Genomic DNA, 121,795 nt, shown 5'->3' with positions numbered 1-121,795 from the left:
AAATGGGGCATGTTATTTTGGGTGGTTCTTTCCGGACTTGCTGACCTCTGGACTGGAAAAATGTTATATATTGGGTTTGTTTACAGTTAAGAACTGAGATATGGAGTGATGAGTTTTATATTTGTTAAATAATGTTGTTATTTTAGGGCTCTCTGGATTTTTTGCTGACACCTGGATTGAAAAAGACATCGCTTATTGGATTTGCCTATAGTTAAGAATTGAGTTATGGGATGAAGAGTTTTATATTTGTTAATTAAGAGGATGTGAACAGAATGAAATTGTTTATACTTGTGATGGGGGTGGGAAGTTGCTTTCTTAGGTTTTTTTCTCTCCTTTTTTTGTTTCCTTGCACCTTTTATTCTCTCTTCCTATTGTTCTTTTTAGTTTGCATTACCTTTTATTATTGTAGTTAAAACTTTTCATTAAAAAATATTTTAAAAACCCAAACATATAAACGTATCAACTACAGTTGTGCAACCTTAAATGGCAGGGTTGACACAACACACTTAGCCAAAGGCAGACAACCCCCCCCCCCCCCCCCGTGAACGCAGTCAGGTTCTGCTGACTGAGGCAGCTGCTTCTCTCTTGCGTATGGTCAGATTTGCCCTGGTCATTTCTGGTATGATAAGCAGGGATATTAAAGACGTTCATAATTTTTATCTATGCTTGAGGGCATCCCTTTTTTTTTTTTTTTTTTTGGTAAAAAAAGATGGGGAAATCCACTATTTGAAGAGCTGTTTCTCAGCAGACTCTTTAACTGCAGGCAGTCAAGCGGATCAAGGCCCCGCCCCTCCCTAAACCTTGCCCCCTCACGGAGTAAGCAGCGAGGGAGCGAGGCTATTTATAGAGCAAGGGACGGTCACGTGACCTCGAATGACGTCACTGAATGTTGTTGTTAGTGTTTGGCGGCGGTAGCGGCGGGCGAGCAAAGCCAGCTGCAAAGATGGAGGAGAAGAGGAAAAGAAGGAGGTGGTTGTGGTTATGAAGGGTTGCCGTGGCAGGACAGCCGGTTATAGTTTTCTTTTTGGAGAGGGGAGGGGGGGTCAGGAAGAAATCGGTCTGGGGTAGGCCGGGCCCAGTAATTGCAGCTTCCCATCCTGCACGCACATCTGCAAGGAAAGCAGCCGCAGCAGCAGCAGCAGGAACGCGCCATTTTTCCCCGATCTCCTTCCAGGTAAAGAAAGAGAGCGGGATGGCTGAAGCGTGTCGGCGGAAAGCTTCGGGTTGGTGTTCCCCACCGCGCGTGCTTGCTTGCTGCTGCCGCGGCCCGGCCCGGCCCGGCCCGACCCGGCCCGGCCCGCCGGTGGCTTGATCGCTGGAGGTTCCGCGGCCACTTGCCAAAGAAAAGATCTGGAACTGCAGAGCGGCAGGCGGGAGCTGGGGGGGGGGGGGGAGGCGGCGGCGGCGGGATCCGCGGCGGGCTGGGGGTCTCCGGTGGCGCTGAAGTTTTACCTGAAGCAGCGGCTGCCCGAGCCTGGTGGGAAGAGGGTGGGAATGGAGGGGCTGAAGCGCGCCCGTCGGAGGAACTAACGGGCCGCTCGCGGGGCGATCGTGTTGCCCAATGCGTAGGGCACCCGGTCCAGGGTGGAGTTGGGGTGTTGCTTCACAAGGACACTCCGCCTTCCGCCCTGTCATTGAAGACGGTGGCTCGCTGCCCTTTGATGGGGCAGCCCAAAGGGGCCTTCCCCCCCACCTGGTGCCGTTGACAAACTCCTGGACTACAACTTCCACCACTGGAAGAAAGGTCTAGCGAATGCTGACTGGGAATGCTGGGCTTTGTAGTCTGACATGTCAGTAGAAGCCCAGGTTGGAGAAGAGTAGGCAAAGCCTCCCATGTGGGGCTGCGCCTGTAACAATGGAAGACTTCTCAGCCCTAGTGCTAGAAATGGGTGCGCGTGCTTACAAGACAGACAAGACAAAAGGATTAGCTTTGAGCCTTTTTCGAAACACAGAAACTGTCCCTGTTACCTGCTGTGTACTGTTCGGGGTTACTCTTCTTGAGAGGTGAATGTTTTACTCTGGTCTCTTCCCAGCATTTTGTGCATTCTTCCACTAGTTAGTTCAGTGGTTTTCATTTCCAGATTTCAGCATCCTGATCTTGGTTCTGGGAATTCTATCCCAAAACTGTCTTGTGAAGTTTGTGTTAGATTGCTGAAGCAACTGTAAGCAAGAATTAAAGAAGATTTTAAGCATCATCCCTATTTCAAATCTTGTGGCATAGTGTAGTGACTTATCCTAAACCCCTTTCTGTTCTTTGTTTGGGGGTGTGGATAGGTTTCCTTGTGCCATTTTTCTGGCATTTGTGGCAGTAACAAGGACATTGTAGTGTGAAGGTTGATTGGGCAAAGAATAATGTTCTTACTGATGCAGACATCACAATGTATGTTTGCATTATGTAGAGAAATAGTGTGAATGTAAGAGGAAAATTAATTTGGGCAAAAAAAAAAAAAACCCCACAGGGTTCCTCCTCCCATTTTTACTTGCACTTTATAACTTTTTTTTTTACCTTGACAAAGCTTTTCTGCAATCTGGGAACTGTTCATGCCTTGGAATGTAAATGAATGAGACTTAATGAACAGGATGTTAATAAATTCTGGAAGAGTATTATTCTGCTGCAGGGCAAAAGCAAGAGTTTTGTGGTACTTTAAAAACTAAGATATATTATGGCATACATTTTGATGACCTAACAGCCATTTGGTTTGATAAAATATCAAGTTAGGGGAAAGAAAATGGGACAAAGGGGAAAACCAAAAAAGGTAAAAAAATAATGTTTATAGTGTTAATTAGCAATGATAGAATGTGGTGCAAATAGCTTACATTTTTCCCACTTGGAATGGAACGTTGCAACATTTTATTTGGGCAGTTCAGCTGGCAATTATTTCATCTTGATGAAATTTTGAGTAATTTTTCATTGGGTAGATGCATACCACTTTTACGATGGCTACATTGTTTTGATGTTGAGAGCAAAAACCAAATGAATAGGTAGTTCCCAGAAAACTTGTCTGTCTCCTGAATAAGATACATCATTTCCTTGCGCTCTCATGGTATGTTCAGAAGAAGCAGAAAAGAGAGCAGTACAAAAGTAATCAATTATATGGACTGCTGAGTTTGCAGGCCTTTAGATCAGCCTGAAGAACACCTTTCTAGCCAGCTTAAGAACTGAAGGAAGTCAAATATCCTTACATTTCCCCATTTTCCTTACAACTGGAAAACAATTTAAAATGGTTCTGGAGTATAAGCATGCACAATTGCCTGTACAAGCAGCCACACTTTCTCTAATCTTCTAGAAATAACACTTGTAAGCTTTGTCACCTGATTTTTCAGATCCATGTGATTAAAAATTCTCAGATCCTTTCTGTGTTATTTTTGTGAACTCTTACAGCTATTTATCATCATGCCTTAGCATAACTGTTTCACATTCTTCTGTGAATGTGCCTTGCAAGTATCAATTCCATGGCAATGTGTGCACATGAATGGTTGCATGGAAGAGTTTATATGGAGAAGGATAAGCAGAGTTTGATTCCTAAGGATGAATTCCTATTTGGAACTTGGAATTCCTCTTGGAAGGGGAAAAACAGAGAGAACTTATTTCCTCCCTTCTCAGGAACTTATCCCCAGTGGGCAAAATCACAACAGAAGGCAACAGTACAATAGTTGCACTGATTTATCGAATCAAAGTTTGACTGTAGTTGTTCCTTTAATCCATTTCTCATTTCTAGTGCAATCAATCAGAGCTATGCATTGCTGATCAACATGATTTTCACAACTAATAAAAGCCAAGGGGTGATCTAAACAAACAATCCATATAGTTAACTCAAAGTTGTCTTGTAGCTCCTTGATTCCAGAAAGATGTCTCTGAAAAAAGGTGACAAAGGAAATAGCAAAACAAACAAACAAAATCATAAGCTATAGAATGTAGAAACTCTTACACACTACACAGACACTCACAAACACCTTTTACACTTCATACAGAGCTCCTTTTTGTCTCCTGTTTTATAACCTAAAAGTATGGGATAATGACTTTTGTTTTCATCATTCTTGCCAAGGAATACTTTTACAATTTAGAGGACAGTATGGGGACAGATCTAACTGTTCTCAGGGCAGTTCTTGATCATGGAAGTTATGTCCTGACCCTTGGTACTTTTATCCATCAGTCATACTTTGATTTTCTCCTAGTCTTTAGCAGATCATTGTTTTAGTCCACCCTAGCATGATGTTGCATTTTTGTATAGCTATGCTTTTCAATGGACTGTGTGTGCTTCACTAGACTAAGTATTCATCCAATAGGTTGTTAAGCTTATTATCCATCATGATTACTAGAAGAAGTAATTTGCTGGGCAAGCCTGCAAACAGGTTATATTTCATTCAAACATGGATTCTCCCCAGGTCAGCTAACCCATGGTTTCTGTATATCCAAATACCCTTCCAACAATGCCTGGTTATTTGATTTAAGTACAGTGCAGTTTTGTTAGGAATGGGCTGACAGGCATCAGCTTCCTGTAGAATATAATGGAGAATTTATGGAAATTGCCTCTGGACTACCTCATGGGGAGTCTGGTTTTGGTTGTTTTCTAACATCCAGTTTGTCAAGATGTGAAGAAACTTCACCCAGGTCAAATGAGTGATAAATCCTTGAGGGTAGCAGCTCTCTTTGGTCTTCCGTAGTAGGTGACTTTTTTCCATGCTTCAGCCATCTGAAGCACCCTGCCCTGAAGGCACCTTGATAGAGCGCACTTGCGCTCTATTGCATATAGAGAGCTAAATGGCAGGAGTGTTTTCTGTTTCTGATTGACATATGTAACATGCCATGCCTTTGGTACCTTTAAGAATGTGACTTGTTGGGCAGGAAATACCCGGTTCACAATGATGGTCTTGCTGAATGACCATAGGCAAATCCCTGTTTCTTTAACTCCAGCTCTCTCTCCCATATTCCACTGCCATCTGTAATACAAAGAAAACAGTGGCCTGTTACAAAGCTGCTGAACATGATTACCCAAAATATCATGTGTGAAGAACTTTGAGTTTTCAACTAGATGATCTTAGGGTTTTTTTCCTAAGACCTCTTGGAATCCCAAAATTTCTGCTATGGTTCCCTTCTTCCTTCAGTAGGAATAAAGGTCTGTTCTTTACAGCAGAGATCACTGGAAGTTGCTGGGATACCATAGACCAGTGTTTCTCAACCTTGGCAACTTTAAGATGTGTGGACTTCAACTCCCAGAATTCTCTAGCCAGCCTTGCTGGCTAGGGAATTCTGGGAGTTGAAGTCCACACATCTTAAAGTTGCCAAGGTTGAGAAACACTGCTATAGATCAAACTTCCACCAATAAATACTAGGAGTAGTAAAGTACTGTAACTTGTAGTTTTACTTTTTTCCAGATCTCCTTGGAAATGGGTAGGACAACTGTGTTTAATCATGAAATGGAAGATTGTTCTTAAGACATGCAGAATATGGTTAAGGAATTGTGGTTCTTTGGACAAATGTGTGATGGGTAATTGCTTTTGAGGAACAAGGAGAAACAATCTCGGTATACTGTTTCACCCAAATCTCAGTGTTTGTGTCAATGTTGCATTAAAATATGTTTTCATTTTTCCTCTTTTATTTGAAAACTTGTTCTGGAGCTAAACCTATAATGATCCCTGAAAATGCATTGAATAGCAGAGCTAGCAGCATACTGGAGCATCAAGCTGCATTTTGGGGAGAGGAAGAGAGACTAGTTTTTTTGTTTCATGCATTAAATGTTATTTTTATTTCAGAAATGTATTTTATTTTAATGCTTTTATTTGATCTCTGCCTTCCCACATTGCACTGCTCTGTGCATCTCATTTTTCTTGTCTATCTTTGGTAAGGAATGGATTCATATTTTAAATTAGTAACATTTGTCCTAAACATGCATACCAGTTTTGATTTTTGGTGTCTCAACTCTTCGAAAGGAGAGATCCCTCACTAGGCTAATATTCTGAATTTTTTTCTGTAAACAGGTCAGAGGTATAGCCTATTATTTGAACCTGACCTCAGAATGGTGCCTGAATATGGCATTTGATACTTTAACTCAGGCATCTCCATGCAGTTATGTATTGAATTGCATATTGAAATGCCAAACAAATGGAATGCTTAACAGGAAAGTTAAGCCAAAGACTTTGAGTTTTCACTTTCCTTGTCATCAGTGATGAAACTGCTGCTGTGCTGACTGAGGGCCTGAAAGGATGATGACTTGATAGTGAGCTGCACAGAGGAGCAGGTAGCTCATTGTGAGTAGGCTTAGTGGCCGTAACCTGTGAGTAATAACATTGGCATGCAGGAGTTTAAGCTCTGTGTTTAGGCTAACAGGGTAACGGTAGCCTTGACAGTGCCTGTTGCATATGCAATTGGTATGAGTTCACACATAACATGAGTTATTTGATTGTATATTCTTTGTGTGTATGCATGAGTGAGTAAAACAGTTTATCAGTTATTTTTTTCTTGCTTCTGTGGCACGTGTGAGTTTGTATATGGAAGCAGTGCCTAGAACAGACTTGTAGGAGAGGAGTATAGATTCATGCTGGGTATATTCTTGAGTGTCTGATTATCCTTGGGACTGATCCCTGTTGTGCTATTCCCAAGTCTGTGAAATGGGTAAATGTTCTCCATGTATTTAACTCATAGGCTCTACTTCCTGTATATTAGATATTTAACCTGGCTTGGACTGTAGGAGGGAGCAGCTTGAGCTATCTGTTCTGCATTGTTAAAAAAAGTTTTTCTTTGTTGTCTTGGATTCTCTGATTTTATTAAGGCCTATTCTCAGCTGATCAGCGAATCCATGAGAGAGAACTCAAACCTATATAAAACAGATATACACACAACATCCGTAAAGGATGAACAGACTTGTGGCTACTTAGCCAAATATGCTGTGATAGAAAGGTGCTGACTGGCAGTGTCATGTTCATGTTGAAAGGAGCATGTGATAACATCCTGTCAGTATTTCACTGCAAATGTGATGAATATGAGCAAGATGAAAATAAACTATTTTGAAATGGGCTGTTTCTGTTTGGTCTTTGCTAACTCCTTTTGCAGTACAGGTTGATCCTGGCCAGTTGCTCTTTTTCTGTTAGGCTAAGAAATGGGTTATTAATGTTTCCTTTTCCTTTTTTTCCCCCAAAGGGCTCCCAAGAAGGATTTCCCTTTCTCTTCAAGGGATGTCCCTACAGCATTGGCTAAACAGCATTTGACCTTTCTGGCTACCAGTCCCCATCCTTAAGGTGAAGGCTACCATAGGTCCAGCTCTGAAAACCACTGCCTTCTCCTCCCTGATTTTTCATCAATCAGCCACTTACTAAGAAGGAAAACATGAGTTCCAAGAATGAATCAGGTAAGTGACTGAAGAAGTGAAGCAACAGGGTAGTTTTCTTGGATTTGGTCAGGTTGGAGCAAGGAGATGTACAGCTTTGGGCTGATGAAGATGTGGCTATTTCAAATTCTGTTACTGAAGGTCAGAGCTTCACTTGGGTATTTTTATCTGTTTTTACTTTGCAATAATTTATTTGATATTGTATTTCAAATTATCTATTGTTTGTACTTCCAGTTCAGTGAGGAGTAACTACTGCAGGGCCTCCTTGCTTTGTCCTAATGCTTGCTCTGACACTGCATTCAAGATCCTTAAAGGTTTTGTAATACTGCATCCCTATGCAATTAGTAAGGGAGGTTGAACGTTTCTGTCTTTCTAGTGCCATGCTAAGCAAGCCTTTTACCTTCTGGCATGGAAAGTTACATTCTATTTTCATTTCTAAGCATTCCAGGAAAAAATGAGATAAGCCAATGGTGAGTTTTCTCAGAATAATTAAAAGCAATCTCTTGCTGGTTAAGTATGAATTATACATATGTGCTAGAAATACATATATCGGTGATAAATCAGTGGTAAACTGTTGATACATACATCAGTGGTAAACTGTTGATTTGTAAACACAGCCTCAGTGATACCGGAGTATGGTGAAGTGTAAAAAATATTGTAACTTGTCTGTCTGCTTGAGTCCCACTGCACTGTATTCTATCTATACAGAATAGCACTGCAATTGCATTGCTCTACATGAAAGTCTTTGCTAACTTAGTGCCCTCCAGAGATGCTGGGGTGACTACTTCCAGCATTCCTAGGCAGCATGGCTGTTTGGGAAGTTGTGGTCCTAATAAATCTGGATGAGGTCATTTGGGGAAGGCTATCCTACTTTGGTGTGCATTCATTGGTTCCATCTCTCATTTCCCCATTGATTTTCAGACTTAGACTAAACTGCCTTTTCCCATATATCTTCTTTTTAATTTGCTAGCACTATTTGTGGAAGAGAATTGCATCTGATGATAGGATTGCCTTCTTGTGTATTTGAACACTTTTTGAAATTCACCACTATTTGGATACAGAGTAAAGCCTCTTCTTCAGAATTGTAGAGATGGACAGATTGGTTCGGAACAAGTTGTTCTTTAGGTATCCTGGCCTCAGACTATTTCTATCTTACCAGCACTTTGAACTTCATCTGGAAAAATACCAGTGATCAGTCCCCCTGTCCTGTATTTATGTGTATAGTACTTGCTCATTTGGATATCTGTCTTGCTCTCATGTTCTGAGTTTTTCAACTATGAAATGTATTAGCATTCCATTTTTCTACTTTTATATTTATTTTTAAATTTGTTTTGCCTTATATGCAAATGATTTGAGCACTTTGGGGGATGGACGTGGAAGTATAGAAACATTTGATTGATTCATCAACTGTTGTTGAATCTTTCCCAAGAAGATTAAAGTTGTGATAATCTATCTCTTCATGCTGGCTTAAGTCTGTGTGCTCCCTTCTGGAACTGGCAGAGGATATCTTCATGGGACAGGCTAATGTAATCCAGCTGTTGATGGGTTTTCTAATTGGGGAACTCTGTAACAATATATAACAAAGCCTGTTATTTGCCTTTAGCCTCTAGTTTTTGGTCAAACATGAATTGCAAGTAATGCCTGTTTGGAGAGAATAAGGAATACTTTTGGATACTGCTTGGAAATAATACTGTAGGGTGAGGAATATACTTAAATTTAATATATTATTTGCAAGTAATTAATATAATTTTCTGGTAGAGAGCAAAAAGGAACAAGTATTCTCTCAAAAGCAAAATTTTATTCAGAAGAGAAGAAATTAGTGCTGCTCCTAAAGAGTGTATTGTGTTCAAAACCCATTATATGTGAGAATAAATGAATATGCCTTTGCTAATAAAATACTTTTCTTTAGTATTTTTTTATGTTCATGCATGGTGGTTTCTAAATAATTTTAAACACACACAAGGTTGTTTCTGAATTCACTGAAGCAAGACAAAAAAGTGAGTTTAAAATTGTGTTACAAAATTACTATAAGCTTTAAAAGCTATGCCATATTAAACATGGTTAAATGAAGAATTAGTGGAGAAACATTTGAAAATAAAAATAAAATAAAGCAACCATATTTAGAAGCCTGCATACTGTATTTTGAAAAGAGCATAATAATTAAGATAGTTAAATGAAATGTACTATAATTAGAGGGATATATGTGTGTCTCTCAGGGAGTACCTGAGCTTGAATATAACTGCAGCATAGCCTTTAAGTTTCATGGTGTTTTAGGCAAACGGATCTTTCTAGTTGTTTTTGACAACAAAATATCAATGGCTATGCTAGTTAGAAATTACTGGAATCAAACGCATCTGAAGAAATTGGAAAAAGCCATTCTAGACTGAAACTGCTCATCTATTGCCAACCCCGTAAGAGTTTCTTTTTTCTTTTTTTACTTGGTGGAATGGTAGAGCAAGTTCCTGATCCTAGATACTAAGCCTTAAGGTGCAGTATATAGTCAGAAAAGTCAAAATGGCAGCCATAAGGGTGTGATTGAAGCTTTGCGGTGTACATAAAAAATGGTTGAAGCTTCAGTCGCACCCTCATGGCTGCCATCTTGACTTTCTTACCATACCCTGCAGACACCCCTAGTCTACTACAGGCAAATATCTTAAGTTTTCTTTTGAAAGATGGGATATGGGTATTCGTGCAGAGGACTGGACAGATAAGCTTAAGAAATGCAAGCTGCCTAGGGTGGCACGGAAATGAAGAAAATAAATGAATTCTGGCTGATTACATGCTGCATTACCCTGCCCCCAAGTACCTGCCTGAAATAATTGAAGGTTAAGGGATAGGGCTGGGGAAAATGGTAGCTGCTGTCTCTGGGGAGAAAGAATATGGGGCTGCCTGACACCATAGAACCCAGGGTGGGTTAGCAGAAAAATTAGAATTGATAGAATGAAACTGAACAGCTTCCCAACAGCATCACTCCTGGATAGGCTCAGCTGGCGTAAGAAGTGTTGCCCTGAGCTGGAAAAAATACAGAATGAAGAACTGATGTGCTCAAATAGGGAGAGAACCACTTGGGCCCCCTGTAGAACCTTTAAACTTGTTCAGTGTAATTATGTAGGGGTTTCTGCAAGTTGCTTCTGATAGTGCACAAAACAACACATACGTAATTGTATAATTATTTTTTTATTCCAGTCATATGTTGAAAGGTGTTAGGGGAAGGAATACAGGTAGTCCCTGGGCTAAGAATGCCCGGGTTACAGACGACCCCTCCTTAAGAATGGAGCCTATTGTAGCAAAATTTAAATACACAATGATCCGAGTTAAATACACAATGGTTTGGGTTCATTACACAATGTACTTATACAATATTATACAATAATGCCGTTCCGGCTTATATACAAATTCAACTTAAGAACAGACCTTGGAAACGGAACTCGTTCTTATACTGGAGACTACCTGTAGACTTCTGCCCTCAACTCCCTGGTAGTCCTTCATTTCTATAGTTATTGATTTAATGGATTGGTAAAAAGTTCCATGGTGTTTGCACATTTATTGTGTACAGCTATTTAACATCGGAAGTGCTTTAGTTATATATTATTACAGAAGTTTCTAGTCCTCTTTAGAGGCACCTCCTGAAAACTTTCTGTTAGTTGTACAGTATGACTAGTGGCTGGGGATAGTTTTAACTTACTACTGTATTCCATTGTTGTTTTTAACATTCCCTGTTTCCAAAAGGAGGCAAGATGCATTATGAAGTCCCACAGGAACAACAGTGAGATTATTTTATTCCAGATGTACCTACCTAGGCAGCAGAAGGGGGAAAATCCTTTAAATTGAGATGAGCAATTTTCTCAAAATTGAGGAACATAGCTTGTTCCATGTACTAGATGAAGGGACATAGATGATGTTACAAGAAGGAGTTGGATGACTTTTTAGTATTTTCTAGAATCCTTCCTTCCTTCCTTCCTTCCTTCCTTCCTTCCTTCCTTCCTTCCTTCCTTCCTTCCTTCCTTCCTTCCTTCCTACCTACTTACCTACCTACCTACCTACCTACCTACCTACCTACATTTTCCAAGGGTCTCTTGCTTCCATTTCCATCCCTATTACTTGGGAGCAGGGAGGGAACATGCTGCCAAAAATTGACCCATTTTGCTGCTGAATTTCAGAAGTTTGATCTTAGTTTCTGGAAGATTGCAAGTGGATTGCCAGTCCTTGTCCTAAACGACAGAACCTTCCCTGGAAAGTTATAGAATGTTTTCTGGGTCATTTCAGCATCAGTCACAGATTGCCATCGACTCCAGACTGTTTTCAGCTTGGTTGTAGATACCTCTATTAATTCTGCCATTGATTTCCACATTAGCTGCAGAAGACAATACAGTGTGCATGATCTGCATTATGCAAAAGTATCTTTTCAAACAAAATCTTAATTTAAACAATACATTTATGTTTTCACAAATTGGTGGGTGATTTAATTTGGTTTGTTGAAGAAAGCTCTGTGTAGCTTTTCATGTTAAGGGCTAACAGATCTTTGTGGGGACCTCTTTGAAGCTGAACATCTTGACGAGTTGTACTTCAAAAGGTTTCTTGGAAGCCATGCCCCCTCCAAAATGTGAGGAAATTGATTGTGGTTCCACCAGCAGCATATGGTTGTGAAAATGCCTGATTAGAAGGATGAGATCCAAGTCACAAAGCTTCAAATTCCTGTCCGACCACAAGCCCATTGATTGATCTTGGGCCAGTTCCTTCCTCTCCAGTCAATTTCATAAGATTATTGTACAGCTAAAACTGGCAGGGGCTGGGTGCTGAACTGCTTCTTTATGTTGTAAATACGCAGTGATAGAGCGAAGGCACTTTGCACATGTTCAGAGGCATTCTGTTGGTTCTGATAGTGCTGAAGGCAACCCTCCTGGTTTAGTTTAAGATTTCAAGCTTCAACTCAAGTTGAACTCTTCCAGACATCTTTTCCCCCCCCCCCCCGTTAATTTTGTATGTAGCAGAGGTGGTGTGTGCTGGCTTTCTCTTTGAATCAGTTCTTAATGCCCGTATTAAAAAGCTATCAACAAATACCAAGCAGTGCAAGATGGCAGTTGAATGGTCTCCATAGCAACGCCACATTTCTGTCTACTTCATTCCCAGCCACAAGCGAGCCCTTTTCCCACTTTACGAAAGCTACATCAACTGGAATACAGCCTCTTTTGTTGTTGCTGAGCCTGTGGATTTAACTGGCACGTCTAGATATGTTCAGGTGAAGTGAGGACTTTCTGTCTGTTTGCTTGTTGGGTTCCCCCCCCCCTTTCGGTCCTTCTCCCTACTACAGTTTTGTATTACATGTGGTGATGGTGGTGGGAGAAGGAGGCTTCATCTTTTCATGGGGCTTTTTTTCCTAGGCTTGGAATATTTTGAATATGTTCATCTTAATACTTGCAATAATGCTACAAGGAATGTGTTGTTGTTGTTATTATTACTTGTCTGCATTAGAAAAAGGAGCAAGGAGAATGGAAATTATGGTTGAACCTTATGGCGTGCTGAGTATTTCCAGCTAGTCACGTCTTTTTCTTAAATACTAAAGTATATCAGAGTGCCCCTGAGTATGTGCAGAGTACACATCTCTCATAACCGGGTTGGGAGCTGTAGTTCAGTGACAGAATACAGGCTTTGCATACAAGAAGTCTAAAGTATATTGTGCGTGGTGTTTCTGGATAAAAGGGTCATGGAACAGGGAGTTGAAAAGACCTCTGCTTAAAACTGTGGAAGTTGATGGCAAAGTGAACAAAACAATGTAACTTGGCAAGGGCATTGCTATGAGTATTCCTAAAACAGGAGTGAGCATTCGAGGATTGCTGAACTACAACTTGCAGCATCATTCACTAAAGCTTCTGGGAGTTGTAGTCCAGAAATATCTAGCATGCTTAGATTGCTTTGCTGGAAGACATAGCCCCGGGCCCCAGATCTGTGGCTGAGGAGGAGGGCTTCCAGAGAACTTCCAAAGGTATGTATCTTGGGGAGCTTAATTTTTATCACCTTCTTTTTCAGAAGGCAAGCTATCCTTTTATTAATAAATATTACATTTTGGAAAGTGAATATAGGGGGAGAGGTGGAAGATGTATAGCTTGATCTACCCTTTGATATCTAAATGTCAACTTTTTAATGGAGGTTTTAAGACCTTCTGCTGAGAATTGTTTTTAGTGCTCATGTAGGTGGGTGGTAAGGTACTATTAAGCATGAATTAAATCAATACGTTTTTCCTATCATGGAATAATAAAATTGTTTGTTAAATGTTTTACATTTTTGTTTGGTTTCATTTTGCAAAGCAAAATTCCTACATGCCTTGCCAAAGGGAACATAAGAAATTTATTCTGTGCTCAGCATGCCACATATTGTGGATTGATGTAGGGCAGGGATGATGTAAATAGTAATCCAACAACAATTACAGACCTAATCTTTGGAACATTACCTTTCATACCAAACATTCAGCAGTACAATTTGTAAGTCAGAGGTTAAGTGTTTGGTACAGGCTTAAAGTTTTGACATTTTCCTGTTTTAATAAATTAACTAGATGGCACCAAATTCTCCCCACTCAGTTTGATCCAGAGTTGAAGCCCATTGAAAGGGCTAGGACATAGCTGATAAGACATATATGGGCAATTGGTAGACAGCACATGTGCTTCTTAGCAATTCTCAATATAGTTTAGCGGCTCCAGGAGCCATTTTTTCCTTGCTGCATAGCTGATCGGTCATTATTTGGGAGAAAAAGAAATGGCTCCCCACAGCAGAAAAACAGAAGTATTTCAGAATTGCTGAGCAAAAGATGAAATCCCTCCACCTCCATCACCAAGACATCTGGACCCCATGAAATATTTGGGAAAGGACGCAATGGGACTATGGTAATTGTGTCTGTTATCTAATTTCTTTGGTCAATCTCCGGGCTAAATAATTTATAGCATGTGGTGCTTTTTTCCCTTTCGTTCTGTGGCATCTCTGTACAGCACAGTGAGGAGTACTCCCCTCAAATCTACATCTATTCTCTTGAATGGTTACTATAGTATGTCAGAGGCCTGAAAAAATCCATCCTCTTTCTTCTCTTCTCCCATATTGCAAGCTCCTGTTGGCTGACTTTGTCTTCTATTTCTTAGGCTAGAAAGATACTCTACAGCAGTGTTTCTCAGTCTTGGGAACTTTAAGATGTGTGGACTTCAACTCCCAGAATTCCCTAGCTAGCTATGCTGGCTGGGGAATTCTGGGAGTTGAAGTGCATATATCTTAAAGTTCCCAAGGTTGAGAAACACTGTTCTACAGTATGTTGGAAAAAAAATCCACATTCATGGGAAAGGAAAAAAAATCCCTATCCAACGTTCATAGCCATCCAGTCCCTTTATAATAACCAACCATTTTATTATCTTGGTTGGTCTTGATAGAAACACTCTGCTTCATATTTGAGTATCAAAATTCCTTATCAGGAAACACTGATTTTGGTCAGCACTGGCAAAAATAAAAACATTTGAAGCAATCTCAAAGTTAACTTTTATTTTGGTACTCTGAGTTTGCTTCGTATGATTTCATGAAGTGTCAGTGGTCATGAAGGAGGCAGGTTCTCTATGCTGTACTTAAGTTGGACTCTTGTCGAATGATAAAAATTGCTGCCTAAGTCAGCTTCCAACCAATTCTTCCCCCAATGTCCAAGGACAAAAAATGGGTAACATTAAGCTTCCTTAACAGGCCCATGTACAATTTTCAAAAAAAGTACTTCACAACAGGTGGGGGCATAAATAAAGCACTTCATTTATATTGTTAAAGTAGCCACATTGCTTGCAAGGCTGCTTCAGAAGCTGTTCCTGGTTGTTTCTATATATGAATTTGTGTGCATATACAACCAACTTCACTTCATGAAGTGACTGCTTTAATGATACAAAAAGAGATGCTTCATACATGCTCCCAGGCCTACAAAGCACCTCTTCTAAGGGTTTTGAACAGCCCTACTAACTTGTAAGGGAAGAAATAGAAAGAAAGAAAAAATCACTGACCTACAGAGCTGGTTATTTAATGGAAGTGCAGCTTTATAAGACAGCTGCAACCACCACTAGGTGGTGCTGGTTGAATCTGGATGACAAGGGCAAGTTATTAGGAGGGGTTTGGGGAGATTTCTCCATGATTTTTTTGCCCTTCTTTTCCCCAGACCTTTTCCTCATTCACCCACTATTTTCTTAGGTTCCTGTTTTTCTGTACATTTATATGTACTTTGAGTGCAGAGTGAGGCCAGAAAGACACCTAGTGAAAGGGAGAGCAAAAAGCAGGTCCTTTCACGCTCAAGTCACATCTTTTACCGTGTACTGCAGATCTTGTGTTACATAAGAAAGTGAGGAACCCTGCTGGAGCAGACCAGAAAACCCATCTCGCCTAGCGTTCTGTTTGCTGCATTGTCCAGCCAGATGCTGCTTTGAAGCCCATAAGCAGGGTGTGTAGGCAATAATTGATCTAACGTGTGTTCTGCATAGTAAGGTGGCAAGTGTGATGTTATTCTCTAACAGTGTCTGCCTTTCCCCCTTTAATCTTAGTCTTTCTCCCCTTTATATTTGTGGCATACCTGCTTGAGTAAATCGTGCAAGCTTATGCTGTAACGTATTCGTCTTTAAGGTGATTTACTTGTCTCTAGACTTTGAGATGCGCTCTAAGCTGGAGTTCTGAATAACAAGAAAAAGCTTTGTACCAGGCAACCAGGTACAAACACCCAGATCATGGAATCTTATAAGACCGAAAGAAGGGCAACCTACATTGGACTCCGAGTTCTAATGGTTTCTCTGCCTTTAAAGAAAAGTAGCAATCAAAACATTTACAACCTTTACAGCAATAGATAACTGCAAATTGGTTGGAGAACAAAGAAGCGGGGTGGTGGTGGTCATAAATCAAATACTTATCCATATTATTTTTAGGGATGTTTTCCCTTTCTTCCTTTTTTTTTTTTTTTACTTTTAATATTTATAAACAATGATATAGTGGAGACTTTGTTACTAAGCTCAACAATTCATATTTCTTTTTTCCTTTTTCATATTATGAAAGCCTCAAAGTACTTTACTTGGTAACTTCTATTAATGTTATATTGAGCATTAATTGTACATCTGTAGTAACTGATCTATACATGTTTACATCTATAAACATATTTGTGGAAAATATCTCTCTTTAAATGAAAAAAGGAAAAATAGCAATCAAAAGCCTCAGGTTACCTATAACAATGCAAGCTTGCACAGATAAAGGAATGTGAGAAAGAACATAGCAGTTGATACTATGCACTTAAATCTCACCCCTTAAATCTCACCTAGGGGATGGATAAGTCTTTCTGCCCTGGATAATGTACAGTTTAATGGTGGCTAATAATTCTTCTTACTCATCAGCTAGTTAAAATGGACACAGTAAGCTGCCTTATACCAGATGGACAGTATTAGTTCAATGTTGTCTATACTGACAGGCTGGTTCTTTAGGACAAGGGTTGGCAATCTTTTTCTGCTGGGCAGCTTTCCTTCAGGGATTAGATGTTGGGAGTTGCATGCCAATAATGGCAGCGACTGAAGCAAAGAGTGAGCTTCTGGCATACCCTTCTCTTTCTAACACCCATTTATCTCGTCCTCCGCCCTACCATTTTCTTTATGGCACCCAGTTCTTTTGGAAGGAGCAAGCTACTGGAGGTAGAAAGCTGTTCCAAAGACCTGTACTTCTCCAGAGGTTGCTGGGTTGCTTGCAGAGGTTGATTTCCCTGCTCTAAGAGTTTCATGCAGGATTCTTCCTGAGTCCTTTCTGGAAGTATAAGTATAGTTATTGAATGCTAAACCTCTGAATAGTCCTGCATTCACTTTTTGTAAATAGAAAGCTAGCATATCAGAGAGATGGAGGTTCTTTCCTGTCTTCCATTTCTTAGGCTAGAGTAGTGTTTCTTAACCTTGGCAACCTGAAGTTGTGTGGACTTCAACTCCCAGAATTCCTCAGCCAGCCATTGCTTTAGAAAATGTGCTCGTTTTACAGCCAGTTTCTAATGCAGTTAAATATTCTTAAATATAGTCCCCCATTGCAATATGAAGTGGTCAGGTCCATTCTGTCATCTCATTTGACACGTGTAGATCATGCTGTATAGTATTTCAGGTCACAGGGTATTTCTCTACATTTATCTCTTTGGTAATTCATGCACTCACAAAAGGAGTGTGCACTAACTTCTTCCTTATGATCCTGCCACAATTTATTCAGTATTGAGTAAAAGCCTTATCGGCCTGATGGCTCTCTTCTTAGTGTGCTTTGACAGTACGATAAGGAACACTTCTTTCCCCTTCTCTTTCTCCCAGAATTTGCTGAAAACGTTATTCATGAGTTTACTCATGAGCTTATAGTGAGAGGCTGAATGACCTCATAGATAGAATATTAATGCCCATGATTAGCCCTAGTGAAGAAGCCTAGGCAGGTTTCAGGAGCAGAATAAATCTTTTTTTCTTTCAAGTACATTCTGTTGACATGGTGGCTGTGAGGATCTTGGAATATGGCCAACAAATTTGGGCAAGCGTTCAGAAAAAAAAAAATGGGGATCGAGGCAGAATTGTGACCATTGGCCAATATACGAGTCGAAGTGAGCAAGGAACTTTAGAAATTATCTTGACATGCATACCTTAAGTGCCAGGATTGACATGGATTGACACCTGCAAGCTTGCCCTCAGATCCAGTTTTACTACTCCAGGACACATACATACCCAAGATCATCACCATCTCACCCTGCAGCTACTCCTTGTTCCCATCTGCTTGCTTGCCTGCATGCTTTCAGTGGTCTAGAGGAGTGAGCAAGCAAACCATGGTGAAACTTTGTGACTGTAGCAGCTTATTTTCCAGCTCAGCCCAGCAAGTGAGTTGGTAGTGGCGACTAGAAGGAATAACAGCTGTGGGGGTGGCAGCAGCTAGGAAGAAGCATAGTGAGAAGTAGGTTCCATGACAGACATTTTGCCCAACAACTCCTGCAAAACCTTGGCTCTGCCTAGTGTTTTGCTATGTGTTTCAGTGTGTTGTGCAATAATATTTTAGCCTGGAGTTTTGTGCTAATCCAGCCACTGCGGTTAGTTAATGGTTCAGTGGATTATACAAACCCCAGAAGTTAAATTAATTAAATGAAATGTGGCTCAGTTAACCCTAATGCTAGAATACCAGACTCATCTGATATTTGGCATGATCCGATTTCTTAAATCTTATAGTGTGAGATACTGAGTTTCTGGCATCAGTACAACTAATAATCCTTTTGTTGGATTCTCAGGTTAGACCATACAATTCTGTGGAATGATGCCATACTAGAATGCATGACAAGGTAGCTAAGTCTTTATATAGGTATTTATAACAGCAACTCTAGACAGCCGAGCTTAGCTTTATAAATATAAACCAGTGGTAGATAATGTTACAAAGCAACCACTGGTCCAGCTTGACAAAATACATCACCAAATACGCAGCTGTTTGGAAAAACTAAGTCAGCTAAATTTCCGTATTTTCTGAAGAATGTAAAAACCATACTGCTGTATAGTTTACATGGGGAAAATAAAATTTCAGCCGCAAATCTATGAATATGCAATGACTTTACATTTATTTTTCCATCTACTCCTTCATTTTTCCTTATAAGTCGATATATTGCAATGTAAGTTACCTGGAGAAGTCATCCCTTTATTCCCAAATCTAACAGAGAACATCACCAAATACTGTATCTTCTAAAGGACAAGGTTCATGCTATGCATTGAGAAGCAGAAGTGAAAAATTACACAAAACAATGAAGTAGAAAATGGAAATTCTATACCGAGAGGGATAATATTTGTTGGGTGATTGCATTCTAGTCTTGCTTGTTGGCTTCCTAGGGACATCTGGCTAGGCAGGGAAAGAAAAAAAAGAATCACAGTAATGTCTATCCATCACAGGGAAAGGGTTGCTTGGGCTGGGACAGCTATTCTCTTATGTCACTCTGTTTTTCTTCCTTTATAAACAGTGGGGAGTCTTTCTTAAATAAGTTATTAAAAGAAGGGGGGAGTTTTGCTCTTTGCTAGTGGTATTAACATGCAGTATCTATACTCATGAGTGAACAAGGAGGAACAAACAGTCCTAGAATACTAAAAAAAGACAGTAGGACAGACACATAGGAAAAAAGTTTAAAACGGTACTGTATTTAATAGAGACAACCTATGCATTTTGGCTAAAATGTGTAAGACTTGTTCCTATTAAGTACTTTTAAAACTTTTTTTCTGCATATCTGTTTCATGTCTTTTGTTTGTTGTATTTGGGGACTTTTTGTTCTTCCTTATTCCTTCAGTACTTGATGCAGTTTTCTTTTTTAAGTAGTATTGACATTCAGGCAATTGTTTACTGCTTGACAGTTGCAATACATTCATTATGGGAAAGAAGGCTTTTAGAAAAGCTCTGCATGCTTCAGTTAGATTTAAAAAACAATACAACTGATGTGCAGGAGAAATGTGATATCTCACTAACAGAATGTGTGTGTGTGTGTGTTACTGATTTCTGGTTCGCTGAAATGGATGAATACATACACACACACACACATATGTGTGTGTGTGTGTGTGTGTGTGTAGATTTTGAAAATAACATACTTAGTGAAGTTGTGCACACACATTTTTTATTTTATTGCATTACCCCTTAGCTGGGCAGGGATGGGCTTGGTAAAACGTGAAAAGCCCTGTGGTGTATGATTGTCCATCTGAAACTAAAATCAAGGCCTCAGGGTGAGGTGAGAGCCATATGAGGTATCTACTTTCCTTGTATTGTGACACTCTCCCCTGACTTGATCCAAAAGGCGAGACGTGCAAGGAAAAGTGTGTGGATAGATGAAAGGGCTCCAATGGTTTCCCATCCACTCATGTCTACATAAATAACTTCTCTTACGTTGTCTAAAAGCACATGAGATGGGGTGTAGAGAGAGGGACTGAGTAGGCCAAAAGCCTATAAATAACACAGGGCTATTTTAAAACTCTGGTTTTGAAATAACATGCTGGTAAATACAGGCCTTGCTCTTGACCTGCCTAGAAATATCCAAATGGTTACAGGGATAAGCTTGCCGTGACCTATTCTTATAACGTGGGATAAGGGGAATGAGAAAAGCAATCTAGGGTACATAGGGAGAAGTTATATACCAAATCAGACTATTGATAATACTTAGCACAATGTTAGTTACATTGGGTTGGGATGCCTATGGTCTATGGACTGTCTGTGCATCCTTCTTCCCATTTACTGTATGGATTAATGGTGGTTCTCCAGGATTTTATAGAGGACTAATTCTCAGCCTATCCTGGTGATGCAGGGAATTAAACTTAGACCTTTAAGCATGCAAAGCATATGCTTTGCTGCTGAATTGCCATATGTGTCTTGTTTTCTGGGTCAGGTTGACTACAGTATTTGGGACTCAGAGAATATTAGATTAGAAGTTCTTCTGTCCTGAATTATGCTGTCCTCCCTCATCTTAATTCTCCATCTGGAAAATGGAATTGTAGTGACCTATTTTGCAAAGCCACTCTGCATCTGAAAATGATCTAGCAATCCACTACCGCATACAATAGGCATATTAAGCAATTCTAGTATTTTGCTCTAATGTTGGCATAGAGGAACCTCATGTAAAATCTTTTGCATAAGCAGTGAGAGATTCCTGCAGATTCCTGTAGCCAGATGTTTTGCAATGAGGGAACTTTGTGTTGTGCGGCAGTTACGCCCCTTCCTTGATCAGGAGGCCCTCCGCACGGTCACTTATGCCCTGGTCACCTCCCAGTTGGATTACTGTAACGCGCTCTACATGGGGCTACCCTTGAAGTGTATCTGGAAGCTACAGCTGGTGCAGAATATGGCAGCGCAGACAGTTCTGAATGCCCCTAGGAGGGCACATATAACACCACTGTTATGCAAGCTGCATTGGTTGCCAGTTTGCTTCCGAGTCCAATTCAAGGTGTCGGTCATCACCTTTAAAGCCCTTCATGCCACAGGGCCAGGTTATCTGAGGAGCCATCTCGCCCCGATTACTCCAGCCCGCCCCACTCAGTCCAGCAGAAGGGGCATGTTGCAGACCCCACCGGTCAAAGAATTTCAACTGGTGGGGTCTAGGCAGAGGGCCTTTTCTGCTGTGGCCCCTGCCCTATGGAATGATCTGCCTCCTGAGGTCTGGTATGCCCCCACTCTCATGGCCTTCAGGAAAGGGGTGAAATCCTGGCTGTGCCAGAAGGCCGGATGGGGGCTCGCACCAGTGGAGGTGGCTTGTGGGGTGATTGACCTTGCCCCCCGCATCATCTTGAATGTTTTTAGTATTTATGTACAGGGTTTGTTGCTGATATTTGATTTTTAATGGATTGATTTATTTTAACTATTTATGGGGCATTTTTAATTGTTGATGGGGTTTCTGATTTTAACTGTGAGCTGCCCAGAGTCATCTGTTGGGGGGAGATGGGCGGCATACAAATTTAATAATAAATAAATAAAAAATAAAACCTAAGAAGAATCTCTGACCGAACCATGAATACAGGTAGCTCAATATATTCATAATACTTAATTGTATTCTTAATGAGTGACAGGAGAGTTTGTTTGTTTGTTTATTTGGTTGCCCATCTCACATAGGTGACTCTGGGCAGCGTACAAAGATTAAAAGACAAAACCACAACATACAGCTCCTGGCACCCAAGGATAAAATATTAACCCCACTCACAAAAAACCACATCAACAACAGCAGAGCTCATCTACCCTTTTGTCATCCCCACTAAGTAAACCAGACCAGAAAATCAACTTTATAGGAACATTGGAACTACTTTTATTGAGATTAGCTATAATAACAGAATCTTGCAAGTCTGATTGTGCTGGAGCTCTTCCCCATTATTATACTCCGGGGAATCAAGGGCGGTGTCTGCCTGAGCCACTTCTGAATATTATCTTGTTGCTAGTGGCTTAGAAAATGTGTCGGCGCTCTTTGCCTAGGTAACAGTTCTTGCATATTTCTATGAAGGTCATTTTCCTTACTCTCTAAACCTGCTGACCCAAATGCCTGAGAAAACAGCCAGGTCTTCAGTGCCTTGCAAAAAGCTAACAGGATTGGGGCCATCTGAATCTCAGGGTGGGGGATGTTGTTCCATGGGGCAGGCACTGCCACTGAAAGGCACAACTCTGAGGTCCAACAAGATGACATTGTTTGATAGAAAGGATGTGCAGCAAGCCCTCTTTGCTAGATCTGGTGGGAGAAAGGCAGTCCTGCAAATAGTCTGGTCCTATGCCATGTAAGGCTGTATAGGTTTAATATTACCTTAATATTTTTCCTAACCTTCATGGTCAAGAAGGCTACAGATTGCTTTGTTTAAAATGAAGACTAAAGCTCAAGGAAGGCTTGGAATATCTTTAGCATTGCTAATCTCTTTGTTGGCAGTGCCAACTATATTACTTGATGGACAGGTCACCACACAGAAATGGTCCTTCCTTCCTTCCTTCCTTCCTTCCTTCCTTCCTTCCTTCCTTCCTTCCTTCCTTCCTTCCTTCCTTCCTTCCTTCCTTCCTACCGGCTCAAAATGCCTTTCAAAATAAAAACAGTATCAACAGTGTACCAAGAAAAGTGTTGGCAAACATAATCACAGAGTAAAAATACATCATGTACAAACATTTTAACAAAGATATTTGTGAGGAGCCAAATTTTAGTGTAGGTCCTGAGGGAATTAAGTGCCAAACTATTCTACCATGTGTAGAATACTAAGTTTACTCAAAAAGTCCCATAAAGTGAAATAAATGTTGGCTTTAGTGGGATTACAAATTGGCTTGGCTTGGCTTGGCCTGGCCCTGGTCCCTGTCTATGGCTCCCATCTCTCCAATCTCCAATGTCAGCTCCTATTCTACACTATGGGATAGCCAGGTCCAAAGGCTAGGTGAAGCTTGAGGAAGAGCTATTTTTAAAAAAGAGAACCTGGAAAAACATCAACAACTTAAACCTGTTGGCTTAAACTGCAGGCCTCAGATCTGTTGCCATGTGATCTGCTCCTAAGGAGAAAGAACTTCATTTCTTTTTATAATCTATGAATTCAATGTCATTGGAAGGTATGTAGATACTGCTACTTTATCAGCAACATTTAGACTAACTCTCCATCTAGTTGAGTACTGTTGGTGCCACAGCCCACAAGCCAGATGCATCCCATTACTTAATCTGGTGAGGGTGCAGATCTAGCTGGTTGTGAAGTTCAGGAGTGTTGCATTTAGTTGTATGAAAATATTATTATTTAAATAATATTTATTTAAATAATATTATTTAAATATTAAGTAAGTATTCTGCTACAAAAGTTTGTTCATTGGCCTTCCTTTATTTTAAGTATATTTGGTAAAACCTTCAGTTATTTACACGAACTGTCTTGAAATACTTCATTTAAAAGGTGAGGAACAGAGGAAGGCTAGTTAACTTTAAGGTGTTTTGTAGTGCACAGTTGCATTCTCACGTGCTCTAAAGCTCGCTGGGCATTGCTTTGGTTTTGTATGGAGTAAAAGCAAGAAAGGTGGTGGGTTACAGAGGAGCTAACTTTTACATTGAATCAGCTGAGTCACAGACAAATTGATATGCAGGAGATAATAAGTGGAAGCTACCCACATGGGCTAGGGGACCAATAGAGCTTGCTTGAATTTAGGTAACTGAAAGGGTATATGTCGTTGACTTTCGTTCATTGAAACTGTTCAATGAAACTGAAAAATAAAAGCATGAACCTTTGCAACTGTCTCTGCATTTAGTGAGGCATTATTGAAGAGATCATCTTACAATTTAAGGCTGCATCCTTATAACACAGGGATAAGCTCTTTAAACAGTGTGGCTCATCCTTTGTGGGACGGTGTTGCAGGATATAGCAGAAATGAAGTACCTGTGGTCCTCCAGATGATGCTGAGTTCCAAATCATGTTGTCCACAGCCAGTATGATCAATGGCAAGTGATCATGGGAGTTGCTAATGGAGGGCTACATGCTGTGTATCCCTGCTCTTGTGGAAGGGAGGCTAGAGATATAAAAAGTGTGTGTGTGTGTGTGTGTGTGTGTGTGTGTTTAGGGGGTGGGATAACTTCTTGTTGATGTCTTCTTACAGCCGCCTCCAATCTGGGTGCCTTCAAGATGTATGGACTTCAGCTCCCAGCATTCCCCAGCCAGTTTGGCTATTGCTGAGAATTCTGGAGATTGGTCCACACACTTGTAGAATACCCAAATTAGTTGGAAGTTTAAGAACGGAAATATATATAAAAAAAGATCACAAGCAGATCATTCCAGCAATTTCACTGAATTTAGTTGCCCATCTCCATGTTTATCTGTTCTTCAGCTAATCAAGTATCTTTGCTCTTTTGACAGAATTTAGCAATGTTTAATGAACGTTATTGTTTGCATCAGATAAAATATAAAATGTATCTGACTCTTTTGGGTCACTCTTTAGGAGCAGTAATAATAAAGAAATGTGTTAATACACTCAGAATATGTAATTTATCCAGGACACATGCTGTTTGCTTTTAAGGACATAATTGTAGTTACCTCGTTGGTTGTTGTGGTTTTTTCCTTCTGTTTAAAATTTTTTAGCAGATTGTACACAGCTTTGCTTTTCTGCAAATACGGAGTTAAGATTATAGCCTTTGGCATTTTCCTGCTGTTGTTTCAATGATCCCCGTGCTTGAATAAGCATTTTAACCAGCCAGGCAATGTCCGTAGGTGGACTCTGGCATCCAGAACACAGAAACGGTCATTCCCCTCCCTTTTGTTCTTGCTCGCCTTCCTTTTCTTGGTCGGCAGGCAGGCGGCACAGCCTTTCCCTCAGGGAATCTTTTTCCGCTGACCCCTGTGGTTGAAATCCAGCTTCTGATAGGCAGGCAGCTCCTTTCGCCTGAACCCTCCCTGCTTCGAGAGAGCTCAGCTGAGTTTATTTATAGCTGGTTCCTCCCTGACATTCTATTTCAGGTCACCCCCGGCAGAAGCCATCTCATTTGGTGGCTGGGTTGGGAAACAATTGTGAGACGGGAGCAGACTCTTGCAATCTCACAAAAATGGGCCCTTTGTAAGAGTGACAGGGAGCTGCAGCTCTGTTTTTCAGGAATCTCCTCTTCAAACTAAATCTATCCTCTAGGGATGTTCTGTTTTTCAGAAACCTCTCTCGTGTTCTCAGAAGATGTTGCTAAATCTGTCCTTCTCAGAGTGAAGTAAACCATGGCTAAGATATAAGCCGTTTCCTCCTTTTCCGTTATCTTTCGCCTCTGCCTGTTCCTGCGTCTTGCAACTCCTGTCCCTTTCGCTCAGGAGTTGAGGAAGCGGTTTTCCCCTCTGCTCCTACCTTCTTGCAAGGGGATTTTCATCTGCAAGCGTTTCTGTTTTCCTCTCCTGACAGCTTTGATTTAGTCTTGGGGGTTTCCTCACCACCGGCACCACCGCTGTGAAACAATTTAACTTTCTCAAGGATACTCTTCTACAAGGAGGATGGATGCCTGCGTGTTTGCAGCTGTTTTAGGAGGGGGATGTTGGATGGGTTGAGGTGACAGTCTAGCATAACAACAGACATCCCCTTGAAGGCTTTAGTTTTGCAACGGATTGTCATCAAGGCAAACTGAAGTGGAATAACGACAGCGCATAATCGTTCTTTGGCATGCTTCTTGTATCCTCAGTGTGGGGACTGCCAGAGATGTTGCAGACAATTTACGAAACTGAATCATGTTTCTCTTCAGATGGAGTTTCTGGACGTGAGCCATCATTGGAACTCCTGTCACGGGCACAGATCCATGCCATACCTGTGGCAGGTAAGCTTTATGCAGATCTGTGAAATGTGTCTTTAAAGTAACTGTGGTTAAAACAGTCAAATATCTGCTTAGTTTCTCATCCGAGTGGCTGGGATGTTTAGCCTGTAGGAGGGTGCCCATAAACAGTGGCATCTGAGTTTGCAGCAAAGGGACCTGGCGTTTCATAGAATCTGGCCCATATGAGGCTGATGGTAGATCAGATGTGCAAATAATGCTGGTTCCTTGAAATAATATATAGAACTCTGTTTCCATTCTTGGCTATATGTTTAAGCATTTCCTTGTTGAAAGTAATTACAAGATTGTGGTAATGATTTAATTTAAATCAAGCCTTAGCCTAGAGCTTAGCCACAGTAATTGTAGGCAACAAAGAGTGCTCCTAATCATAGGAAGAGTGATGGCTTCTCATCATTGAAGAACTGCAGAAGCCTCTTTTCTCACTAGAAAATTAGGCACCGACTTTCTTAGCAAAGCTGAGGTCCAACTTCCTTTTTTGAAGAAATCCATTGGTAGAACTGTGTTTGCCAAGGTTCCACCTCACCATTTGTCTTCAGTGTTTTGCCCATTACTGAAACACATCAGTAATAAGTGTATCTTTTCATTTGTGCATGCTCTTCTTTATTGTTACATATAGTAATATTAGTATTACATATTCCATGGGCAAACCTTATGGTTAAGTGCAAAATATTGAAATTTAGGATGCCAGTGCTCAACAAACAGAATTTGAGGTTAGCCTCCCATTCTTAAAATTAAGTGGAAGTGGAAGTTATTTTGCTGGTTCTAGCTAAATGTGAAAGTGATTTGGGTATCTCACCATAGTTAATTCATTCTTTTGATTGAGATATGTGGGATACATAGATTTGGTCCCATATTGGTTCCAGTGTTTTCCCATAAAGCAGGATCAGCAAAGATAGGAAAAGGAGCAACAAAGAGTGTTTAATCTGTTGGGTTTTTTTTTAATAGGAGGTGTATTTCAATTCAAAATGAAAGGGCACCTGAGTCCCATGTAGAATTTTATTTTGGTTCCTCCTATTTCTTCCCCATAAATTGTATTCTTCATCTATAAAGGTACTTGCACAAACATGATCTTAGTTAATGTGTACACTTCTGCCTATGTATTTGTTTGAGGAAAGGGACTTTCCATGTTTCCTCCCAGTTGTCCTGCAGCAAGCTGAAAACTATTTGAAATAAACTTGGTGTAGTGAGAAAGACAGAAATCCATTCTGTATTGCAAAAACTGGGATATTTAACCATAGCACAGACTTGAGTTGGGCTGAATCCTACTCTGTGAAGTAATTAGCCCTACTTATATTTATACTGTTATGAGCCCAAATCTCCCAAAGTACTTAGCACTAAGGATCAACACTTTATTATTGAATAAAATAAATAAATGTCATGGAACTGCTTCTTTTCCATAATCATTCTGCAGATTTCACAGATGGAGTATGTTTCCTGGGTACCCCAAGGGTTACCCACAAAGTGATAACTTTCTGTAAAGAACCATAGCCTGATTAGCAATATCTGGGACTTTAATGGCATCTATTCAGGGTCAAGATGGTTTCTGTGCCATGGCATAGAATACACAATCTTCTGGCAGTACATTCAGCTGTTAAAAAAAAAAGTGTAAAAGTTCCATAAGTATAAAAGGATTGATACCAGAAATATCTCATTATTTATTTTACCCCATAAAAATAAAATCTGAGGATGTATTTTCCTGTGTGTTCATAGAGCCATTTCCCTTCCTTCTCTTTCCCCTCTAGTCTTTTGGTTGCTTGTGTGTGCACAAGAAAACATTAAGCTATTGCTGGGGAGGCCGATGAGCAATTCTCCTGTAGATGTCTGCATTTAAACATAGGAAGTACATGTGGCCATCCATGTATTGCATGGAAGTACACAGGCAGAAGACAAGGAAGAAGTCACCCTAATCTTTTGTGTATGGATTTGGATCTGTTTGTTCTTCAAATACTTTCTATGACAACAAATGTTCTCTAAGTATGGTGTAATCTGGGATTCATCTATTGGTGTATGTTTATTTTATTTATTTATTTAAAGGCTGCTTTTAAGGGCAAAAGCCCTTATAAAACTGACTTCTATAATAAAATACAACAATCATATAATCGATAAAACCCAGCAACAATAAGAAACATTTAGCAATGAGAGTTCTAATATTTAAAACATAGCTGACATAATTGAATACCAAAAACCACATTGAAGAAGGCCATAGAAAATTAATGGAACATTAGAACTTTCCTCTGTTGGGGGCTACTGTAGAAAGGGGTCTCTCCCTTAAGCTCCCTATTCAGCTATGGTGGTAAAAAGGAAGAACTCAAGGTGTGGGCAGCTCAATATTCATAGTTCAAAACTATTTAAGGTTTTACAGCCTCAAACCAGCACTTTATATTGGAGTTAGGAACATAATATTGGTGTCACATGATCTAGATATTTGGAGCCACTTCGGTAGCTCCAAATAATCTTTCAAGGCAAGGTTACATGGAACACATAATGGTATTTAAACCTAGTCATTATGCATGGATAATTGAGACAAAGTTTCTCGACAAGTCTACTCTATAGCATCTAGCCGCCTTCAGTTATTATAGAGAACTTCTATAAGTTATTATATTCAGAGAACTTCTACATGGGAAGAGTGCAATCCTGTCTAAGGCCAGTTGTAAACTTCCAGAAGTAGAAGGATTGGATGTTTTTTTCTTGAGGTGAAGTTGAATTAGTTGTCCTTTTGATATTTATAAAACTGCCGTTCTATAAGATTGCTGGAGGAAACAGGAATGAATTGACATCTGCTAGAGATCCTTTAGATGAAAATTGCTAGGATGGAATATTGACTGAGATTACTCATGGATCTTTCCTAGCTCAGTTATGCCTATTGCTGGAATTAAAAGAAAGATTCCTCATTCTTGGGTAATATTGTAGGTATTGCAGTAGTCTCGTAATTTCTTACAATTGCTGATGGTTGCACAGTAAATATACAGTAAATAATAGAGCAGTAGTGGTGCAATAGTTAAGGTGCTGAACTATGATTAGAGAGGTTCCATCATGGAAGCTCATAGTGATTTTGAAATCTTTGTCTCTCAGCCCAGCCTAATCCACAAGAGGATTGATGTGGGGGAAAAATGGATGCTACATATGCCGCCTTGAGCTTTTGAAGGAAAGATGATATATAAATCTAACAAATACATACATGTATTTTAAAATATGTGTGCACAGGTGTTCAAATAGATGTGCATATTTTTGCTTCCACACTTTATATTATTCTGGAATCTCCTGATTTAAAATTGGTTCTTCTGCAGCAATCATGATCTGCTGAGAAGTTCAGCAAAGGAATACATTGCCCAGGATAATTACATAATAGTCTTCCTTGGTGATTTCAGGATTGGTCTACACACACAGCAAAATGCGGTGGGAATGAGGCAGTAGAATGGACTGTACCACTTCAGACTACAGGTGGGAGTTCACATTTCTGAATGCATTTTAAAACCAAAAACAAAGCCCAAGCTTTCCTTTCAGGTAGGAAACTTAACAAGAAATAGAATGGCCAAGAATTTCCATAAGTGATAGCTTCTTACTTGTAGGGTGTGTTTATTTTGTGTAGTGCAACATCCAAAAATGTAACCTCCACCTGCAGTCTGAGATAATACAATCAAAAGTAATACAATGCTTTAGTATAATGGCACTCGGTGTAAACTGTGCAGAAGTCTTGAAAGTTGTATTGATCTGGCAGAATAAGAAATACAGAACAAATTGAACACTGCCAAGAGAGAATAACAGGTAATCTATGTTTCTGAAAGTTTGACATGACATCAAGAGAAATGGGCAAAGCTGAAGCCAAAGCACATTGTTGGTTACTGTTTTTCATATAGCATTGTTTTGGTCCTGATTCTGGTCCTGATTTGAAGTTGCACTTCTGCTTGGCCATTTATTGTTTTAAAAATCGAAAGGAGATAGTTGAATCTCTCAGTTGGCTGAATATTAGGAGTGGGGTGGGTGAGGGCTTGTAGAAAAACAGATGTTAGTGGAATGCTTCATTGTTTCTCCAATGTTGTTGACAATTTTCAAGGAAAGTCAGATATCTTATCATGGTTGTGGTAGGTACAGAATGTTCTGCCCCTGGATCTCCCCATTGGTACACAACTTTGGGCAATGTGATATTGCTGGAGCATCTGTTGTATGCAGCGCTATGGAGACAGAAGTGGCTATTGCAGTACTGTGAAGTTATGATTGTCTAGAATAGTAAAGAGAGTTAAATGGGGCAAGTAAGCAGCCAAGAAAAAAAGTCTAGTTTTGGTTTGCTTTATTTTAGTTTAATGAAAAGAAGACTAAACAGGATATATTGGTGGTTTCATTGAAACAGTTGGCAGGCTGTACTGGAAGAAGGTAGGTTGCATAGTCCATTGAAGGCAGAATGAAAAAAATGCAGGTTTAAAAAACATAGGGCAGCTTTTCCCAACCTGAATAAGAAAACTTCACTAATTGCTTCTCTTAAGGGATAATACTGCATAGTCCATCTGCTGTTGACATACTGACCACTCTGCTGCCCACCCTCCTTGCCTGGGTTCCTGATTCTCACAGCTAAGCTGATGCTAGAGTCCTTCAGGCTACGAGATTTCAAACTGCATGCACTAGGTCTGGGAACAGAATAAGATCAGAATGTCACAGGCTTATCCCAGATGATCTCAGACCCAACACATAGCTAGATACAGGTTTCACCTTGGAGCAGACAGTGGATTCTGTGAAGATGGAAGACACTGTGATCAATCTTTTGCTGTGATCAGATTGTTGGAATTGCTGGTTTGCTCACCCTCTGCAGGGATGGAGGATTGGTTATGATGCCCATGTGTGGTGAAGCATGTGTAAGTCTTTGCTCTTATTTTGTCTGCATATTCTCAGCCAGAGGCCACGTTCAAGGTTGCCTGCATCCTCTTGGGAAAGAGTGGGAGAGATGTTACTTCTGCAGACACTGTGATAAGTTTGCAAGATGCTTTGTAGATAGAATTGCTCATATTTACTCTAGATGGGACGCCACTTGGGCAGAGTGTAGCAAGATGATTGGGACAATAACTTGCCAAGTCATGAAGGATTCTTTTGAACTTGTGGAGTCTGAGGAAGTGGATAGGATTCTCTGTAGTATGCTCTACTTGGCTGCAACCACAAGTATGTTTGGCTGGATTTAGGAGGTGATTTTTAAAATTTTTATTATATTGCATAGCTTAAAAGAGTGAAGAATAAGGATACGAAAAGCAGAATGAAAAATAGAACATAAGTAAAAAAAAATGTGAAGAAAAATTTGGTGACACAGTCTCCCCCGCCTTCCATTCTTTTTCCCGAACCACTAACCACTACTTAAATATTTATGCTATGCTTTTAATATTTAATATTAAGCACTGGAAATTTTTGCTTATATCTGTTTAAATAATTTCATCTGTTCTTTTTAATTAGTCTCTTGACTCTTTTCTTAGAATCCATACTCCAGATGTCTAAATCTGCCTTGCTGTGTAATGTGTTGTATATACAGGAGCCATTCATACTTAAATTTGGTTAAACTTCTATTATGACTATATAGTGTCAGTTTTGTTACTGTTGCACATTCACCAGTTTTGGTCTCCCAATCTTGTATCATTGACTGTTTCACTTTTCCTTGGGAGGTGACTAATGTCTCTTTGGTGGAATGGGGGTACCAGTCATTTTGAAGGAAGCCATGGTATGATCATTCCTGAACATGTCACAATGCAGTTGTTTTAGACTCCAACCTTCTGTTTTGGGGTGAGATTTTAGAGAAGATGATTGGGCTGCAGCTACAGAGGATCCTAAGTAAAATGGATCCCTTCCAGATAGGTTCATAACTGGACATGATTCCAAGACTGCATTGGTTGCTCTGGTAGATGACCTACATTGGGATTAGGATGGGCAGAGTGCACTCTTCCTGATCCTATTAGATTTTTCAGCAGCATTTGATACCATAAACCATGGTGTTCTTCTGGATCAGCTGGAAGGACTGGGGTTTGGGAGCACCACTTTATGAGGTTCTATTTCTTCCAGAGTTGTGGTTGCAGTCAGTGGTTTTGGGGCAGGAGGAGTTGATCCCATGATTGCTCTAGGGCTCATCTTTCTCCCTCATCTTATTTAATAGCTACATGAGCCCTCTTGTGGAGGTCATCTGGGATGAGGTATCTTCAGTACAATACATTTGATATATCAGGCTGAGCTGAAGATGTAGAGGAGGTTCTTACTTTGTGACTGGAGGCTGTGAGGAACTGAAAGAAAACAAAGCATTCTTAAACTGCATCCCAGTAAGATGGAGGTGCTTTTCATAGGAAAATAATCTAATTCTATCCCAGCTCTAGATTTGCTCTGGATGGAGTGGCACTCCCCTGGTAGAGCAGGTTTGCATCTTGGAGGGTTCTTTAGGATTCATAGCTCCTGGTTATTATTGTTGTTGTTGTTGTTGTTTAAATTTAGAGGCTGCCTGACTCCAGAACTATTCTGAATGCCTTACAGTTAAAAACAGAAAAACAATAAAGAGAAAAACTAACGCTTTTGGCAGCAGGTAGAGGCCACAGCCAAGGAATCTTTTCCTAGCTTCAGCTGGTGCACCAGTTGTGGCTTTTTTTGGGGTAGGAAGTGCTTAGGATAGTGACTCATGTCTTTATCAGCACACAATTAGACTATTATGATGTACATGTAGTCCTCACTTAACAACCATTTGTTCAGCGACCATTCAAAGTTACGACGATGCTGAATGAATGGTAGTTATGACTGGTCCTCAAAGGTATGGCTGTTGCAGTGCCCCCGCAGTCACGTGATCAAAATTTGGGCACTTGGCAGCCTGACTGCATTTATGACCACAGTGTGCGCTTCAGCTCCCCCCACGTGCCTATCTCCCCCATCTCTGCCCTTTTGGCTGCCCTGCACTACACCACCCCTGCTGCCCCCAGCAGCTGCCACAGCCAGGTGCACCTTGTCAACAGCAGGAGGAAGAAGATGGCAAAGGTCAGTTAGGGCTGGTGGGGGGTGACATGGGTAGGCAGCAGTGGGGGAGTGCAGGGTGGCCAAAAGGGCAGAGATGGGGGGAGATAGGCAGGTAGGGGGGTTGAAGTGGAGGCAAGCATTGCAGGGCAGGAGAAGCATGAGGTCCTCACCTAACAATGGTCCTTGCCTAATGACTGCAACCGGGACTACCGGGACTGCTGTCACTAAGTGGTGTGATCACATGATGTTTTGCCTAACAACTGCTTCACTTAGCGACTGAAATTCCAGTCCCAATTAGGGTCGTTAAGCAAGGACTACCTGAACTCTGCATGGGGCTGCCTTTGAAAACTACCCCAAATCTGCATTTGATTCAAAATGCTGACTGGTAACAAGAGTGAGCCTCTTTAGCAGCATAGCACCTGTACTATGTCGTGACATTGGTGATTGATAGGTTTTCAAGTCCAATTCAAATTGCTGGTGTCAGTCTTTAAAACTATATGTGACTTGATGCCCATTTATCATCAGGGCCATCCTCTCTGATTAAATTGCTTATCCTGTGTGATCACCCTGGGAAAGGATGCTGAGGGTTCCATCCCCAAGAAGTGGCAAACATTCTCAGTAGTGGCCCTGAGTTTGTTGGAACACGTTATCTCCTGGGGTTAGTTTAGCTTCTATCCTTCTGGCTTTTTGTAAGGGCATAAAAATAATCATCTTCTAATGGGGATTTGGGTGGTAGGGGAGGTTTTGGGCTACTTTTTGCGGTGGCTGAGCTTTATTTTTAATTATTTTCAAAAATTGTTCTTTGCATCACCTATCTCTTGTACAATAAGTTGAATTCAAATTCCACCATATTTAAAGTAAACAAATATAAGTCAATGACTGAAGCTAAGATCCACTGATTTCAGTAGGCCTATTCTAAGAAAACTGGATGTTGCCCTTGATATACTCAGCCAAGAGCAGCTGTTTGTTCTTACTTTCCAGCCTTTACATCTTTCTGTCATTCAAGGAAATCAGGCAGTGTATATCCTGCTCGTCTCCACAATCCAGATTCTGACCTTAGAAAAATCAAATTCATGGACAGAATAAGTAGTTGCCTTATATAACTGTGTTAGCTTGATTTCCATAATTCATTCTACTTCCCCTGGCAGAATTTCAAAGTACATGTCATTTTCCGGCAAGTATTGGAAGAGGGAAGTGATTGAATGTTGAGATTAGACGAGCTGAAGCAGGGTTTATAGAATCAAAGCACAGAAAAGAAAGCACTGAAGGTCATGTGTACATGCGCACACATGCACATATACCTTGTTGCCAAAACACTGGCATTTTTGCGCTGCTCTCTTGTGGTTTCTGAGCTTTTGCTGGACACTGCCTTTGTGCCTTTTTTCTTCAGCCACGATGAAACAAACTTGATTTTAAAATAAGATGAAAAATATTCTCAATCTAAGGTTCTTAGGAGGCCTATTCTGAATGCTAGACACTTGAGTTTCAAATTACTATCCTGGAACAGGCTTGCAATGCAATCATGGAAACACAGAATATACATAGCCTTCTGGTTGGAAATTTAAACAACAGCTAACAGTAATTGAATAATTAATCATTGCAAAGCCTGATGAACTCAATAGCTGGACTGGCAATTGCTTTTGATTTGCTACTGAAAAACCAGGGCCATTTTCATACATTTACATCTTATTGATGGACAGGGAGATGCTTTAGTAATAATGCCTTCCCCATTCTTTACTCCACTGATACTTTTGCATACCCATTCTGCTTACTTCAGTCTATGAGCAAATGTAAATACTTTAGGATGAGGGTAGGAGAAGGGGCTGTATAAAAAAGCATGCCAGTGTCTAAGAATATCAGGGTGGATATTTTTAGAGCAAAGGTCTGAGCTGCTTACTGCTGCCAAACAAATGTTAATCCTTGTCAATATTGCACTGGTACTTTGGGCTCACCTTTTAACTGCAACTCTAGCTTTTGCCAAGGAGAATCTGGATACAGGGGGAAAGTGTGAGTCAAACAGTATAATTATGCACTTTGAACTAAACTTTTAAAATTGGTTTTTATTTATAAACCTACTCTGTGTTCAATATTATATTTCCAAGAACCGTGTTTTTGTCTCTCTTTCTCTTGATAGCTATAATGAGGATGAAGTCTAGGGTGCTTGTTGTGAAATATCAGAAATGGAATATACAACATGAAGAGAGGTGTGGAGGATCACTAGTATATAAAACAAGCTTCCTAGACTTGGTACCTTCCAAACATGTTAGACTACACCTTCCATCATCCCAGCTCATGTCTGTTAGAAGGCAACATCTTTGCTGGATGCCTCAGAATTATTGCAGATCTCAATTTTTAACCTTCATCAAAAGCAGAAGAAAAATAAGTTTCTGGTCCTTCCAGGGGAGGAACTATAGTTCAGCTCTAGAGCACATGCTTTGCGAATACAGGTTTCCAGGTTATGTTGGAAGACATGCTGGAGAACTGCTGACAGTGAATACAGAAAAAAATGCTAAGGGAACCAGTACCAGTTTGTGCAAGTACCAAAGCAGAGATAGAAGATGTAGTATGAAGGAAGTGCTCCCTGCAATTGCCTGATAAAAGTCAACTATCTCTTGTCTTCCAATGACAATTCTGGATAGATGAGTCAAAGGCATGCACAGGATAATTGACAAGCAAAGTCTACTTATAGATTTGAAGTATATAATTACTTATACTTAGACTTGAAGTATATAATTCAATAAAATATTTCATTTTACTACCTGTTTTAAGGTTTATAGCTTTTGTGGTTATAATATTCCCTGTTCATGCTGTACCCTCAGGTCCCCTCACTACAGAATTTCTAGCTGAGAATTTGCTTTGCCTTAATTATGGTTAAACTACATTTGTGTGTGTGGGCGTGCATGCGTACACAGATTTGTTTTTATTTTGGGGTCACAGATACAGAATTTTCTTGACATATACTTAGGGCTTTTTTTCTATGAACTCTGCTTTAACAGCCTGCCAGAAGATCAGTTAAAAGATTTCTTACAGTCTAGAACAGGATTCCTCAACCTCAGCAACTTTGATGGGTGGACTTCAACTCCCAGAATTCCCCAGCCAGCCATGTTGGGGAAGTCCACCCATCTTAAAGGTGCTGAGGTTGAGGAACCCTGGTCTAGAATATGGATACAGTAATGTTTAAACTAGCAGTAGTTTTAAAATTTAGCTGCTTAGTGGTCTGTCTTGTTGTACTACCAGTCAGTTGTTCCTTCACCTCTACCAACTTTTGGCCATCTGAATGCTTCTTTTACCTATCAGGAGTCACTTCATTCTCACTTTCAGCCTTTTTATGCCATGACATGTCCAATCTATACATTCTTTTACCCAACTGAAGTCTGCATTATATCCATCAAAATCTGTTGAGGTCCACATTGCAGCAGTGGGTGTATCTGGTGCTAAAGTAGGCAGTGTTTGAAACTAGGATGAAATCTACATGTGGATTTTCAACTATAAGGTTCATTATCTTAAATGTTCGTTATCATAAATGATGCCAGCTTACTCCTTTTCCTTGATGCCTTTGACTTAATTGCAGCTGTAATTAAATTTAACTATGTATAGCTACATTGATCCCTTGTTATATAAGAAGCTGCCCAATATAGTTTTTGCTATCACCTTGTGCAAGGCTTTTAAAAACATTTCTAACTTCAAATTCTTTTAAGCCTTTCTCGGCCTTATTGATTAGGGTTTTTGCCCCCTGTTCTGTGCTTTGCTTTATATATTTGCATTTCTCCCACTCTTTTGTAAGTCACTTTGAGAATGTGGGTTGACAATTGAACAGGATAAATACATTTTAAAAAGTAAATAAATCATAGTAGACTAGCCTATTTATCAAGTTCACTCAGTATTATCTACTGTAGCTGACAGCAGATTATGAGGATTTGAAATAAAAAGAGATCATTCCTATTACCACTTACCTAAACTTTTAAACTTGGGGGCTAGTTAACACTCAGAAAATGGTTTTCCTGTAAACAGTGATTGCAGTTGGTAGGGCTGCGACATAATTATGTTACCAGGCTGATATTTTCAGCCTGTTTTGTGAGGTTGGTTTCCCACCCACTATCTAGATGCATTCAACCTTTTCAAAGCTGAAAACCCCAGCTACCTTTGCTCTGTTTCATGTTCTAAATGGTGGGAAATATGCTACTTTTTGCTGCGAGATATTGGCAGTGTGATTGGTGGGGAGTATCTCTATTGATGCAAAAAGGAGTCCAAGGACCACATGATGCCTATTCTTGTTTTAACTAGGCACAGAAAGAGCAGTTCAACAGTGGGGCCAATTACTTTACAATAGGATATGCTGAAAATCTTCCAGTAAAGGCAAATTAACCATCAAATGGAAATGTTTTCATTTTGGATATCCTCCATAAGGGAGGGACTTGGATTATACAGCCTACAAGGCCACCTATATCATCCTGTAACCTTCTGCATGCGAAGTGAACATATTAGTTTTGTTAACAAAATTCTGTAAAGCACCATGTGTACAGTTAATGCTGTGTGGGTTAATAACAGGGATGAATACCTGTTATTCCTGAAATAGGCTTGCGTGCTCCTTTTCCTGTTTCTCCTTTCTCTTTAGTGCAAATCCCACCCCCAGTTTTTTCTCCTTTTACCTGTATTCATTGTGACTGGCTAATGGTAACTTGAGTTGAGGAGCAACTTAGACAAAGGGGTGTGCAGGAATTCATTACACACTGAAGATGGTGTTCCTGCTTCTGCTCCCAGTCCCAATTCCTTCTTCAAGTTGCCTCTGCACTGTACTGTGCTAACTAAATCAGAAGTTGGCAATCTGTGGTACTGTGGGCAACCAATACCACATTGGCCATAATTTCTAGAGAAGTTAGGAGTTGTAGTTCAGCAACTTTTGGAGGGCCATAGATTGCCTATTTCTTAACTAAATGAAAATGTCATTTTTTAAGAGTAGAACTTCATACTGCATGCAAGTGTATCTTTAACAGAACTCTAATTAGCATTTTGACTGAGGCAAACGGAGCCGAAAAGGAGTGCTTAATCTTTTCCTGTCCATTTTTTTTGTCCCAGTAGTTTTCTACTAAGAACTCTTGAAGTGAACTTGTGTAAGTAAAAATGCATTTAAACTTGCATACTGTACTGCATTCCTCGTAAACTACATTACCTTTGTAGTTGGTATGGTTGGATTTTTTTTTCTAGTTAACTGGGAAAGAAATACAGAGTTTTCCCAAAAGTAGTTGGGGTTGCACTGAGAGAGAGGAATCCATAGCTCAATAACAGACCATATGGTTTGCAAATATGGGAAATTCTAGTTTTGCAAACAGGATTTCCTGCAAACACAGGAGACTGAATCCTCAACAATCCTAGTCAAAACAAATCAGGTTGCTGATGATGGAAAAGACGTTTGCCAGAGATCCTGGAGAGCTCCTGCCAGTCAGAGTAGAGGAAATTGCAGTATTTAAACAAATGACTTAAAATACTACAGAGTTGCTCTTGGTGATAGTCACACAGTGGTAATCTCAAGTTTATATCATTGTAATGTGTTCTGCATGGGGCTACCCATAGCTTTATTTACAAGCTACAGCTGATGCAAAATGTGGCAGACAGGTTGCTGAGTAGGACACCTGATCATGCATATGTTACATCTCTGCTGAAGGAACTGCCAGCTGGCTACTGGGCCAGGTTCAGTATTTTGCTTCTGACATATAAGGCTCTAAACTACTTGGGTGGGATGCCTGACAGATCACCTTCACCATTACTGTACAGACCTGGTCAATCACTAAGATTATTAGGAGTGGTCCTGTTGTGTGTATCAAAGTTGGGAGAGTGCCATCTTGTGGTTACTCATTGGCAGACTTTCTCTGTGGTGTTACCTGCACACTTGAGTGCTTTCCCCCTGAAATCTATAAGGTCCCTGCTATTATGTGGTTATGTGCTTGGGGAAGACCTGCTTTTCATCCAGGCCTTCCTTCTATGAATACTGGATGAATGTTCTGTTTGGTTTTACTTTCCCTGCCCTCCCCACATTTTATAGCAATCTGGCTTTTTAAAAATGTTGTTTTAATTTATTATTATTCTTATACTATTCTGTCTGTTTGTAAACCAGCTGGATATGTAATTATATAGAAAGGCTTGGTTTCTTCTATATATATTAAATATAGAAGAAAGTAACTTTAGGTAATCAGATCATTGGGTATGGAATGGAACTCTATAAGACTTTCAAATGTTATCCTAATACTTATCCTCTCCATGGTACAGGATGTTTTTTAAGAAGTGCAAAACTGCATTGTTTCTTGCTTCTGCATTTCTGCAGAATCATGAATTCCTCAGAGAATCCAGATCAGATCTGTTCAGGGTAAAATTACCTTTGTGACACTATTCCAAAGGGCAAAATTCATCCTGGGAATTAGATGGGGTACTTGATTCTCCCCTCTTCTGCTAATTCTGTCCTGCAAATGGCCTTCCTGCCTAGCAGGGACCAGGAATAAGCTTTGAAAATGGCTGCCTGTATGGGGTGGTGGTGCGCAGGAGAATAAGCAGGCACAGTAGGAGTTAAGCATCTCCTTTCCCACCCCCACCACTTTCCCCTTATATGTGACCCTGACCCTTTATTTTATTTGATCTAGTAGTTAAGGCACTCAGTTAAAGGTAGGAGACTGTGGGTTCAGTTCTGGCTTTGACCCAGAAGCCAACTGGGTGACTTTGAGCTACTTTCTCTCTCAGCCCTAGGAAGAAGGTACTGGCAAGCCACTTCTGAAAACACTGCCAACAAAACTGCAGGATTGACTTGGTGAACCACAGCTGCCCTTTATTTACACTAACTGGCCAGCTAAGGGTTTGGGAACATACTATCACAGAAATAAATCATGAGTCTGAGTCCTCCGAACAGCATGTTAAGCAAAGGTTAAGGGGTAAGAGGGAAAGGTCTACTTTCTCTGTTGTTGCAAATTAATTGCTCTTGATATAAGCCTTGCTTTCCCCATTGCTGTCAATTAAAAGCACAGGAAGCTGCTTATGGAGGCCAACACACATCTCTCTCCAAAAAGATCAATAAGCCTATCATTTGCAAACACTGCCAATTTATGTGAAAGGGAAAGCTAGGAAGGATTGCTTTTTCATTACTGTTTCTGTACCTTCATAGAGCCATTACCTGGGGCAAGCTATATATTACTCTGAATCCTGGCGATACCTTGTTCATTGCATAATGTCCTACAAAAAGCATGATGTTCACTGAGTAAAGGATGAGGGAAAAGCAGTGAAATTATGAACTTTTTGTTTTCTGTCCTGTTTATCTTGAAATCTCTTCTCATAAATGTTTCATAATTGGCCCTGTACCCATGGCAGCCATTTTCTCAGAGTAGATACATTCAAGAAGTGTCGACCAAAGATTGAGGACCTATCTAGATGAAGAAAGTTGGAATAGCAAGAAATATAGTTTCTGTCCTCATTTATCTTTGCCATTAATATCATGCTGTATATAGGAATGGTAAACTAAAGGAGATAAAACCCATCATCTGAGGTTTTCATCAAGTTAAACTTTGGTTTAGAACAGGTGTGTAATTTTTAATGTCTAATAATAGTCTCTGTGGCTCACAGGGAATATGCTCATTGACACCACTATGACATTGGGTTGGGTGAAGCCAACATTTTCAACATCTTTTTCTCTCTGGTTTTGAATTTGGGGATAGGCATAAGGGGCAAAATAGACTTATCCAACACTTAGGATTTACATAATGTTTCTTAGATTTTGTGACTAAAATGCAGGAATAAGATGCCGTATTTGTTCTCCACTGTACATGTTCAAAGCCTGGCTGCTGCTTCACCTTTGAAAATGGGGGGAAGGTATAATTTTGAGGGAAAAAACAGTGAGTAGAAGAGTCTTCAATTCTTCTCAAAGCTGCTCCTATTCTCCAAGTTTTCCCGATTTTTTTGGGAGGGGGAAGTATTTTTTTTTCCCTATGGGAGAAGCAGAGTCTTTCAGACTCCTTATATTTTGTGAAAAACCCTTATCTACTGTTTTAGATATTTGTTCCAGGGCTTTGATGAAATAGAAATGAGACAATGCAGTAGTGAGACTTCTAGAGTTTGTTAAAGAGCTTTTCCTTTTCTCTCAAATATTTAGCTCTCCAAATTTGCTTTCCATCTTCTGGAAGCCAAGTTGGGTTTCAAATCTGGATTGGGAGGAGGATGGAGGGAAATGTTTGAGGGCAAAATGGCAGCAAGCAAAGATCAAGGCAGCTTCTTGCTCATAGCTTTCCTAATTGAAATCAACCCCTCCCTTTCCTGCTTTGCAAAGATGAAGCGGCAGCCAGAAGACGCATGATAGAAGCAGAACTTTTTGCTTCACCCACCCTGTCAGGAAGAAAAGGCAAACTCTCGGTCTCCAGCATAGCATACGTGTGGGATCAGTGTCTGTATGTCTTCCTCTTTGCTGGAGTCTAAATAAATGGCAATAAATGTTTTGGACCATTTGGTGCAACGACAGGTTTGGAGTAAAGCCCATAGATCTATAAATACATTGAGTGTTTGTGGTGACGACAACCATAAACCTCAGCAGCCTAAACCAGAATTTGGCAAAGACTGTCTGCTGAGGAATTTCAAGGGGGATATAAAATGACAGAAAATAGATTCTGAGCAGGATGGAGCTTTACCGCGCAATCTGGTGTTGCTAATATGGAATCTGTTTTCCCTCTGCTGTTGTGGAGAGGTGTGAAGAAGGATGGAAATATCAAATTTGCACTTGGGCTTAGCACACAGAATGTGTAAATTTCCTCCACCCCACCCGCTTGACAAAGATTATGCTAGAGACAGAACAGGAGAGATGGATATGCAAAGAAAATTAGGTGTAGAGTGAGAAAACACAACTGAAGAGCCTGAGGATGAGAGCAAACCAATTACATAAGAATGGAAAAAGTTTCATTTTGTTACCTTAAATTGTTTAAGATATTCAACTTGTTCTCTATTTCCTTTGAATGAGGAAGGGTGCTTCCAGACAGGGGGTTCCAATCAAAAGTTGTTATAACTGGAAGATGCAGTAGAAGAATTCAAGACAGAAGACAGTGATGTGGATTCTTGTTAAAAACCTCTGGTAGCCCTAGAGAAACTTAATCAGCTAACTGTGACATGACAGGTTTTATGGGCTAGAGCCCAGTTTTGTCATAGGTCTCTGCCTATCTTAATTTTTGCTAGATAGTTCTAGTTGCAACACAACTATCCCTCTGAATGTTTTGAAGGCTTTCTGAAAGAAGGAAAGGGGATGAAATGTCTATATAGGCTAGGGTGCAGGTAGACACTAGGATTCATGGAGAGTGTAATGAGAAGAGATAAGAAATGAAGACTTTACTTATTTTTGGATTAGTTATAAAGCTTGGAAATTTCTTAGGCATGTACATATTTGATGGGAAGGACTGAATAAGGGCAGGGGGTGGACTCCAAGGGTACTTTTAGTAGATAACGATAGAGATTACCATGGCTGGGTTTATATTTCTTGGATGAGTGGCTCTTAGTCTGAACTGAAGCAGGTTAACCCAAAAACTGTTTTTAGTAAATGACATATTGAAATTGATGAAAATGCTAGAAGAGCAATTGAGCATGTTCCTCTAGCAACGTTCTGCTTCTTCGGGGTGGGGGTGTGGGTGGGCCAGAATGTTATACATACAGGCATACATTGTGTGAATTTTCCATCCTAATAGTTCAGCTGTATGAGGAGGAAGAATTTTATGTATGGTAAAATCTAGCTAAGACATGTCCCTGTTAGTGGAGCTAACAGATGCATTTTGTCACTAGTTCAGTATTGCTACATGGGAGATGGTTCAAATGTGGATTCCTTTTGGAGTAAGATTGAACACTACTTTCTGAAAATGCCTGTGTTTATCCCCCTTCTCACCTTTCTTAGCTATTTTACTTGCATCTCACAGAATTCACAATAAGTAAGAATTTAGCCAATCCCTGTTCAGAATGCTTCTCCCTGAGCTTTCTGGTCTTTTCTTTATTTTTTTATCCTGCCTTTATTATTTTTATAAATAACTCAAGGTGGCAAACATACCTAATACTCCTTCCTCCTCCTTTCTCCACAACTATGTGAAGTGAGTTGGGCTTGCTGGGTTGAAATTGGAATTCAAATAAAAGGAATTGTTCATCCTAGCAAAAAATGCTCAATTGACCAGTATTTTGCTTTCTGCATCCGAAAGTAAATTTCTGCATCTTGATTTAATTTTTTTAATCTACAGTTTGATGGATTGTGGGCAAATGTCTAAAATCTGTCACATTTGGAGAAGGGATTAGAAAACTTAATTTAGAAATTGGGTGTGCAAATTAGAGGTTCTTCTTCAAGTATAAGTCCTCTTTCTTATTCTCAAAAAGTTGTATTCTATTTAGTTATATTTGCTCAGGGAGTTGTATTGGATATCACTTTACAACCAGAATATCTTCAGGCATTTATTTTTAGCATATAAACCCTTGTGAAAATCAGAACTTTTCCCCTTTATACCATAGGCCTTCAGATCACTGTAGTTATCAAGAGAGATGGCTTACTGTGATGATCTGGAAGCTAGTGTTTTTAATTCTTGCCCTAACCTCTGCTTTTCTTTTTACTATATGTAAGATATTCTTTTTGCTCAGCTCTTTGCCCTTATATTTGATATTTGTTTTTATCAACATTATATGAAGCCTTATATTAATAATTATTTTATTACAACTTTAAAAGTTTCTGTTTTGCTCTGTTTTATGCTGTATACTACTTTGAGACTACTTTAGTGATAATCAGTCAATAAATATTTAAAATAAATACAATGAAAACATGACCAAAAAGATGGTCTGCAACATAAATATAAACTTCATTTTTCTGTTTCCATTTGACCGTGACCTAACTTTATTTACCTTGGCAGCTGCTGTAGAGTTACCATGTTATGAGGCCAAGTCTCCTATGCATCTAAAAACTGCATATCTATAGAATTTTAACATTGTTTGTTTTTCTGCCTCAACATCATTACTTTTTAGGTGAGGATTCCCCAGAATTGAGGCCAACTGCTCGTGTCCATGTTGTTACTTGGGAACAATACAGAAGTAGTCTAGCCTATATCCTGGAATTTCCTGGTGATCTTCCATCCATGTACTAACCAAGTCGGATCCTGCTAAGCTTTATGCAAGATCAGCTAGGTCAGCAAGTTTGTGCCACTCCTGTGGCTCATTATTATTTTGGAAGCTGGAGTTGTGTCAGTGAAGAGACGTTGCTTGAGTGCAGATGTTATCACTGTCTAAACACATACATTGGGGAGAGGGTGGACTGAAAGCTGCTGGGACATGAATGGCCTTGGACTCTGCACTGGCAGAGACTTTTTCTTACTGCATTTCCTAGAGAGGACTTTCGGTAGGAGCTCTCGCAGCTTCCCAAATGTGATATATTATCTGTCTCCTCTTTCAGGCCTTCCTACCTCTTCTGGTGACATGGTTCAGGGTATTTGGGAAAACATTGGACTGTTACGTTACAGTGGGGCAAAAAAGTATTTAGTCAGCCACCAATTGTGCAAGTTCTCCCACTTAAAAAGATGAGAGAGGCCTGTAATTTTCATCATAGGTATACCTCAACTATGAGAGACAAAATGGGGGAAAAAATCCAGAAAATCACATTGTCTGATTTTTAAAGAATTTATTTGCAAATCATGGTGGACAATAAGTATTTGGTCAATATCAAAAGTTCATCTCAATACTTTGTTATATATCCTTTGTTGGCAATGACAGAGGTCAAACGTTTTCTGTAAGTCTTCACAAGGTTTTCACACACTGTTGCTGGTATTTTGGCCCATTCCTCCATGCAGATCTCCTCTAGAGCAGTGATGCTTTGGGGCTGTCACTGGGCAACACGGACTTTCAACTCCCTCCAAAGGTTTTCCATGGGGTTGAGATCTGGAGACTGGCTAGGCCACTCCAGGACCTTGAAATGCTTCTTACAAAGCCACTCCTTCGTTGCCCGGGCGGTGTGTTTGGGATCATTGTCATGCTGAAAGACCCAGCCACGTTTCATCTTCAATGCCCTTGCTGATGGAAGGAGGTGTTCACTCAAAATCTCACAATACATGGCCCCATTCATTCTTTCCTTTACACAGATCAGTCATCCTGGTCCCTTTGCAGAAAAACAGCCCCAAAGCATGATGTTTCCACCCCCATGCTTCACAGTAGGTATGGTGTTCTTTGGATGCAACTCAGCATTCTCTCTCCTCCAAACACGACAAGTTGAGTTTAGACCAAAACGTTCTACTTTGGTTTCATCTGACCATATGACATTCTCCCAATCCTCTTCTGGATCATCCAAATGCTCTCTAGCAAACATCAGACGGCCCCAGACATGTACTGGCTTAAGCAGGGGGACACGTCTGGCACTGCAGGATTTGAGTCCCTGGTGGCATAGTGTCTTACTGATGGTAGCCTTTGTTACTTTGGTCCCAGCTCTCTGCAGGTCATTCACTAGGTCCCCCCATGTGGTTCTGGGATTTTTGCTTACCGTTCTTGTGATCATTTTGACCCCACAGGGTGAGATCTTGCGTGGAGCCCCAGATCGAGGGAGATTATCAGTGGTCTTGTTATGTCTTCCATTTTCTAATTATTGCTCCCACAGTTGATTTCTTCACACCAAGCTGCTTGCCTATTGCAGATTCAGTCTTCCCAGCCTGGTGCAGGTCTACAATTTTGTTTCTGGTGTCCTTCGACACCTCTTTGGTCTTGGCCATAGTGGAGTTTGGAGTGTGACTGTTTGAGGTTGTGGACAGGTGTCTTTTATACTGATAACAAGGTCAAACAGGTGCCATTACTACAGGTAACAAGTGGAGGACAGAGGAGCCTCTTAAAGAAGTAGTTACAGGTCTGTGAGAGCCAGACATCTTGCTTGTTTGTAGGTGACCAAATACTTATTTTCCACCATGATTTGCAAATAATTTCTTTAAAAATCAGACAATGTGATTTTCTGGATTTTTTTTCTCATTTTGTCTCTCATAGTTGAGGTATACCTATGATGAAAATTACAGGCCTCTCTCATCTTTTTAAGTGGGAGAACTTGCACAATTGGTGGCTGACTAAATACTTTTTTGCCCCACTGTATTTTTCTTCATTTTATTTATACAAATTGTGTCTTTGCTTCTTTCAGTTCCTAAAAAGGAGTGACTCATGTAACAAACAAATACAGTGAAATTGAGAACAGGATACAAATGAAGAAAACCCAATCAGCAAGGGGACACTAGAAAGTAATACTTTCCTATTTAATATTTAAAATTAAAATAATACTTGAAAAAGTCAGAAGGGGTGGAGAAACTAGTGGGCATCAAGGAGGGGATATCAGGAGACATTGTGTACATGGGCACTAAGTTGCCTACCTCTAATATCTATTAAATATTAACAATCAAGTGCTCCGCAGCCCCAGGATAAACGTCTCCTCTTTTCCCCATCCCCAGCTTTCTTCAATTCAGCTGGCTAATTTTAAGATAGGAGATGGATTGGAATTATTTAGAACTTGCCAATAAATGCTTGACAGATTTGGTCTTCTCCATGTCTTTTTAAATAGTATAAGCTCTGATTGATTGATTAGGTGCCATCAAGTCATTGTTGACTCTCAGCAACATATAGATAGATTTTCTCCATGATGCTCTGTCCCTAAACTGGTCTTTCAACTTTTCCAGTGGTGCACTCATTGCTAATGTAACTGAGTCTATCCACCTTGCTGCTGGTCGTCCTCTTCTTCTCTTTCCTTCCACCTTTCCCAATATTAGCACCTTCTCCAAAGAGCTAGGACTTTGCATAATGTGTCCAAAGTAGGATAATTTGAGCCTGGCCATTTGTGCCTCAACTGAGAACTCTGGGTTAATTTGTTGGATGATCCATTTGTTTGTTTTCTTGGCTGTCCATGGTATTCTCAGGACTCTTTTCCAACACCAAAGCTCAAAAGTGTCAATACTTTCCTATCTTGCTTTTTTGAAGTCCAACTTTCACTTCCGTAGAGTATCACAGGGAATAGCATGGCTTGCACAGTTCTGATCTTTGTAGGTATACAGTGGGGCAAAAAAGTATTTAGTCAGCCACCAATTGTGCAAGTTCTCCCACTTAAAAAGATGAGAGAGGCCTGTAATTTTCATCATAGGTATACCTCAACTATGAGAGACAAAATGGGGGGAAAATCCAGAAAATCACATTGTCTGATTTTTAAAGAATTTATTTGCAAATCATGGTGGAAAATAAGTATTTGGTCAATATCAAAAGTTCATCTCAATACTTTGTTATATATCCTTTGTTGGCAATGACAGAGGTCAAACGTTTTCTGTAAGTCTTCACAAGGTTTTCACACACTGTTGCTGGTATTTTGGCCCATTCCTCCATGCAGATCTCCTCTAGAGCAGTGATGTTTTGGGGCTGTCGCTGGGCAACACGGACTTTCAACTCCCTCCAAAGGTTTTCCATGGGGTTGAGATCTGGAGACTGGCTAGGCCACTCCAGGACCTTGAAATGCTTCTTACAAAGCCACTCCTTCGTTGCCCGGGCGGTGTGTTTGGGATCATTGTCATGCTGAAAGACTCAGCCACGTTTCATCTTCAATGCCCTTGCTGATGGAAGGAGGTGTTCACTCAAAATCTCACGATACATGGCCCCATTCATTCTTTCCTTTACACGGATCAGTCGTCCTGGTCCCTTTACAGAAAAACAGCCCCAAAGCATGATGTTTCCACCCCCATGCTTCACAGTAGGTATGGTGTTCTTTGGATGCAACTCAGCATTCTCTCTCCTCCAAACACGACGAGTTGAGTTTAGACCAAAACGTTCTACTTTGGTTTCATCTGACCATATGACATTCTCCCAATCCTCTTCTGGATCATCCAAATGCTCTCTAGCAAACTTCAGACAGCCCCAGACATGTACTGGCTTAAGCAGGGGGACACGTCTGGCACTGCAGGATTTGAGTCCCTGGTGGCATAGTGTCTTACTGATGGTAGCCTTTGTTACTTTGGTCCCAGCTCTCTGCAGGTCATTCACTAGGTCCCCCCGTGTGGTTCTGGGATTTTTGCTCACCGTTCTTGTGATCATTTTGACCCCACAGGTTGAGATTATGTGTGGAGCCCCAGATCAAGGGAGATTATCAGTGGTCTTGTATGTTTTCCATTTTCTAATTATTGCTCCCACAGTTGATTTCTTCACACCAAGCTGCTTGCCTATTGCAGATTCAGTCTTCCCAGCCTGGTGCAGGTCTACAATTTTGTTTCTGGTGTCCTTCGACACCTCTTTGGTCTTGGCCATAGTGGAGTTTGGAGTGTGACTGTTTGAGGTTGTGGACAGGTGTCTTTTATACTGATAACAAGGTCAAACAGGTGCCATTACTACAGGTAACGAGTGGAGGACAGAGGAGCCTCTTAAAGAAGTAGTTACAGGTCTGTGAGAGCCAGACATCTTGCTTGTTTGTAGGTGACCAAATACTTATTTTCCACCATGATTTGCAAATAATTTCTTTAAAAATCAGACAATGTGATTTTCTGGATTTTTTTTCTCATTTTGTCTCTCATAGTTGAGGTATACCTATGATGAAAATTACAGGCCTCTCTCATCTTTTTAAGTGGGAGAACTTGCACAATTGGTGGCTGACTAAATACTTTTTTGCCCCACTGTAGATACATCACAGCATTTGAAAATCCTTTCCAAGGCTTTCATGGCTGCTCTAACAAGTGCTAGTCTGAGATGTATTTCTTGACTGCTCATTCCTTTACTGTTAATGGTTGATGCTAAAAGGCAGAAGCTATCCACCACTTTAGTATCTTCATTGTCAGTTCTAAGTCTAGTTGTTCTACCTGTTGTCATAACTTTGGTATTCTTTATATTTAATTTTAGTCCCATTTTTTTCACTATACTCCTTGACTTTTATTACTAGGGCTTGCAGATCCTTTGCGTTTTCAGCTATCAGGGTAGTGTCATCAGCATAGTGCAGGCTATTGATGTTTCTTCCTCCAATTTTAAAACCACACTCATCTCCTTCCAATCCAGCTTCCCTTAATATATATTCAGCATATAGTATAAGCTCTACATGTGAGGAAGAAGAGCAGGAATGAATATAGCAGCTTCATGAATATTGCCTCTCTTCTCATCATCCTCTATGTCAGTGATTCTTAAACTAGGGGTAATTACCCCCAAGGGTGTAATTTGGACATATCCTGGGGGTAATGGAGCAATTTGTAATTGCTTGTTTGTGAGTCAAAGATCCAGTTTAGGACTGCCGTTGCCAAGACTGTTGTGTGAAACAATAGAGTCTGAGGTTTGTTTGGGCGGGGGGTTGGGTGGAGGTGGGGTAACGGCATTATTCAAGACCAGGAAAAGGGGTAATTTGGTCAAACAGTTTAAGAACCACTGCTCTATGTACAGAGTGTAGTTGTACATAGTGAATGTTATGGGGGTCTTTTCATGATTAAACATTCTGATTTTCTATGGTCTTCAGTCACACACCAGTCAAATTTCATAGAGAAAATACTTTGATGAGGCCAATGGCAGTTGTACAAAATTTCTGCCAAGTCTGAAGAACTCTCCATCAGACAAATGGGTTACAAAGTATGCGTTTGTGGTAGAGAGTGCAGCTGATTGTGAAGCCACATCTATCTCCAGCAAAAGGAGGAGAGAAGAGATCAGGCCTAATCCCTTTCTTCACTTGTAGATTTTAGATGTTTAAATGAAGAGTGCAGAGGTATGTCTGATCAATTTTAGAGTATACAATTGCAGATAAGCCCATCAGTGGGTAAGCTGACCCTTGAAATTTCAACCAAAATACCATGAAAAATTTGTCACTCGCGGGTAAGCCAACCCTCAAATTTTTAACCACAGCAACAGGTGGGAAACTACAAGCTGTTTCATCATCATTTGTAAAACCGCACAATATTAAGGCCATGATGGGCTTTAAAAAATCTGATCTCTGGTCCACAGGTAAGCTGAACCCAATTTTTTGGGTGTATTTTGGAACCTAAAACTCTTGGCTTATCCGCGAGTACAGGTAGTCCTGTGATGGAATGGAATTATGAAGGCCAGGCGCAGGGAGATAAGCATTTTCTTAACTCGCCGCAGGAGCGTGGGAACTACAGGAGGATGAGACTGGCACCTCCCTGAGGAATTCACACTGTTGTGGCTGGCTGACTTGGGACCTGGGGTTTCAGTCTGGGAAGATTGATGTCAGGCCTAGCCCAAGGAATTCCAAGAGACAATGCAAAATCAGTTCAGCTATGTTTATTAGCTATAACCTCTAGCAAGAATCTTCCCAGACTGAAACCCCAGGTCCCAAGTCAGCCAGCCACAACAGTGTGAATTCCTCAGGGAGGTGCCAGTCTCATCCTCTTGTAGTTCCCACGCTCCTGCGGCGAGTTAAGAAAATGCTTATCTCCCTGAGCCTGGCCTTCATAATTCCATTCCATCACAAGTCCTCAGTTAATGACCACTTGTTCGGTGACTATTTGAAGTTACAATGGCACTGAACAAGTGGTGGTTATGACTGGTCCTCAAAGTTCCAGCTGTCTCAGTCTGTGATCGTGATTTGCAACCTTCCCTGCCAGCTTCCCACAAGCAGAGTCAGTGGGGAAGCCAGAAGGGAAGGTCACAAGTTGCTCCAGCAAATCTCCCCCACCCACATGCCCTCTCCAGCCTCTCTAAACTCGTGCCTTGCTGGCCACCTGCACACTCTCTCTGGCCATGTGCATACCCTCCCCAGCCACTTGCACACTCTCCCCAAGCCTCACTGAGCTTGCACCGTGCCTCCCCTGCCACCTGTGAACCCTCAGGTACCCTCTCTGGGCCTTGTTGTGCTTGCACCATGCCTCACTGGCTACCTGCACACCCTTCCTGGCCACTCACACACCTTCATGCACTCTCCCTGAGCCTCACTGCGTTCGCTCAGTGCCTCCCCAGTCACCCACACATCCTCCCCCACCTGGCAGCAGCCACCCCAAGCCCCCCTGTACTCATGTGGCATTTCCCCAGCCACCTGCACATTCCCTCGCTCCTTCTCCCACCCAGCAGCAGCCACTTGCCTGCCTGCCAGCCTGCTTCCAAGCTGTCTGGGCTTGCAACTTCCTGCCGGCTTCCCCACTGACTTGGTTGGAAGCCAACAGGAAGTTGCAAGGAGGAGCTTGCTTAACAACCCACGAACTGCAGGGATTGCTGTCGCTAGGTAATGCAGTTACATGACATTGCACTTTATGACCACTTTGCTTAGTGATGGAAATTCCAGCCCCAATTGCCGTCGTAACTCAATAACTACCTGTATATACGGTAAAAAAACTCACATAACCCAATAGTCTGTGACATTGTGATTTTCTTCACTTTTATGCTACTGCACTGCTCTCCAGTAGGTAACATGTGTCAGTTCAGCTTTATTGTTTATAACAATATGTTATCACGATACAAAGTCATAAAATAAACAGTGGAAATCAAAACATAGCATTATACATGCAAATAAAATACTCAAACAAAAATGCAAAGTCATTTGACCTATTAGTGAAGAGAACAAAAAGTTTTGATCAGCAAGACAGGTTTTTTTTCAGATGGCCAATGGTATACAGTGGGGCAAAAAAGTATTTAGTCAGCCACCAATTGTGCAAGTTCTCCCACTTAAAAAGATGAGAGAGGCCTGTAATTTTCATCATAGGTATACCTCAACTATGAGAGACAAAATGAGGAAAAAAATCCAGAAAATCACATTGTCTGATTTTTAAAGAAATTATTTGCAAATCATGGTGGAAAATAAGTATTTGGTCACCTACAAACAAGCAAGATGTCTGGCTCTCACAGACCTGTAACTACTTCTTTAAGAGGCTCCTCTGTCCTCCACTCGTTACCTGTAGTAATGGCACCTGTTTGACCTTGTTATCAGTATAAAAGACACCTGCCCACAACCTCAAACAGTCACACTCCAAACTCCACTATGGCTAAGACCAAAGAGCTGTCGAAGGACACCAGAAACAAAATTGTAGACCTGCACCAGGCTGGGAAGACTGAATCTGCAATAGGCAAGCAGCTTGGTGTGAAGAAATCAACTGTGGGAGCAATAATTAGAAAATGGAAGACATACAAGACCACTGATAATCTCCCTCAATCTGGGGCTCCACACATAATCTCAACCTGTGGGGTCAAAATGATCACAAGAACGGTGAGCAAAAATCCCAGAACCACACGGGGGGACCTAGTGAATGACCTGCAGAGAGCTGGGACCAAAGTAACAAAGGCTACCATCAGTAAGACACTATGCCACCAGGGACTCAAATCCTGCAGTGCCAGACGTGTCCCCCTGCTTAAGCCAGTACATGTCTGGGGCTGTCTGAAGTTTGCTAGAGAGCATTTGGATGATCCAGAAGAGGATTGGGAGAATGTCATATGGTCAGATGAAACCAAAGTAGAACGTTTTGGTCTAAACTCAACTCGTTGTGTTTGGAGGAGAGAGAATGCTGAGTTGCATCCAAAGAACACCATACCTACTGTGAAGCATGGGGGTGGAAACATCATGCTTTGGGGCTGTTTTTCTGTAAAGGGACCAGGACGACTGATCCGTGTAAAGGAAAGAATGAATGGGGCCATGTATCGTGAGATTTTGAGTGAACACCTCCTTCCATCAGCAAGGGCATTGAAGATGAAACGTGGCTGGGTCTTTCAGCATGACAATGATCCCAAACACACCGCCCGGGCAACGAAGGAGTGGCTTTGTAAGAAGCATTTCAAGGTCCTGGAGTGGCCTAGCCAGTCTCCAGATCTCAACCCCATGGAAAACCTTTGGAGGGAGTTGAAAGTCCGTGTTGCCCAGCGACAGCCCCAAAACATCACTGCTCTAGAGGAGATCTGCATGGAGGAATGGGCCAAAATACCAGCAACAGTGTGTGAAAACCTTGTGAAGACTTACAGAAAACGTTTGACCTCTGTCATTGCCAACAAAGGATATATAACAAAGTATTGAGATGAACTTTTGATATTGACCAAATACTTATTTTCCACCATGATTTGCAAATAAATTCTTTAAAAATCAGACAATGTGATTTTCTGGATTTTCCCCCCATTTTGTCTCTCATAGTTGAGGTATACCTATGATGAAAATTACAGGCCTCTCTCATCTTTTTAAGTGGGAGAACTTGCACAATTGGTGGCTGACTAAATACTTTTTTGCCCCACTGTAGACCATGGCCTGGTCTAGTATGTTAAACTTTGTAAGCCGTGGCTGTAAACAACAGGGGGTATATTTATTTGAAAGTATGAAGCAATTCTTTACGTTATCTGAAAGGAGTATACAGTATGCCATTCTTTATATTTTGATTAGCAATATAAATTGATTGCTAGAATTTATACCCTCACCTTCAGATTCCTCATGCAGGAGACCAATAATTTAAAACACTGTTTAATGATTTAAATTTAACTGTTGTAAGCTGCCCGGAGTCACTTAGGTGAGATGGCAGCATACAACGAACGAATGAATAAATAAATAAAACACACTGATTAAACTGCATATACTTATTTTCCACCATGATTTGCAAATAAATTCTTTAAAAATCAGACAATGTGATTTCTAGCAAGCAAGAAAGAAAAGTTGCAAGAAACCCCTTTTCAAATACATAAACTAGCATTTGTTTTCAGTATAAAACCACATGAATCAGGCTATTGAGGTAAATTGTTATACAATAGAGAAATCTTCCTCTCCTTTTGTTTTCGTTCCTTTCCATGGTTTACCCCTTTTGCACATTTCATTCATTCCTGATTTTTACTTGTGCCTGAATCTCATGAATCAGTGGAGTTTGAATTAAGCAGCCCTTGAGAAATGTAAAAATCATAGATAGCTATGATCAAGCTATGAACTGGGGCCCACTAGGTACTGCACACAGGCCTTAGTATGGATGCCAATTTTTTTTTTCTTTTTAAATGGCTCAAAGCTTGGAAGACGAGCAAAGCTCACAAACTTCTGGAATTCTTGCTCAAATTCTCATAAAATTTTTGGTGAGATTTGACCTCCTTATGAGATTTTGGCCATTTTTTTTAATACTTCCATTTTAATGTGGGGATTATCTGGGAGGGGGGGATATGCATGCTGTGATGACAATAAGGGCCACATTGCCAACTTCTTACATGGTAATCCTGAAAACGTTCTTGGTGATGATGCAGTGAACAACATAAAACCAGAGCACAGCCCTTCCCTACGTTTCTTTTTATTTCTGAAACGAATTAGGCTCAGTCCTGGTCAGCAGAGTTGGGAGGCCTTTCTGGGATCTTCCGGCTCATGCCACTCTGAATTCTTGGACAAAGGGATGAAAATATTAATTATGTACAGGTAGCCCCCAGGTTAAGAACTCCCGGTTTAAGGATGGCCCATAGTTAAGAATGGAGCCTACTGTAGCAAACTTCGAGTTAAATACACAATGATTCAAGTTAAATACACAATGGTTCGAGTTCATTACACAATAATACTGTTCTGGCTTACATACAAATTCGACTTAAGGACAGAACTTGGGATGGAACTCATTCTTAAACTGGGGACTATCTATAAAAGTGTGCGTGTGTATGTATGGAAAAGAGAGCAAGAGCAAGAAGTCTATTCTAGCTCTTTGCTGAGATGGTCAGTGGCTCACTGAATTTTGTTAAAGACTGCAGGCATCCGTTTTGCCCGTCTGCCTGCATCACACTAGCACACTCTACAGTACAGTACTTGGGTTGGTGGGGGGGAGGGAAAGTTGCATTAGTATTCAGGGCATCCTTCTCTTCTCTCCATCCCCTGAATCATCCTTCTCCATCCCACGCCACCCCCAACTTCCTGTTTAGATTAAGAACAGGTTGTTCATTCAGCTGTGCGGGGCCTCTCACTCGCATACAAATGATACTGCGTCTACGAAGCGGTTACTCACAACTGCAGAGAGTTCATTCACCAAAGACACCTGCTGCAGTGCTGGAAATGGGCAGGATTGACACTAGAGTGGGGAGCCAGAGCAGGGACCGGTTCTCATATGATTGCTTCTATACCGCCCTTCTCCTGCCGTCATCTCCTGTATTTCAAAAAGATCTTTTGTGTCATCCTTTCAAGGATGAATGCTTATTATTCCAGTATGCAGTTATCTTGCTAGGATGCAGATAGCCTCCGGCCCTGCATTAGAAATTGCAGTTTCCTTCCTGCAAGGAAGGCCAGAATTCTAGAATATTTTGGGTTTTTTAATTTTCTCAAACATATCTGCATAGTGTCAATCTGGAGTTTTCTTAAATGACAGGTCAGATTCAGTGTTCGACATGTCTGCCTGGTATAGCATGAGCTTCTAAGACAATTTTAACATCAGTAGTTGCAATCTCCAGCATGGCAACCCCAGTGACATTCAGTAGTCTGCAAGGTCCCTGGTCTGTCCTCCACTTTGTTTTGCCATAAATTTGAGTAAGAAGGTAACTGTAATGGGAGCTTGTACCATTTAATGCTAGGTATGGGATCTCATGAGGTTTTCTGTCACCGTGGTATATTGTTCATTTATGAAGAGGCAATGACACAAGAGGTGAACTGATTGTGTTTATTAAGAGCTTGGGGTTCAATTCTGACCTGGAACAAAAATGAACTTAATGTATTATTGTAAGGAAGATATCATTACTCCATAACATGGGTTGTTGTTGTTGTTGTTTAGTCGTTAAGTCGTGTCCGACTCTTTGTAACCCCATGAACCATATTGCGCCAGGCCTTCCTGTCCTTCACTGCCTCCCTGAGTTTGCTCAGTTTCATGCTCGTTGCTTCAGTGATGCTATCTAACCATCTCATCCTCTGCCGTCCTCTTCTCCTTTTGCCTTCAATCTTTCCCAGCATCAGGGTCTTCTCCAAAGAGATCTCTCTTCGCATTAGGTGACCAAAGTATCTGAGCTTGAGCTTCATTATCGATCCTTCCAATGAGCAATCAGGGTTGATTTCCTTTAAGATTGACTGGTTTGACCTCCTAGCAGTCCAGGGGACTCTCAAGAGTCTTCTCCAGCACCACAGTTCAAAGGCATCAATTCTTCGGCGCTCAGCCTTCTTGATGGTCCAGCTCTCACAGCCATACATTACTACTGGAAAAACCATAGCTTTGACTATGCGGATCTTTGTCGGCAAGGTGACGTGTCTGCTTTTTAATATGCTATCTAGGCTTGCCGTAGCTTTCCTCCCAAGGAGCAAGCGTCTTTTAATTTCATGGCTGCAGTCTCCGTCTGCGGTGATCTTGGAGCCCAAATAAATGAAGTCTGTTACTGCTTCCATTTCTACCCCTTCTATTTGCCAGGAATTGATGGGTCCAGATGCCATGATCTTAGTTTTTTTAATGTTGAGTTTCAAGCCAGCTTTTGCACTCTCCTCTTTCACCCTCATCAAGAGGCTCTTTAGTTCTTCTTCACTTTCTGCCATTAGGGTGGTATCATCTGCATATCTGAGGTTGTTGATGATTCTCCCTGCAATCTTAATTCTGGCTTGTGATTCTTCCAGCCTGGCATTTCTCATGATGTACTCTGCATATAGGTTAAATAAGCAGGGTGACAGTATACAGCCTTGTCGTACACCTTTCCCTATTTTGAACCAATCGGTTGTTCCATGACCGGTTCTAACTGTTGCTTCTTGGCCCGCATACAGATTTCTCAGGAGACAGGTAAGGTGGTCTGGTACTCACATCTCTTTAAGAATTTGCCAGAGTTTGTTGTGATCCACACAATCAAAGGCTTTTGCATAGTCAATGAAGCAGAAGTAGATATTTTTCTGGAACTCTCGTGCTTTCTCCATGGGTAGGTTGGTAAATACAAGCTTCCTCACATCCTCTTTCTAAAAAAGAAAAAAGAGTATTCACACAACATTCAACACTATGTGATTAGTCTGTTCAGCTTCTTGATTACATGTCTGCTCCATATAACATGTATAGAACCATCTGGATATCCTTTGTCCAGTGCTAGACAGCATCTTTGTAAAGTAATGTCCTTAGGTTTGTGATGTGGGCAGCCAGTCTTCAAATAAATTTCAAGACATAATTTACCATTTTCATGATCTTCTGAATGTTTTTCTGACATGTTGGTTTTTGGCATATCTATAACTGCCTTTACTTTAGCCTGGTCTGGTTTAATGCCATGTTTTGTTAGCATTTCTCCCAAATATTGTAGTTTTTGAACTTTAAAACATCTGCTTTTGTTCACTTTAATACTGGAGGACATGGCTTTTTTTAGTACCAGTTTTGATTGGTGAATATGTCCTTCTGTTGCACTCCAAATGTCATCCATGTTTATATGGTTCCTGGAATACCTTCCAACAGTTGTTGCATAGTGCGATGAAATACTTCAGAAACCGAATGCAACCCAAAGGGCATATGTTTAATATTGTATCAACTGTATGACATATTAAATATACATAGGCATGTGCTTTCTTCATCCAGTGGTATGGGCCAAAACCAAGCTGATGCATACAGCTGGAAAATATCTTTGTGCCTGCCAATTCCACTAAGAGGTCTATTCGTGTTGAGATGTGATTATGCTCTCTTTGAATACACTTGTTTAATTCTTTGGGGTCCAAGCAAATTTCCAATTTCCATCTTTCCTGTGAACTATAACCATGGAATGAATCCATTAAATTGGTTATTCAGTACAGTGAATCATTCCTCTTGTATTCATTTTGTCCAAGCCTCCTTTCAGTTTTGTTCTCAATGCTAGTGGTACATTTTTGATAGTATGTACTACCAATTGTGCATCTTTACTAAAAATAATGTGATGAGTTATTGGAAAACAGCCAATACCATGAAAGAAATCTTCACATCTGCTTAACCATGGAGGGTTTTTTCCCTTATGATAGCTCTGTATTGTCTGAGTCAAAACAATTGTTTGTTTGTAATTTCTCAGATGTTTCTAGGCCCAGGATGATTCTTCATGGATTTGGTATTACTATTGCTTTGATATCATACAGAGTGCCTTTCCATTTCAGAGTGAGTTCCCAGCCACCCAGTGTGGTATTATGTGTATGATTTCAGAAGCATGGCCTGATTTAGGCTTCACTCTGTGCAGTCATTTTTGGTTATTAGATTATCTTGCAAGCTAGTATCAGTCTTATAAACAGTGGAGATCCCATTAGTGAGTATTGTTTCAATCCAGATTTCATTCTGATGTCTCACTATGTTCACGTCAATTGAGCCTATGAAGAAATCATCATAATCTTCAGATTCCTGTGACTCTTCTGCATATAGTGCTTGAACTGTTTCTGTACTTTTGCACATTTTAGCCATGTGGTTATACTTTCCTCACTTATGATATTTCTGTCCATAGGCTGGACACTGTTTATAGGCATGCTTCACACTACATTGGCTGCATTGTTTGCACACACTTAGCCCTGTTTCTAACTTTTTTGCCATTTTTTCCTCTGCTGGTTTGTTTGTTACGACTAAAGCCATGTTTCTGACTAGAGTTTGCTGGTCCCCTTTCTTTCCATAAGTCATTATCACAGATGATGGCTAATACCAGAATAGTACTATTATTTTTTTATTATGATAGTTATGATAGTTACTGTGTCCAGTAACTTTCAACTATGAGTGAGCAACTTTTGCTTGGCATATCTGAGTAGCATTTTCTAGGGACAAGTTCACTTCTCTGTGTAAGCATTTTTGGACTCTGTTGTTTCTTATGCCTAAAACAATTTGATCTTTGATCAGAGATTCAGTCAACATACCAAAGTCACAAGACTTACTCTTTGATTTCACACCTGTTACAAATTCTTCAGTTGTCTCAGCCTCCTTTTGTTAGTGTGATTTGAAAACCTTATATTTTTTCATGACACATAATAGGCCTCAAATTTCTCTATTAGGGTTTTAAAGCTATTTCTTTCTCCATCCATGAATGTAAATCCATTATACATGTTAAGGTCAACTGGCCCAATCACTGTTGGGAGAGTGTTATTTTCTGTTCAGCCTCTTCTTCATGGCACCAACTGCTCTCAAGTTCAAGAGAAATCTTTGCTGATAGCATTACCATTGGCCTTCCACATTGCCAGGAAGTTTCAGTTCTGGTGGTGGCCTCAAAGCATCCTTTCTTTAAAAAGTCTGTCCCTAGTCAGCTAACGTCACAAAGGGCACTGTTTTCTAATAACTTTTCAGTAATGCTGCAGCTGGCTTTCTGGCCTAACTGTACAATAATCTTCGCATTTCCTTCTTTTTATCAAGCTAGCAGTAAGTGTTTTCTTTTGTTTGCCAAATCTGGGTCCATTGCTACTGGACAAATATTCATTTTTGCTTCTGACATCATGTGCTGGTTTTACATGAGGAGGCAATGGCACAAGAAGAAAATGGACTATGTTTCTTAAGATCATCTTGGACTCAACTTTGACCTGGAAAAAAAGGGAGTTTACATATTGCAGGGAATATAGTATTATTTCTCATAGCATGGGTAGGTTCATTTGTTGATAAACACTCGCTTCTTCGCATGAATGCTTGTGGGATGTTACAGCAGTTGCAGTGAGAAGGGGGGGAATTCTTCTGTGATCATGAGAATTGATGTGAATAGAAGGTGAGTTGTAATAAGTACAGGTAGTCCTCACTTAATGACCACAATTGGGATGGGAATTTAGATTGCTAAGCAGTGTGGTCGTTAAGCGAATCATCACGTGACCAGATCCAATTTTACAACCTTTTTTTTTGGCAGTTGTTAAGCAAATCACAGTTGTTAAGTGAGTCATGTGGTCGTTAAGTGAATCATGTGGTTCCCCATTTTGCTTGTGGGAAGTCTGCTGGGAAGTTTGCAAATGGCAAACATGTGATTCCGGGATGCTGCAACTGTCGTAAGTATAAGCTGGTTGCCGAGCAACTGGATTGTGATCACGTGACTGCGGGGGCACTGCAATGGTTGTAACTTCAGGCACTGGTCGTAAGTCACTTTTTAGCGCTGTCATAACTTTGAGCAGTTGCTAACGAACAGTTAAGTGAGGACTGCCTATATGAGGGAAAGCAGACAGAGATATAGAACCTGCGTCTCTGCAGACAAAAATGCACATGCATGCATACTGAATGTTGGGTAGGAGCATTTCCAACATACTGTGATTAATCATGCTGCCCAAACCTGCCACTGTAATGGTATCCAAAATATTATTTCGTAATTGCATGTATGCTCACATGTCAAAGCAAATAGTTGAGGAATATCTGCATGCAGTTTTTTTAAAAAGGAAAATGAGTACATACAGAGCATTGTGTTGTACTACAACACCAACATTAGAGCTATCCCCTGCCCACTGGAGAATTTTTTTTCCTAAACTTCCTTCGTGCTGTGATTAGCTATTAGTGAAGATAAGGCACTGTGCAAAAGATGAATTCTGGCTTTTTCTTCTTGTTTTATACATTCAGTTTTCTATATTTTAATTTGCGCCTGCCTTAAATGAATGGATGATTTGATGCTTTCCAAATGCAGCCCACAGAGCTTCATATTTTGAACCACAGCAAAGAAGAACTTGAACTGAGACACACTAACCACACCTGTAAAGCAAAGCCCTTTTCACCTAGGCTAGGTTTCCAAATATTTGACTTCCCTTTTAATGTGCAAAAGTGGGAGGAGAGAAGAGGCAAGGAGGTCATCAAAATGACCATTAGATCAAAAACATTGCAAACCAGGATGTACTATTGCCACAGCAGACCTAAGATCAGAAGATAACTGCAATTGATTTTTGCATCAAATTACTGTAATGAGATTGGGTCATATGAGTATGTTACGCATTTTGGATGTCACAGAGTCAACACTGTTTCTAGGGCAAGCTAATAGAAGATCTTTTAGTGGTGTTTTGCAAAAGTTCCTGAACAGAAGGACACTAGTCTCTTCTCTGAATCTCTTTTTTTTCCCCTCTTATTTTTATAAGAGTATATTTTTACTAATATAATAAACTCAAGTGCTTTCCATTTTCTTTCTCCTCTCCTAGGACTGAGCTTAATTTGAGAGGATCATAGATCCATGCTGGTTGGGGATTATGGGACTTACATTTAGTATATTTGGAGAGGGCCAGGTTGGAAAAGGTTACTCCAGATTTTCCATAGATTAGGCCTGGAACTTCAGTCCATCCTGAGCTACCTGTAGAAGTTTGTCATATGTGCAAAAGTGATTCTGTTTCAAAGGCTAGTGCTATGCTTTGGGAGACAGGATTTGCGCAGGTGGAAAACTAAAGCTGTGGTTTAGCTTTGAAAGATATGAAATAATAGCAGTGTGTTTTCAGTAATGCTTCTCCGAAAATTCAATCAGAAAAGTTAAAAGTGGGCAAAAGGATTATTTGGGACCAAGGGCAGCATTCTCGCTTCCCAGTCTTTTATACATACTTCTGTAGCCAGGAACAACTTTAGCATTGCTCAGAGTGAAATGTCTGCCACAAATATTAGAAGTTAGGAAAGTGGGCAGTCTCCTGACCCATTGTTTGTGGTCTTCTGATGTAGTGGAAATTGCAATTCTATCATCAGTGTTGTGATACATTTTCTTTTCATTTGAAAAAGGTTCTGTGCTGCATGATTCTGGCTGATCATTGCAACATAATAAAAAGGTCTGCCAATTCAGCACTGATGACATTGCTACAAGTAAAGGAATCCCACCTCTCACTCTGAAGAAGTGAGAAGGCTTCACATTTTGGGTGGGCCCTGAGCAAAATGGCCCTTAGTTTGCTCTGGCATCCTTGCTATTCTTATTCTTATCCTTGCCCATTCATTTGTGGTTTCCCTCTGTGCCCAAGAGTTGCATTTTCATGCCCAGAGATAGCAGGTAAATAGGCAGCAAGAGCAGAGGAGGAGGAGGAGGAGGAACAACAGTAAGTGATACAGGGGTCAGTAGGAATGTGCTAAATATTTTGAATTTGAATCATTTTGAACTTGAAATGCCAGTTTCAAATGAAAATAAGCTGTTTTGAACTCAAAACACCTCTAAAATGAATGAAACAGCAGATTTTGCATCCAAAGCAAACACACCTCATTCAAAACAGTGTGATTTGAATTCAAAATGGTTTCTTTGGGGCCTTAAAAGACATTTAACAGTGCCAACTTCTGATTCCAGCCCTGTCCTCATTGTCCAAGCAGCTGGGCAGTGTTCCCTTTTTGGAATTGAGTTTGGGTTGCTGGTGCAGTTGACTCCATGTCAGGGAATCTATTTCCCTTCTAGCCTGGCAACTGCTACCTTGTAAAAAGTTCCACACTCTTCTAGCGGTAAGATGAAAAGGTGTATGTACATGTGATATGTGTCTGTTTACAAGGGCAAAAGTATTTATGATATGCACCCTATGCCCTTTTTTGGCTCAGCGATGCTGTGTGCACAAGCACCAGTCATGTATTTTGCATTGCGTGCCTGTAGAATCTGTTGCGGCTAAGATTACTTGAATAATTTTAAAACTTTATAGAACACTGGGGAGCAAGAATGGAAGAAGCCTGTTGCATTATGTTCTGCTTACAAGCTTGCAGTAGGTACCTGGTAGGCTGCTGGGTGTATTAGATGCTGGATTTCAGTGGCATTTGCAAGACTTTTCTTGAGTTCTTAACCCTGATACTTTTCAATTTAGAAGTTCTATGCAGTTCACAAATAGCTATTATGGCTCGGTCTATGTACCCAACAAGATCCATTCTGTGTAATTTAGTCCCATCCTCCCTCCATGATGGTGCCAGCTAATCAGTTAATACAGTGCTTTTCAAACTTTGCAGTATTAAAATGATACATAAATTTGCATGACTCCCCGTTAATAAAATAAATGATTTTCTTGGTGCTAGGGTTGGACAAGAAATAAATATACCACTTTTAATGATTAAATGTTAATCTGTATATCATAGGAAACTTTGCAGTACAGCAACTATCTACTGCAGGCTTGCATAAACAAAATGAGGACCAATGCCCAAATCCAGTTTGATGTTGTTCTCACTTTGCCTGCACAAGTCAGATCAGATTTTTGGAAAATATTGTGACATGAACCCCACCATCAAGTTGGTCCCTATTCTCCAGGGTCTGGACCCACAATTGGAGAACCCCTGGATTAATCACCATGGTAACTGAATTAAAATTGGATGCCTCAGAGTATTCTATGGGTACAGCTACAAGCTATTGACATAGCACTCTTTATATAGCACAATTTTGTTTGTTTTACTTGAGAAAAAACTTTAAAACAGCTTGGCTTTGATTTTACTTGTTTGTCACAGGTGTGTTAATATTTTACTGCAGCTCTCTTGGAATTTTTTAATCAAAACATATTAGTATTTACCATTTCTCTACTCTTTGGGAATAAATACTCTCAGTGGTAGTTTTAGTCTTGTCTCTCTTCTTCGGTGTGCTTTTTAGGACTTCTCAGGGCTCTGCCCCCACTCCCATTTTGCTTGACAGACAGGAATCTCAAGAAGCATTAATATCTGAAAACAATCAATTGTGAATGTCTAAGGTTCTTTTTTCCTCTCTTCTGTCTTTCTCACCTCTGGGTTAAGTGTCCTCCTTTCTTCCTCCCCTTGCTTTCTGTGAACAGCTGTTGTTGGGCTTTATCTATATTTAGTTCCTGACTTTCTTGCCGTCTTTTGTGGCTTTTTCCCTCCTCCAACCCTCTTGCTTATAATTACGACAGAACCCCAGAAAGGGATGGTTGAATGGTTGGGGGATTTGCGTTGGAAATGATTTCTCAGCTGCTGAGGCTGTGCCCGGGTCTCTCCGTGCAGGGCTGTTCTAGGCTGCTGCTTCTGGTTCGGGGTGGTAATGGTGGTGGGACATTGGTTCTATAAACACACATATGCACATGCACACAAAAGGCACGCACGTGTGGCTTAATAAAACAGCCCGTGCTTTTTTACAACAGCAGTGAAAACAGAGGGTACGTCTCTGATGAGTCACAATAGCTCTTGTTCATTCACAGCGTGCCAAAACGGCTGCAAGTGACTCAGATACGGCTCTTGGAAAAGAAGGGTGGGAGCAGCGGCAGCAGCAGTAATAATTTGGGGAGTGCAAAAGGATCTGCATAAATAGCGCTGAGTTCTGCCCCAAATTGCCATTGTGTGAGAGTGCTTTTTTTTTTTTTTTTAATAACTGCATTGAGGCTTGAAAGCTGCGTGTTCTGCTTGAAAAGGCCTTCCACATAAATCTCAGAAGGGCACTTAGTACTTCCTTTTATTGCTCATTAATGTTACAAGGCTGAGAGCTGGTATAGGAATCAGATTCCAAGGCTGTGCATACCTGTCCTCTGGCTTAAATAAAATTATCTGCATGTCAGAGTGACCCCAGATTTTAAAATACAGGCAATCCCTGGGTTAAGAATGAGGTCTGTTCCTAAGTCTGTCTTTAACTCGAATTTGTATGTTAAGTTGGAACTTGTACTTACGAACGGGCTGCCTATTGCTAAAAATGGCGGACGGCATTCTCCTTCCTTGAGCCAACAAACCATTGAAGCAGTGCAGCGTTTTCATGAACCACTGAAAACAGGCTGTATATTAAAAACATGCAGCTTCAGCAGTTCATGAAAACATTGGATGGCTTCAGTGCTTCATCAGCTCAAGGAAGGAGAACACCGTCCATCATTTTTAGCAATAGGCAGCCTGTTCATAAGTATGACTTTTCCATAAGTCGGACGTTCTTAACCTAGGGACTGCCTGTAATGCACATCAGCAAGATCTTACTTTGGAAGAGCATCTGATTTCTGCAGCCAACAGATCCTGGGATCCTGCCTGGGTTGGAGACATATTGACTGCACCCCAGATGCAGGTTATTTCACCTACCCACCATTTGGGGGCTACATGATATTTCTTTTGCCCCTGTCCAGTGGGTTACAGACACTATTGGCCTAGGCTCATACCTATTTTTGAAAGCTGTCCCTTGGTGAACCTTGCCATGATGTTTTTGTCTTCTGTCCACCTGGGACTGATCTTTTTTCCATTAGGAGTTCTCTATGCTGATAGAGGTACATACAGTTTGGTTGAAGTTCTGCAAGCAGGTTCATGGGTTTAGCAATCTGAGCCAGAGGCTTGGATTGCTACATATTGTCCTTAGCAAGCCCTAGGACTTAGCAAGCTAAGGACAAAATATTGTCCTTATTGTACTTTGGGAAGAAAATGGCAAACTTCATTTTAAAATAAGTTCTGTCCTACAGAGTTCCTACTGACACATACGTTTAATTTGCTGGATATTTCTCTCACCTCACTCCAAAGCAACCCTCTTCATGTATAAAGATATAGAGCTCAGTTAACCACAAATTTCTTTTAATTTCTTCCAGATCTTTTGCCCTCAACTGGTTCTCATTATAGCCTAATCTAGAGGTGTCGAGGGGAGGGGGGTTCAAGATGGCAGCCATGACTGTGTGATTGAAGCCCTGCCACTTTCTTATGTGTGTCACACATGTGTAAAAAGAGACAGGGCTTTGATTGCCTGGGAACAGCTGCCATCTTGACCCCCCCCCCCCCAAATTTGTTGATACCTCTGGAGTAGTCTACATATTTGCTGAGATAGTGGGGTAAGATTTTCTACTGGTGGCGGTGGAGGCAGTTTGCAATGTGCTTCCTTAGAAAAAAATAAACACAAAACTCTGCAAGTAAACTTAACCAGAATAAATGAGCATTAGCAGTCTTGCTGCTTTTTGACACTAATTTTTATTGGTAGAGAGTTTTTCATAAATAGGAACTTTCAAAAATAGCAACCTTTGCTACCATCTCAGTTTGCAGCATATGTGGCCTAGGCCACCAAGGGATTTGTTTCACAAGGTATACCTGTGTTGAATACTTCTTGTGTCATTTTTCCAGACCTTTGAATCAAGGCCCAAATATGTGTGAAAAGGTAACATTGAAAGCCAATGATTTGTGTGTCTGTACAGCTTCCTAAACAAACCTCCAGAAGTTGGTTAGGTGAATATCCCTGAAGAAGATCCTTATGTTTACTTATACAGTATCATGTTTTTCCCCTACATCTTCATATTGATTTGGGGCCTTATCTTGACTTTAGATTTGGAAAATAATTGTTGTCTCTAAATACACTGAAGACGTGGGAGAGCTTTGTGACACCCCTGTCTAGGCATCTTAAAATGCTGGTGGATAAAAAAGCCATTACATTGGCAGGGGTTGGCAAAATAGCCTTAGAAATAAGTGGTGCTAACTGGAAATTGGCATCCGTTTATGAATAGACTTCTTTGGAAGCTTGAAATATTCATGCATTCATTCATTGGGATATGTTTCATAGGTTAAACCCTTCAATGGTTGCCAGATGCCTGAAACCGGCATGACATTTACAACTGGCTTGGATTATAAATCTCTGCAATGGGCATGGAAGCTTCAGAGGTCTGCTCCATGTCTTGCAAACAATTTTTATTTATTTTATAATAAATAAAATTTTATTTTGCACCACTTCTGTTAGTGTTCTCCTCCTAGATTACTGAAAATAAGTGCATTTGAATATTTGGTCTGTCTGCCCATCTTCTTGGAGGTTAGGAAAAAGACAAACTCAATTTAAGTAAGTCCTTCATTAATATTGTGTCCCAGTAACTATACCATTGAACTCCTGGACCATAGTAAAAGATATCTGCTGTTACAAACTGAGGAGCAAAACCTGGAGCAGATAATTGCTATAATAGCTAGAAATTTTTGTAAATTTGTGGGTGTTAGTTCATATGAAGATACAAAACTCAGACTACTTGTGGCTTTTATTTCCAAACCTCTTTGATTTCCTTGTCTTGAATCTCTGAATTCACAATTCAGATATCTGCTCCACTGTGTGATTTGAGCTCCTCAACGTAATACTGTAAGCAGTCTCACAAGGGCAATTGAAAGGATGAAATACAGGTGGGCAAAAGGTAACTCAGGATCTGCTCTTTGGCAAGAGATGTTTATTCTGATTATTTAGCAATAGCAGCAAAAATGTTTTTTCCTCCTGCTTTCTAAATTAGAATCTGAGCATGGACTCCTATGTAGCCAAACAGCACAATCCACACAAAATAAGGGGTCTGTTAGCAGGGAGGGACTTTAAGGTTTGCAGAAGTGCAAACTTCTTAAGAGGAAAAAAAAACTCTAAGAATGTTTAAAAACCCAATAATCTAGTAGGGTAGAACATGGTCACTGAACAGGAAATGATGACTGCTCAGAAGAGGAAAAAGGTGTAAATGTATTGAACGAATCCTGAAAAAAAGGGGTGGCTGGCTGGCTGAAAATCTGAATAATAACATTTTGTTGCAAGTCCCATTTGTTATTGATGTCAGGCAGAAACAAACAAACAAACAACCCCCCCAAACCCTTCCCCAGCATCCAGACTGTTTATCAACCTTCCATGACATTGGAGCAGCCAAGACAGTGGCTTCACAAGTGACAAATCATGTTTAGCTACTGATGTACATAAAACTATAATAGTAAATCCATGAAGTTCATATTTGACAGTTTTATCATGCAAACAGAAGTATTGTGCTTGCTGCAAAGCTCTTCTTTAAACATAGACAAACATGCACATGTGGGCCATGATCTCAGCACTCTTTTTTGCAGATGGTTCTACTGCAACCATGAACTCTCTTTCTAATCCCCAGCTATGGACTTGAAGCCGGTTCTTCCCATGGTGATGCAGAGTTCTTGCAACAGCAGCAGCAACAGCAGCCCAGTGGATTTGCGGATGGATTCCCGGCCCAGTGTGCCCACCGTGGACCCAGCTGTCCGGGAGCAGCAGCTGCAGCAGGAACTACTGGCTCTGAAACAGCAACAGCAATTGCAGAAGCAGCTGCTCTTTGCCGAGTTTCAGAAGCAGCATGAGCACCTAACACGGCAGCATGAAGTCCAGTTGCAGAAACACCTCAAGGTAATTTGGAGGTGAACTCTCCAAGCTGCTCCCTCCTGAATCACACCATTCATATCACTCCCTGTATTGCCTGTTTGAACTGGCGGCAGTTGTCAAGCATCCTAGCCTAGTGGAAATCCTTTGAACAGGATCATACCTGGGACTGTAGGCATTCAAAGAACTTGTTTGGTCACAGAGTGAGAGCCCTCCCTTAGGCTAATGACATCAGTGCCAGCTGCAGGAGCATGTTTCCTAGAATAAAGATCAAAGGTCGAAGCATAGTTTCAGGCTTGATGAGGGTAGATGCAAGCAAGACTAAGTATTGGTGAAAACCAGACCTAGGAGGCTTGGGGTCCTGGCTCACATTTCCTCTGACATTGTAGCATGTAGCTTGGGTTCTCCAGGTTCCAATCTTGCCATCTGTGGCCTGCAGTACCTTTTATCTCCTTTATTGGATACTTTTCATTTTTTTTCCCCCTGATCTTGCAACCATTATTCAACTTCAGGGTTACCATATCTAGGATGCAAAAATCTGGATGGCCAGAAGACGACAGTAAAAAAATACAGAAAACTCTAATTCTTCACTGCTGGGTAATAGTTGGCTAGAGCTTTGCAGCCCAAATAAGCTATCCAACATCCTGTTAAATTAATAGTTCTTTATGGCACTTCCTAGACACCAGCAAAGTATTGAATTAGGCAGCCTTCCGTGATAGTCTGTGTGTTTCTGAGCCTAATTCATAGCATTAGCACTTTTTAAAAGCTCTCAGGGGCCTGATCCTATGTCCTCCATGCCAATGCTGCTTCTCCTATTTTCTTCCTTGCTCTTTTCTGTTGGTGAAGCCTTGTTATGAGTTCTATCTGTTATCCAAGCTGTTCTAGGGATTGGGGGTTTTCTGATAGGGCGTCCACATTTTAGAGTGCCATTCTGGGAAGAGCCATCTATGTTGGGAGTGGGGTAGGGTTTTTAATTTATTTTTTATTTATTATCAAATTTATACACCACCCATCTCCCCTAGAGGGTGACTCTGGGTGGGTTACAATTAAAATCCAAGACGATAAAAACAATAAAAATATAAATATCCCCAATTAAAATCACAAGTAACAATTCTATAAAAGCCAGTATACAAATCAAGATGATGGGGGAGCAGTATCAATCATCCCACCAGGCAGTTCCAGCAATGCAAGCCCCATCAGGCCCGCAGGCCATGTGGTATAGCCATGTTTTTATACCTTTTCGGAAAGCCAGGAGAATGGGGGCAGCCTGCACCTCAGGTGGCAAGGTGTTCCACAGGGCGGGGGCCATGGCAGAAAAGGCCCTCTTCCTAGACCTTGCCAGCTGGAATTCCTTGGCTGGTGGGGTCTGCAATATGCCCCCTCTGCCAGACTGAGAGGGGCGGGCGGATATAACAGAGCCGAGACAGCTCCTCAAGTAACCTGGTCCTGTGCCATGAAGAGCTTTAAAGGTGATAACACCTTGAATTGGACCCGGAAGCAAACCGGCAACCAATGCAGCTTGCGTAACAGAGGTGTTATATGTGCCACCCTAGGGGTGTTCAAAACTCATTTTGCACCAGCTGTAGCTTCCGAATACTCTTCAAGGGTAGCCCCATGTAGAGCGCATTGCAGTAATCCAAATGGGAGGTGACCAGTGCATGAGTGACCGCGTGGAAGGCCTCCTGATCCAGGAAGGGGCGTAACTGATGCACAGCATGAAGTTGCACCAAGGCCCTCCTAGCCACGACTGCCACCTGCTCTTCGAACAGGAGTCGTGAGTCTAGGAGGACCCCCAGATTACACAGGGTTGGTATCAGTAAGCTTTTTCTCATTTCAGATTGGCAGGTACTGTGTGTTGTTCCTGCCTCAATGTTCTATTGTTTTCTTCATCATCAAAGTGCAAAGCTCTTTATGAAGGAGAGACCCCCAAGTTCAACAGACCAAGCTACAATTTAAAATTCAGTGCAGGGGAAACAGTAAATGAAGAGGCAAAAATACTGGTAGAAATAAATCTGTATTCATTTCAGTTACACTTAATTAGTTACTCTAGACTGGAGTAGGCAATCTGTTTCCCTCCAGCACTGTTGAACTATAGGAGGCAAGACTCAAAATTGCATGGATCCTGTACCTTTTCATTTGGAAATGCTTAGACCTAATCTTAGTGGGGAGAAGAGACTGGGTTATTTGAATGGTGACGTTTTTCTACACATGGTCAAAGAATGTTACGTGCTGTTGTTTTCCAGTTTGCAGAATCTAAAGATAAGAATTTGCCTATCAGGCAGTGGTTTGAACTCTGGCATATTCTCTCGTCTCCAACTGTGACATTATGTTTCTATTTTGATCAGTCCTGCGTGTATCTCCCAGACTTTGCTTCAATGGCATAATGCAATAATTGAAACAACTACTTGGCTAATGTTATTTGATGGTGTTCATTTATTGTATTTTGAAATTTTCCTGTCCTTGAAAATATGGATGACTATCAGTATGAATCATTCATACCCCACTCAAAAGCCCTTTGAGAAACCAACTACCATGTCCCTCATTTTAAGAGCTTCCAGCTTAACCAAGTTATTACCGACAGTGGCCTCATTCAGATATAATTCTGAACTGCAGATTAATACAGTGGGAATTAGCCTAGATAAGGCTGAATAACTTGTCTGTCTTTTCTGCTATCTTCCAATGTGAGGAAATTGTAAGCCTTTGTCTCTAGTTTTCAATAAACTTGGTTTTGTACCCAAACTGGAATAAAGTGTTTCCACTGTACTTTATGATTCTGGCTTGTTCAAATAAACTGGCTGGGTTCATATATTAGGCTAAACTATAAAAAATGGGTTACGTCTTGCTGAAGCTTAACCCAACAACCTATATTATCACTTGATGCATGTGTGAATCCAATAAATGAGTTGCAACTAATTATAGGCTTGTCAGAAGATGAGAGAGCAGGTTCATTTGGTAGTAACAATTCAATATTATATCTGAACAAATTTTCTATGTAATGTATCCAGTGATCAGTAATTTCTTCTGATATGAACATTTGTGTCGTGTTTTATAAGCTGTAGATGCCATCAGCCAGTGTTCAGATCAGTATTTGCAGCTTTTTATCTTAGCCATTATCCCAAACTTCCTTATTCCACCTATTTAGTTGAATGCATAGTCTGTAGTCCTCATTCATGGTGATACCTCTTCAACTTTGAATTATGCACAGCAGCTTCTTTCATGGACCTGGAAGTTTTCAACAGGATTCTCTCCCCACTTTTTCTGTTTTCAGAAATAGTAGTTGTTGGGGATAACAACCAGAGGTGGAAAGAGGACTCTTTCTCTGCATCCTAAAATCAAGTCCCCCTTGGGTTGAGCTCAACTTCTGATGACTTCGTAATACGTCCATGGAGTTTTCTTGGCAAAATATAGAAGTGGTTTGCCATTGCCTTCTTTGGATTTTTTTTTTCAACTTCCTAGTCCAGTCTGAAGCTCTGGAATTTGCTGGTAGTCTCCCTTAGATGTAAGAACTATCCAGGCCAGACCTTACTTATCTTTAGATAATTTGGCCAGGTGCTTCTACTTGCTGATATTACTCTACACCATATCCCCTACAAAAAAACAACAACAACACTTCTTCCTGATTCTTCTATTTTCTTCTGAAGGTATCAGTGTGGACAATGGGACCTAGGATGACAAGTAGTCTTCAGGGGCGATGTTTGTGTTTTCATTTCTAATTCCATCATCCCTTTTGCAGCTACTTGTAAAATAAATAAAAGTCTGGGAGAGAATATTGTTACTTCATTATCTAATTCAAGTTTCTGACTTTTAAAGTAATAATTTTAGAATGCGTTTGGTGTCTGCATTTATCAAACCCAAATTTATTTTTGTGTGGTCACAATAATACAGTTAAATGGTGACAACAGATTTTATCAAGATTAGGAAACAATAGCTTAGAGAATGGAAAGAGGAAGGCCGTGGGCTTTGGCATAAATGTGTTACATAAACATAAATACAGAAATGAAAAATTTACATAGTGGACAACATACAGAGTTCAAGCTTGACTTTTTATCCACCAAGGCAGCTAATCACAGAAATAATAATAAGAAAGAAGCATAAATCCTTTTTAAAAAGTTGTAACAGCTGATAGGGCATAAAGTACTAGGTAAGAACAACACAAGAGAGAAACCATCAGCCAATAAGATCGAGAGAAGACTGAACTACTACAAAATGCAAATATGCTCTGAAAGGGCAATATAAAAGCAAACAGGGACCTCCTCTTGAAGGTCATTTTGGAGAATTAGTACTACTAATTTTTTTTTTTTTGGACTATCTTCCATTGTATTTCAGATGCTAGAGAAGCAGGAGGCAAGACCTCAGATGATTAATTGAGTAATGGAAGATTTATACATGGCAATAGGATTTCCATGATTGCTTTCTTAGAGGAGACTTCCAGATGGCTAAAGTCCCTTAGAAAGAAGTTCTGTAATAACTTTGCCTGTCACTCAGAAGTTTTATCAAGCAGCAATTACTGGAAGAGAGAAATTGCTGATGGGTGGAGACAATTTTCATTCACTATTTCCAGCTTTAATATTGAAATCTGTGTCTGAAAAATGGCATACAGTGACCTGTAAATGTATGTCTGGATTTTGCATGTGATGTCCACGCACAATGTAAGCTCAAGTACACACACAATTGCCTTTGGTGGTGTTGACTCCCTCTCTGTCTCTTTTTGCAGCAGCAGCAGGAGATGTTGGCAGCAAAGCGTCAACAAGAACTAGAGCAACAGCGTAAACGAGAACAACAGCGGCAAGAAGAGCTGGAGAAGCAGCGTCTGGAGCAGCAGTTACTCATCTTACGCAACAAGGAGAAGAGCAAAGAAAGTAATATGTTTTAATTGCGTTGCACTGCATTTATTGGAACAGTACCCTGTTTATATTCCAAGGATTTGAAGAAGAAACTAGAGAGAGCTAGATTACGTTCTCCTATTCCAAAAATACCATACAGAGAAGCACATTTTAGAACAATTCACATGTACATAAACCCACTCAAATAATTAAAATTGCTCTCACAAGTATATTAACAATATAAAGATGTAAATAACTTGTTGAACTTGACTTTTAAGCCAAGGTTAGGCTTCTTTGCCATGGCCCTTCCCTTCAAATTTTAGAGTTTTTAAAAATGTATTTAGATGGAGAATCTTTGCAAATTAATTTTCAGATTGTTCACAAATCTGCAATTTTGGGGAGTTATTTTTAGAACAAAAGTGAGCAATCTTTTCCCTTTGAAGGTTAACTGAGGCAATGTATGGTGAGTTGAGAAGAGATACCCATGGCTGCACACGTAGTCAACCTTGCACATAGTACATAGGCAGGCATAGTATATAGATGCACTTCTGTACACTCATAAACATGCACAACTTCTCTTCCACTTTGGATGGAGAGATTTACCACTTATGCTTTCTGCATTTCTCCAGCATGACTGGGCTCTTGACAGCTTACCAACAGTTATCTGTATCAAGAGCAACATGGGGATGGGCTGACTTGAGTGATCTCAATGGAAGACTTCAAGGGACATATCTCTTATTTGGGATTGTATAACATGCTTAAAGAGGATAAAATCTGGGGCATTTTTAGATGGGATACTGTGTCTGGTTTGGCTCTGCAATTGATGTTGTAACCTCCACTGCATAATAAATGAATAAAGAATGATTTTAAAAAGTACAATAAAATGAGGCATTATGATGGAATTTTTCAGGAATATGTGAAGGATGACATGATAAAAATTGTTGCCATCGTGCTTAGGGAGAAGGGTTAAGGCGCCCCCCCCCCCATTTTATAAGCTTGATTGATGTGGAAGGGATTTTAAAAACTGGTTGTTCGCCTGGAATGTGAGATGAGAAGGGTAGTGTCCCTGAACACGTTACTCTCGGATACTTGTGAGAATTGAAGGTCACACATCTGCATGGCACCAGGTTAGGGAAGGGAGATACATCTCAACTTGTCTTTAATGTTTTCTACCAGTATTTTTCTATAATTTTCCAAAGGTGCCATTGCAAGCACTGAAGTGAAGCTGAAACTTCAAGAGTTCCTTCTCAGCAAGTCAAAAGAGCCAACTACAGTGGGTGGCTTGAATCATTCCCTCCCTCAGCATCCCAAATGCTGGTAAGTCTTTCCTTTGTCTCTGGGATTTTCATCTAAGTCTGATTTAGGACAGACTGTGAGTAGAGTTGGATTTCAGCACTGGAACAAATATTGCAATCACAAAAAAACATGCAAGATCTGTACAGCCCCTGTGCAATTGATATTTGCTTCTGCATATCCGGCAATAGGAAAGCAAGGAATATGTCTTCACTTTCAGGGACTCCATTTTCTCTAAATTTAACTGTGTTTCTTGGGTTCTTCTTCAGAAAATAATTGTTTACATAATTGTATTATGGTAAGAGGTAATTCATTCTTCATCTTGCTCAAAATAGCATTTTCACAGTTCCCTCACCAGCACGCCAGCTTGTGTGTTTTTTCTGTGTGTGCGTGTGTGTCAGTGCATGCAAAAGCAAATTCTATTTTTGGATAATGAATTGTGGGGGAACTGGAAGCGTGAGACACTTTCTCCTTCCTTTTCTGTTCACAACAAGAGTACATCTTTGTCCTAAATTGTATAGCATCTGCACAAATCCATTTCTCAAGGAAACCAGCAGTTTTAATGGAAATATGATCACTAAGTCCTTTCCAGTCTTACCCAGTTATGCCTTTACTTATTTCCATGCTTCTACTCTCAAATAGCTATCAAAGTTTTTCCTCTGGATTGCTATTTTACAGAAAAGGCCACAGATAGCAGACTGAGTTTGGTGTAGAGGTTTAAGCTCTAAGGGCAGATGGGTACTGTATGTTGCTTGATGAAATGGTATTAATATTGAGCAAATAACCAGTTAAATTTTGAGCTGAAGATCTGTATTACTATACTATATATACTAATCAGTGATCATCCACCATCCTAAATGGAGAGGATGCAGATTATTGTGATCATCCCCCAATCTTCCTTTTTCCTTTATTCCTTACCAGTTTAAGAATCATGGTACCATTTTCATCTCATACTGGTAGCTTAATGAGCATTCTGGTACAGGAAGTCCTTGACTTATGGCCATTTCTTCAGCAACTGTTCGAAGTTATGAACATGCTGGAAATAGGGACTAACAGTTTCTGAAGTTACGGCCATTGCAGCGCCCCCGCGGTCATGTGATCAAAATTTGGATGCTTGGCAGCCCACCCAGACTTATGACACAGGGGCACTTCAGCTCCCACTCATCTCTGCCCTTTTGGCTGCCCTGCACAGCAGCATTTTTTGATGGTAGCAGTAGGAGCAACACTGGGGCTGAATTAGAATATTTCAGCAGTCTCAGTCAGCCCCCACTGCCCTGTAAAAAGCAGCCCCTGAGTTGCAGCACAGCATGAAACCCAGCCCAGCCAGGCTGGACACACCTCATCAGTAGTGGAAGCAAGAAGATGGAAATGTCAGCTGGGGCGGCAGAGCACAGGGTGGCAAGGGTCTTGGAGTGCTGTCTGGTGAGGGTGATTGCAGCTGGGACTGGGCTGGGGCGGCTGCGGTTTCCCCGGGGGCATGGCCACATGGTTCTGGGACTGCTTGCCACCCTGCAAGGCAGGGTGCAGGGCGGCCAAAAGGGCAGAGATTGGGGGAAGATGGGTGGGTGGGTGGGGTTGGGGTCAGTCCCTTACCTTACTGAGGCTCAGGGCTGGGAGGGACCAAGCCCAGAATGGCTTGAATTGGGGTGGGTCCTTGGTTAACGACCAGTGGAATTCGCTTAATGATGGCAACAGGGCATGCTGGGATTGTCATTGCTAAGCGATTAAATCATGTGATGTCTCGCTTTATGACTACATCACTTAGCAATGGAACTTCTGGTCCCAATTGTGGTCATAAGTCGAGGACCACCTGTATTGCAGAACTCTTCATCAAAGTTGAATGAAAAGATAGAAGGATCTCAGGTTATACAGAAAAAGCAAGTTGGATGATAAAATGAATGATAGATGACTGAATTCATCTGTTACTAGTGAGTATACACTACTGAGTATACAGCTGCTCTGATTGCCCTTTTCACTCAATTAAATGTAAAGAAATGCCAAGTAATTATAAGGTACAAATGCAATCCATTATGAATGGAGGGAGCAGAAGGATTCAGGAAGAAGTACAGGTAGTCCTCGCTTAGCTACCACAATTGGGATCAGCAATTCTGTCGCTAAGTGCCGTGGTTGCTAAGTGGAAAATCATGTGACTGTGGCTTACAATTTTACTTCCACGTTCTGCATTAACTCTGCTTCTTGCAAGCCACTTGCAAAGCATGCGAATGGTGATCACGTGACTGTGGGATGTTGTGACTGTTGTAAAGGTGAGGATTGGTCGCAAAGCTGGGTTTTTTCATACTGTTGTAACTTTGAATGGTTGCTAAATGAGGCAGCCGGTAAGTGAGGACTACCTGTATGCTGATTAGTGTACTCATATAGCCATATTTATCTAAATCTTGATAACCTGGCTCATATAGCCATATTTATCTAAATCTTGATAACCTGGCTCATATAGCCATATTTATCTAAATCTTGATAACCTGGTTTTTCTGGTTTATGCAGGGGGGCTCATCATACCTCATTGGACCAGAGTTCCCCTCCCCAAACAGGAAGCCCGGGAACACCAGCCTCTTGCAAACTACCTTTACTCGGCACTTATGACAGCAGAGATGACTTTCCACTCCGGAAAACTGGTTAGCAAACATCAGTGGTTGTAGAATAAACAAAAAAAAGGGGGGGGGTAAATTTGTATGGCTTTCTGCACCTTAAATGTACCAGCTTGTAAAAGCTAAGGCTGGGGGTGAAAAAGAGAAAGAGAAAGATTGATTTAATCTGAAGAACTACAAATAAGAAAGGAATACTCATTCAAGTATCTTACAAAATACTGCAGCTACAATGTTAAAGCCCAGCTTCTGACTGAAAATCAAGGTTGTGTACAAAATCCTCATTCTGCTAAAATATTAAATATGATAAGAATTCTAAACTTACAGTAGAGAACTAGACAAACCTACCATGAGGACTGGCTTCAAAAACAACCTATTTTTAGATGCAATCAGTGCTCCCTTGCAAGAAATCAGCTGTTTGGATGCTAATTGTGTAACAGCTCAGCTGGTTTTTGCAAAAGCTTCTCTACAGTCAAACTATGTGGAAAAAAACAGCCCAGCTGCTATGTGAAATCAGGAAATTTTAGGAACATAGGAAGTTGCCTTATGCTCAGTCTGGCTGTTTGCCTTCCTAACCCAGTGACTGGCAGCACGTATCTGGGGTCTTAAGGTAGTAAAGAATCTTCTCCATCACCTCTTACTTCATCTTTTTAACTGGAGAAGCCATGAACCATCATGTGCTGAGCTATTGTTCTCCCCACCCCCAGTCTGTTAGGTTATATTTTGTGGTTATTGGAATCTTGCCAAGTTCTTGCTTACAAATAGGAAATACACCATTTGAAAGAATCAAGGTCTTGAAAGAATGATGCAGAGAAAACTGCCACATTTCTATAATAGTCTCTAAAATGATAGGATCTGAATAAAAGAAGGTAATAGCATACTTGGCATTGTATGATTGACTGTAAACCTTTGAAAGACATCTTAAAATGGTGTTTAGTGAAACTCTGGAATTTGCAGCTATCAGATGGTATGATGGCCACTAATTTAGAAAATTTTCAAAGGGGACTGAACAAATTTATGAAAGATGAGGCTATCAGTGGCTGCTGGTCCTAATGGCTATTCACTACTTCCTTAATCCCAGACAGCTGCTAGCAACAGGGGGAGAAGACAATAACTCTCCTGTCTATCTTTATGAACTTCCTGAATGCATTTGGTTGGCTAGTGGATGGACTGAATGGATCGTGGGCTTGACCCAGCAGGGCTCCTCCTATGTTTTTATAAAGGCATAGGAGTTGAGTAGAAAAAGTTGTGTATATAGAACATCTTCCAGATTTCATGGAGCAAAATAATTTAAATTGGCATCCTGTGGGGGGGTGGGGGGAAGGGTTTTGTCAGGCATAACCTAACAAAGCAGAGGAGGATAAAGAAATGAGAATAAGTTGCGTCCACTTACACAGGCCCTGCATATCCTGTTCCATCACCTGAAGAATGTCTGTGTCTTCTGCTCAGATTCTTTATTTGTTAATGGAGTCATCCTGAGCCTGGTGCCTTCCAGATATCATGGACTTTGACATTTAGCTGTGCTGGCTGGAGTTGGCATTTGAAATAACTAGAGGGCATTGTATTGAGAATGGGTGTTTCATTGTTATGTTTCAGAAATACAGAATAAATATATTTGTAATAAAAAGTGTCATTCTTGAAGCAGTATAGTTGATCTGGTAAGTGTAGGTGCAGTTAGCTTCTTCCCCTCTCCACAATTTGCTTCCTTGCCTAAGACTGTCTGCTTCAGTAGAAACCTGACCACCTTGCATTTCCTTTCTGCCTGCCTCTTCCTTTCAGCCTCAGAACCCAATTTGAAAGTGCGCTCACGATTAAAACAGAAGGTGGCGGAGAGGAGAAGCAGTCCTCTGTTGCGAAGGAAAGATGGGACGGTCATCAGCACCTTCAAAAAACGAGCAATTGAAATCACAGGTAAGAAAGGACTTTAGCCCAGCTAAGGGCAAGTACTATTTGCATTTGAAAAAAGGTGGATGAAATATTCCAATATTCCATTCTTCAGTCCTCTCCCTGAGTATGTCAAGAAGGGAGAAAAAAGACTGGATAAAAAAGAAAAAAAATATGCACAGGTATAGTCTGTGTGCTATAAAGTGGCTGATGAAATGGGACACTGGGGGTCAAAACACCAGGGTTGAGGAAGGAATTTGGCAAAATAGATGAAACAATGATTTGTTGAAATGTAATTGGAAAACCATGTTTTCCTAAAGAAAGGAACTACAGAGAGCCTTGTACAATTTTCCCTCACTTTCCTTTCTCTTTTCTGCTTGAAACGTGGAGCTTTAAACTACCTTCATTGATCAGTGATAGCTTAACTCAGAGCACTCTGATTAAATTACATTGTGATCACCTGAAACCATGTTTTTATTTTAATCATGGATTGGTGAAAAAGCTAGAAGCAAGCCTGAATTAGTTTTGCAGGTAATTAAAATAAATATGGTTTGTTTGGCTAGTTCCAGTTTGTTTTCCTGCCATTTTTAGCCTCTTCCACCTTATGGATCTGTACAGATAGATTAGAGATATTAATGAGGCTCAAAAACAAATTAGAAGTAAACCATGAAATTAGCTATGGCTAGATTCACATACTGCATTAAGCCATTATATGGTTTGCTTGAGCATAGTCATTGTGGAAGTTTTATGGTGTAGGATGGGAATCCAGGACTAGGCACAGCTGTTTATTGATGCATGCATCCAGTCCTTAGACCCTCTGACAACTATACTGTCAAATTTCAATATAACACTAAACTAATACTAAGTAAATTGCATTACTGTATAGACTATTGCAGCATGTGAATTCGGATAATGACTAGAAATCAAGTCAAAACAATAACTCAGTCCAGAGAATGTGAATGTCATGAGAATTATGATAAATTTCCTTTTTAAGAACATGAAAGAGGAAGATATGTATGAATATGTTTAGTTTAGTCTTGATCTAGTAGTATGACCATAAAATTATCAAGAAAGTGATAATTATTCAAAGAATCCTTAAAATATATTGCAATGGAAGAGGAGGGGTGGGTGACCTTAAGAGCAGATTGAAAAGCACAGGAATGAATGAATATATATGTGATGCATTTAGCACTGCATTCATCTGAGATGTACCACTGATAACCCAGACAGTGGTAATTTATTTGGTGGCGATCTAGTTTGTGTTGTAGAAGAACACTCTGAAGACATTTTTATTTTAACTGAGAAAGTTATCTTGGTTTCTCTTCTATATTTGTAGTTAATATAGAAAGGTGAATTTGAAATTTCAAAGACAAAGCTAGGGCAGAAAAGAAAGCATCCTTTTTTGTGTGGTGGAGTCATGCCTTGCATACATGATTCCTCTCTTCTCTTTTTTCTCAATTCTGAAACAAGGAAGTCTAAACATTGTGACTAGAGTATCGCAAGTGGAGGTAATGGCCAATACACATTGATATGGTTTCAGGAAACCATATTGTAAACAGCCACCTGCAAGCGTCTCCATTATTAGTGAATAGAACCACTTCTTCATCAGTTTATTGGAATGCTGTTAGAAAGAAACTAAGGAAATCTCCACCCAAATGTATATGTATGTCAGTAAAATTGGATATCACTAGTTGCTGAAATTCTGTAATCATACCCTTTCATTTCAATAAATCTTGTTAAAGAAGACTGAGAGAATCTTGTTTGAAAGAATTACTTTTCAGTTGAGCCTGGTGTAACAGCCTTATGAACTGAAGACATGGGAATACTAGGGTTTTTTTTTTTTAATGCAGCCTGTGTACATTCTGTATTGTATGCTGTGTACCATGATGCACAGTCCTTTACTGTGTGTTAGCATTATTTGGTGCTTTGTTCTGTTGGAAAGGAAAACCAAACCAACAACTGAATTTTACCTTACTAACATACATTTTCCCAATGTTTCTTTGCTATCATGTGAATTGAAACTTGATTCTGCTTCAAAATACAAAGTGAAATTTTCAACAGCCTACTTGGGCACAACAGCATCTTAATTTAGTGGAAGGACTTCACTTCAAGGACTGACACGGTGACAATCTCTCCCCCTCCCCCAAATTTCATTGCAGTGTCTTCAATGTGCAACAGTGCTCCTGGATCTGGCCCGAGCTCCCCAAATAGCTCCAACAGCGCCATCACAGAAAATGGGCTTACTGGGTCAGTGCCTAATATACATACTGAGGTAAGGCTGGTGAAAGCATGCTGCTGTGTCTCTTTCCTTCCCTTTGTCTTCAGTGGGCCAAATTGGTTTGGTTCTGTTTTTCAACAGTTTTGCCTCTCCTTGCCAATAGCGAATGTCTCCCACAATTACATATTCAGCCCACTCTTTGTTGCTTTGAACCATGGAGTGTTGGGATTTGGGCCAGAGAGACCTGGGCTCATATGGGTGCCCTGATCTGAGGCACTCCAATAGACTTGGCCTGTCATTGCCTTAGCCTCGCAGAATAAGTTTGAGAATAACAACGGGGTAAAACATGCCTTACTTGTCTTCCTAAGCTTTTTTTTAACTATAACTTTTATTGAAGAAATTTTCAACAAGATAAAAACAATACAAACATTAGAAAAGAAAGAAAATAATGAATAGTGAATAAGTAAGAAAGAAAATAGAAAAAGAAAATGAAAATGAAAAAAGAAAGAACAAAAGAAAGTGAAAGAAAGAGAGAGAGAGAAGAAAAGGTTATGAAGAAGTGGTTTCTGATCTTTTTGACAGCGGTTATAAATGCATTTATATTTTACCCTCTCTAAGGTTACATCATAATTTCCTTCTTTCTATAGTCTACCTTTCTAATCCTCAAACCCATAAATCACAAGTTCATTTTTCTATTTTTTTCAGCAAAAAGTCCATAAGGGGTTTCCAGTCATTAATAAATGTAGTTATGGATCTTTAATCAAACAAGTTAATTTCTGCTAGTTCTGTCATCTTCACCAACCATTCCTCCATTGTGGGTATTTCAGAGTCTCATTTTTGCACATATAATAGGCCTTTGCACAGATTCATCTTGTATACCAGTTGTATCCATACTTGGATTGGGAGGCCCTCCAAATGATCACTCATGCCTTAGTCGCCTCACAAGTAGACTATTGAATGTACTGTACATGAGAATGCCCTTGAAGACCAGCCGGAAGCTACAGCTGATCCAAAATGAGCGTGCCCCGGTATGCTAATGTGTGACACCACTGGTCTGGGGACTGCACTGGTTGAAAGTTGACTTCTGAGTGCAAATCAAGATATTGGTTACCACCTATAAAGCTCTTTATGGCATAGGGCTCATTACCCGTGTTTCTGCCCATCCTGTACAGTCAGCAGAGTGGGCATGCTCTGGGTCACTTTGATTAAACATTGTCATTTTATGGGACCAAGAAAGAATGCCTTTTCTATGCCTGCCTTCTGGAACAGCATTTCTTTCCCACCCCCCTGGCATGGAGATTATATAGCTTCCATTTTGATGATGTTCAAGAAGTCAAACCCCTGCTTGAATTAGACAGGAGAGCTGGTTTGGGAAAGTACCTCATATGTGTTAGGTTAGGCTGAATAAATGGATGAATAGAGCCACCTTTGCATTTAAGAATTTGTCAGGCTACTTGTTCTGCTTGGATGGGGCTAGAGCTCAACCTCCTGACACGCTATAGGGGAATGTCCAGTGACAAAAAATAAAATCAGAAAAAAAGTTGAAACTTCTCTTCCAGTGATAAAGGGCTAAAAAGTTTCAACTTTTTTTCTTATTTCTTGGATGGGATTTGTGCGGGTAGGGGAGTAGTTTGCCCCATGGCAACCTATTCCATTCATATATTTATTTACATATTTTATCTGTAAATGTTGCCACTGAAAATTGGCCATTTTGCAGCCGAATGTTGGCTATGCCATTTTGGTACATTTTTTCAGTTTTTTAAAAAAATATTATTGGGGGGAGGAAATTACTGGGAAGAGTGTGATTTACCTTTCAGAACTTTCTTTTCTAATTTCCACCCTCATTTTTAAAAGAAAAGTAAAGATAGATAGATAGATAGATAGATAGATAGATAGATAGATAGATAGATAGATAGATAGATAGATAGAATCACATTGCCAAATCTGGTCTTTTTGCTGTTAGATTTGGCAGCACAATTTTGGGCAGCAAGCTGGCATATGTGGCCTGTGGGTTACCCATACCTGCCATAGGTGATAAAAGATTATCTTCCAGTGAATAAACAGCTACCCATATCCCCTTTCTGACCCCCTGCTTGAGTTCACTGTGAAGAGAAATGGTTAGCCTGCTTACTACAAAGTCACTTTCTTTTTTTACTAGTACACTCTTCAGAGTAGTTTTGAAAGTGCTTTTCAGTTCTTACTGCTACTTGTTTATTTGAATTTATGCAAATCCACACATTGACTATTTCTGTTTAACAAAAGCTCTTAATGTGATAGGAAGTCTGTGAAGAAAAACATTGCTTTTCCTCTCCTTTCCAAGAGAAGCGTGTGATTCTATGCAGTCTTTATATGGACAGTGCCAAACTTCTTGGTAACAACCTGAATGCTCCCTGGGGAGGGAAGTTGTTTTCTCTCTAGAAAGCAAAGCTGAATATCCTCTTCTGATTTTCACTTAGTATTTATCCTGTTTCTGTGGGGGAAATGTTTGGGGCATTCCCATTCTCTCACTGTGCTCAATGCAGGTTTTTTTTTTTTTTTTCCACCTTGACTTCTGCTGGGCTGGGCTGGGCTGGGCTGCAGAGCAGAAAGGCCTATAATTACTTTCTACATGACAGGTTCAGTGTCCCTTCCCCCAGCAGATTTCCGAAGCGTGTTTTCCCATTGTTAGAAAACAAAGCACCATCTGCTGGACAGTTCTGCTTTTGGACATTGCAAAGAACAATGTCATTTAAGCTCCTTGTTCCAAGCTCTTATTCCCTGCTTGAAATACCCTTATAATATCATCATCATCATCATCATCATCATCTAGATCTATAAGAAAGATTTTGAAAAAGTCTATGAGGAATTTAATTACTTTAATCTCTAACATTATCTTGAGCCAGGAACAGTCCAGATAGCAAATCTATGCACTATGCAGTTAATGTATACATAACAGTTTGGAACAGAGTGTATGTATATATGTATGCATGTGTGTGTGTGTGCATGTATGCAAGAAAGGCTGACTTCCATTCTATATCAAATTGGAGCATATGATTACAGTTTTATTTTAAAAATAATACCAACATGTACTCCCAGTGGGTCATCCGCTTTCCCATTTTCCAATAAGGCGTGCTATTTGTAATAAGCGTAGGGTTGAGGAAGAGGGTGCTCTAACTGCTAATGGTGAAGCATTGCATTTGTAGCACCAGGAGAAAGAGAATGGATCTACTGTGTTAGTGGCCGATACTGTGCAGCCAGGCCAGCTGCAGCAGAGAAGAATGACATAGGGTGAAACAGGATGGACACAGCAACAGCTGCCTTCATTGCATTTTTGGTAGTTGTTCAGCCCAGCTGATAAGTGATTAAAATCAAATGCTAGAAGAGAGGTAGTGGTTTCCTGTGACAGGTTGATAACACACTTTAAGGACAATAATTAATATTTGCTGGAATCCTTCATCATCATTGATGCAATTACATGAATAATCCAAAACAGTGTCCAGTCTAGTTTGGTGGGATCATTTTCAATTGATGCAGACTGAGGATGTGGACAGAATACTTGGAGAAGTGTAACCAACCACTTGTGTCCTCCTTCATGCGTCTAAGGGATTAGAAATGAATGGCTCCAGAAAGCAATGAATACCTCTTTACAAGAGATGAGCCCCAGCTGCCTTGAAATGACAGCTGTATGATTGTATACAGCTTAGAGACCCAATCCAGTCCAAGTTTAGATTTGGCACAAAAATGAATTCGGGTTTCTTTCGCGGGTAACTTTTCTCAGAAAAGAATTGGGGAATTTTAATCTTCTTTGTTTTCTCAATGAGTTTTGATGCCACCAACCATAATTTCTTGCTAGGCTGATTCTCAGATTATCAAGCGCATGTAAATCTCCTCTGATTAGCAGAGGTTAATTAAAGAGGAAAAGCTTATACCAGTCTTTCGAACTCTGCCTGCTAGATGTATCAGATTATAAATCCCATAATTCTTGGCCAGCATAGCCCGAAACATCTAGACTGTATATTAACTGCCTATTATTTAGGGACATTAATCCCCCTGCTATTTACTATTTTGTTTCTTGGATATACAGTACTATGTAAATAAAATAAGAAAATAAGTATTTTGGGTTTTTATATCCCAGGATATATGTCTGCTCTGTCTTGCCTTGTTAATGAGGTCACATTAAGGAGCTAGGAGAATATCAAGTCTTTTTTCTTGCTATACAGTACATATTCTTATTTATCTGTATTGTCTTATCTACCCCTCTCCATTTCCTTGTCCCCTAATCCTTCTTTTCCTTTTATATAGCAGATGTTGCCCCAGCACCAAGCTGTCACCGTGGATGGATCAGCGAGCCAACTCAGCCTATACACTTCTCCATCACTGCCCAATATCTCCTTAGGACTCCAGGCTACTGTCACAGTGACAAATTCACACCTCAATGTGAGTATGGGCTGCCCCAAAAACTTTATGGAAATTTGTAGATATGGAGATAGCAAGTAAATGAAATGAAACAAATGAAATAATGAAATTGAATAAATGAAAACTACAGTGTAGGCCCTCCAGTAAGATATCACCATTCAAAAATAAAGCTGCTCCTAGAACCTTCCCTACAAGCCTCATGTCACCCCACTCACTGCACACATCCCACCATATTAAATGTGGCCATACCGGAATATTGACAGTCCTATTGTCATGAAAGGGAAAAGCTAAAGAGCGAATACATATAGTAGTTTATTTTGATGGGTTTTTAACTAGTATAAATATAGCAAATTCAAACATTTCAAAATGTGGAGTTCATGTCTAATTGGCATAGCTAGCATGCAGGGTTTGTGTTTTTCCCTTCTCTCTGTATTCGTTTCAGGAGGTGGCAGCACCTGTCAGAGCTTATCTTGGCTCAGGAGTTAAGCAGAATCAAGCTTGATTAGTTCTTGGATGGGAGACCACTAGGGGATACCAGGGCTGTCAACTAGACTTGGAAGTTAAAAGGAAAAATCCTAGAAGAAGCAGGGGAAAACCACTGCTGTATTGTTGCCAGAAAAACAACTTGGATGTCTGCATAATTGCCAGGAGTTGAGCTCAAGTGAAAAGATACTTCTTTTTATCATATATTCATCCAGTTTGAAGTTCTGTTTATGGCAGTGGCCATTGCAGTAACATGGGATAGTCAGTTCTGCACGTTTTATCTTTAACCAGCTGCTGATCAATTTCTGTAAAGAACTATTTGTATGACCACTTAGAGTCAGAATGATCAAAGAGGGATAAATCATTAACAACATTACAACATCGTCATTTTATTCTAACTCTTTATTAATCTTCTGGCCTCCAACTCTTAGAAGATGCTAAAGCAAAGGAATACAGCTTTATAGTCTGAAAAACTTTCAGTGACATGCAGGAGATTCGCTCCAAATTTTTTCAAATTAAGAACTTAATTTAAAGTTAATCAAAATGAAAGTTTAGTACAGTAATTTTAATCATTTATTCAACCATTTCCCTTTCCTAACACATTAAAAATTATAATTCTGATGGCAACTTTTGGAATAATTTTGGAGACTTCATTCCACGCTTTTGGGGGCAGCAGGTACCCCTGGGACCACAAATTTTGCACCTCTGTATTAACGCCTGAGCCCAGCCCTTGCTCCAGATCTGCTTCATTTCTTTCCAGTACAATGGGAGAGGCCCTAGTATTTGATGAGCCAGCCCAATGTATATATATAATTCCTCCCTCCCTCCCTTCTTTCCTTTCTTCCTTCTGCTTTTAGTATAGCACTAGTCTCTGGGTTTTGTTTTCTCACAACCAGCTGGTGCCAAGCTGTGTCCTATTTATTACTTCTTTCTGATGACATGTACCAAATTTGGCTCAGGACTTGACCTGTGACAGTTATGCCCAGTTGACAGCTTGTCTATTTTCAGTGTCAGAAGTTAGAAATAGCTAACTGGCAGATTTCTTGTTCTACTATTCTCTGCTGTGATTTGTTTTCCTCATCCAAGAGTAGCAAATAGCTTTATAGTTATGTATGTGCTCCAGACATCCAGGCTCAGTTGAAATTAGCAAGCTCTCCAGACCTCTATTAATTAGTCTAGTCCTGAACTTGAATCTAGTCATGTGGTGGACTGCTAGTCTGTGCTAGGTCACCATGCCCCAATATATGTCCGCTGGATACTGCTGTTCTCTCACGGTGCAAAGTATTTCTGGATTACCCTCATTTGAATCAAATCAGTTTGGAGGACTTTGGGGAGCCTAAATTAACAATCAGGTAAGGGAAAAAGTGCTCTCCCAAATCAGTGAGGCTTCTGGAGCCTGAGTTTTCCTACTTCTGCTACTGTTCTTATTCCTAAAATCACTATAATTGCAATAGCTACATGTGGAGCTTTACAAAAAGTAGGTCGAATGGATCTCTACCACAGGGGCTTTTAGTATGAAGTAGGCACAAGGGAAATGACAGAAGCAGAAAGGGTAAATAAGGGGAGATAATTGGTCTAATTACTAAAGATAGGGTGGGGAATTAATATACTTAAGGCTATCCAGTGATATCTTCATGAGGCTGGGAATACCCAAAGACGCCCTTTCCATACTTGGACCCTCTTCAGCATCACGCTTTCCTAAATGTGCTGCAGGAGGTAGACCCTTCCAGTGCACTACAGAACCTGGTTAATATGAATTTATGGGATGTAGGGGGAAGGACAAAGTTTTCTAGATATTTCTTTATTCAGCTTTTATCTCTCCCTTCCATTTATTGAACACTTAGCATGATTATGGTAATACACAATAAAAGATGAATCACAACCATAAACATTCACAACATTAATCAGATTAAGGCAAGAGTGGGGAATTTGTAGCCTCCAGATATTCCTGGACTTCAACAACTCTTGTCTGCCCCAGCCCGAATCGGGCAGGGGCGAGAGATGCTGGAAGTTGTAATTCAACAGCATCATTTCGAAAATACTTAACTGTGGGAATATTGTTATGATGGAGTATCTAGAAGGCCCTGGGAATATAGGGGAGAAGACAAAACTATTGCCAAAGAGACACCCCAGCCCAGAGGAGGGGGTAAGCGTGAGAAAGTGACTCAGAGTAACTCCACCTTAATTATGCAACGTATACGTTGAACTGGAGAATTGCTTTAACAGGCTTTTATGATTCTGTACTTTACCTTGTCACCAATAAATATCTTTATCTTTCCAGAAATCTAAATGGTTCTTCTTTTCTGAGTATGCCTGCCCTGCAGGGTTCAACAATTGTTTGGAAAGTTTGGTTCCTCAGGAATAGGGAAGTGCAGGAAGTGGATAGTAGATTAAAACAGCTTGGATGTTGGCACTCGGGAGTTCTGTGGCACTTGCAAGCCTCTTTGTCTCTCTGCTTTAGGCCTCCCCAAACCTAACCACACAGCAGGAAGCAGAGCGCCAGACCATCCAGTCATTGCGCCAGGGAGGTGCCTTGACAAGCAAGTTCCTCAGCATGTCGTCTATTCCCAGTTGCCTTCTGGGGGTGGCCCTTGAAGGAGAGACCAACAATCACGGGCACGCTTCCTTGCTTCAACACGTCCTGCTTCTGGAACAGGCTCGACAACAGAATACACTAATTGCTGGTGAGCAGGTCAAGATGTGAGTTAGCATAGTGAGTGCTCGCACAAGGGTTGGGCATGGGATAGAAAATGTAGGACTCAGCCAGTGTTGCTGGAAGCAGCAGAGAAATAAGGGGAGATGGAGTAGGTGGGGCACCGCTGTGTAGCATTCAATGAAAGTCAATGACATCATTGTCCCGTATCTATCTTGGGCAGTGCTGATAATTGACCAAGCATGTACCCATGGAGGCTCTCCCTACCTACCAGAGGCAGCTCACTTATGAGGCACTGAGCTCCTTTTTATTGGTTGCTATTCAGTAACAGGGTACTACATAATTCTTCTGAAACAGAATTATCTTAATGGGCTGCTGGTCAAAATGAGTAATTTCTGCTAGAAAATGAAATCAGGAATCAAACGTTTGAAGTGATTGTTTCTGGCAAGAGATCAAAAGCGCGCAAAGAGGACAGGAGATAGAACAAATGTGCTCCTTTAAATATCTGGAGTATATATCAAAAGCAAAGTACTTTAAGTTCTCACAATCAGGACATTAAAATGGCAATCTCTAATATGATACAATCAAGATTTTTTTTTTTTTTTACCAAGGGCCAGCAGCCTGTGTAGATCCATTGTTGTATGGCTCAGGTCTGGGGAACAAGCAATAACAAGGCTCTTGAAATTCTACAAATTAAATTTGTCAGCAGAATCCTTTTTTTAAGGATTGCTGCAGCACTTTATAAGGGAAACAGCTTTATCATTGACAGCAGCAAGTATTAATGAATCAGTATTGCAATACTGAGAGAGGTTGCTTTAAATGCAGAACATAGCTTACCTAGTTTATATTATCAGGAAGAATTGTTGAAATCAGGAAGATGGACACAGTTTAGTCAATCAAGAGTAGATCTGTATTCCATTAAGACTGCTTTGAATGGAGAACCCAGAGCCAACCTAAATAGTCAGATTTATGATTATGAGTTTGTGATTGTCACATATTTCCAGGTAGTATATCGCTTTCCACACCATTTATGATAAACCATCCTATTCAAAAACCTAACTTTTGTCTTCACTGTAGGGAGCATTTATTGACTTGGGATTTCAGCGCATGCCCACAGCTCTCCTCGAAGGCAGATATTCCTATTTTCCCTTGCTTAACCATGAATGTATCTGTGGTAATGGAATAATCAAAGGTCATCCATGTTACTTGTCCTCCTGCCAAATATATGTTAATCTAAGAAGGAACTTTTCGTCCTGTCTTACTCAGCAATGAAACAGCTTCACAGATACTGAAATAGTGATAAAAGTTTTGACGGATAAAAGCTTTCATTACAGAGTAGATTGCAAAATTGGCTGTAGCAGCCAGAAAAGTACAAGCAGATTTTCTCTCTGGAACTGGAGTTGATTGCAAAGGGGATGAGTGTGCGCAACAGTTTTATGTTTTGAAATCTAGTTTTTTATTGGTTTTAGAGTAATTAAATGAAGAAGTTGGTACATTTTTAGACTTCAGATTATTTTGTGTATTTGATTGCAAAGGCCTTTGGCTAAAAGCAAATTCAATTTTATCTTTCATCTTACCCCATTCTTTCTCCTATAGAAGCCACCGCTGGGTCAGTGGCAGCGATAGGCGCCCTTGTAGGCAAGCCTTTCTAATTGCAGCTTTGAGATAACTTTCCTCTCTGCAAAATACAGCCACCCAGCCAACTTTTGGATTTTTTGGGCAAATCAAAATATGAACTTTGTGAAACTGTGTGCACGTTCAAGCTGCTATACTACTAATACCTCCATGTAAATAAAAAGAAAGATGAGATCTAGTTACATGGCTTATGGCTTTTCATTTTTAAATGTGATGTGATGCAATATTCTGGAAGCGTCTTCACGATAATGCCTGGTCTTTTCATTACAGTTCCTCTGCACGGCCAATCCCCTCTAGTGACGGGGGAACGCATCCCCTCCAACCTGCGCACTGTAAGCAAGTTGCCTCGGCATCGTCCGCTGAGCCGCACCCAGTCGTCCCCACTGCCTCAGAGCCCCCAAGCATTGCAACATTTGGTTGTGCAGCAACAGCACCAACATTTCCTGGAGAAGCAGAAACAGCAGCAGATTCAACTGGGAAAGGTGGGTAAAGGAAGAAATGGCTCAGGCAAATGTTTGTGTAATCCATTTGGATATGAAGGAAGTAGCTGTTAGCTGGTATCCCAACTCCCTGGGACTGAAATCTTCCAGCTACTTTATTCTGTTTAGAATGGGGAAATTGAACAGCATATGTATCTCTCTCAGTTCCCTCTTTGTCCTGTAAGCAGCTAAGAGAACTGAAAAGGAGGCTCAGAGAGTCAAAGTCACCAGAAGAGCAGAGCTGTGTGTTTGCTGTAAATTGACTTAATTTGCCCCCTGGGCTGCCAGGTTCCTACTATTGACCTCAAAATTACTAGGTAATTAAAGTGCAATCAGTTTTTCTCTCTTAATTTTTCCCCTCTTGCAGATAATCACTAAGACTGGTGAGTTGCCACGGCCACCTACCACCCACCCTGAAGAAACAGAAGAGGAACTAACGGAACAACAAGAGCCTTTGGGCCTTGGTTTGGGCCTGGGCCAGGGGCCTTTTGTGTTGGATGGGTCAATAGAAAGTGAGGGAACACAGGATGGCTTGGAAGAAGAGGAAGAGGAGGAAGAGGAGGAGGACGAGGAGGATGAGGAAGAGAGGGAAGAGGTAATCAAAGAGCAAGGCTGTCTCCGAGTGAAAGATGAAGATGGAGACAACAGGCTGGAAGAAGAACAGGAGGTTGAGGAGTTGGGAGTGACTTACAGGCAGGTGAGGCCTCTTTAAAATTAGGTGTCAGTGAAATTTCTGCTGAAGTCACAGGAAAGAGACTGTTAGAAACTTCATCCTATTGCAAAAGGCTTCTCCTCTTCAGGGCCAGATGCAGTGTTGGGGGGGGGGGGCATTTATGTTTGTTCATTTCTACAGCAAGGTGGCCAAATATGTGGGAATCCTTGTATATGAGAGTGAAGAATCTCTCTGTGAGGTATGAGACTTTGTGCCTTCACATATGCAAAAATGTGAGAATTCAAGCTTGCTTTGCACAACACAGGCTTTTAGGCATGGCAGTTAATTCCTGGGGTGGTAAGGAAAACCCATAGCCCCTTTTTCCTGCTCTTCAATAGAAGACTCACGAGAAAGTGGGGTTCCATTATTTCATAGGTTGTCTTGATGGATTGTGGATGGCTTCTCCATTTTTGCAGTACTGCTAGCCAAATGGCATGGAAGAGATAGAGGGCAGAGAAGAATGGAAATGGCACAGAAATTGTACCTCTGTAAATCGGAATGGGCATAAAGGCAGAAAATATGTTTAGGTTGTTCCTGGCAGATGCCACTAAGAAATACAGCTGCCATACTGCTTTTTGACATTTTGCTGTGAAACAGAAATAAAGCAGAAGGGTACAGAGGTATGCCCCATTTGAATGGTCATGCGTATTTGTTAGACATAAATATCACGTATATCAGTATAGTATGGTTTTTAAAGTAAAAATAATGACATCATTTATAAATGGAAAGCATAAAACATTGCACAAAGCAACAGCAGTCCTACTGGAGATCAAACATTTCACCTCTCCCATTCATGCTGAGCTTGTTTGCTGCTGCCTTTGTTGTCTACCATACTCTGGATGGTGGAGTGAATAACTATTTGATGGGAGGAAATGGGAACTATAATCCAGCAGGTCTGGAGGACCTCTGTTTGAGGAAGGCTGGATCAAAGTAGGAAGAATGATATGGCCATGGAAGAACAGGGAAAGAGGTGCTTCATAGCACAGAAAAAGTGAATTGCAAGGAACTGTAAGCCCAGAGAAGGAGTTGGATGACTATATTTCTTGCTTCCCATTCTTCATCCCCATTCATCAGCGATAATGGAGTCTCCAAAAGGGAGAGTGACTCATCTCCTACACTACAGTCACCCTTTCTGTCTCTCTCGCCCTTGGTTTCTGAGCATACTTCCGGCTTCTGCACATCATCCTTGATTATGAGTCATCTGTCTTCCTTTCACTTCTGTGCATCTAAAAGTTTCATCAACTCCACACCGGAATGTATGTTTGGCAAAGAAATGGAAGTTCCTTCCTCCAGAAGAAAAGGAGGGTCAGCAAATAAATCAGAGTTAGGTTGAAAGGGTTCAAAAAGAAAGTATGCCAAAGGAACATTGACGGGTAGCTTAAGACTCACCATGCATATGGTATGGGTGCTATTGTTAAAATGGATGCCATATATTTGGAAAATTCTTGATTTGAATTTGCCGCGGAATCCCATATTTAATCAGTTAAGCATAATTCACAATACCAGTCAGATGAAGGGTTGAGTCATGTTGATCATTTCACAACATATCCAAGCTCCATTTCCCCCCAGTGTGATCTGATAATCACACTACAGAAGATGACCACATCTTGAAAATCTCAGCAATAGTGCGGATAAAAAAAGGCTGTAAACTATTCAATTATTGCAGCCCTGAACTACAATGCCTAGCAACCCTAGCAACATGATCAGTGGTGAGAATTCTGGAGGTTCTAATCAGTAACATCTGGGAGATTAGAAGTATAATCCTGGATAATTTTGTGCTCAGGGCTGGAATATTTTGCCTTCTGTTCCTCCAGTGCAGTTCTGAACCATTGGATTCAAAGTACAAGAAAGATAATTTTAACTAAACGTTATAAAGAATCTCCTGGCTGGGTAACCTCTTATGATTGTGGAGCAAACTGCCTCTGAAGGTAGTCCACTTGTCATTAGAATTTTAAACAAACACTTAGTGGCCATTTACCAGGGGATTTCCTAAATCAGAGGATTGAACTAGATTACTTTTGAAGTCTCTTCCAAGTCTTTGATACTGTGAATGTACTCTATAGAGTGTCCTTCTCAACATGGTACCTTCCAGATTTATTGTGACCAAAAGCTTCCAGGATCTCCAGCCATCAAAACAATTGGTTGCACAGGCTGGAAATTCTAGAATGTGATGGCTGCAGTAAGGAGTCAGTGACTATGTTTATAGATCACGTTAATCCATGGTCAGCTGGACCATGGTTTGCTTAATCTAATAGGCTAGATTTGCATAGCCCACTCAACAATAAATTAGCCAACCCCTTATAGCCTATTTATTCATGGGATTTATATGTTGCCAGTCAAAAAATCAAGGTGGCTTCCCCCCGCACAAAAAAATAAAATAAAAACTAAACAAATACAGTATATTAACATGTATGTTGATGAAGACTCTCAGTCATCCAGGTTGAATTATCTGGAGGTTGAGTCATGGCAACTGGACTTCTTTTCTTTTGGTTTGATACGTTTCGCTGCTTATCCAAGCAGCTTCTTCATCTAAAACGTTGGTTAGGGGGGACACCATAAATGTCTTCCAGGGTGGCTGCATTGTTGAAGGGACAATAGGAGATGTGATTAGTAGAGTCTTTGGGATGTGGATGACTTACTCCTAATCCCTCACTCATCCCCAAGTGGGTGGTTAAGTGCTGCCTCCCTGGTGAACTTGTGAAGTGGTCTTAATTTTCCTGGGGACTGATGAAAGAGCAGCATGAAAAATGGGAGACAAATTATTTAGAGGAAAAATCCTGTTGATGCTACTGAGTGGAAGGATTTTTTTCTCCTGTTGCTGCTGGCAGAGAAATTAACCTTCCTGTGTGTTGCAGTTTCAGAAACAATTGGGAGGGGGTGCTCTATCTACAATATAGTTAAATATGAACCACAGAAGTAGCTGTATGTTCTCATGGATTATTGTTCTTCTCCGGTGATTAATTGAAATATTTGTAAGGTCAGGATAGGGTAATGTTTCCTTTCAAAGTCCACACTTCCTCATGAATAATGTTTTGTGCTTGCCATGCCTATTGGATCCAAGGCAACAGGAAGCAGATCTGGGTCAGATTTGGAAGTAAGCAAACACACACACACACACACACACACCCCTACTTTCTCTCTCTTCCTTTCCTCTCACTCTTCCATCTTACCAGTAGGTTCTTAGGGAAGGGACGGTGCATTCTTGTCTGAAGTCTAAACTAATTTTTGCAATGAACTTTTGAAATTAGATGGCTAACTGCATAAAATTAGGTTACATCCATAGGACCTCCTGTAAGGTGTGATTGATACCAATCATATAGGTGTCTAAAATAAAATTTCAGTTCTTTCATGATTCAGAAACCTATTTTTTAACAAAATGACCACAGTTCTCTATTGGGTTGTGCAAAACATGTTGTCTTGAAACAGCTGAACTGTAAAATTTCATGAAATTACTGTTTCAAGCACAAAATGAGCTATTTTGACATTTTGGAAGCATTCTGAGCTTGACACAGTGGTTCAAGCTCGGAAGAGCTTATTTCCAGGCTTGAATCATTTCCGAAATGCTTCAAAACTGTCCATTTCATACTCAAAACAGGACATTTCATGAAATTTCACTCTTAAAATGTTTCAGAATGACATGTTTTGTACTCTCTTAGTTCACTGTGTACTAGGAAGAATCATATATACATGGACGAGTGAAAAAGCAACTTTCAGTGAGCACTAGCTGCCTCATAAATGCTGTAGTTTGGCTAAATAAGGCAGCCTTTTAAAGCTGGTGAAATATTGAAGTAATGGATCCTTTGATCTCTTTTTCTTTTCTCTCCCTTTCTCCCTGGCTACTATTCCTGTGAAATGTACAGGTGTTTGCAGATGCACATCAACTAAGATCTCTTCAGCTCTATCAGACACCCTTGAGCATCAGCACTGTACCCCATCAAGCCCTTAGCCGTACCCAGTCTTCACCTGCCAGCACTAGTCTGAAGAACAGTACAACTGAGCCTTTGGTCCGCCACCTTTTCACTACAGGTAGGTGAAGGACTTCTTTCTTGAAGCTTGGAAGACAGGGAGATCTTTGTCCAACTGGGCATGTAGATGCTGCTCAGATGCTACATCTACCTTGAAAATTTCTTTCTCAAATATGCAAAGGAAAGACATTCTGTATATGTCCTCTGTTATGACCTCCAATCCCTAGTATTCAGGAGCTAAAGATTGTCTCTGCTTTATTCCTTCCTTTAGGGCACAACAGGATTATATCCTGAATCTCAGTCAGCTTGCTGCATTGAGAGAGGAATGCCAATTTGGTAGATTTAATTGGATTTATTTTATTATTGATTTATTTTCAGCCTTTCTACTTGAGAGGATTCAAGGCATCTGACAATCACAAAGTTTTAAAACTTAAATAAATAAAATAAATTTAAAAAATCAATCAGTATCAAAAGCCTGGAGAAAGAAATACCTCTTAACAAATTTTCTTAATGTTGCAAGAATCGGGGCCAAATGTAACTCATAGGGGAGTACATTCCAAGGCTGGGAACAATGCAAGAAAGGGATCTCCATGGTCCCTTCCAACCCTGTGATTCTATTATTCTATGCAATGCTTCCTCCCATGCCAGATATACAAACTTCTGATAAGGGAAGCTTCTGCAGATCTTAATGGCTGGACAGGTTCATAACAGGAGGGGCAGTCCCTCAGATAATCAGGCCTTAAGCCTTTTAGAATTTTAAAAGTTAATAATAGCACCTTCAATAAAGGCCAGTGAACAGCTGGCAACGATTGCAGATCATATGATTCCTTACTTTGTCCTGGTTAGCACGATTTTAGATACTTTTTGTGTATGCATTATTTTTTTCAACTTTTTCAACTTTAGGGGCTTTTGCAGTCTGTTGGGAGAGCCAGTTTGGTGTAGCGGTTAAGGCGCCAGGCTAGAAACCGGGAGACCATGAGTTCTAGTCCTGCCTTAGGCACAAAGCCAGCTGGGTGACCTTGAGCCAGCCAGTCTCTCTCAGCCCTAGCAAGGAGGCAATGGCAAACCACTTCTGAAAAACCTTGCCAAGAAAACTGCAGGGACTAGTCCATGTAGTCACCAGGAGTCAGCACTGACTCAGAGGTGCAATAAAAAAAAAAATGGTTTGTTGGGGGCTACACTCCCTTTGAATAGGGAGGGTCAGTGAAAAAGAACTTGATACCAGTTTAAATTTATATATCTCCCCTTATAAGCTCTATTGTTTTCTTTTTTGTCACATTTGGCTGCAGTCTTTGGAGAGGGTATGGCCAAGTGGAGGCGCAGAGACAGGTTATATATCCAAATGTACAGAATGTGTCTGACAACCTCACAAGCCCCACAGACATTCTTAACAAATAAATATAATGTGGTCCTTCATTTGGAGAGAGTGGTCAGTTGCTGAAGAAAAAAGAGAAAAGTTAGCTAGCATAGTAGAAGCCATGCAGGCTAACTGATACAGAACAATCTTAGGAGTTTGCCTTCTAGTAAACTGGTGCTGTATAACTGACCACATCCATGATGGTGGTAATTTTGTGATAGTGTCTTTAGCGTGCCATCAAAATCCCAAATGTGCCATCTGTCCAAAAAGATCTTGGCAGGATTTCAATTGCTTTTTATTTTTTCCTCCTTCCCTCTACTGTGCCTTTTTCCCACCTTTTCACAGGTGTTGTTTATGACACATTCATGCTGAAGCACCAGTGTACATGTGGAAACACTAATGTTCACCCAGAACATGCTGGGAGAATCCAGAGTATTTGGTCCAGACTACAGGAGACAGGATTGCTAAGCAAGTGCGAGGTAAGAAATCTCAGAGTGGAACTTATTTGCCAGCAGATGGTAAGGCAGCTTCCAAAGTCAGATTGAAAAAATAGCCACATTTGGGAAAATGACTTTACAGTGAAGGAAGGGCCCAGCCTAGAATATCTGTGTTTTGTGGCACCATAAAAAATAACAAATACAAAATAGATCAGTCCACATTATCAGGCATGTGGTAGGTTTTATTCTGTTCCTTAAGCCCCGGTAAATTTGCTAATCGTTAAATTGCTGCAAGACTGTCTGATTTTGCTGCACCTAATGTGCTTACTCATTTTGAAAATATTTTAAGAAACGGGAAGAAAGATATGTAAAGCGTACCTTTCACAGTCTGTATCTCTAGCGCAAAAGAGAATAACTGCAATGCAACTATGAAAACAAAAGATACTCTATGTTGCTATGCTACAAGTCCCAGCAGCCCTAGCCAGTTTGTGCAGTGGTGAGAGATGCTGGGATTTGTGGTTCAGCAAATATATGGAAGACCTTGGGATTTCATAGAGCCAGGATTTCCCCAGCAAGGTCAGTCCATTCCAGGGGATGTCAACACTCTTATAAAAGTAGTACTCATAATCCTGTTGATACTTAGCATGAAAAACAAATAGCCCTTGTACAATGTAAAAGCTCATGTTCCTGCATGAAAAACAGTACCATATACATGTTCCCTCATTGCTATCCCACTAATTTTCAAGTACTGTAGGTTACTTTGTTACATTTTTCATGCAGGAACGTGTATTGACTTTATAAGAGTGTTGACTCCCCCCTGGGGCTGATCATCAATTATGTACTGAATCTTCCTGGGGAAAGCATCTGTGCAGTCTCTCGATGTCTGCCACACATCTGCAAATTTAGCTGTGAGGGTGAGTCTTTTGCTCATTTATTTCCTTATCATGCTTAAAATCAGGGGGGATGGGGGTTAGTGAAAAATGTATTTGAATGCCAGGACTGTTGAACTCCTGGCAGAAATTAGGTGAAATCCAATGATATGAAATGATCGGCCAAAAATATAAGACCCTTTTAGGCTTCGTAATATTTTTGTTATCCAACCTGATCAGCTGTAATATGATTGGATATAAATCTAATCAGCAAAGGAAGGCCTGATGTATTTAATTCACATCAGCAACGTACTGAATACGTAGATCTGCAGGAGATCAGAATTATGCAAGCCCTGTGCCACTCTATGGAAGCAGAAGTTGGATTTTGAAGAAACAGAAAGAGTATTGACACTTTTGACCTTTGGTGTTGGAGAAAAGTGCTGAAGATACCGTGGACAGCCAAGAAAACAAACACACGGATCATTGAAAAATCAACCCAGAGTTCTCACTTGAGGCACTGACCAGGTGGAAGAAAAGGCAAAAAGAGGACAACTAGCAGCAAGGTAGACAAACTCAGTTACAGTACTGATGAGTGCATAGCTGGAAGACCTGAAGGGCCACATCAGGGACATATCATCATGGAGAAAATCTATGTATGTGGTCTCTAAGAGTCAACAACTTGATGGCGCATAATCATCATTATTGGAAGATAATAATTAGGGGAACATTTCCAAAATAAGAGACTCCAAAGACAGCTGCTACTTTGATGCGAACTGGCACTGAACTCTGGCACATATATACAGCTGTTTTGTTAATTGTAACATTTTGAGTAATCCCTTGAGTAATCCCTTTAGCTTCACTCTAAAAAAAAAGGCAGGCAAAGGAATTAAGCTGTTTGTGGGCTCTGTCATACTCTCTGGGAAAGGCTTTTTAAAAAAAATTATTCAGGGAAAGAGCAATAAATGAAGACAGTTTAACTCTGAGAGATTTGACCTGACTTTATCAGCTGATGGGATCATATACCTTCCAGAGAACTGTGCATATGTATTTTTTCCCTAATTCACATATTTTCTTTCATTGTTAATTACTTCACACATTTCTCTAGGAAACTTAGTTTCAACTACTACCACAGCCATATCTGGCTACTTCCCAAATGTGCTGACTTCAACTCCCAGAATTCTCAGCGCATAGAAATTACATGCAACCTGGGATATTCTGGGAACTGGCAACCACACAGCTTAAAGATGCCCAGATTGGGGAAGGCTGGCTTAGTGGTTAAGTGTATGCTTTCCATACAGATGATTTCAGATTCTTAGGCAGGACCTCTGGTAGTGAGAGATGAAAATACTTTTGCCTGAAACTTTGGCAGCAGGCAATCAAAAAAAGGCTCTACTTTGGCAAGTGGACCAGTGACCTGACTTAGTACAAGACAGGTTTGTGTGAATGATCTTATAGGCGTTGTAGAGAAATATACCCAGGGTCATGCTGCTAACAAAGCACTTATCAGGGGAAGGTTTCTTGCAAGTACTTCAGAGCAAATCCTAGAGGGGCCACAAAAGAAATTATGTTGCAGGGATGGGCAATGTTTTTGCCTGGAGGGGGTCACATGTTGTATTTGTGTGGTATGCCAGGGGTCCTACTCCAAAAACAAAGCCTGACCAGGATAGAAAAGTGAAGCCAAAAAAAAAGAACTAGTTTGTTCTGAAGCCAGAACAAAGAGTCCATTTTTTTCCATAAAGTCATTTAATATTGAACAATATTAAAGTGAACCTTGACTTTTGTCTTTGAAGAGAGGCACCGAGCTGATGAATTTCAGTTGCAACGTTGATATGGGCTCGAAGCCATTCGTGAATGTTCTGGAGGTGGAGGATGTGCGGTTGAAGGGTTGCCTACCACTCTTAACCCAAAATGAAATATGGAAAAGGCTGGGATGGAGAAAAGTTTGACTGTTAGGCCAAATTTAGAGACTTAGCTTGAAATATATCTACACTGAAAATGACATGAAATGAATAAACTTTACTACAAAAACATGGACAAAGTATAAGACATGGTAAATGTAACTTGAGGCATGACCTGGTATCAGATTGAATTCTTGTTCAGAATGCTTTCAAAATCCATATTCCAATTTTTCTCTGTATTGTCTTCACCCGTTTTTTATTACTAGAGGATCCGAGGCCGGAAGGCAACATTGGATGAAATCCAGGCTGTCCATTCGGAACATCACACGTTACTATATGGAACGAGCCCCTTGAATAGGCAAAAACTTGACAGCAAGAAATTACTAGGTAGAATGTCTAGCACTTTACATAATTCTATTTTCATGAGGCAGAATGTTGCCCCCCCCTTTTAAAAAACTTCAAACGTGTACAGAATCTTGTTTTATCTGTGTATACGGTAAAGGCAGAAAATGTAAGGTTAAACATAGGGAAGGACAATCTGCTAGGCCTTCTTTTAATATCAGAATGTCTGGCAACGTCTATCTTCCTTTTTAAACTTCTGTATTAGATGGGTAACCTTTGGTGGCAGGGAACTGGGCTTACCAGCATTGGGACGTGGGATGAATGAGGCAGTGATGCAAAGCAAAGTGGGCATGTTACAGATAATGGGTAGAGTCTCAATTTTGAGGGGGGGTTAGGTAGAATTTGGGTGTTTCTTTGATCTTTGCATGTTTAGCCTATTTTAGAGCTTATAGCATGCCTTCCTTTTTCAAAATTGTGGGCAAATAAATTGATGACTTATAACCCACTGTAGCCATAAAAAAGAGCTAATGGAAGTACAAGTTACCCAATTGAATCCTGTATTCATGAAGATTAGAAATTTGTTCTTTCTATGGCAGTAGAAATCGACATGAAAAGTGTGAGTGAAATGGATTAATCTTATGTACAATGTAACTGGTGTATGATATGTGGTATTCATGTCCTTTCCTCTTCTCCGTTTCTCTTTTTGCAGGTCCCCTTACTCAGAAGATGTATGCTGTCCTCCCGTGTGGTGGAATTGGGGTGCGTATAGCCCAATTGCCAGGGAAATCAGATGGCAGGAAATGAATGCTTCTCACATTCTGGCTTAAAACTTCATTTCTACTGTGTCATTTATTCCATTTCTGGGAATGGGGCTGCAAGTCAATAGCAAGCAGATGCAGTTTTCATCTGTGATGGGGCATGACCCCTTTTTGAAAGCCTGGAGAGCTGCAATATAAAACCAGAAGGACAAATGATTGAGTTTGATATAAGATGGTTCCCTGTGTTATTTTTTATTGCATCTTCCCAATCTTTTCATATGTCCTCAAATTGAACCCAAATATCTTTAAAATCATTCCTTTTGTTTCTTTGCTTCTTAACTTCATTTTACTTGCTATTGGATACCCATGAGAGTCCTATAGAGCAATGGGGGAGTGGGGGGGGGGCTTCCTGATAGCAGTACATAAAGTGATGAACGAGGCCTCAGCTGCATCTTTCATTTATTTCCGTTTTTTAAATCAAATTTATATCCTGCCTTTTTATCCATACAGTGCTCAAGGCAGCTTACAGCAATTAAAAATACAAATTATAAAATGTGAAAATAAAAACAATGCAGTTAAAATTAGACTAAAATTAAACATCAGTATCATTAAATCAGTTCTATTAACACTTAAGAGCTTGGTGGAAAGGATGGATCTTTGCCACTTTCCTGAATCCTGCAAGAGGTGAGACCAAACTCCCTCCTTAGGGAACGCACTCCATTTTACTCCCTCTAACAGCTGTTTGCATAGGAAGGAAAGCCCACAAAGGACTGTTCCTGCATGAGTCCTCTCATTACAACACCACTCCATGCTGGCTGGGGAATTCTGGGAGTTGAAGTCCATACAGCTTAAAGTTGCCAAGGTTGAGAAACACTGGGTTAAGCTTTTGGCCTGGAAATGAGATCTAGGTTCTTGTCCACCCTCAGCCACAGAAACTCACTGAATGACTTTGGGTCAGTCACTCTCCCAACCCCAACCTTTGCAGGGTTATTGTTGTGGGAAAAATAGTATTGTGTATGAATTCTTGAACGAAAGGCAGGGTAGAAATCAAAGAAGGAAATGATAAAGGCTGTACTCTTGAACCCTTTCGCTTCTGCAACTCCTGTGATCTATAAAACTTTCATGGCAGGTTGACAGTGACACAGTGTGGAATGAGATGCACTCATCCAGTGCCGTCCGCATGGCTGTTGGCTGCTTACTGGAGCTGGCCTTTAAAGTGGCATCAGGGGAGCTTAAGGTAAATTCTTCTCCGAACCCTTGACCGAAAGTACAATAAAAAAGGTTGTAACTAATCATAATGTAATGAACACATTAATAAAGATATTTGACTTTTTCATCCTTAGAATGGATTTGCTGTCATCCGACCACCAGGTCATCATGCAGAAGAGTCTACTGCCATGTATGTGTATACTACAAATGAGGAAAACATATTTACATTTAAGTACTGTAAAATTAATAAATGTTACATTTTCTAAAACAAATTCTTTTGAGGAAGTGGGGTGAGGAAAGGTGCATTTTTAAAAATTTGAAAGCCATTTTACATGCCTTCCTCTCAGAGGAAATCTCATCTCTTCTTTCTTGAGTAGTATTGCATTGTTAGATCCATTGATATCAGTGACATTTTATTTAACCAACCCTAGTCTTAAATAGATCTAGAAAATGTTGTATTCTCAGAAGTTGGCATAGATTTGTCAAGAACAACTCTTGCCAGGCAAATGCTAATTCATCTTAATTGGGTAACTTCCTTAATAGATTATGAGAATGCTATAGAAGTAATATATTGATTTTAGCAAAGCATTTGACAAAGTATTTCGTGACATTCTGATTAGCAAGCTTGTTGAACACGGTATGTGCTGGATAGCATGCCAATAAAGTGAATACATAGCTGGCTTGAAAATCACATTTTGAAGAGTGTTTCTCAGTGGTTGAGGAGCAATTAGGATAATCAGAAGTTAGAAACTGGGCCCTTATGAATAAACATGGAAGGAATTGTGAAAGTTATCTTTGCAAAAAGGCACTGAAGGGCAGTTGGTAGCACTCTTCAATTATCTGAAAGGACATCACACAGAAGAAAGTTTAAATCCTCTGAATTTTCCAGAGTCTATACAGGGGAACCAATTACCCAGAAAAGCAGTGGGCTTCCCTTCACTGGACAATTTCAAGTGGAGGATAACGGCAATCTGTCAGAGATGTTTCAATTTAGATTCCTCTACTGAGCAGAGGATGAAACTCAGTGGGCTAAATGGCTTCTGACTCAACGTGAGAAGCTAGTTATAGGAGTAACTTAAATCTTACTGAATTAACAGGGAACTAAGTGCAACTGTTTAGATTGGATCTAACCCAACTGAAACACGATTAACACATTGCAGAATTTCAGGGTTTTAGCTGAAAGGATATGCATCAGTACCAGGTCTGCTACCTGTTGCCAGCCCCATTAGGTAGACCAGACCAGGAAATTGACTCCACGGGAAGGCTAAACTTACCTTTATTGAGGTTAGCTATAACAACAGAATCTTGCACGTCTGCTTATGCTGCACCTGCTCACCATTCTTATCCTCCAGTGAATCAGGGAGGTGTCTGCCTGAGCCACTTCTGAATATTATCTCACTTCTCAGGACTTAAAAAGTCCCCTTTTACCTAGGTAATGGTACTTGCATAGTTCCATCAAAGTCATTTGCCTTACTCTCAACAACTGTGATATGCTTTATTGTCCCCGATCTCTTCTTAATATTGCATGTGTAGTTTTCATGGTCAGATGTTCCCCCTCCCCATATACATTGTTGGGGTCTGAGCTGTCCCTAACTAGGAAAAAGATCTTCAAGTCATAGTGGATAGCCCAATGAAGATGTGACTTGGTGTGCAGCAGCTGTGAAAAATACAAATTCTACACCAGGGATCATTAGGAAAAGGAATGAAAATAAAAATGCCAATATTGTAATGTCCTGATAAATATCTATAATATGTCTGCATCTAGAGTTCTGGCTTCCATACCTGAAAAACAGTATAATAGAGTTGGAAGAAGTACAGAAGAAGGTAGTCAAAATAAATTTTAACTAATAATTATGTACACATCAGACACAAAGGCATTCAAGACTTCTTGCAGTATATTAAGGAGCAATACATTTATTATGACATAAACTTTTATAGGCAGTGTCCATTTGATTAGATAAAGCTAGTGAAATAAGTTGTAAGCTTTGTCTGTGAGAGTATGCCATTTTATCTTTTGGTTGTTACGAGAGTTTCTGTTGGTTTTGCTGCAACAGATGAACAGGACTTCCAGTCTGAAAACAAATATAAGCTTCAAAATATCTGAGAAGGAGGGCACTTACCAATAATTATTGGTAATTACCCACTGTAATACAGAGTGTTGGGCTTAGGAGGCCCCTATTCTGGTACAGTATATCAGTTCTTATGCTGTTCATATGTCATTGCCCTGGTCCAATAATCTGTTCTTCCTTTTCATTTTGTTTAGGGGCTTCTGCTTCTTCAACTCTGTTGCCATTGCTGCTAAGCTTCTACAACAAAAACTTGCCATCAGTAAAATCCTCATTGTGGATTGGGTAAGGCTTTTTCTCTTTCTGTTTCAGTGGTCACTTATTGTCATAAGATTTGGCTTTAGGCTCTTTGTCCCCCCCCATGGATTTCTTCTGAATCTCTTCCAACATCATCCTCCAGTGTCCTCCTTGAATACTATCTCTATCCTGAATTGGGCCCTATCTTTGATAAGATGGCATCAGCACCTTTTTCAGATGCTCAGATTCATCGTACAGTTACTTTAAAAGAGTGAGCTATCATGGTATCTAATATTTAGCACACTTCTGTGAGAACATCACAGACTTGTGTGGGAATGTTAAACTTGTGAAATTTTGGCATTCATGTCTGAACTCTTGCAAGTTATCAAGTGAAAACACCAAAGTCTTGTGAGATTTGGTGGTTTTGTGAGTTTACAAAGGTGCATTTTTTAAAATCAATGCCCGCCAATATAATTGAAGAGAGCTGTGGGTGCCTTGGTGCCTACATGTACCATGTTGCTAACCCCAAGCTGACTCTTCTACTCATGTTCTACTTTGTGCTGGCAGGATATCCATCATGGCAATGGTACCCAGCAGGCATTTTACAGTGATCCCAGTGTGCTCTACATCTCCCTCCATCGCTATGACAATGGCAATTTCTTCCCAGGCAGTGGAGCTCCTGAAGAGGTATGTGTGTCCCTTTATTTTCTTGAATCTGATTTTGGAACCAGTTTGGAATCTGTAGGTAAAAAAGTGAATTATTTTTTAAATCCCAAAGTGTATCAGAAATATGAGAGGAGAGATAAAACTCTACTTTGAATTGGGTGGCAACTGCTTGCTTCAGTAGAGGAAAAGAAACAAGAAAAAAAACAGGGTGAAAAGAAAAGTAGAAACAATTCTGTTGGAACTAGAAAGGAGGGCCCTCTGTATTCACAATATGTGGCTTTGTAGTGGATAGAAGAATTGTAAAGAATCAGAAGAGGTTTGTCCAGCAGAAACTTTGAATCCCAAGAAAGAGAAGAATGAAGTTATTGATTTGTCCCTTGTTATGAAGATGCCATCTAATGTGGGCCGAGCTTTTGCAGTCCAAGCAGAGCTTGGAAAGGAGGATGGCTGGCAGTTCTCCGCTGACTTTCTGAGGGGGCTGTATTTCCAGAACGAATACTGATAGACAGATCTGCCATGCATTTCTTTACAAGCAAAAAATGGGGGTGATCCTCCAAAATGGAATCTATCACAGCATAAACGTAATTCATGAAGTTTGTTAACATTGGACTCAATTATTTTGCGTCTTTGTCATTATATGCAATGTATGTATGTATGTAAAAAGAGAGCTGGGTACAGAAAAAGTAGATGTTTGAAAGATTGTGTACCGAAAACCCTTGTTACATTTAAGAAAATTACATACAGAGTGTATTTTGGGGAACATTATGTACAAAAACATGTATATTTGACAAAGCTGTGAGAGATTGCAAACATTTGAAGTATTTTCTTTTTTAAAAATAGTTTATATAAAATGTGCCATAATTGTCTAATACATAAATGCATGTAACATTGACCCAAACCGAATTCATACTAATCTGCACATCCCTTATACAAATCTGCCCACCCACTGCCATACTTGGAGATTAATTAGCAGTTCCCAGCAGATGTCCTGCTCATTACTACTCACTAGAATCTGGTAACACGCAGCTCCTCTCTCTGGGATTTATGCCTGTATACCTTTCCTCCCACCCCTTGGCAGGTCCCTGAATGGTAAACCCTGTGGCTGAGGGCTTTTGTTATCCATGAGATTTCTTTCTTCCAGGTTGGCAATGGGATGGGTGTAGGTTACAATGTAAACATTGCCTGGACTGGTGGAGTGGACCCCCCTATTGGTGATGTGGAATATCTGACGGCCTTCAGGTAAGGTTGCTATCCACAGTAAATAAGAATGTGCAAAGCTCTGTGGCCCAACAAGGAATGTTTTGGTAAGCCCCAGAACATTCTGTTTTTCTCCTGGAATGTGCCAATCTGGCTATTCCAAGGGGTAGCTTGTCACTTTCCGGAAATTATTATTCTGGAGCAGGAAGTGATTCATGGTATTCCAGACATGGTTCAGCCCCCGGAACAGGGTTTGGGGCAGTTAGGGTGTCACTGATTTGAATGGGTAGAAAAGAATCATACTTCTTATGATTTTTTAAATGTTCATTTTGGTGAATTAAATCTAAAGACTTAAGACTTACACACTTTTTAATGTATTTGTTTTCTGCTGAAAAGTGATGGGAAATTCCACATTCACTTTTCAGCAATTTGCTGCTAAAAGTCAGTGTTACAGCTTGTGGCTCTGCAGGCCACAAAAAGTTTGTGATTTCCCTCCCCTCCTCTCCAACTGCAGTATATGAAAAAGTCCGGGGAGATTGGCCTAAGACACAGCTGTCTTGGCTTCAGTTGTCTCAGCCTCTAGAGGGAATTTTGCAAAAATCCCTTGCAAGTTGTTGAGGTAAACAAAGCAAATGTTACATGATGACGATAGTGTCATAATCCTGTAAAATTTATTTCTTCCCCTGTCTCTTAGTAAGAGGCTTTATGGCAACACTTCCAGGAGGCAAAATTGTCTTAGGGACTTTAAACAACTGGATAATCCGATACATTTCCTAATGAGATGAAAATAAGCTGGTCCTCCTTCCCACTTCAACTCTGGCAATGGGACAATTTCTTCACTATGTTTGAAGATCGTTGCATTAGAAGATCGCTGCCACTTCTTAGCATTTGATACTTGAGATGACCACCTCTGCCTAATGATAGAGCTAGCCTTGTAAAGATTTTATAACATTTTTTTGGTGGACCATTGTTTTCATTCAAGAAAGCTTATGTTATGCCATAGAAGGTGTTTCAAGGGTCACAAGATTTGCTTGCTGGTTTTGCTTCAACAGACTAACATAGCTCCCACTCTAGAAATTGTTTAGTACAATTAGGAGGAACCTTCTAATATCCTCCATCTCTGACTTGCATGACCTGTAGCAGCCTTCCCCAACCCACTTCTCTCTAGTTGTGTTGGATTACAAGTCTTATAATTTCTAACATTCATGGCCAAAAGCCAGGTTGATAATGTACTGTGGAAGTTATAGTTCTGAATGGTGCCAAGTTGAGGAAGGCTTGTCTACAGATACGTGGCTCAGTTTAGTAAGTGCATTGGAGGAAGTTACAAAGACTCAGATGGGAAGGCTGAAATGGCTGGAATTTTCCTGATCCATACATTGCAGTTGATCCAGAGTTAATGCTGTCCTGCCTCCTCTTCCTAAGAGAAATCTGAGAGCTATTTTGTGTCCTCCAGGACTGTGGTGATGCCTATAGCCCACGAGTTCTCCCCAGATATGGTCCTTGTTTCTGCTGGCTTCGATGCTGTTGAGGGACACTTGTCCCCGCTGGGTGGATATTCCGTCACAGCCAAATGTGAGTGTGAGGAACGTGGGGGAGGGTCCCTTCCCAGTTTATAAATAGAGCAAACTATTCACAGACTAGTTGGGAAAGGTGTGAATAGAACTGTTCCCCAGCTCAGTTCTGTTGTGCGTTGTCCACTGGTATACACCAAAACAACTATTTTGGATACACGTTTATCTTCATATTTGTATTATTTTATATGTGAAGATTGCCTCTAATGATAGCCTATTGGTAGGCAACAGTGCCATAGGGCTTACTATTAAATTCTATGGTTTTTTTCCCCTCACCATTTATTTATATGTTTTTCCTAGGTTCCATTTTTCTTTTTTGCATCCCAAGACTTCTGTTCTTCTGGTGTCTTCTTCCAACAGAAGAACAGCTTTACCTCCTTCTGGGAGAAACCATATATATTTATAGTGGTACAAATAATACAACATAAATTATGATACTGACATTGATATTCCAATTACTTCCACTGTGGAGCTCAAAGTAGTTAAGATTCCCAGTGTCTCCAAGCCAAGCACAGACTGATCCCATACTTACTTACTACTGGCGTGAAACTTCATCCATTTTAGTCCAGACTTCCCCATTGAGAAATGGTCATGCTGGCTAAGGATTATGAGAACTGGAAGCCACTAAGTTGAGAAAAATCACCTTCTATTCCCCACCACTCTGTGGAATAGCTTTAGTTGCCAAGTCCTGCCCCATTTTGACAGATGAGGTTGTTCCCTAGTCAGAATAGCTCTTGAAATGTTAATGTAAATAACCATGGGAGATTATGCATCCCTACCTAGTCTGCATATTCTAGAAATATTCCCATTATAACTCATGAAAAGTGTTCTGATAGAAATGGGGAATCTGTGGCCCTCTAAATGTTGCTAAATTATAGTTCTAGCAGTGCTAATGAACCTAGCCAAGAATGCTGGGAATTGTAGTTCAGCAAATATGGAGGGCCACAGGTTTCTTAACCTTAGCAAAAGGCATTTGTCAGATAGATTAGAGTTCCAACACCAGCATGGATATAGGAAGATGACTTATTCATAGTGATTCAGCTTGCTCATTATCTACTCTTTACAAGTAATAGTTTTTCTGGCATGCCTTTCCAAGCTGCATTATCTGAGAGCTGTTTAATTGCCAGTGCAAAGAAAAGCTTGAATACTCTTCTACTGAGTTACAGTCCTCCATGTGTTTTGATGATGCTACAATAGTTGGAGCTGCAGCTCTTTTTATCTCTGATGACTTCTCCATGGAGATCATTTAGTGCTACCTCCTTGGTCTTTTATGTTGTATGTCTCATACAAACATTATTAAAAACATAGAGGACAGACGGTCCTGGGTAGTGACTTAGAGACTATTTACCTTACTTCCAAGCTGTAAACAGCTTGATCGCTGTTTTCATAAATGTCGATGTTTTTTCATCCACAATAGACATCCATGACTACCTTCAGTTTCTAGCAGAGAGAGAAGATGGAGAGCAATGTGAAATCTAAAGTAGGAAACACTAATCCATGTTTCCTTCTTGGTCATGTAGGTTTTGGGCACCTGACCAAACAACTGATGAAACTGGCAGATGGACGTGTTGTGCTAGCATTGGAAGGTGGTCATGACCTGACTGCCATCTGTGATGCCTCTGAAGCCTGTGTCTCTGCCTTGCTTGGCCTTGAGGTGAGTACAGGTAGCACATAAAGGCGGGTGCTGGGAAAGTCTCGATCAGGGACTTGGAATGGACACATCAAAAGATTCCACACAATGGTTTGCTGTGATTTTGTCCATGCTTTTGAAAAGAGGACTGGCATTCAACAGGGTAGATGGGAATGATGAATAAAAGCATAACTGCCCTGACACATTATTGCATGTCAGTTTCTGATTAAGAATACATAATCTTAAATTTAACTATTTACTTTATAGCCCACCTTTCTATTCAAGCAAATGCTCAAGGTAGCTAAAATTTATTACAATAAATAGTAATTTAAAAGTATTAAAATCAAGACAAAAATCAATAACTTTTTAAAGCCTCACAAAAGGGCAACATCTTTACAAATATTCTAAGCACAGACTGAGTGAGGCCCAAATATGGGCCCTTTCCTATGTGTCAGCTAAGTGAGCTGCTAATAGGGTATATCTTAAAAAGGACTATCCTACAGGAATTAACATGTCCATGACAGGAACACAATCACTCAATTGACTATTGACCTCTTCAGTGGTGTCTGCACAAAGCTCTTCCTGAAATTGACCAAATATCTATTTTCCATTATGGAAAATGGAGCAATATACATAAGAAGGTCTCGTATAGTCAGAATTATAGAAGAAAAGAAAGGGAAGGAGGAGAGGAGAGAGGAGAGGAGGGGAGGGGAGGGGAGGAGAGGAGAGGAGAGGAGAGGAGAGGAGAGGAGAGGAGAGGAGAGAAGAGAGAAGAGAAGAGAAGAGAAGAGAAGAGAAGAGAAGAGAAGAGAAGAGAAGAGAAGAGAAGAGAAGAGAAGAGAAGAGGAGTTACGAACATGGGTAGATGGGAAAATGCAGATCTATTTTAGACAAATGTGCAGAGTTTATGAGATGCAAACATAAAAATGTCAAGTTTCCAGAAATGCAGACGCCATGGGAGAAAAATGGGAATGTTAAAGCAAAATATATACACATTTATTTTCTTATGATATCTAATACATTTTACTGTTTTAATAGTCCAAAATTCTTCATTCATAAGTAGCATCTAAAACTGTGTGACTTGGCATTTGGCATATATGTATAACATGCATGAAACAATATGGTTTGTTTATTTAGATATTTTTCTAGTCCACTGTTTAAAATGCAAATACCCCTAAGAGTGTTTAGTTTTTCCCTGGTAAATCTGACCATGATTTTCAGCTGCAAAATAATAAAGGGTTGGTGAATTGTGTATATATACCAATGAGCAGAGCACAAAGAGATATGCAAACAGCTACATTTAAGCACAGGTGCCTTATTACTGAAAATCAAAGAAGAAAAAAATAGAAATAGAAAAAAACAAATGTTGTAAAATCAAACAAATTGAAACGAAGCTCATATATTCACAGTATTAAGTGGATGGAATGGTACTTGAAGGCTTTGTGGGAAATGGAAGTAGAATTTGTTTTGACTTTTTTGTTGCCCCAATCATTTTCAACCCCCTCTTTCTTGTGTGCCTCTTTATTTGAACTATCTTTCCTTTCTCATAACTTCTAGCCAGATGTGAAATCCAGAAACTAAACTCTTGAGTTTCCTTTGTTGCAGTTGGAACAGCTGGATCAAGCTCTGTTGCAACAAAAACCCAATGCAAATGCCATAGCCACATTGGAGAATGTCATTGAAATCCAGAGTAAGTTTTTGGGGCATGGGCTTAGTGTTTTGATGTTGCATTTTCTCATGGGAAAAGGATATTTGTTGAAGAAAAGCTTGAATTAGTGATTTATTCTACATCCAGGATAGGGTTATTGCTGTATTGTCTAAAGTGTTTCTCAACCTTGGCAGCTTTAGGATATGGGGACTTCACCTCCCAGAATCCCCCAGCCAGCCTGCTGGTATAAAGAACAGGGGTTGGCAACATCATGCTGATAAGAGCCAGGTTGCCAGTATACCCAACATGGCATCTGCAACATCCTCAAACAATCTAAAATTAATATTGAAAAATTTGCTTGGGATCTGAAATAAAAAACTCCAACATCTCACCATATTTGGGGTTTGGAGTGGTGGTGGGAGGTTAAATTGGACCGGATACTGACCCCTGATTCAGAGCCATAAAATACAGGATTCAAACATGCCTTAGAGGCCACCCAGTTCAGTCCTCTAGAATCACCAGCTACAGTAGCCCAAACAGATGGCCTTCCAGCATCTGCTTAAAATACCAGAGAAGGAAAGCCCACTACCTTCTGAGGCAGTAGTTTAAATGTTTCTCCTAATTCTAGCACAAATCCTCTTGCTTGTACTTTCCACCTTTCTAGTTGTCCTAGTCCTGCCCTCTAATGCATCACGTTTGTTCTGCCACCTGCTCAACAACCTTTAGATGCTAAGAAGAGAGTGCCCCTGAGATTTCTCTTCTCTGAGCTAATCTTGACTGGCTAATTCTAACTTTCTAATTGTTCTCAAGACATGTTGGGAATGCTAGTCATTCATTTTAATTAATTTGTTTAGGCATGATTATGGCAAGAGGTTGACTATAGGCATGATTATAGCAAGAGGTATTCCAAATAAAGACTTTATTATAGTCATTGATCAGAACGAAATAAGGTGTTATATTAGTAATTTCATTGACAATATGATGGGTTTGGGAAAGGAAGACAGGTAGATGTCCTGGAGGCAGCTCCAAAAATTCAGCGAAGTACTAGCATTTCAAGCCTAATGCTTTGCAATTGTACCACAGGCAAACACTGGAATTCAGTGAAAAGTTCTGCAGCAATTGTCGGCTGCTCTTTGCTGGAGGCACAGAAGGGTGAGGCAGAAGAAGCAGAGACAGTCAATGCCATGGCATCACTGTCAGTGGACACAGAGCAGGGAAAAGCAGACTGTGGTGTCCGGTAGGTTCATTTTGGGAAATGACAAGGGTCTGTTTGTGAGGGTTTTGATTGAGGTCTGAGCTGCCTGATCAGGTTGCCCCAGCAACATGTGTGCCACTGTTTCTTGAGGGCAGGAATGCACAACATCCACTGGGAAGACAACACTGCCCGTCTTTTCCTGCTCTGCATCAACCAAATGTTTTCTGACTTGTCTTGGCACAAGAGTTGCTATCTGGGGCACCTGCTGTGCTTCATTTCATAGTAGGCAAATGCCTCCACTCCAGTTGGCTACCATGCACTGTGGCAGGAATGTCCCCTCCCCTCCAGTTTTAACCAGGTGAAACTGAGAAAAGTAGGCTAGTTTCTCCTTCAGCAGGAATAATGGTCAAATTGTTGGGGGGGGGGTCCCTTTTTTTCCTTTTTATTTTTTACTGGTCCACCAGGGGCTGCATCAGATGGGATCAAGTATAAGGGGTAGTCAGTGGAGGGAAACTCATACAAAAGTTTATCAATGGAAATCACATAACCTGAAAGACTCACCCACGGAAAGGAAAGTGATAGTGCTTGTTTTCCTGGCATGAGTGGGAGAGAGAAAGAAGCACGGCCATGCACCAATTGGGCTGTGATAAGCACAATGCAGACAGGACACCAGGCCATCACTATGGCCAGAACAGAAGAAGGGGCTGAAGTCTGGAAAAAGATTTCTTCAGGTGGCTCCATTTCCAGCTGGAATCAAAGGCATAAGGAATGCACAGGAATGAAACAGCATAAGGCTACAGCTTGGAAAAGCCCTTAGTCTCTGAGCTGAACCAATGCTCTCTAGTCTGATGGCCAGGTCTATTATTTTGGGTGTTTATATTTTCTAAATCTAAATCTTCATTTCCTTCCTCACCTTGAACATGTGGAAGCAATCTTGCAACTACTTTAGAATGTACTGAAATTATAAATCATTGGGTCCCATCAACCAACATTTATTATAATAATTAACCTTACAAAAGAAATGTGTCAGACAAAAAATTATAAAAAATATACTTAAATATTGTAAGAATACATTTGGCACAGTAACTTCAAGTACAACAATCAGGCTGTTATGTGAACCTGTCATAATATAGCCAATTTGATAGACTGTAGTGAAAACACAACTCTTTCTGCCTTGAGTACTGATTGAAAAAAAGAAAAGAAAATGCAGATAAAATTCTGCAGTCCTTACCTGTAACATTGGCTAAAGGGGGAGGATGAGTTCTAGATGGAAATCCTTATACTAGGAACAGAAAGCAACATGTGATCACTGTCTCTTCTTCCCCTAAATTCATTATGCTGGTATCAGGGCCAGCAGTAGCACTTAGCATCCTTGGCTACTGTTTAAGCCACAAATTTCAGCAAGCCATTGCCCCCAATAGCTGCCCAGAGCCCAGCCCAATACCAACTCACTACTCTGATGTCAGCCCTTTCATTTGCTCATCTCCCCAGATCCAGGGTTACTAAACAGTAGCAGGTGAATAGTGGTAGCTATTGAAACATTCCCAGCATGTTCCAGAATTCAGGAATATGGACATTTATGTCAGTATTTATTTATTATGCTTCCATCTTAAAAAATGAGTTAGTGGTTTATAGCCATAAAAATACAAAATTAAACTACAACACCATAAAACTATATCAAATAAATCAGATAACTGAACAAATATCAAGACCCTTTGAGGTGAGGGCATTGCATCATTAAACTCCCAAAGCCTATGAAACACCTCTTAATTGACAAGAGGATAGTAGCCATCAGGATCTTGGAGAGGGGAGAGTTATTCCAAAGGAGAGGAGCAACCTCTGAAGAATGCCTGCTTCCATGTCCCATTCCAAATCTTACGAGAGCAGGGGACCTAAAGCATCTCCTACCAGGTTAACAGAACGGACAGGTATTTTCCATTCAGAGAGATAGACTTGAAGGTACTTAGGAGCCAGCATTTTGAATTATTCTCAGAAACCAATTGGTGGCCAATGCAGCGCTCACAGAATTGGTGTCATATGGCTGGGGCAACTCCCATCCACCACCATATGGGAATCCAGATCCTATACCAGTTGCAGTTTCTAGTGAGTCTTCAGATGCAGCCTGATGAACAGTGTATGTAAATTCAAGACAACCCCCAAGTTGTGGATCGGTTTCTTCAGGGGAGTGCCAACACAGGCACTATTTCCTTCGCCAAGGGCCTGGGTGAAGAGCCAGGTCTTCATGGCTCTTCTAAACAACAGCACAGTGGGACCCCTCGCTTCATCGCCATCTTTTATTTTTTATGTTTCATTGATTTTATTGTAATTTCTTTGTTTGATTGTTGTGAGCTGCTCACCATTGTTGAGAGTCAGGCAGCATACAATATAATCTGTTGTTGTTATTAATATAATTTTAGCATTCTAAGAAAAGTTGTTACTCTAATGTAACAAAAGGCCTTGCTGCAGAGTAGCACCATCACCTTTGTTTTGTCAAATGAAAAGATTAAAAAGTTCACCTCTCAGGAGGAGGGTGCAGCCCGTCACTCCCTTCCCCTGGCAGATTCTGCTGATGTGCCGGAAAACACATACAGATACCATTAGAAACAAAGGAGTTGTCTGACTCAAAATTAGGGCTTGAAATAAAACATGTCCTAACAGAGAGGATTTCTCCTCTCTGTATAGTCCTGTGAGGAAAGAAATCGAATTCACTGTCCTTTATCCTGTGTTTCTCAATCTCAGCAACTTTAAGATGTGTGGACAACTCCCAGAATTTCCCCAGCCAGCATGCTGACCAGGGAAATTCTGGGAGTTGAAGTGCATACATCTTAAAGTTGCTGAGGTTGAGAAACACTGCCTCAGTCTTTAGTGTGGTTTGTTGATCCTCAATTTGTCAGAAACTAGGATGAGTATACTGGTGGTCAGAGCACGTCCGGAAGGCGCTAGATTGGGGGTGACTGACATTGGGCCTCTCCTCCACCCAGAACAAAGGCTTTCAACTGGTAGTGCCCCTACTACTACGAGAACAGCCCTTGAACATTCTTTGATCAACAGCACAACCAATAGCTGTGTTGACCTTTGCACCAGCGAAAGACCATTAATCAGCATCTCTTTGCCTTCTTTTCCCTTCTTCCCACAGACCAGTAGAAGAGCCAATGGAGGCCGAACCGGTGTTGTGAAGTGCCAAGACTTCAATTTGTGTAGCTGTCACTCTGTGGGTTTAATTGGTCATTTGTGAGTTCGTTAAAACAACAACAAAATTATTATTTTTTATCTATTAAAAAGAAAAAAAGGAAAAAAAAAGAGTTGCACTGGACAAAATGAGCCTCTGTGTGTGTGCGTGATCGCGTCAGTCTCCTAGCATTTGTTCTCACCAGCATCACCATTTTGTCCTGACTCTTTGGAGATCTGTGAGGGGACTGGTGGGGGGCTTTCACATGGACATCTCCATTATTCCTTTCTTAGATATCATTCCCTCCCCCACATCCCTCCCTTGGACACTAAACCTGTCCCCTTCTTAGGACTGGCAAAGCCATTTTGCTACTTGAGGAGAAAAAGTATTTTCTGTCTCTCTTTGTCTCTCATACACACATCTAGTAGGAGGGGCAAAGAGGTGTATTCTTCCTCATTTTTTTCCAGTGTTCAAGTGGAGGCTAAATAGCCATCCATCAAGGATGCTTTAATCTGGATGCCCGTGCTGAGCAAGGGGTTGGACTTAATGACCTAAATGGCCATGTCCAACTCTTGTAATTCAGTTTTACCTCCTTTTCCCTCCTCCATGCAAGTGAATATATAGTTTTTGCCCCATTCATTTGTTTGGAATGAGAGAGAAATGGATTGCAATCTGAAGAAAGGGACCCACAGCTGCCCCTTGCATTTTAGAATCTAGGGCAGGAGAACTTTCCTACGCAGCCTGGAGCCCCAGGAGTTCTGCTATCCTAGGCAGCCCACCCATACTGCCTACTGCATTGAACCAGACTTGCCCACTTCACCTCTTCCTGAATCTGATTCTGACATGGCATTCCTCTCTCCTGGTTTATTTGCACATTGAGTTGGGGTTGAAAATCCCCCCCACCCCCAAATTTTCAAATACTCTTCCCCTGACTTTGCAGTTTATAATGTTTTCATTCTCTTTCCCACCCCCAAAATAGATTCACAAATATTTGGATTTAATACTACCTTTGTTGCATAAAACTTTATTCATCTCAGCTCTAAACTGTTCCTCAATTTGTATAGTTCTGGATTAAGCTCTAGAAAAAGCCCCCAAGGTGAAGAGAAAGGGGAAAAAGTGTGCCTTTAAGTCATTTTTGTTAATGCCTTAATTTCTCTGTGAGTTCATTTTTCTACCATCCCTCCCCAGTCCTATCCCTTCTTCGGTTACCATCCTAGTTAACAATTATCCTATATAAATACGGAAAGGAATCACATATTGTCCCCAGCCCCAATGCATGTTTTGGCCCTGATTCTGCACCAGGCGTGTTCAGAGAAATCATGAATATCTCACTGGCCTGGGGATCATTGTGGATGAGCGTTAACACACTTTCAACACAGTGCAGTTCTGCGTGACTGCACCATCACTCAGCTGTGCTTTGATTTGCACATCTGAATTATGTGTCCTATTTATGCCTGCAGTTCTCAATCTGTCAAGCGATATATGCGATATATGCGTGCAAGCCTATTTACAAGGATGGACCTCCTTAGCTGGATCGTGCTGTGTGTCATAAAATCCCTTTTGTAACAAAGGTTTTGCATATGTTGACTGTTTCATGACCAATGCTTTCTTGACATTCTCTTTTTTTCGCTATTTTTCTTCCTCCTTCTCCATTCTGTCATTGTTTGAAAGACTCCTTGTCGTTTATTGTAAATAATTTGATTTCTTGTATCACTTGTACAAACTCTGTTTTGATGAAAGTTTGTCCATTCATAAAGAAAAAACAAAGCAAAAGAAAAAGGAGAGAATTCTTTGCTGTTACTTCACCAGCCAAAAAAAGGGAAAAAAAATAGAAACATAGAGCAATTTTAGCTTTTAAAAGAAATGGATTTAAAGAAAAAAGGTATATAATTTTATTACAGATGTATTATTTAATAGTATTTTTTTAACTCGTACCAAATCTCCTTTCCTTTGGAAAGTTGCTAGCAGGGATAATGAAACAAAGGAAAAGATGGGGCTTGATATTGTTTTCACTAATTCAGGGCAGTGGGATTTCTAAGCTGTGTGTGGGAGGGGGAGGCATTGGGGAGGGGGTAGTTGTGTAGAATGTAAGGCTGTGACATATTTTTAGCTGCACGTATGGTAACCTTGCCAGGGTCTGTTTTAAGGATTCCTGCATTTGTTCAGGTTTAGTCCTCCCAAACGTTCCAAGATGCACATGTGTGAGTGATACTCCTTTCCAGGTTTTCTTATAAGATAATTATTCTTATATTCATGATGAGTGGAAGGTCGTGTCTTGACAGTGCTATGTTTATGTTTCCCTTCCTGTTTCTCCTTCTGTGACAATGAAGACCACCGTTTCAACACCATTTGTTGCCCTGATTTATCAAACACAGTGCATGCCTGAAGATAGCTTCTTTTCATCACCACGCTAGCCAAAAGCCTTCTGGTTGGGGAGAGAGATAGGGAGGGATGGAGACCTCCTCCATCAACTTGGTAATGCACACTTTGTCCCATCAAGATCTACTTGTAGCAGCCTGACCACTGCTAGGTACTGTAGTATCTCTGTAGAAGCACAGCAGAAGCACAGAAGCGTAACCCTTCTGTTGCTCATTGTAATGGATCATTGTGGAAGCACATAAATCAAGCAGGATATAAGAGAGGCAGATACAGGCATCGCTAAGCTGCTATTGTTGCTTGCAATCAGTTACTTGGATGCCTGGGTTGGGGGAGGATATGATCTCTTCCCCATGCAGCAGACTTACATAGCTGTTGCCATAAGTTGTGTTTCGTGGATACAGCAATAAGTAATCTGTGCTTGGAAAGACAATATAGTCAGGAATGGGCCTCTGCTGATTTTAGGTACCAGTGTGATCTCAAGCCCTCCTGTTCTGCTATAGTTTGAATGCCCCTTCCCCATTTGTATCTTTCCCAAGGCTGTCTTGTCTCCTTTTGGGGGGAGGCTATGCAGACTTCTGTCCACTAAAGATTGTGACATCAAAAAGTTGAACAATAGGAACAAGTTAGATTTTGCAACCCACCTCCCAAAATAAGGTGGGGCTGGAATCTGTTCAAGATATGAGGGACAGGAGAAACTCATACGCTATTGATAGAATTGTTCATGCACATAAAACAAGTTAGCAGTTAAATCTGCTAACAACTCTGCTATAATCGGATTTGAGGGAAATAAAGTGAAATTTAAGTGAATTTTGTGATTTGTATTAGGTGGGATAGAAATCAAACCCTCTTCCCTCATGCTATATTTTATTTATTTATTTATTAAACAAATGTATATGGCTGCCCAACTCTCACACAGTGACTCTGGGCAGCTTACGGAATTAAAACCTATAATACAAAAACCAACGAATCCTGCCCTCACCCCCCCGGCAGCAACACACTCAGACTAACCATTTGATTGGCTCCGTATCAGCCTGGGGTCCCCAATCTCACTGACAAAACCATGTCTTCAGGGCCTTCCAGAAAAGTATCAAGGTGGGGACCAGTCTTATCTCCAGGGGAATGATATTCCATAGGGAGGGAGCCACCACAACTATTTTGGATAGTTAAAAGTATCTAAAGATCAAGCTGGGCCACTCAATACAGGAGGCATGTAGTGATCCTTATCCTTTAGCTCATCATTTCTGAATTTCATTACTTTTTTTAAAAAAAAATCCATATATACAAGTGTACATTTGGCAGTGAGGAATAGCAAGGAAAATCAAGTTGGGAAGTGAGAAGCAATAAATTATATCTTTGCTAGGAAAGGTAGCTAGATGACCTATACGTGACATAGGGTACCATCTTTAGCATTAATTATGTTACAGCAGCCTTCTCCTACTGGGTATTCTGCAGATGTGTTGGACTTCAGTTCTCATCATCTTTAGAGGACATCAGGTTCAGAATGGGCTACTTATAGAATAATGTCATGGTTACCAGATAGCCAGTCTGAACATCTCACCCACCCCCACTTGCCCCAAATGGGGAAGCAGCAAAACAAACGGTGTTGTTAATGATAGAACGCTTAAGACCCAGGTAGGATATATCACTGCTCTTCCATCTCTCCATATTACCTCTGTAATTCAGTAGCATGCACTGTGCAGCCTTCTGCTTACTGTCAACAGAACTGTAAGCAAGTGCCTTTGCCATTCACACAGTGATTCAATTCACACATTGTACTAAGTTGAATTGTGATATGTTTGGCCTTGGTTGAATGGGGGGTGTGAAGCAAGCCATTGTGGTTTGTGAAATGTGATTCATGGCCTACTGCAGGGATCAGCAACTTTTCAGGCGCTCAGAAAGTAGCTGTCATTTTTGCTTTGGTACATCTGTACTGCTCCTTAAATTATGCTTAGCCAAATGTAGAACGCTCAGTAGCTGTAACTCAGTAATGAAGAGCAGCCTTTTTAACCTGGGACTTCCAGATGTTTTGAACTTTAGTTCTCATAATCCTTTAGCCAGCATGGCCTGAGTATTAGGAGAACTGAAATCTAACGTGTTTGGAAGGCACCAGATTGGGGAAGGCCTTTCTGCTAAGAGGAGAATGGTTGCTAGGTCAAGTGGTCTGCTGTTGTTCTTGTCCAATTGTCGAAAGGTATTCACCTTCAGTACCAGCCATCCCATCCCATAATTTCACATCAGGTTCATAGTCTATGACAGATTGCATTTCTCTTCTGTGGGGAGGTTTCCTCAATTAAACTATAAAATAACCCTTCTTGGGCAAGGCTGAGACATTGTTTTCATTGCTGCATTCAGGGAGGGCCAAGTATTTTGTCTATGGATTTCATCATAATAGATTGAATACAGTAGATCAGCACAATCCTATGCATGTCTACAGAGAAGGAAACACTGTTGAGTTATATAGGGCTTACTCCCCAGTAAATATATATAAGATGGTAGCCTAAGTTGTACTGAAAACAATAGCTCTATTAGGAGCCATCCCAGTGAGCATTTCTGAATTTTCAAGATAGCTCATTGGTTTGACACAGATGTTTATAGTAGGCATTCTTGTAGTTCTGTACCTAAAGTTCTGTGACATGAGAAATTTTGGCTTTCTGAATATTGTTGGATTCTAGCTTCTATGAGCTTCAGCTGCCAAGGATAATTTGGGGCAGAAATTTCTGTGAGTTGTAAGCCTGATAAAGGCCAAAGCTGATGGGAGTTGTAGCACCAGATTCCCCACCTGTTGTAGAATAAACTACTCCTTAAAAATGCTAATACTTTTCCTGTTTGTCCCCGCTGGAGATGCAGATATTTCCTTTATTTGCACATTCATGTACACTTCTTAACAAGTGTTAGTGCATTTGATTTATGGGAAGTTACTATACAGTCCTAGAGATCTGCAGTAGGGTGAATGCTGGCTTCCGAGACTATGCCTATGCCTACATAATGACCTAATACCTTCAGGTTCCCACTTGTACATGCCATAGGGTAGTGTTTCTCAACTGTGGCCTCTTTCAGATGCGTGGACTTCAAGTCCCAGAATTCCCCAACCAGCATGCTGGCTGGAGAGTTCTGGGACTTGAAGTCCACACATCTTAAAGATGGTTGAGAAACACTGCCATAGGGTAACTCATGGACTTTAGTGTGCATTACCAGGATTGTCGGAAATAGTCTCTCCCCCTAGAATACACTGCAGGCTTTTCAATGTCCATTACATCAATTTCTATAAAGATGCAGCTTCCATTCAGTGGGCCAAGCTAATTATTCAGTGGCATAGATATAAAAATGTATTATTCTCCACCACCATACTTTTTTCCACTTAACAGATTCATATTCATAATAAATGACACAAAAACCTACCATTGCAGTTATACAAATCTCTCCACCTAGAGCAAAAAAGACTACAGCTAAATATATCAATTAATGTGTTCCATAAAGCTTACAATTGGGAAATGATGGGTTCCACTTGTAGACTTTGTTGCACCTACATCTCTGTTTCCACCTCCTTGTTTATGTGGGGTGGGGGCAAGAAAATGTCCACGAACCATTGTTTTCATATTATTTTTCATCTTGAGTTTTCTGGGGGGGTGGGCGGAGGGAGGGAGAAAGAAAGTTCTGGCCAAGAGTAGCAACTACTTTGAAAAGCCATTAGTCCTTAGGACACCAGCGTGGGACAACTGTGTGCTACAGCTCCAATTCCACGCCAGTATTAAACTGTCATGGGGATGGTTATTGTGGAGGGGAATTGGGACTTTTTTGTCTTTTCCCCCCTTCTAAACAGCCCCCCACCCACCCATGATACCGAAAGATGCCCCACAAGTGGGGAGTATCTGTAGTTTTTTTTTTTTCCTGCTTTCTGTCTCTCTCGCTCTGAATACAACTTTCAGTTGAGTATTTTGTAAGATGTTGCAATGTTTGTCCTTGTGTAAATAAAATGGTTTCTGGCAATATTCTGTGGTAAAATCAATGTGTGGAGCTATCTTGCTTTTTTGTTTTTGTTTTTGTTTTCTTTTTTGATGTGTGTATCATCTTTACTTTCCTGAGTTGCTGAACCCAAAGGGGAAAATTTCTAACGTATCTGCAGTATCCTGAGCCAGACTGATCTGTCTAGTTCTGTATTTGGAGCAGCTTTTTCCAACCTGGTACCCTCTAGGTGTGTTAGGCTGTATTTCCCATCACCTCTGCATTTGTAGTGCAACA

General features: G+C 40.5%; 1 protein-coding gene across 6 annotated transcripts; it reads left to right on the top strand.

The window, feature by feature from the left end:
* Positions 1 to 900: 900 nt before the first annotated feature.
* Positions 901 to 118,815, top strand: HDAC5 (histone deacetylase 5). Of its 6 annotated transcripts, none has more exons than XM_088143516.1 (28): positions 901 to 1,174; positions 7,139 to 7,346; positions 26,020 to 26,091; positions 29,475 to 29,547; positions 67,547 to 67,812; positions 72,500 to 72,644; positions 73,808 to 73,925; positions 76,404 to 76,534; positions 78,284 to 78,415; positions 80,548 to 80,660; positions 84,888 to 85,022; positions 87,946 to 88,168; positions 90,043 to 90,254; positions 90,619 to 90,948; positions 94,824 to 94,989; positions 96,631 to 96,764; positions 99,756 to 99,876; positions 100,541 to 100,590; positions 101,719 to 101,826; positions 101,933 to 101,988; positions 104,062 to 104,149; positions 104,669 to 104,788; positions 105,909 to 106,006; positions 107,418 to 107,536; positions 109,056 to 109,189; positions 110,771 to 110,855; positions 111,897 to 112,050; positions 115,145 to 118,815. In XM_088143516.1, the coding sequence occupies exons 2-28, from the start codon at positions 7,338 to 7,340 to the stop codon at positions 115,182 to 115,184; spliced, it is 3,432 nt and encodes a 1,143-aa protein (XP_087999642.1). In that variant the 5' UTR covers positions 901 to 1,174; positions 7,139 to 7,337; the 3' UTR covers positions 115,185 to 118,815. The 6 variants fall into 6 exon arrangements, with proteins under 6 accessions (XP_087999642.1, XP_087999644.1, XP_087999647.1 ...); XM_088143518.1 differs by having other exon boundaries at positions 902 to 1,174; positions 84,891 to 85,022; XM_088143521.1 differs by lacking the exon at positions 29,475 to 29,547 and having other exon boundaries at positions 902 to 1,174.
* The last annotated feature ends 2,980 nt before the right edge of the window (positions 118,816 to 121,795 follow it).

This window comes from Python bivittatus, unplaced genomic scaffold (genome assembly GCF_059951505.1).
Source record: "Python bivittatus isolate LINGU-HERP-01145 unplaced genomic scaffold, Pbiv_v1 ctg000410_np1212, whole genome shotgun sequence".
NCBI classification, from domain to species: Eukaryota; Metazoa; Chordata; class Lepidosauria; order Squamata; family Pythonidae; genus Python; species Python bivittatus.
This window is presented reverse-complemented; position numbering and strand designations above follow the sequence as displayed.

What these genes read in the sequence shown, in the direction of transcription:
- HDAC5 (XM_088143516.1), top strand. An exon ending in TGCCTAATATACATACTGAG is followed by an intron (nt 80,661 to 84,887) that starts GTAAGGCTGGTG and finishes CCTTTTATATAG; the next exon opens with CAGATGTTGCCCCAGCACCA. An exon ending in GAATATCTGACGGCCTTCAG is followed by an intron (nt 106,007 to 107,417) that starts GTAAGGTTGCTA and finishes TGTGTCCTCCAG; the next exon opens with GACTGTGGTGATGCCTATAG.